This window comes from Thermobia domestica, chromosome 12, assembly GCF_964235325.1.
Source record: "Thermobia domestica chromosome 12, izTheDome1.hap1.1, whole genome shotgun sequence".
Taxonomy (NCBI): domain Eukaryota; kingdom Metazoa; phylum Arthropoda; class Insecta; order Zygentoma; family Lepismatidae; genus Thermobia; species Thermobia domestica.
Window position 1 is genome coordinate 158,888,771 of NC_137465.1, and position 128,608 is coordinate 159,017,378.

Genomic DNA, 128,608 nt, shown 5'->3' on the forward strand with positions numbered 1-128,608 from the left:
AACATGTCCATTAATCCTTTTTTAAATTTTTAGGGGTACACTGAAAATACTGATTTTTTTTAAAAGTAAAGCTTCATATCCTACTAGTTATATATTCCAACATCACATAGTTGTATATAAGGGTTGTATAGCTCTCAGGTGTTTGTTTCATGGCCAAATGATAAGAAAACGAAGGATAACCATTTATCCAGTCTAAGATGAATCTTCATTGTTTGGAGAGTTTTTTTTTTTTTTAAATGAACTCCGTATATAACTGACATAATTCATTGTGTGTGTAATTTATTTACTTATTACATAACGCATGCAAAAAGAAAGAAAACACTGGTCATATATGAATTATAAATTCCAACCACAAGTCGGCTCAAATCTTGCAAACGGTAAGAGATATTGAAAAAAATAGTCGAAAAAAAATTCCCGTTTACGATACCCCTTGCCGATTTTTATGAAGACGTTCTTCACTTGTATTTGTAAAAGCACATGTACAGATATGAGGAATGACAAGGAGATTCATGCTCATATGTGAATGATGCGCTGTGTAGAGAGCGCAGGTTCAGCTAGTTGAAAATTAATAGTATGCACTCATTTCTGTTATGTCCTTTATTCGTGGATGTGCATTAATTATAGAAGTTATAGTTACAGTTACCTACAGTTACATGCATTAATTAGAGTTACATACAAGCGTACCAACATGAAGTGTTCTGTTAAAAGAAATAGGTCTCTTGAATAAAACTGAGCTCTCAATATGCTCTTTAGTCTGGTGAAGTTTTGTTAATTTTATCCAAATTACTTCTTAAGAGAAAGAGCAGTAGGCAAATTTCACTAATACTCATGCACTAAAACATATAATTACTATTATTTAATATTTTAATATAAGACACTTATATAAACTTTATGTACAAAATCCTATATGTAAACAAATACATGTTTTCTGGTGCGACAGATTATCTATTACAATCAAAATGAAAGTGACTATGTTTCTAACTTAATAACTCTTGAATCATCAGACCGACCTCGATAAAATGTTTAACATAGATGACGTTCGGGATGGTTTTTATCATTTTACTTTGAAGGTGCAACTTGAGGGAAGGGGAGAGGGGAAAATGATACATTAGTGTCGAATCCACAATTTTCGGGGTCGCTGAAATGAACAATGACACTTCCGATACCATTTAAATCAAAATTTAGCCCCATAACTTGGAGGAGGCAGGAGATACATATAAAAATTATTGAAATGTCCGATATTAGTGTCGAATCGATAGTTTTTGGGGTCGCTAAGATGAACAGTGAAACTTCCGGCAGTTTAAATCCAAATTCAGCCCCGCAACTTGGCGGAAGGAAGAATATATATATATATATATATATATATATATATATATATATATATATATATATATATATATATATATATATATATATATATATATATTGTCGATTTTTCTGTTGGTACACAACGGTATAGCATACTGGCACCTTTTAATGATAGCGGAATATTTCCTTTTCTGTCTTAAAAATGGGTTGACAAGAAACTTAAAAAATACAAAATAGAAAATGTACAGGTTTATTGAAAATCAGTTTTTGTTTGTTTGTTTGTTTTCGTTGTCCTTTTTTTCTTTCAGGAGAAAGGGCTGCGAATCTTTGTTCCTTCTTGAAGCCAGTTAACAATATTCAGAGATCTTTCCCTCACGCTTCCCTTTGTTCATTCCTTTTTCTCACAGTAATATAAACCATTAAGACTCTGAACCGACCAGATTTTTTTTCTGAAAAGACTGATGTCTCCCAACAAATTTGTCTGTCGCTAATTCAATGGCCATTAGAGGTGAAAGTTGAGGGTTGAATTCCTGAGATAAATAAAGCAATAAGGCAAACATGGACGGTGAGCAAAAGTCAGACTCTTTCTCTCTCTCTCTCTCTCTTTCACAAATTGGCATTCAGTACATGGAAATGTGCATTCAAGATGCAGCATTCAATTATCTATACAAGCCGGCTACGAGTCTTTTGTTTTGGCCACGGGTGGAGTCCAAACTACCCTTTCCTCCTCCTTACAATTTGGGTATGTAGCCTACCAAAGGACCACACAGATGTTATCGAAACTATTGTTTCTTTGTATGCTTTGCAGAACTTGCGAACACGTTCAGAGAAGCAATTTAGTAAACCAAGCTTTCTATTTAAAATCCAGACAACTTCAACTCGTCGCACTCTCGAGTTTGTTCTCAATTACAGGTGGAAAAGATTGAAGTTCCGAAATCCTGATTTTTGTGCAAATTTAGTCTAATTCTAGGGACAAGTTTACAAATTTTAATATAATGTATCCTCAAATTGAACTTGAACCCCCCCGAATACCTTTGACCCTTCCGAAATAAATAATAGGCGCGGTGTCTCAGTGATATGCGTTCACCTCCGGTGCTTGGGGTCCCTGGTTCGATCCCAGCTAGCGCCGTGTGGAAATTGTGGTGGACAAACACCGCGCTCGTGGGTTTCCTCGGGATTGTCCCGTTTCCTTCCACTTTCTTCATTCCACCATTTCATTCATTTCTCATTATCACCGTCTCCTTTAGCCTAACCAGCATAATCGTGGGACGTAAAACAAAGATTTCATTTAATTTTTCTTCCGAAAAAATTACTGCGTACGTGCTTATATTTCAGTTATCTTATATGAAAATGCTGTTCAACTAAAAAGTGTAGGGTTTGAAGTCTGAACATTGGGATCTAATTGTGCTATATATTGTGATTATTATTATTATTATCCTCAAAGGTATGGAACCAACTTTTTAACCATTGTGAACATGAGGTCCAGCGTACCGCACCTTTATTATTTAAAAAACACTACATATATATATATATATATATATATATATATATATATATATATATATATATATATATATATATATATATATATATGTATATATATATATATATATATATATATATATAGAGAGAGAGAGAGAGAGAGAGAGAAAGAAAGAATAGATATAGATATATACATGATCGAAAATGGCGGTCGATTCCATACTTTTCGGGGTCCCTGAGATGAACAGAAGATGCCGTTTAATTCCACAAATTCAGTCCCATTAGTACTGCTAAGAGGGGCCGGGAACAGGTAAAGGTAATTGATATTTACCGACATTAGTGTTGAATTAATAGTTTTGGGGCTCGATAAGTTCATTGGTGACAGTTTTGGTGCCCTTTATGTCCAAAATGAAACGTACTCTCCCCGTGCAAGCTATTCGGCTAATCTGTAATAATAACGAATGGAAGTTTCACATATTCAACCTTTCAATATATTTCTTGCTGCTCAATTTACTCACTTGTGTGGTATAAGTGTGTATATGTAAATAAGATCATCTCTCTTTTTGAGTTATTCGAAAAACATACAAATAATAAAGAGGGAGGATTTTACCAGAAATTCGAAAACTAAAAAAGTAAAATTAAAACCTGTTGCTTTAAGTATTTTTTCCTGTTAGCAAAATACATTGTATAATGCTGCAAACATATTACAGCAAGTACTCTTACTAGCATCAGACGAAGAAATAGTTTTTAAACTATATTTTCCGGTTTTTGCTAATATTTGCGAACAAATGATTTTTTATTAATGGCTTCAAAATTTTTGGAAATTCTAAATCTCGGTAAAATTTTCAACATAGATGAGATTCGGGACGGATTTGATTATTTCACTTTGAAGGTGCAACTTGAGGGAAGGGGAGAGGGAAAGATGGCAGATATTACTGTCGAATCGATAGTTTTCGGGGTCGCTGAGATGAACAGCGACACTTCCTGCCGTTTAAATCCAAATTCAGTCCCATTAGTAGTCTACGGGAGAATGGTGACATGTAAAGATAATTGAAAATTACGGATATTAATGTCGAATTCATAGTTTTGGGGCTCCATAAGTTCATTGGTGACAGTTTTAGTGCCCCTTGTGTCGAAAATGAAACGTATTCTTACCGTGCGAAAAACGGGTATTCTGCTAAATAATAATAACGAACGGAAGTTTCACATACTCAACCCTTTAATATATTTCTCGCTGCTCAAGTTTACTCACTTGTGCGGTATATGTGTGTATATGTAAATAAGATCATCTCTCTTTTTGAGTTATTCGAAATGAAATGAAATGAAATCTTTGAGTTTTACGTCCCACGGTTATGCCGGTTAGGCTAAAGGAGACGGTGATGATGAGAAATGAATGAAATGGTGGAATGAAGAAAGTGGGAGGAAACGGAAGAACCCCGAGAAAACCCGCGCATACGGTATTTGTCCACCACAGAGTTCGCTTGGGGGGAGCAGGGTTTGAACCCGGGACCCCATTCACCAGAGGTGAACGCTCTACCACTGAGCCACCGCGGCCCCATTGAGTTATTCGAAAAATATACAAAGAATAAAGAGGGATTTTACCAGAAATTAGAAACTAAAAAGTAGAATTAAATCTTGTTGGTTTAAGTACTTTTCCGTTAGGGAAATACATTGTATATACAATAGGACGTCGATAATCCGAACGTCAAAAATCCGAACGCGGTCCCTAGAAACTTTTTACATTTTGTCTTAATATAACGCTAGCGACAAACAAACAATAGTGTGTCCGTCGATGTTGTGTGAAGTCTGTGTTTTTACAAAAGTTCATTCATACGTAATTGTTTATCATACATATTTTTATTTTTTATTTTCTCTTAGGCCTATAAGTTTAAGTGTGACTTACAAGATCAGTGCAATTTAGTGGACGAGCAAGTTCCTTAGAAACATTAAATGTAAGTAGCCTTTCGTACGATATTGTAATTACTGTATGTACTGAATAACCACTGTATCGATAGAAGAACATACCGTACAGTATATGTAAGCCTAAATGACATTTTCTTGGTCATTTTCGAAATCCTAACTACTTGTGGTCCCAATTAGTTCGGATTTTCGACTTCCTACTGCATATGCTGCAGACACGTTACAGCAAGTAAGATAACTAGCATCAGGCCAAGAAATAGTTTTTAAATTATATTTTCCTGTTTTTGCCAATATTTCCGGACAAATGATTTTTTCTAATGGATTCAAAATTACCGGAAATTTGACATAGAACAATTTTACATAGACACCTCTATAAAATACATGTTTAATTTAACATATTAACTAAAATGATTCTGTCCCTGTTGTTTTAACACTTTCCTGCCATCAAGGGGGAACTTAATAAGATTGCTCAAGATAATTTTAATGCGTCTATACTAATTAAGCTAACTAGGATTATATTTTAGTTTCTTTTGAAGCCATAACTCCGTTCTATCACGGTGCTAACTTTGAAGTGTTTGGATGAGCTGTGCACAAAATTTCCCTATTCTAATACAATAAACATAAGTACTCAATTATCTTAACGCTAAACTAGTAAATACAAAATAGATTTAATTTTGAAAGCATAATATAATAAAATATTCAAAAATTTCAAATTTACCCAAATTTTTCGTTTTTTGTTTCAAGTTGGGGAAAACCATAAAAAAATCTTTTTTTAACCCAAAATGTCCGTTTTTCCCCAGGCCTTCACAACACTAGTCTGAACACATAGTGCACCGAACACTCCTAACAATGGGCCTCCACAGCCGACGACCCATTCATGTGCGAATGTTAACACCACGATATCGGCAACTACAGCTGAAATGAATACGTGGCCATCGCCACTGGACTTTGGTATAGTGGCAGAGCGTTGCATTGTCTGATTAATCCCGATAACTTCTTCATTATGACGATGGGAGGGTGCGAATCCGTCGTATTCCAAGGGAACAGCTCCTTGACACCTGTACTGCGGGACGGAAACAAGCTGTCTGCGGCTTAATTATTATCTGGGGAACATTCACGTGAGCATCCATGTATCTAGTGGAGCTCGAGCAAGGCACCATGACGGCCGAGGCGTATCGCACATGCTTGCAGACTACGCACACCCCTTCATGACGACCACATTTCCTAACGGTAATAGCATTTTTCGACAAGATAATGCACCATGTCACAAGACCAGGAGTGTGATGGGGTGGTTCGAGGAGCGCAGAAGCGAGTTCCAAGTGATGTTCTGGCCCCCAGCTCGCCAGATCTGAACCCAATCGAACACATCTGGGATGTGATTGAACGTGACGTCTGGGCGCATGTCCCCCCTCCCGGAATTTACGGGAATTAGGTGACCTGTGTGTGCATATGTGGTGTCATCTCTCTCCAACGACGTACCAAGGATCATTGCGTGCATGCCAAGACGTGTCGCCGTTGTTATTCGTGCCAAGGTCGACATAATAACAATTAAGTAGGTAGTCATAATGGTTTGGCTGATGTGTGCGTATATTTTAACTCGTATATTTTGTCTCGACTCGACTTTTGAGACGTCTCGACTCGAATTCGAGTCGAGACACTAGTCGAGACAGACACATATTTTCGAATCGAGACACGAGTCGAGACAACATTTTCTCGAGACGAGTCGAGACAGGCTTAAGTCTCGACTCGACTCGACTCGTGCGCATCCTTATGCAGAAGGTATATATATATATGAGGATTTTGAGACAAATTGCATTCAAATTATGCCAAATATTGTATATTCATAACTACAATAGGGGGGCCCACATCAGCTTTGGGGGGCCGGGGGCCCTCCCCCTCAGGATCGGCGCCCTTGGTTCGCCGGGGGTCGGGGGGACGTGTCCCCTCAGATTTAAATCAAATATATTTAAAGAAACTATACTACTTTTTATATATAACTTTTGTCGGAAAGAGGATTTTCATTTTGATTAGTCCGACACTCACCCTCCTCCGAAATTTAAGAAGCTAACGACCCAGCGATGTGAACCTGTTCTTTGCTTTGCAGATAATTACTACATAACTTGGAAGAATGTTAAGAATTGTTATCGTATTATTTATAGTACAAAGTTCACGTTCCTAAAGGAATTGAATGCCTGATTTAAATTTTGTGATATACCTTTTTGTCAATTATTGTGTTGATTTGATTTAAATCATCAACTTGATTGCCTGTAAAACCACCTCAGACAATGATACTACCTTTTCTGTTTTACTGTACGTATCATATAGTCGGGATGAAAGCTCTTTTTAGAAGGGAGATACACAAACATTTGGCATTGAAAAACCGAAAAGTTGAAATTTAGATTCTTCAATTCAGTGCACCTTCTTCCATTGTTCATCGGTCCAATCTTTACGTTTTGGCTCAAGAATACCTTTTAGTAATCTTTCTTGCTTGAAGGAGTGATTTCGTTACTGCAGTCGTACTCTTACTACCATAAATATGGAGGTTCTGGACAACCGTCTCATCTGATCTTAATTGGGAACGGGTCTTCCGTAGATCTCTTGCTGACTTGCGGAGCGGCTAAACATCTTTTCCGCTTGCTTGTACAGTAGTTCTTATGAACTTGCCCTTACGAGAAGTTATTATTTCTGGACGACCCGCTTGTTTCTGTGAAATATTTACACCAGTTGGTGACTGTCTTTGAAGAGTAAGATACATTGCCGTGAATGATATCTGTAACCACTGAACGATTTTCAGCAGAAAATACTCTCTTCTCTCAAAATAACTATTTTAGCAGTGATTCGGCACTTAGTTCACAATTTTTCTTCCCCATTTTATAGTACTTTCGCGTTCTTGGCACACTTTCACATCCAACTTTACTCATTTTTTATATGACACGATTGAATAGTTCGTGGTAATAAACAGACAACTACTGATACAGATTCGTGCAAACACAACCAGATGTCGTTGTGAAACGAAACACCAGCAGACAAAGCATGGCGTTAGTTAATTGTTCGTTATTTATTTGTTTACATCAAAACGGTCTTCCTCAATAAATATCTCTTAATGTAAACGAGAGTATGCATTTTCGTACTCGTATATGAACAACGTTGTTTATTTTACAAAACAATATCAATAAACTAGGATTTGTATACACACTAATTTAATTGGAAAATAGGATATGAAAAACAGTAGTGTGCTACGGTGAAAGTATTAGCTCCAGTGTTTCGTCGGAAGCTAAAAATTCCTTTGCTCCAATTAAATCTCTCTTTTTTTCTCTGTGTATGATTAAGTACAATTTCTAATTAGCATGATATTACTTTTTAGTCCAATATTATCTATTTTATTAGGTAATCATTTCATAATTTTTTGTATTATTAATCTTTCCATCATGCATTAATATATCAACATCTATCTATCTAGGTTTTCATAAACTAGTTGCGCGTATGTATGTGTGTGTGGGGGGGGGATGCAATTATCGAGTATAATAGTTTGCAAATCCAATTTCAATCATCCACAAATGAATTGAAATGTAGAATATATTTACATAACAATTTAGACACTATTTTCTATTCAGAGCGTCAATAATATAGGCAATTGTCTCTGACTATATTGTACGCAAATAAAGAAGCACAATCATGTCAAAAGTTCAACAAAGGTAATTAAAAGTTATTGTAAATTAAGTTAATATCTCTTTTAATATTTATCTGGGTTCCCTTTAATTGATAAGGTAAAATTGCCTTTGTTTTAGGTTTTATAAAATATGGAACTTTCTTCACAAAAATTTGACAATATTTTTTTTTTCAACCGATATTTCAATTTTATATTATTTAAAATTGATAAATTTTGGGACAGAAATATGGATTTATAATAGCGTGTACCACATTGGTATGTCATTTTTTCCTGAGTAAACAATTATACAGTATAACTTTATGAACATAATCAGACCATTAGAGTCAAAAGAAAATAAAATGAAAAATTAAAAATGAAATAGTTCAGTTTAACGTCTCATGAGTATGTCCTTTCGGCTAAGGGAGACGATAATTAAGGCAAGTGAATGATGATGGAAGAATTGGTGGAATATTATAGTGGGAGGAAACAGAAGTACCACGAGAAAACCCTGTTTTCACAGTGGGAGTACACTGTTATCAACTACAAACTTACCTGGCCGGGGATCGAACCAGGGACTCCACGTACTAGAGGTAAGTGATCTACAACTAAGCCACAGTGCCCCTCAAAGTCAATACAAGTTAATATTCTGAAAAATTAGTGTAAAGAACCTTACACATTTTGATAATCTTAAACCTATACAACCATATATATAAAGAAATATCTGTAATGGGTCCATTACATTAAAAACATTAGGTTTGATTAGAATTTAGCACATTAACTGCTTTCTGAAATTAATATTATATTTATTTTAATAAAATATTGTAAATCCCATTCAATTTTAATCCTCCCCTTTCTAATCATGGTGTTATCACTTTATTTCTATTGGTTTTCTCATAAACTTTTACTTCTCTATGAGTGGTTCTGCTTATAACAGCCGTATTCTCAAACAAAATTCTATATTTTTCTTACAGTGTATATTATAATTATCCAGACTTGTCTGATGTGATCGGATATATCGCTTATGTTCATCACATCTGATTCTAATTGCATGTCGTCCCGTTTGTCCAACGTATCTGAGGCCATGTTCAAATGAGATTCAAGAATAAGTGCCTTTAGTGTCTAGCCATTCTTGTTCTTGCACGGAACGTAGCATTTTACTGATCTTTAAAATGCATGTATACTATTATTCTCATTCTATAATTAAGGCGGCATCCGGAAAAAGTGCACATAAGTCAAAAGTTGCTTTCGATATAATGAGCCTTCAAGTTTTTAAACAGTGATAACTCGTAATATGTAAATGATTGATTTCATGTTTTATTATAGGTGTTTTTGATAACTAGTTACTTTTATCTGTACTGTGTGTTTGATCTTTAAAAATTGTCAGTTTAATTAGAGACTTAAATAAAATAAGTATGTTATGTCCCCTTTTTCCAATCAGGAGTTAGGTTTACAATAATATTTACTGTAAGATTTAAAATATTCATGAATTGTAAGCTCAAAAAGTATAAAATATCTTGGTTGTATGACTACAAAACTAAATTTTGGCAAAACGTAGCATGTAGGAGAAAAAGAACAGACAAAAGTCACTACTTACGATAGTGTTCATATAAAAGTTTCACAAGCCTGTTGGTCGTTTCATGATGATAGATCTTAAACATATCAAAAAGACTTTTAACAATGAGTTCTGGATTTTCAAAATACTTCATATTGGTTTTATGCGCACAATAGTGGCTAAAATCACTAGGCATTAGTTGTAAATGGGCCTTCATTACATTTAAAATATCAGCATGTAACTTATGTAGACGATTGTCGTGAGTATCTCTCCATTCCTGAAAATCGACTTCACTTAAGGACTTCGACTGACCAACATGAAGCCTTTTAACAGATAGCTGAAAATAGTGAGTTAAAACTTTTGACACACCTTAACTTGAATGCCATTCCGATTGATGGATGATGATAATGATGATTTTTGAGTTTAACGTCCCGTTCAGCAGCAAGGCTATATGAGACGTGGACCTACCTATTAACATGGAATCTGAAAAACATGAGCTTCCGCCGGGTCTGCTTGATGAAGGAATACCAAGTTTTGATACGATGTCTCCTGTGGTTGTTACGAATGTTGTTACTAGCAGACAGGGTCATACAAGTTGATAGGTAGGGATCTTAAAGTGCCTTGTTTTGCCCATTGTAGCATGGGTTAAATAAGTTACACTGGTCTTGAAATGAAAACTGTTCATAATGTCAAGACCATAGATAATCATTAATTATTGGTTTAATTTGTTTAGTTTAATTGTAGTATGGTCTTGAGTTTTAGGAGACCTAATTTACTCTTGTTTGTCTTTAAAGAGATATGTGCAAAGAATACACTATGTGTATACTTCAAATTGTATGAATTCTAGTCTATCAACAAGAGCTTGTAATGTTATGTAATAAAATTTGTTAACATCCACACTTTTCTTCGGACAATGAGGACATCAAGAAAGTGACATTGTTTCGTGTCATCATGATTGAATTGAGGTTATGAGAATTTGGTTGAATAAGATCTCTTTAGATCTGGGACGCACGTGGATGAGAATCGGCCCGAGTGCTGAAACCGTATTACTAGAACGTCAGCAGTTTGAGATGTATAAAACCCTTTTATTTTATTCAATGGCATCATTATTAGAGGATCACTATCAGAGGATCAATATTAGAGAAGTAGCATTCAAAGTTCTACGATTCATCGAGTTAAGCATTATTAACTTCATTACTAAGAGAATTGTCTAAGAAGTTCCAACGTTGAAATACAACCGACTGCTGTTACTGGTATATGATCATTCAGTGCTTGGTTCGAATAATCACCAACAACAGGTATGTGTCACAACCAAATTCTGTGCTAATCCGATTCGTTATACATGATTCACACATTAAATCACACTTTCTTAAGTCTTCATTACACAAACAACACTTCACACATAAATGATTACTAGTTCTGTTAAAATACACATGTTTAAGTAGACATTTTTGTTATCATTTTAATAGGGCTCTGGTTGGCCCTCAATTAATGCAACCAGTGGTGGAGTATCCCCAAAATTACCTCTCACATAAATGCAAGTAAATTTAGAGTTGCTTCATACAAATTAGATCAATCTGGGGAGCTCAGAGTGCTCTACATATTCAAATTCAATTCAATTTTTATCAAGAGCAACCCAGGTTGGCAATAACATCTATTTACACAACACTCACTAACCAATGCAAAAAGCTTTTGATGGTATTACTTTGCCTTTGTGTGTAAACATATTCTTCACCTCGAACTTTACTAATTTTTGAACTTTCTCGTTCCTTATTTATATATCTACGCATCAATCGCCTTTTCTTTACACGTGGCTTAGTTATTATCCACCACTGTAATTAATTGAGGAGTTTGATGCAATAAGGGCGTAAGTCCGAAACGTGCAGTTGGAGAAAAACGATGTTGAAAATTGAAGTAGTGTTTTCTTTCTTACATAAAGCAATGTAATATGAAGCATTTTATTTCGATATTAAATTGAAATGTTACCAGGAGACTAAATAAACATGGCAAAAGCCACAAATGCGTTTGATGCAAAAAGGGCGTAAACTTGCTTACGCCCTTATTACATCAAACTCCTCAATTAATAATGAACATTTAAGGCACAAACTACAAGAACACTGTATCAGTAGGTTATGTTAAGACTCAACAGGCTCACAACAACAACTACGATTAAACATATCGTCCCTTTGTTTGCAAAGAGTCGTATCTCAGTTTTTCTCATTTTTCAGGAGAGCGATTTGAAATGTTGCACCTACTTTACTTTCCCTTTATGCTCGTGTTTATCAACAAATATTTACAAATGTTTCACACAATGAAGCCAAAAGTATATTCTTTAATACCACAGTTCAAATTATATAATATTGAAATAATAAGCCATAAAATATATATTGTTTGAGATACATCACTTTGCAAAAAAAAGAAGAAGAAGTTTGTTTTAAGAATAAGTTACGTCACTATGCATATTTCTTGGGATATAAGGATAATGAAAAATTGAAGTTGGAAAACTGTAAATTTGTCCATTTGTGTACATGTAAGTTGCTGCATTCATCTTTGATAGAGTAAGTTATATAAAATAGTAAACAAACGATCAATTAATCAAACGTGTTTATGAAATCAATAGTAAAAAGAAAGAACTAATAGGACTTATGACATTTCACCAAAAAAGGAAACAATATGGTATGAAATGAATACTACAAATTAACACTATGGAGTGACTATGAAGCTGTATGAAAGAAAAATAAAATTCAAAACGGCGTATAAATAATGAAATTAAAAATAAGTTATCGTATCTGAATTCATACGTTATAGTATAATAGTATTCTTTTAAGTAAACATGAGTACAACTTAAACTAATACAGTTAATAGATGGGTGGGGAGCTAACTTCATATGAAGTTAGCCCCCACGAAAAATCTTTACTAACCCGTGATTTGATAGCACTAACGTTAGTTCTTAATGCACTAACATGCACTAACGATGTGCGACGTTTGGTATAATTTGGGAGAGGTGGGGGGGCCAACTTCAGGCACGCATGACTTACTCTCAAGCTATTATAAATAAAATGCGTGAATACAAATTTTCGTTTTTCTTCTTCCAAAATTATTTGTGATTTCTTTTTATGTTCCAGTTTTAGCTTTTTTTATTCTTCCTTTGTTGATATTTCTTTCATTATTGCCATTTTGTAGAAAATAGTATTTTTTTCATGAACAAAATCTTTATCAGGTATAATTTTCGCAGTGTGTGACAATGTATGTAATATTACATATTTGTGGGATGGATGATGTTATAAATCAGCTCTCATGTAAAGATCAGTATTAGTTGATTGCTTTTCTATATACGTTGTTCTAAGTTTTCCTTCATAATGAGTATATCGAAAAAAAGGATAGATATATTTCATTCCTTTTTGATATCTAATGTTAATTTAATATTGAAATGTATGCTATTTATTCGGCTTTGGAAGTCAATTAAGACATCCTTTCCATATACCCAAATTACAAATGTATCATCTATATATTGAAACTAAAATTGTGATTTTTGTTTAGTTGTTACTAAGGCCTTCTCTTCCCAAAATTCCCTATAGAAATTAGTAATAACTGGTGGATACAGCGACCTAGTAGCTATACTATCTATTCATTTGTAAAACTTTAATATCATAATATTTTAAATATGTGGACTACTTTAATCAGAATTATATCTTTTTTATAACTTTTGCTGAGAAGAGGTACCATGTTTTAAAGAGGCACTTCGGTGAATAAAGATCACACATCAAAAGTAACTGTAATATCCTCATCCTCATTGACCATTGAATGGGATATCGTAATAAATTATGTAGATATTTAATATGTTGTTTTACTATCCACTGGTGAACTCAATAATAAAACTTAAATATTTTGCTGGTGTGTATGTAGGTCAGTAGTCGCCAAATTTACAAAGCTTCCGAGCTACCGTACAATTTGTAAATCCCACTGTGAGCTAAAAACTATTTTTTTTTTAAAAAAATCTTACATTTGTTTATTGCCTATTAACTTACATTTCTAGTAAATATGAAATGAAGCGTTATCGCGATCTAACAAAAATGTCCCCGCGAGTTACTAGTAGCTCGCGATCGACGGTTTGGTGATCATTCATATAGGTGAATCAGTTATACCAAATCGGTTGGAGTGAAGTCTTTTGTTCCTAGATTTGTGCAGCTTCATACAATGAGTAGGAGACTATACGATTAGTTGGCAGTGTTGAGCAAAGGTTCTCACCTCTAGTGCATCGGGTCCCAAGTTCGATCCCACTTGACTTTAAGTTAACTTTGGAATGAAGAAATATCTTATGTGTTAGTTTTCTCCGGCTTCTCCTTTTTACTGCCGATTCCTTCATTCCATCATTTCGTTCGTTATCATCAGCACTGTGTTCCTTAGCCTCTGGATGTTAAACTAAAATAATAATAATAGTAATAATAATAATAATAATAATAATAATAATAATAATAATAATAATAATAATAATAATAATAATAATAATAATAATAATAATAGTAATAATAATAAGCTGGTTGTGTTGAATTTTCAAAAATATCTTTGGGAAGGTAATTTAATTTTGTTCGAGAATACGGTACGCTCTTGATGAATAATTTGAGTTAGATCCTTTTATAAAAATTCATATTTTTGGTGTCTAGCAATTGATATGTTTTTGGTTTGATTTTACCTAATCAAGATCACGGAAATAAATCACTACACTAGAATTATCTATCTTTATTCTCAGGTAAAATCACAATCACTCCATTTGCTCAAAGAGATATTAAGATTTATCTTGCTTTCATAGCTATATCTAATCTAATTTATTTGCGTTTCGAGATAATATTAACAGCACCAACTCTAATATTAACACCATCAATTTGCTTTAACGCTCAAATTTTAAAGATTAAGTTTGTCGACTTCTAATATTATGAAATAACTTTATTTTAGCTGCTTGATAATGGAAAAAATATTTTTAAAATTATAACGGAACATTTAGAATTTGGGTATATGCAGAGCCGAATTTCTAAATAGGCTAAGTAGGCTGGAGCCTAGGGTGGGAAATTTTACTTTTTATATTAATACAAACAAATTTTTATTTTCTCTGACAACATCCGGTTCTAAGTTTAGAATAATATTTTCATCCATGTTATAAAAAAAAACAATATTTTTTTCAGGAGTTGAGTAGAAGAGGTAATAGATTTGTGGTATAATTAGTGTTCGTGCTTTGAGGTACAGTGAATTATGAAGTTCATAGAATTGAGGTTGCAATATGCAAATTCTGCTTCTGATTTCAGTAAATAGCTTAATTTTGCTTTGACTAAATCCAGGATACCACCTACTGAAGAATCGTAACATTTCTGCTCGCGGCAGCAATGCACCATAATTCTATTAATGTATTAATGTTACATTATGTGATTGCATTACTGTAGGAGGGTTACGATTGTTCAGCAGCAGGTATATCAAGCCTTTATGTTGTCTCAGCTTTGATTAATTTCATAGTGGTTTGTGAACTGAATTTTTCTGTCAGTGCTGCCCACAGTGTAGAGCACAAACATTTTTTTCATTGTTTCCAAAGGACAAAGACGGGAGTTGTGTCGTTCAATTAATAATTCAGAAAAGAAGATTAAAAGTTTGATGTTTGATATTCTCCCGCTCAACTTAAAGAACTAACCAAAACCAGAAGTAATAAGAAAAGTACCTCTGTTCCTGTAAATTGTATAACACTAACCTCTTTGACATCTTGAAATTTGAACCACTGTGGGAATACTAACAAGGATAAATCAAGGGAAATTAGATAATGTTTTTTATTTTAAAGATGAAAAACATAAAACAGTAGCTTTTTTTTATCGACAAATGCTCTCATTTCTAATTATACTGTGAGGCATCATTGAAAATTTTGAAAATACCTCATTGGTAGGCATTTCAAAATACCTAAGACAGGGTTTTATCAACCTTGGGGTCGCGAAGATAAGCGGAAAAGATAAATATAATTAGAATCTAATACCAAAAAATATTTTTAAACATTACTTTGAATTTTGTTCTGGTAGACATATTTTTATTGTTATACATACTGTTAAGAACAACAAAAAATAGGTCTACTATAGATATGCCACATTGACTTGATCCCTAGTCTTCCGTTGCAAGCGCTGCAATCGGCTGAAGGAATTCCACTTGCTTTCTCTCGTTTAGCAACAGCTGAACCATTATTGGCTCAACGCGTGGGTGTGTGAGGGTGTGAGCGTTAGTTCGCATTTTTGCCACGGCTCAATACATTTTGGCAGCACAATAAACATTTTCGACAGGTGCAGGGTTGTTTAAAAATAAATTTAAATGAAAGAGGCACGATATGAAACTAATGAGAATTGCGTATTGATATACCAAAAAAATACAACTGTAACAAAAGCTGCATATTGAAATACAACTAAAATTGAAAGCTAATGAGATACTTAAGCATGGTAGTGCGGCAATGTTACGTTCAATCTTCGTGACATACATTATCAAGTCATTTAAAATACTCAATAACTTTTTTAACAACTTTCCAGTTTTTTTAACCAAAAGTAGAAACCACTTATTTATTTATCATATGACCCAAAATTGAGTGAGTTAAGAAGTTTTAAAATTTTCAAACAGCCTCCATGTTGAAACAATATGGCGGATCGGATTCGATATATCTAATATGAATGAAGTGACCAAATTTGGTTTTAATCTATTCGCTTTCAGGGAATTTACTGTATCCACTATATAGGGCCTACAAGAAATGGATTCTGCTATCATGGAAATAGATTGATATCGTGATATCTCCTCAATAGGTATATTAAAAATTCCACACAAGCTCATTACAAATCATAAATTATAAGATGGTCACTGGTATGAGGTTGAGTTAAAATGAGGGTCGCGATAGGAATTAGGTTGAGAACGCCTGACCTAAGATATCATTCTCTTCAGGAAGTGTATCCTAATATCGACATTGCCTTGTGAATCTCCCTTTCGATTCCAGCGACCCACTGCTGAGGTGAAAGAAGTTTTTGTTGCCTGAAAAGGGTTTTAAAGAACTATTTAATAAGAACGATGAATAAATACAAACTGAACCCTTTGTCGATTTTGTGTATAGAATCTCAAATTGCCGCAAAGGTTGTTTCCAACACCATCGTAGAAGAGTTCGCTCGAAAAAAAGGCTCGAAGAAAAGTTTTCTAAAACAAGGACTTATAAACAAAACTGATGCTCAAAGATAACTAACAGTAAAACTGTTAAGCCTTTCGACTACATGTAATGAAAATTTAATTATGAAATAAACTTTAAGATAGCTTCTTACTATGATTAGGAAACGGTTTTATTTACCTTTTAACAGCATTTGATTTGTTATGCTCTTTTCTTTTAAAATTAAGATCTTATGACTTCAAATTTCTAAAGAAAACACTAAATGTCATAAAATTTAGGCCTACTAGAAAATAAATACAATAATGTGGAACATCATCATTTCTGAGTATGTTTGATTTTTTTAAAGGCATCTGTAGCTGGTCCCCTTTTTCTTGAGAGGAAGGGGGCGCCAGATTTCAGATCAGCCTATGGGCGGCATTGCGCTAAATTCTGCCCTGGGCATATCGCCTTAAATTACTAAAATTTGATTAAAATATATACTTTGATGATACTTTGTAGTAAAATATATATTCAAGGTCATTCTTGTTTTCCTCATTTGTTCTAGAGAGTGTTTCTATATATTCAAATTTGAGATTTAAAAAAAAACATTAGCTTTTCACTCATTTCGCAAAATTATTTTTGGTAAGATGACCTAAGTAGATCTCACTGTGGGAGTTGCTGTCGTTCTACCCAACCATCTACTCATTCAGAGCATGTTAAATTATGTTGTTTCACCATTATCAGTCAAGGGTGTCATCTTGAAATAGGATTTCAGTAGCATTGTGTCATAATTTGGATCAACTCTTTTTTAATCCTTTGGAAAAGTTATAGGATATATAGGGATTACGATACTTTTTATATTCTTAGAGGGACCTTTTTACTTGTTTGTGAACCGATAGTGACCTGATTTATGCATAATTCATCTTGATTTTCATTTTAAAAGCACGATTCATTTTTATTATCCCTTAGAAGCATGATTTTTTTATTTATTCTCAGAAAGTTCTGTTCATTTTTTATTCCTTCTCAGAATCCCCTGTTCATTTTTTATCAGTCCACAGAAATCCCTGTTCATTTTTTAACAGTCCACAGAAATCCCTGTTCTTTTTTTAACAGTCCAAAGAAAGCCCTGTTCATTTTTAACAGTTCATAGATAGCCCTGTTCATTTTTTATCAGGCATTAGAAAGACCTGTTTATTTTTCATTAAGCATTAGGAAGCACTGTTTATTTTTTATTTACCTCATAACGTGTGTAAGATGTTTCCGCTGGTGTCATTAGTGTCTGGCTTCCGTTGCGGGTTTTCCCTTTATAGATACCAGCGCACTTTGTATGTATGCCCGCCAGGCCTGCTATGCCATGCGTTAATGCCATTTGTCGGCTCTTTTATATTTTAGCTCAGGTAGGAAGAGAAAGTTAATACATACCTTTTCACTTACCTTTGATGACACGCCCGCTATTTTGGTGCTGCTTATTTTCCTGGTTGTTTGTTGTCGCCGCTGCTTCATTGATGTTGGCAATTTTTTTGTGACGTAGAACTTCTTGAGCGAACTGAAATTTAAGAAGAAATATTGCGACTCCGCATTTCAAATTTCCGGTTTTAGGGTATACTTATTTGTTTGTTCTTCTTAACCGAGAGGTAACAAAACTCGGTTAAGAATTTTGATTCAGATTATTACTGAATTTAATAAATAATAATTAATTGCGTGAATATTTGAATTTGATATTGTAATTTTATGAAAAGTATAAATATTGTGCACTTATGTATTGAAGATTTTTTTAAAAAGTATGAAAAACTATACATTATTGCAATGTGGATATTTCTATGATACGTGGCGCTTACACGTACGCTATTCGAAACTAGCTATGTTTACAAGCTAACGTTGCATGCTGGTACTTGTTTGTCCTTTTCCGGAAGCATGGCTTATTTGGCACAGATTGCAGGCACAGCATTTGATTGTACGATATTTGATGCTCCTTGCAAGGTAGAACCATGTTCTTTTACACATTTTGGATTGATAATACAGTTTGAATTGGAATTTTGCTTATTACGATTTATTATTATTATTATTATTATTATTATTATTATTATTATTATTATTATTATTATTTGAATTATGAAAATAAGTATTATTTTACATAAATGGGATTGTACTTAGGCTCTTTGAATTATTAGTCCGTCATGATATTTATTATTTGTCATGGTATATATCACTGGGAGAGAGTTAGTTTTTGTATGTTGCAGGAAATTATTATAAATAGATGATTGCGTTTTTAGTGTATGAAACTGGATATAGAAATGACAGTACTTAACATGTAGATACGATCGTTTTTTATTGCATGCCTCTATTATTTAAATGTGAAATTACACGTTACAACTATTTGATATGTATAATGCAGTTAATAATTTTTATTACTAATTGCGGAGATCATATGATTTTAGTTTACTTTGGGATTGTGTTATTTAGATTTTAATATTTAGTGTGTGTAACCTAACAGTTGTATAATCGGTAACAACGAACAAATAATTTGAAAATGCGTAGAAGACTTGTTTACCAACCTAAATCCGTGCTGTTTAGTTTTTATGTTGTATATGTATAAGAAGACATTCCATACATAGGATGAATATATTTGAAACTAAAATTGTATTTTAGGTATTTTGGAGGACGGATTTTTTAAAGATTAACTCTTTTTGTTTTGGTAGGTATTATCTGTCAGGAAAGTAAATGTACACCTGTTTTTTGAGTCTGGCATTCCTGCGCTCCATCCATGGAGAGTATCAGAATAAAATCAATCAAATGTTTACTCAGGAGCAAGAAGAAAAGTCTAATCTGAATAAGACATTGCAGAGGGGCACAAGCTGTGAATACGAATAGTGCATAGTGTAAATAAAGGGCGACTCCGAAAGAGAAAGCCAGAAACAACTGCTAAACGGAGAAAAAAGAGTAAAAATTGTCGAAGTGGGAACATAAAATACAAATAGAACAAATATGCCAACAACTAAGCGTTTACCAAGCAACGATCTTGGTGTAGTGGTTAAGGCGCTAGATTATAAATCCAAAGAACGGTGGTTCGAATCTGCTCCAAGTAGTATGTATCCTTTTTAAATAATGCATACAGCACATGAAAGGTGGTAAAAGAGAGCGTATTACCCGTTTAATATGTTAAGTGAAAACGAGTTAAAATTTTCGGTGAAATTTATTAGAGAAGTGAGACAATGAAAATGAGAAAGCAAGTATATTTAATCAGGGGTTGTATCAGAGGGTGATGACCGCAAAAACTGGAAATTTTCTCGAATTTCGCCCATGTGAGTCTCTACGATAGGCAAATTTCTTCAGAAGTGTGCGTATTGCAATGAGAGAGAGGGGGAGGGAGAAAGAGAAAGAGAGAGAGAGAAAGACAAAAAGAGAGAGATGCTCCCGGAACTGAGAGTGTGGTGCTTCCATTCAAATCAACGAGATAACAAATAGACGCTTACATAATAAGAATGCCGAATACAAACAGCCATAAAACAGCAAAGTAATTATTGCAAGCGTTATCACCTAAGGATCCAAGATCAGAACAACATATCACTAATATCACGAATGCCAAAATATTATGACTTACACAACTCCCCCTCTCCTCAAATGTGTCCTGTGAAAACAATCACAAGTTTTGGGATGAGGGACATATTGAGACTACAATATTAAACTATATAAGTGGACTTTTAGCAGATTCGTATTCAGCTATTTTTTCCACAACCAGTTTTATTGATATTCAAGACAGCAAAAGCACTATATTTGTTAACGACAAAGCGAAGTTATTGCAACACTGCGTTACACAGTGAATCGTGCATATTACACTCGTGAGTTTTGCTATGCAGAGGCTAGCCACCGAGACACGCTGAATAACGCATGAAGGAAGCAGCGAGGACAGATAGCGATACAGTGAACGGAACAAGCAATGCATTACAGGCGTTTCAAGAGAAAAAAGAAAGATCCCTCTTTCCACACTTCATGCTGTAGTTCTAACTTCCATTTCCCCATCAAAGTTACACAGCAACCAGAGCCTTCAAACACGTTTGTTCTACGAAGGGAAACGTAGAACACTACACTTATAGATGTACCATACATAGACAGTTAAGTAGTAATAGATGAATGCAATTAACCCCACATAATATTGATTGTCTAAATATACACTGGTTTCAAACAATTAGACACAAAACAAACTTTCACAACACCATTATAACCTATCATATATTAATTCCACTTCACAAGTGGTAGAATGAAAACCGTAGACTGACCGTGGAATGAAAACCGTAAAAAATAGAATGATTTAAAAAAAATACAATTATGAACACAAGTTAGTGATTTGAATGGAAGCACCTCACTCTCAGTTCCGGAAACATCTCTCTCTTTCTCTCTCTTTCCGTTTCAGAGGTGATGATAGAAAAAAAGGGCAAAATTGCATAGAAATTTTACGGCATTTCTGGCAAGATGGTCTCTGCAATAGGCACATTTCTGAATAAATTTGCCTATCGTAGAGACTCACATGTGCGAAATTCGGGAAAATTTGCAGCTTTTGAGATTACCACCCTCTGATACATACCCCTGATTAAATATACCTGCTTCATCGTTTTCATTGTTTCACTTCTCTAATAAATTTCACCGAAATTTTAAACTCTTTTTCACTTAACGTATTAAACGGATAATACGCTCTCTTTCACCACCTCTCATTTAAGTTCAGCCCTGATGTTTGGAACGAACCGGTAATGTTCTTGTAATGATATTTCCACCAAAGTGCATGCCGAAGTTAATTTATTTGATGATCTGGAGACAATTTAGTGCCCATTAATAAACTAAATAACATACAATGGAATAAAAGTACAGAAATGATGTGTTATACAGTAATTTCGCCGTGCAAGTTCAATAGTAAAATAATAATAATAATAATAATAATAATAATAATAATAATAATAATAATAATAATAATAATAATAATAATAATAATAATAATATTTTTATCGGTCCTGCGCGGAAAGTGAGAATTAAATCAATCACATGTGTAGTCAAGAAAAGGAGAAAAGCCTAAACTGAATAAGACATTGAAGCGAGTCACAAGCTGGAAATAAGAATAGTGCATGGTGTAAATAAAGGACGACACCGAAAGAGAAATCCAGAAACAGCAGGTAAACGGAGAAAAAAGAGTAGAAATTGTTGAAGTGGAAATATAGAATACAAATACGAATAAGGATGAGCACGAGTCGAGCCAAAATTCGACTCGACTCGAGTTCAATTCGAGTCGAGTCAAAGTTAATTTTCTTGAGTTGAGTTCCGAGCCAAGACGCTCTTTTCGAGGTCGAGTTTCGAGTTGAGTCGAGCTTGAAAATGGCTCACTCGCTCGTTCAGCTCGTTTTAACTTGTTTTGAAATAATGGCCTGATTAGACTCGAAAGCGAAAGTCATGAGAAATGTAAGCAGCAATGTGAAATACTTTTAGTGTTGCTCACGACAGGGATGCATCTCGTCTCGTAATTTTAGTGCATCTCGTGGGGCAATTTTAGTGTATCTCGTCTCGTCTAGATAACGAGAGGACAAGAGTTTTTTTATTATTACGAGACAGCCTCAAATGTCGTAATCATCAATATAAGTATATACTGCAGTTCTTAAAATCAAGGCTGAGACCTGCACGGTCGAATTCTTGAGCCCAAGCAGAAGACCAACCCGGGTAGGGATATCAACCGGCTCGGCTCGTATCAACTGAGCGAACAGCTCGAGTCGGCTCAGTTGGGATGAGCCGTCGGCTCGGCCCAATTGAGCCGATGACCTGAGCCGGCTCAGTTGGAACGAGCCATCGACTCGGCTCAATTGAGCCGATGGCTCGAGGTTTCTCGGTTGGGATGGATCGCCTACTCGGCACATGCGAACCGGTTCGAGCCAGCTAAGTTGAAACTAGTTCATCGGCACGGTTCGACCCAGCTCAACTAAGCCGATGGCTCAAATTGGCTCGGTTGGGTGAGCTGTTGGCTCGGCTCACTTCTCGGTTCGGTTCGGTTCGGTAGTGAATAAGCTGTAAGCCGATCCGCTCGAGCCGTTGAGAAGCCTAAACCCAGTCCCAGCTGTTTTGAATATGTTTGGTTGAAGCCTATAATTTTTAACAATTTTTGGCTCGAGCCCTAATACTTGCCCCTTCGGAACTCAAACCCAGAACGTGACCGATGTCCTTGCCTTCTGAAGACTTCTAGACGACCGAGATCGACAGTCAATTAGCTTGTACTATTCAGATACAAACCGCATATCTTTTAAAGATTATACACGGTGTTGAAATAATAATAATAATAATAATAATAATAATAATAATAATAATAATAATAATAATAATAATGGCATTAAACGTTTTAAACTTGTCCTAAAATTTGACAAAACTTACTTAAAAGTAGAGATTTCGGGGAAGGAGTTCCGTACCTTGAAGACACACATCAGCAACTACCAAAATTTTAAACTAGAGCGTTCCACTGAAGTTTCATGTAGAAAGTATTCTACTGTATGTTTTAAGGAAAATAGCTAATAAAAATAGCAATATCACGCAACAGTAAGGCATATTATAAACTAATTTTTAGGATATGCAGAAGTAAATATAAAAGCTTTGCTACAAAAATACCTACGCAGATCATAATTCAATGAGCTCTGAAATACAATGTAACGAAATAGCCTATGAGAGCTATTCAGTCTACAGAGCAATTGTTACTTAAAGAATGGACATACACTATTTCGAGAATCGAGACAAGACGGGAAATGTTTACGATACTTTTCGTCTCGTCTCGATTCTCATCTCCAAAGCGAGACGAAAATTTTGAGTTAGCCTTGTCCAGTCTTGAATGTAAAATGTTAATTCTCATGTTATTTTGTTTTAGAAACGAGATGAGAAATTCCTCTTCTCGTGAGCAACATTAAACCAAACCGAAATATTCTTTCCAAATGTCACGTTTCTGGTTGTAATGGTATGACCTGAGCGATAATTAGCTCCTAGCTTTTAATCTTCTACGAGATAATAATAATTATTATTAGTTTATTATTATTACTATTATTATTCCTGAAGATTTGATAGTTCAAGTATTGAAACATCCGAGTATTTAAATATCTGAATATAATAAAACTTAGGTCATCGCCGATCAATCGCCATCAAAAATCCTAAAGTAAAAAAATGTGCGACGTGGATTCGAACAAGCACCTTGACCACTGAACCGCGATCGATACGCGGTAAGCGATTCGTCTTTAGTTTGGCTACGTTAGGTTTCTTTGTCTCCGCTTGCAAAGTTGTATGTTATATTTCTTCGATTCGAAACGTCTTTCGTATTTCTTTCGTGAATAATCTTCGCCAAACGTTATATTAATAACTTGAGTTGTTCTTAAACCTTTGGTTCACAGGTTTGTTTTTTCTCCACACGAAACTAGTTACACAGATTAAATTCTCATTCTTTGCATTCGTTTCAAAGCAGTAGCCATTACCTGGTCAAAGACTTATGTCCGCCACGTTATAGATTAACCAGCAGAAATTCATTTTCGGGAAGCGCAAGTTTCACTTTCCGGATTTCGGAAAATTATGGAATTTGGTAAAATTCCGGAATGCAGAAAAATTCCGGAACTCGGAAAGAATCCGGAATTTAGAAAATTCCAAAATTCAGAAAAATCCAGGAATTCGGAAAAATTCCGGATTTTTTCGAATTTCGAAATGTTTACGAAGTCAGAAATTCCTAAATTCCGGATTTTTTCCGAATTTCGGAATTTGTCCGGCTTTACTTTCGGGAGTCCGGAAAGTAAAAATTCCGCAATTGGCCATCTCTAGTTTACACACAACCATTCAGAACACTAAACTAACAGCTGTCTACAAACAAAGAAGTAATGCAAAGCATTCTGTATCCTGCAATACGTCATGTATTAAAATCCGACAGCAGTTTCAGTATCTAACCAGAAATTGAATATATCTAGCTACTGGAAGTTGAAGTATGAAGAATTGTATTGTGTCTTATCTTTTTGTGTCTTATACAATCCGGCAAACCACTGAATGTCTAAACGGCTTTCGTTAAATCCAAGTTGTAGTATTCACAGTTACTTCAATTTGTGTCTATATGATCGGGTTAGTAAAGCTTTCTATATGATAGGGTTAGTAAGACTTTCTCTGCCTTCCCGTAAAGTTGAGATACGATCTACTACAGGGTACAGAACGAATTATCAATTTAATCAAGTTGTATTACTACACACCTGTTTCCGCCTCTGTCAACTCTGGTCGATCTCGTTGACGCGACATGTTTCTATACCCCTTTCTTCGTTTACTGAACTAAACAGTAACTATTCTGAATTATATTATTGCGCATGCCCCGTGGATAAATATTTCTGATGACAATAGTTTCCGTTTTGTCCGAGGAATGTTCTTTTTCTTATTCCCAGCAAGACCCTTTTATAACATTATATGAAGAGCATGTAGATCTAAATACCTCATGTATTACATAGAATGTAGGTTTAACTCTTCCAGCAAAGAAGGAACATGTGATCATAGTATACAAGCCACAGAAGTGATAGCTGGTAATACAGTGGTCGTAATCCCTAACGACACAGAGGTTGAGTGGTGCCCTACCCACTGGTCTAGTGGCTAGCATGTGCGACTTTGGTGTACGGTGTCCCGGGTTCGATTCCTGGTGGGAGAGCCTTTATGATTTTTAACTGTCCTCGATGTTTCTGTGTTCGTGTCCCTGTCGTTATAAGTTATTAGGAAAAGCAAGTTAAACGAGTGAAGCAAGTAAAATTAGCAATAAGTAAGTTACTGAATCACGTTCGGTGAGTCAGTTAAAAAACAAAATGTGGACAAAGCACTGGCTTTTCGCGCCGTTCATGCGAGTTCGAATCTATCTTGGCTTGATTTTTTATCCATTTGAGAGAAAGTATTGTTTCCCTTCGCTACAAGTAGTCACTCTTTTAGTATTTTTCGCCGTCCTTCACAGTTAAAGTAACTGGCTATTCTTATTCTTTCTACGAATGATGGATCTTCTCTTTGGTTTCATGTCAAACATGCACACGTAATGAAAAGACGCTGTTGATAATAATAATAATAATAATAATAATAATAATAATAATAATAATAATAATAATAATAATAATAATAATAATAATAATAATAATATGAAATATTACTAGCTAACTCGTGTGTGTATTTCGCACAATATAATTTTATATTATCATGTGGAAATAAGTAAGGCTGGCTGGCGCCCCCCAAATTTTTTCGATGCGCCTTGTGTCCGAAACGTTGGTCCACAGTGTCCAAACCACAGTGTCCAACGTTGGTCCCATCACACTATCACCTCCTGTTCTCTCGATATAAGTTATCAACATTTTGCAAAAAGAGGGCTGTGCCGTGGCCCCATGACTCCCCATGACAATGACTCTTCGTTCTTTTTCCATTGAAATCGCTTATTTTCTGAGTACTATGAGTGCATACTGTCCAACGTTGCTCCCATCACTCTATCATTTACCGTTCTCTCGTTATAAATTGCTAATATTTTGTTTGAAACGGAGATATGGCGTTACAATCATTATGTTTGAAGAAGAATTGAGGAAGATATTGCTTTGCCACAAACAACACCTATTATTATTATTATTATTATTATTATTATTATTATTATTATTATTATTATTATTATTATTATTATTATTATTATTATTATTATTATTATTATTTTGCTTAGCACTACACAATGTTGCCTACCACTATTTGAAATGCACTGTGTTACTAAAAAGCCAATCAAATAACACTCCTCGCCATTCACGCTCCCGAACTCGAAATACATGTTTTACAGTTATCTGTGTTAGGGGAAAGCACATTTATTATATTACTCTTTCAAATAACACGTTTCACAAGTTACTTCACTTTCAATGTGTAACTTCATATCCTATCTAACAATCATCTTGTTCTGACAGGAAAATATCCCCCTGCAAAAGAAAATGCCTGACCGTAGCGAAAGGGTGTGAACCTTCTTTAGGCTATTAATAGGGTTCAATATTTCAATAAAAAGAGGATAAGTCCCTGCACACAAATATTTCAGTAAAAGAGGAAAAGTTACTCAAACATTGTGAATACCCATTTATGGGCGAAATTTGGTTCCCTCGGAACTTTTTAAGAGTTTGAAGGGCCGCCATTTTGAACATTTTAATCTGATTATTCTGGTTAACGAACTCAGTCAAGATATTTCAACGATTAATGTTTGTGCCAAGGTTCGTCTCAATCCGCTGAAAATTACGGTGGTTATATCATTCACAAATAGCGTTATATATATACAGACAGATAGATAGATAGGCACACAGAGTGAGAGAGATAAAATGTCTTGCACCCTTCTCCCTTCTCGCACCTGTGCTGCGTCAGAGCTAAACCGGGCCTCTTTGCAAAACGTATTGACCAGCCTAACCTAAACACAAGCCTCTTAGTAGTTAACGTAGAAACATGGTCGAGAGTTTTAAGGCATATAGTGATTGTATTTTTAATAACCGTGAGTATGAATTTTGTACCCCTCCACTTCCATGTTTTTTTTTTTTTTTTTTTTTTACATTTGCAGCTACGTCGGAACGTTCAATTTTTATTCTTTACTAATTGCAAATGGCATTTACATTCAAAATAAGAGGAATTTTGGTGGCATTTGTTCGGATATTCTTCTCTTTCGAAATGAAGACAAGCATAAAAGCAATACGCAAAGAGAAAAAGTATTATCAGTACTAAACATTAACAATAATAATTGCTACGAAAGGCTAAATACGACCCCTTTTACCATCTCTCATGAGCTGTATGTATTATTAACAAAACAATTAAAAAATGTTCTTACCGGGGATTTAAACTTGCGTCCTTTGCATTTGTAAGCCAGCACCTTAACCACTACACAAAGATAATGGTTTGGTAAACGTTGAGTTGTCGGTGTATTTGTTTTATTTGTGTTTTATGTTCCCACTTTGAGAATTTTTACTCTTTTTTCTCCGTTTAGCAGCTGTTTCTGGCTTTCTCTTTCGGTGTCACCCTTTACTTACACTATGCGTATTCGTGTTCACAGCTTGTGCCCCTCTGCAATGTCTTATTCAGATTAGACTTTTCTTCTTGCGCCTGAGTAAACATTTGATTGATTTAATTCTGATACTTTCCATGGATGGAGCGCAGGAATTCCAGACTCGAAAAATAAGTGTACATTTACTTTCCTAACAGATAATACTTATTCTTTTCTATTTAGTATACAAAGGACGATGCATTTTTAAAAATTTACCATATTAATGCGTATACATTTAAGGTATAAGACTTGAATTTAATAATTTTGTAACTAATTAATATAGTTTGTATTCAAAATAATGGCTACGTTACGGATTATGTTAAGTCAAGCGTGAATTTTACTAATTAAACTTTGTATTTACTATTGGCGCTGACAAATACACACCATACGAAACAAGGGTTATCATTATTTTTTATATTAAGTACGCATTTTTTAACTTTAATCCATTCCGGTAAATCTATATAACTTGATGCTTTCAATAGGATATATTTATCAACATCAATTTTTAATTTATGTTCTGGCTCAGAGCATAAACTCCAACCTGCTTTTTGAATACATCTTTCCTCTTGAAAGTGAATAAGTCCTGGAATATTTCATCCAGGTTTTTTGCTGATATCATCAATCGCTTGGATTACTCGATATCTGCATACAACAGGAAAACTTGTTATGGCATCTGGTGATGAAGATTGCATAAATCTTGTTGTTAAACTTTAATTGACTTTAACTAAATGATCAATAAGTAAAACTTCTTTTAAAATTGATTCACATTGCGGCTTAATACACTTTAAAATGGTTGGTGTGTCACATAAATATTATTCAGTATTTTCATCTAGTAAAATATTAGCTCTAAGGGTACGCTCGAATGCAGTCTTTACCCCCTGATTAGCTTTTTGTCTTTTTGCAATATTACCTGATGATGACAATGAATGCATACGTTTCATGTTTGCCATAATTTGTCTTTGCAATCCAATTGTTACACATACCACAGTGTTTCTTTGAATCCATGTTGTAATTTTTTTGCTATATAGAAGTATTTCTCTATAATATAAAAAGAGGTCTTTCTTCTAAAAGTGTATTATGGTTAATGTTTGATCTTTTACTATAATTGGGTCTCTTACCACTATAGAACACCAAGAATTTTTTTCTAACAACGTATTATTCTTAACGCTCACTGATAATTCCCGCTGATATTTTTAAAACCTGTAAAAAAAATAAAAACTAATTAATACACTTCATTAAAAAATTAATATCTGGATTTTTTACCGCAGCGAGCTCTGGTTTTCACGAACGTAATTAACACATCCTATATTTAAAAAAATAATCAAACATAGGTGAGGTTATGAGGAACACTTAAAAACCACAATGATAGATTTTGAGTTTGAAAATAGTTAAATTATTAAAAATCAATATCTCGATTATATTTACCGCAGCGAGCTCTAGTTTTCATGAACATAATTAACACATTGTATATTTCAAAAAATAATCAAACATAGGTGAGGTTTGTGACAGGACACGCTGCCCCATCAGCATTTGTGTTCCCGTTGTTTTCGCGAGTTTTGCATTTCGCTCACTTCGAGCGGTGTGACTGAGCGCTCCTCTCAGTAACCTTCTGAACTCTACCTTATCTGTCTAAACTTGACTGGCAACATTGAAAACACGTGACCAGTAGCAGCATTGTGAATAGACAGCAGGTGGGCAGGTAGAAAGAGAATAATAAAAGAAAAATGTAGCGATAAAGAATTATTTTTAAGTGAATTAATAAGAGAATAAGAAGTGTTTAAGGACTTGTTTTGTTTTAACCTGTCGGTCAAGGTAAGAAAAACTGAATATACTTGAAACTAAAAGTAAGCCGTATACGTAAAGAAGCAAGACACTGCAAGTAAACATCGCATGTTACTATTGAAGATCGTCGTATTTAAAACACTTGTATTATACTTAGTTTGCACGCGTCATAGTGAAAAAAAGAAATATTTGAGCAATTAAATTTAACGTGAATTCATGTACTAATGTCAACGACTTCTAAAAGTCTTTTCAGAATAAATGAAAGTCCAGACGACAGTTAGCAAATTATATTATTTTATATGTCTAGAAAGAATTGTTTTAGAGAAGTTTGATCACTTATTTATTTTTATATTTATTATTTATTTATTATTTTTAATTATTTCCTTTTTACGGATGCACTAAACTATTATATTATACTTGCCACTTTGGTATAATTGTTTCTATCTTCAGTTCTGTCTTTGCTCGAACAGACGATTCACTAGTGTAATACTAATTTGAATACAAAGTGACTAACTAACTGACACTTGATGGTCGCGACTGGCAAACTTTTATTTAGGTTGAATTCAACTTATTACTGATATTTCAAACATTTTTCACAGATAAATATGTTAGTTAGCACAGTTTTCAGAAATAATAGAGTTATGTAACGATGTTATATTACTATTGTAGCTGTTAGATATTTTATAGCTATAAATTGAAGTTATACGAGTATTTCTCCATTATATAGGCCTATATCAAATATAGATTGATTTTAATCCAATGTTCTCGGGATTGCTGCCAGAGTGAGTGTTGCTGTGCTGAGCTATCGTTACCATACAGCGGCAACATCTTCAGAGCACAGCTCACACAGCTCTGAAGATGTTGCCGCTGTATGGTAACGATAGCTCAGCACAGCAACACTCACTCTGGCAGCAATCCCGAGAACATTGGATTAATAGTAGACGCCAGCAAAGCTTCAAGATCATATAGATTGATTTTGTTTTAAGCGCTTTTTATGTATATATGTTTCAAACTTGAGCTTACGGCTAAAAGAATTCAATGCAAAGGAATGCGTTCATATTGTGCGCTCATTATATACATGACGTTCTATATTTACTGATCCTCTAGAGTGTATATAAGTTATTAACTTCTACTAATATTGACTGGCGCAAGAAACTTTAATTTTTGTAGCACTAATATGCAGTATCCAATATAATAGATTGGGCTATGAGTGAAGTATTTGAAATGAATATTATTATATCGCTTTACATAAATATTGTATCAATATTTTAGATTTACTTTTTGTATGCGCATATGTTTCTACGGTTATATCAAAAGAATTCTATAACGTTACGAGTGCAAAGCATGCTTTAGTGTGTCGTATACCGTACACACATATTACTTTTTTTAATTATTTTCGTTGACATTAGTACGTGAATTCACGTTAAATTTAATTGCTCAAATATTTCTTTTTTTTCACTATGACGCATGAAAACTAAGTATAATACAAGTGTTTTAAATATGACGATCTTCAATAATAACATGCGATGTTTACTTGCAGTGTCTTGCTTCTTCACGTATACGGCTTACTTTTTAGTTTCAAGTATATTCAGTTTTTCTTACCTTGACCGACAGGTTAAAACAAAACAAGTCCTTAAACACTTCTTATTCTCTTATTAATTCACTTAAAAATAATTCTTCATCGCTACATTTTTCTTTTATTATTCTCTTTCTACTGCCCACCTGCTGTCTATTCACAATGCTGCTATTGGTCATGTGTTTTCAATGTTGCCAGTCAAGTTTAGACAGATAAGGTAGAGTTCAGAAGGTTACTGAGCGGAACGCTCAGTCACACCGCTCGAAGTGAGCGAAATGTAAAACTCGCGTAAACAACGGGAACACAAATGCTGATGGGGCAGCATGTCTTGTCACAGGTTATGAGGAATATTTAAAAAACCACCATCAGAAATTTTGATAAAGTTCGAAAATACTTACCCTTAATTCACACTCGATGGCAACAACGTCTGGAATACTATATTCACTTTTCACAAACCAACGAATAACTTTGCAAATAACATCAAGCATCAGGTCTTATATAGCTTTTCTGCTTTCCTCTGATTGGCTAAAATAAAAATCATTTTCATTGGACAAAAATCTGAAAAATCAAGTATCTCATTGGCTAAAATAAAACTATTTACTATTGGCTCAAAAATTTAAAAAAACTGTTCAATATTAATCCAAAACAAATGATTGGCTAAAATAAAACTCATTTTCATTGAACAAAAATCTGAAAAATGTATCTCATTGGCTAAAATAAAATGATTTACTATTGACTCAGAAAATAAAAAACTCTTCAATATTAATCCAAAACAAAACGACTAAGATATGAGGACTTCATTACTCGAGAAATTGCTAAATATTTTCTCGGACTGTCAAAAATACATAAAATGGTTTATATCTCGAAAACGGTCAAAAATATCCAAAAAAATCTCCCAGTACCTCACCCCTTGTCGTTTTTACACATGAAGAACATATGGAACCATGTTTCATCCTTGTACGATGACAGAGGGCCAAGTTGCCTAAAAATGTTACTACATCTAGTATATTTTTTGTGATTTGATTTAGTAACTTTTTACGGACTTGCATCTTTGGCATGTTCGTAGTCTTGTGTAATTTCTGCTATATATAGGGATTGGAGAATGTACTCATAGTCTTATGTAACTCTTGCTATGTTAATAATAGGGGTGGAAAACTAAGCCAAACATTTTATTAACTCTGCTAGGTGTTTGTAGTCTTATGTAATTTCTGCTATGTTAAATAGGTAGTTGGAAAATGTGTTCATAGTCTTTTATTAGCTCTGCTATATTAAACTAGGGATTGAAAAAGTTGTCATAAAAGAGAACGAATATACCCCAATTATTCTCTGCTTCGTGTTTATAATCTTATGTATTCTCTGTTATGTTATATAGGGGTTCGAAAAAAAGTCATACTCTTTTATTAGCTCTGCTATGTTACATAGTCTTATGTAATTTCTGCTATGTTAAAAATGCTCATAAAAGGGAACGAATACACCCCCATTATGTTAGTAGTCTCTGCTATGCTATATAGGGGTTGAAAAATAAGCCATACTCTTTTATCAGCTCTGCTATGATAAAATATGGTATAAAAAATGTGGTCATAAAAGGGAACGCGTACACCTCTATTATGTTAGTAGCCTTTCTGCTATGTTAGATAAGGATTAAAAAGGTACTATACTCATTTATCAGCTCTGCTATGTTACATAGTTGTGTTCGTAGTCTCTGTGTTCATAGTCTCATGTTACATAGGGGTTGAAAAATAAGTCACATTCTTTTATCAGATCTGCTAGGTTACATAGGGGTTAAAAATAGGCCATAGTCTTTTATACATAAGTGTTCGTAGTCTCTGTGTAATTTAAACTATGTTAAAATAGGGGTAGAAAAAAGTGCTCATAAAAGAGAACCAATAAACCCCAAAAAGTAGTCATAAAAGGGAACGAGTTCTACGGGAGACGTTCGATAGCTGGGAGATATGTGTGACATCTTACATAGGAGTTGAAAAACGTGCTCATAAAAGAGAACGAATACACCCCTAAACTGAGCTCGTAAAAGGGAACGAGGTGAGGTGAAGTGATTTTGAGTTTAACGTCCCGTTCAGCAGCGAGGCTATATGAGACGTGGACCTACTGATTAACGTGGAATCCGAACCACATGAGCTCCCGCCGGGAATCGAACCCGGGTCTCCCACGCCAAAGGCGCGTACGTAAAAGGGAACGAATACTCCCCTATAACAGAGGACTCAATTTCTCGACTCGTACCTGGGTCGTCTGACATCGCGTATCAGGCGCCACATAGTGGTCCGAATAGCGAAAAAGATGGACAAAAATGGAAGGAGTTCTTGAAATGTTTTGAAATTGTGTATATAATGGTTTGTAAGGTTGACGATTACGAATTTGATATCAAAAATGAAAAATTCAAAATGGCGGATCCAATATGGCGGACCAAAAGGTGACAGATTCATAGTATGGATCTCAAATTGGGCACAGAGGGTTTTGCACTGTCACAGATTACGAAGTTTGATAAGAAAATTGTAAACTTCAAAATGGCGAATCCAATATGGCGGAAAATGTAAGAAAATGCATGTTACGGAGCTGAAATTGGTATGAGGCAAGTACGAATCTCATATTAGGAGTAAAATTAAATATAGAGTATCTAATATAGCGGAGCAAAAGGAGAAATAGTTGATTATGCTAATGAGCACTCACCTGGTTACAAGCCTAACTCGTCTTCAGATGAAGTATTTGCAGAATCGTCATCTTGTGTGGTTATTTTCAGTAGCGCAATCACATCCTGAGGCAGTTTATGGCTTTTCTTCTTTGGGAGTCCTACCAAAGTGGAAATTACTGGATCCGAACTCAACAACAGCCTTTGAAAGAGATCCAAATTACTGGCTACTCTTGATGTTTTTCGAGTGTTGTGTTCTCTGTATTTCCGCACATCCTTGTGTCTAGATTCAAGGGCCTCCTCTGAAAGCTCCCCAATCGGTAAAAGAGCTGCCTGCACAATTACTGACCCGTGAATGAGAACTTTGTGCACGGTGGGTGGCATGTAGTACCAGGGATATAATCGCACAAATAACTGAGCAGTTTTGATGCAGTACGTGTCGAATTTTGCAACATCTATGTCATGTCCACAGGAAATTGTTGTCAAGATTATTTCCAAAACGCGTGATTAACTGCTGATCCACTCCTGTTATCTCCGAAGCTATTTGAGGAGCTGCAAAGAACCTGCGGGCGGTATTACCGTCATTGGTAGTTCCATAGCCAGGTTTGGGAATATCCACACTGAGGCCTAGTATGCATCTGAACCTCTCTTGGATAATTTGTTTTCTGCTTTCGAACATTTGACGAGTTCCATCTTTCGTACTCGCTTTCCACTTTTGAAAATCTAATCTATACGAGATATGAAGGATACACTCAAAAAATCTAATATGTGCATGGAGGATGGAAAGTCCGAACTCCAAATGGGATAGATCTTGTGGCACATTTGTCATTCTTTTAAGATCATTCATTTGTGAAATTTTCGCGCCACAGATGTAACATTTCAGGCTTGATGTGTTGGTGATGGCATTGCATATTTTGCTATCAACCATTGATAGTATAAGGGAGTAGTGTACAGTCAGGGTATTGTTTCTTAATGGCTGTAAGCTTTCTATCTGTTTGTTTATATAGTCTCTTTCTTCCTGGGCAACAGTAGTGGTTTCGTGAATACAACGGAGATGAATAGGTCTGCAGAAACGTCTTGATGATGGTCTTTCATTTCTCCACACGCACTCTCCTGTTTCATTATCAACCAATCGCAAAGGAACGATCGCTGTCATAAATAAACTTGCGTCACTCATGCCACTTTCAGTCCATGTCTGTTTATATTCTGAGTGACCAGAACTCCCGTCAAAACCCCACTTGCAATGCAACATATACGCTCTGTCTCTTAATGATGGCCCATTGTCCGACAAAAGTTTCAAAATTCGGTTTGCAGTATGGTCTAGTAACTCTTGAACTTTCACCTCACATTCACTTTCACTTACACTTATATTTTTCGGATATGTTGCTTCTTTTGCTTGCAGAATAGCGTAGTAGCTCGGATATAGCGTGTGACCATGTTTAATTGCCGTGGTTCTAATTGCCTGATATTGGTGTTTACTTAAGTTCGTAGAGACAATCATCGATAACGCTTCCTCGTCTGATAGCTTCGTTGCTTCTTGTCGTTCCTTTATCCAAGTGTCACGAATTCTTTTGCCCCTGGTCGGTGTTATTGTGGTTACTTCTTGCAACAATTTTGCGGCTTGTTCATCCCCGTCAGATCGCAACTTCATCACCGTAGCATATGCAAGTTCAGGCGTACTTGTATTACTTCTTAACGATTGCGTTTTTCGTCTTTTAGTTCTGTCACACACTTCGTGAAATTCTTTGGAAGGACGTCCAGTTGTTGCCGACGACGGAGTGGAAGGAACATCTGTGACTGTAAGATGTACTCCTTGCTTCAACCAGCCCGAATATTTACATACAAAATAACTTACGTTACTCCGACACTTATTCCAGCGCCAATAATATGGAATAAAGAAATGCAACCTCATTACATGATACAGCGATTTTGTGGCTTCGCTATCTATATCTAATCCACACTTGTTTTTCACATATTGCACAACACTTTCTTCTTGCTGCACACGGGTCTTCCTTCTGTTTTCTTGTATTTTATCATGCAACTCCAGACGCGATATATGTATATCCATTGTTTACTTCCCCACACTACACAATGCTGAAACACACACTGCAAACACTCAATAGCTTTGTGATAGCTACCGTACACGCGGCTCTGTCGTTTTCAACTAACTCCGCGTGCTTGCACTGTCAAACAAACGCTATAACCTACGTGCTTATCTTCTGCTCGTCTCGCAACCTCAAGCGGACACCTTCAATATCATAATTCAAAGGTCATATTTCCTGCAGTAGACGGAAGTAGACAATGAAACTTATACAGCTTATTGACAACTATCGACTGTTATCCATGTTTAAATTTCGTGGTATACATGTGTATCCATTTTTTTAAAACTCTACGAGAAGTCTGTAGTACTCCAATACATACGAGTACTAATATATGTATTTATTATAACTACTACGATGCAATACACATTGCTTATTCTAACTGTGTCACGTACATAATACTATACCAAGTGCATAATAATTACAATATGCCCCCTCATTCTCATGGCTGCTCGGAAAACAATTTCCCAAACTCAAGTCACAAATTTGCTAATTTCCTGCAACGAAGCTTCTGCCATTTTGGGACGTCTATAATTACCGGTACTAAGAGATAATTCAGTCAATATCATGTTATTCTCATGAACTGACTCTCGATGATGACTGTTACACTTCTTTTGTGTCTGTAACTTCAACTTCATAAAATGACTTTTGTCCACCTTTTTCGCTATTCGGACCACTGTGCGCCACTCGGAAATTAGTTCTCTGCTTCAGCCGGGACTGACGAAATGGGTACGAGCTCAGTGGCGTAGAACCGTTCTTTTTCTACTACTGCTGTCCTTATTTATTCCGGAGAAAAACAGGGAGTCCACTTTACCTGCCCGGGTCCACTATACCCGCTCTTCCTCTATATTCTAAACCTTTTTTCTACTCTTTTGTTTTATATAGACTTATATATCTATATGTATATCTTATTTGGACGTTGTCTATTGCTTGTAAAGCTCAATGACAATAAAATATTCTATTCAATAAACAATAACTTTACCTTAGATTGACGTAAGTCGTTTACAACTGATATTTGTACCAGTTTTATTTACAGTAGATATTTATTAAGCTAAACTTACAGCTTTGTAGAATCAAATCGTTGAAATTATGTAAATTTAACAATATTTTCCCCTTAGACTTTTCTTGTTTAATTTTATAACAATGAAGCTTAAATTTCTTCATATATATATATATATATATCGGGTGTTCTAAAAATGGCGCACATGAACAACAGAGCACTATTCTATAGGCCAAAATAAAGCGAAAATATTACTTGATGATATGCCTACCGAGGCCTCCTTCAGCCACTATGGTGAATGAAAAATTTCAACGTGGCAACGTCGCAAATTAACTCGGAGCCATTAGCATTACTCTACAAATACAACAAGCAGTTGAATCGATTGCTACACTAATAAGTGATGCTAGTGTCAACTAATATCGACTTTAGCCGTCATCTGGAAAGAATTGATATAAACTATTTGCTAGATTGGTAGATCTAATAAGTTTTTATTTGTGACCCTACCACTAGTGCAATTTGTGTCTCCAGGCGAGGACTCGAAAGGTATATACACACATATATATAGTGCTTTATTTTGATACCTGATATACAGTATATATTCGACAGACATATTCCAAGTGCCGCAAAGGTTAAGGCTTTTTCGCTCCTCGCGTTTCCATTGATAAATAGAAGTAAATTCGTAGTAACACGAGAAATCATACAAGAACATGTAAGCAAAACAAATAACAATAAAATTATAAAGTTAACAACGTAAAACATAATATTGAAATGTTAAATGTAAGTGCAATAGCGCTGAAGCACTGCTGAATGCGATTCATTACACAGCTCTAGGGATGCACGCGAGACGAGACGAGACGAGAAATGGAAAAGTCTCGTAATGTCTCGCAGCCTCAAATGTTGGTCTCGTCTCACGTCTCGTCTCGTCTCGCAAATGTGAAGTCTAGTCTCGCGTCTCGCATAAAATTTTGAGTCTCATCTCGCTTCTCGCGCGAGACTTTCTCGCATGGTCTCGCAGTCTCGCATATATTCTGGGTCAAAATTTTGCAATGTGTTATTCTATGGCTGTTAATGAATGATGATGTGATATTCTGTCCGAAGGCAGGTATTTGACCTAAAAGTCCCTTGGCAAAGTGAATCCATGGTGGTTTGCCATTGCTTTCCATGGGATGAATGTTCATAACATCCTAAGCAGACGGAACCTAGAGTTCAACATGGTATCCGAACTTGTGTCCCCTCCGCTCCAAATTAATAGAAAAGTTGTGCTGGAATTTAATTGCTGGACCAATAATTTTCGTCAATTAATAGCATATTTTACAGCAAAGCTAGCATAAATTGTTCCTGGATCCATCATTGTTTTGCAGCTTAGAAGTCTCCAGCAATATTTTCCAGTATGCCATGCGGGCACACTTTCCAGTATGCGCCCCCGTCTATGTGTTTGTGTCGCAAAATAAAGTCCTAAATCGATGCTGTAATAAATTTCCAATTTACATAGCTTTTCTTTTTTAATGATGTTTAGAAACTAAAGAATACTTTAATTCTGAAAATCAACCTTGAATAATAATAAATCTCATAACGTCTATTGCCCCAATCACTTTTTTGTTCCTGGAGGCATTAACGCTCAACTTAGAAAACTCAATAAATGTAAAATCACTAAATATACAATTAAATGTAATTCATAAATGTTGCGAGACTGCGAGAAGTCTCGCGAGACTTCTCGTGCGAGACTTAACTGAGTCTCGTCTAGCGTCTCGTTTCGCATGCTTTAGTCTCGTCTCGTGTTTCGCATAAAATTTTCACTCTCGTCTCGTGTCTCGTCTCGCAAATGCGAGACGAGACGAAACTTCTCGCTTCTCGCATCCCTACACAGCTCAAAGAGCGACCTTTTTAAAAATATATGTCCAAATAAATTTTTCCTACAATACCTAAGTTTCTACGCACACAAATGCGACACATGAAATAAATATACATGTTTTACCTTAGGTAAGTGGATAATTACAGGCAGTAATATAGATATATCAATTCAATGGAAACACCTTTAAAATAAAACAATGCAACTTACCATGTTAATATGAGGTTGGACCACCTATCACCTTCAGAACAATTCCAATGCGATTTGGAATGGAGTCCCTCAGATTGTAATGATTGCAAGTGGAATATTAGTGGTGCAGTGAATCAGTCATTTCCAGAAATATACACCGGACTACGCTTCTAAAACTTATAACAAATGTTCAATAATGTTTAGGTCTGGAAATTTAGCGGACCACGGAAGTTGTTCAAATTCATCCCATCCCGACTTGACAAATGATGCTGCAACAACAGCTGTGTGAAGGACCCATCATCATCCTAGAACCATTGAGATAATATATAGACTATATACTATCTCAATGCCGAGAATATGGCGTCATTACCCGGAAACAATATATGGAGCATGGATGCACATGTCTCCCTAAAATGCCTACATAAACACATTCCGCTTTATGCAGTCGTTTTGACGTATGATTAGCACCATACTAAACACCTGGCTACTGCAGGAAACATGTTAGTCGAACTCTTTAGTTTGGCACTAATCACGCATCAGAACGATTCTGTATAAAGCCCGTAGGCAGCTGAGTTCGCAGTTCGCAATCGCATTCGTATTGCGTTCCATTAGAGGCGCAGCCTTATCCAAAAAGATTGTCGTCTGCGGTCGAAGCAATGCAGTTTTCAGCTCGGGAAATGCCTGTAAAAGTGTTTGGGGTAGGGGAACGAGTAAATCAAAAACAAATATGCACTTAACCAAAGATGAAAATAGGAAAAATTTTCTTATGCGGGTGAACGCCATGTTTGCATGTTGCGAGTTTTCTCCACGAGAATTACATCGTAGTTAAGTGTTCCTGTCCTTATTGAAAGTCTTTGGTCGTCCGGTTCGCGTGGTGGGACGGTGGTCTCAGTTCGTGGATGTGGCGATATATGAAGATATTTTGGGTATATATATTTTACAAGTGAATAAAATTGTGATATCATTGTAGTTGATTTGTTCTTCAACAGTTATTAAAATGGCCAGGTACGGAGGCCAACGACCAGAAAATGCCCTGAAAAGGGCTAATGGTAAGTATTCACAACAACAATATGGTAAATTATCTGCGGAAGTGGTTAGAATATTATTAGTTTATTAGAATTTTATATTCATGTGTAATAGTGATATAGTTAAAGTAAAAACATATAATAGATTTGTAATTATAAATATACATCTAAAAAGTGTAATTATAAATATACATGAAAGAGATACACATCAGAACTATTTTCTACAGTGATTCATAATTTTGTGATTCAAACACTTTTATTTTCAATAAGGATGCAGGTTTCAGATCCTAAACTAATTTGCGCACCCTGAAGTTTATGGTAAAATATCTTTTAATGATGTAAGATTTCATCAAGTGCAAGTGTTTATAAACGTACATTCCGTACTCGTACTTACAATGTTAACTCGTACATTCGAATTGGTATCACAATCTTTACTATATTGACACAGAACACAGTTCTATGTTTATTTGTTCATATTACGTAATTATGTAAGTATTTATTTCATATGTGATATTCATTTACACTTTACAGAAATACTTGTTTCAAGTTTAAGTCCCGTATGGCGATTTCTTGTTGAATATACTTTATTCAAAATTCGAAGTTTCGCCGTTAAGTAGTTATGACTCCCTGAGCACTTCTATACGAACAGGAAAACTTGTATTTCGTCCAGATTGACGTGCTATCCCAATTTACGTAAGCATTCGTATATTCACTTCTTTCATCAGGAATTTCACTTTTATAATCTTAAAAAGTATTTGTTAGAGAAGTTGGGCAAATTTTTACTTTGACTCCAACTGTGACTTCAACCGATTCATGTGATCCGGTTCCCGGAGCAGTTTAGGAATCATTCCTAAACTGCTCCCGGAACCGGATCACATGAATCGATTACAATTACTAACACAGTGAAAGTAATGTACGATGTTAAGAATTATACTATAAGTACAAGGGCCACAATGTTACTAAACATCAATTCAGGTGAAGCGGTGACTATGAATTTTGAGATCTAAATGGGGGGCTACCGCCCCCCAACCCTCTCGCTCAAGTACCATAAAAACATCCAAAATAATAATAAATAATCACACCACTACTATAAAGCTAAGATAAGAAGGGAAAAATTAAAAAAAAAAAAACACTCGTCTCTAATCATAAATCAGTGCATGACAAAGAAAAAAAAATTACATCTCAACAAGACAATAGGACAAGCAGCAGCAAACCAAATACTTTGCCTAATACTCAAATGCAAAACAAATCAAGAATAAAAATAATATGAATTAAAAAAAGAAAACACTCACCATTTCGCCATAGGAGAAATCTCGTGAATAATGAACTCATAACTGCTGATTCCACACACGAAAGAATAAGATACCAAGAACACATGCACAATACTCAACATTACTGAAAAATGTTCCTTTCCGCACACACGTCGTTTTATTAAACCGAGCACACTTGCTATTATTACAAACAAGAAACCAATAAACGTCCACTTTTAGAATACGTCGAAAATATCTTCAGTTTAGACCACAACTATGATAGGTTTTCTCTAACTCAATTCAACCAATTCAATTACGCGCTCCCGCATTCCACAAACAGCAGCACACACATACATGCACACAGAACATGTGACTACTAACCAACTACCATATGACTACACACACACCTAGTGGGAAAAATATGAACTAAGACGTCACACCAAAGACACGATCAGTTCTAACAAGTGACTCACGCACAAACAGTTCCAGGAAGTAACTGAACCTATAAGAACCGATTGAAGTCACAGTTGGAGTCAAAGTAAAGACTTACCGAGAAGTTGCATTACTAGGTGCAGATTTACTTTATGATAATAAATGCAGTGTGGTAACTTAGTCCTAAAGCTACAGAATGTTCATCAATTTTAGGTGGACCACATTTTGCAAAATTTACTGGTAAAATTCAATACTCTGCCTAGAAAGACAATATGCTTATAAAGAACAAAGTGTTAACTTTAGAATGTACACTCCAGCTGGTTTACTCACTCGTAAACGAGAATTGACACATTATTAATTTTATGAAATTGGGTCAAAACTTCCCTAACCCAAAGCTATCTCGTTCTACCCCTACCCTGCTTATCCCTATCTTAATCTACTCTACCTTACTTTACTCTACTATACCCTTTTAAAGCGACCCTACTTATCGATGCGTAGCTGGAGTGTATATTTTACGGAGTAAGATAACCCGTAAGTAAATAGTGTAGCCGTGTTTTGTGTTTACAAATGTGGGGTTGTTGTATTAGGTACTATTTTCCATCGGCAAGATACTTCTGCATAGTGAAAATATATATGTAACGTTGCTAGTGTGAAAGAATTAGAGGTGATATAGGAACTCGTATCGCTGCGAAAACCAGCATGCTTTCACCACCTTTGCTTACACGCATACTCACCGCCGTTGATGCGCCTGTTCCCTTCGGACGCGTACCTTGCAGGCCCACCAGTTTTGCCCGGCACTGACTCTTCTAGGTAGTCCGCCCTACGTTTTAATGACCATCTAGTGCATGGTTTTTGCACTGTATTTTTATTGGTATTTGGACTCAGTTTTTATGTGCAAATCGTAAAAGAATTATAATTTTCCAAGAATTATTTCAAGTAAGTGTGCCTAAACCTGACCTGCATAGACTAGGGTGCGAAAAATGCCAACTTGTGCTAGGTGGTCACTAAAAATTAGAATTGTATATAAATGAGTCGGAGCAGAAGGGAGACCCGCTCGTGGGTGCGTCCGTAGGTACAGGCGAATCATCGATGGTGAATATAAACATAAAAGAGAATAGTGGAAAAATATTTCATATGGCATAAATATGCAAGCCTTGCGGTTGTGACTTAACTTTGCAACACTTCTGTGATCACTTTGTACACTGCCTTCACGTAGCAGTTAACTTCATTACGGTTTCCGTGTGGAATATGACATTCTAAGGAGCACGCTTTGCATTTCATATTTCTACCTAATTATACATGTGAGAGGTAAGCTATAGATATATTTAAAGTTCTTATACATTGGTCTTATAAGATAATAACACATTTTTTCCGAAGTTTTTACAAATCTACGTTTACCTTAACCTGGACAGTACCTATTGGGCCATTCCATGTCAAATCATCAGGCTTGACTATCTAAGGTTTTTGTAAAAATTGGTGCTCAGCGTTATTACGGTAGGGGTTGAAAAAGTCCCAAGTATTACCACTCTTCTGAAAGTGTCCCCGTACAGGGTGTCCAAAATTTCAAAACGAGCATTTTTTCAGTTACAGTGATTATTAAAAATTGTCATAGAAAGGTTAATATGTGCATTAGAGACGTGGAATAAACACCATTGGAAAGCTTAAAGATTGCTCTAAAGGTTGTATTATATTTAAAATAAAATAAAAGGTACAATAAAAAATAACTCTTCAATAAATCGAATTAAACTATGAATTTTGAATTTCGCACAGAAAGGTCCCTGTGAATTTGTTCAAAATTGTCCAGATTGTAGTCTCATACGTGTACTAAAACACCAAAAAGTTGCATTTTGGGCACTCAATGGAATCCGATTCAAAATTCAACATAAACAAAACATTGCAAGATACTGACCATGTGGATATCTGGATTCAGATCGATGACCATTTGCCTATAACTATTTACCTGCACCATCAAAGGAATTTATATTCAACTTCATTTGAATTTACACAATTATTCACGTTTCGAGTTATTTAGAGAGAGTTATTTCTGGCCAATTCATGTAAAATAAGGTTTTATGTAGTTCCTTTTATATTCGGCTTCACTACCGAGACTATATAAAACTTGACCTACAGCTTAACATGGAATCGGAACACATGAGCTCGCAGCAGTTATTAAAAACCCGGTACAACTCTTGTTAAAGAATGTAGAGCTTTATTTATTATATTTGTTTATCTACTTTAATGGCCCTCTTTTCTGCCTTTTGGCTCAAAGAAAACGTAAAATGAAGAGTGGTAATGAAGTGAATGTTGAATAAACAATATATAAGCAATAGCAACTTAATCAACTAGTGACTGATGTAAGATTATAAATATTTACTTGGAATAACCTTGGTATGCGTGTATCATTTAGTAATTGCCAAAAGTTTCAATATGGACTCCAATCTTCCTCAGTAGTGTTTACTTAAAGCATCAACAGCAAACTGATCACATTATATTAATTCCATCGTTTGTTCATTCCACATGTGAAATCATCATACGGAACAAGAATTTGGTAATGTGATAATCACAGATCGTGACCCAAAAAATCTCAAAGTAACCCATGATAAAGGAAGTTGAAATCCCAAACGAAAATGTTGAAGCCCCCTCCCCCCCTAGCAAAAATAAATAAAGGTCGTACAGGGACATGAAATATTCAATACATGCATCAAAAAAAAAAAAAAGTCTTGCATGAACTAATGGAGATGCAGAAATGGGTGAGTTTCACTAAAACGCTGAATGGTTCTTTTACATGTACTAAGTAGTAAAGTTACTGAAAAATGTATTGAGTCATATGTTTATGACATGCAGAAAATAGCAAAACTTGGCCGTTGATGACAATTGTGGAAGAAACCTGGCCATGTGTGGTTGAAGGTAAAGTGTGGCTTGACATGGTAAGCACCTCCTGATGGTGATTTTCTATGGTAAGTTAGGATGATACCATAGTGCAAACCGTTTTTTTTTATTTATTTATTTATGTATTTATTTTATTTTTTAAGTGTTGGAAAATTGCACTCGTCCAAAATTGATGATGATCAGGATGATAAATACATGCCGCAATTACATACCTGAATCAGTATATTATGTTGGTTGCAGCAACAGCCACGGTTTTATATATATATATATATTTACTACATATGGTCAGGTTTCCTCCAAAGTTGTTATCAGCGGCCATTTTTACTCATCTTCCGTGTGTCATAAACACAAGGGTCCAATACATTTTGTTTAGCATTTTTACTGTAGATTTTTTAGTATCTTTGCTGCCTTCTTCATGTAAAGGAATTCTTCAATTTTTTAATGATCCCTTAGCTACTTCTATATGTCCATTAGTTCACGCACAGCAAATAAGAAAGTTTTGATGCGTGTATTGAACATTTTGTGCCCTTGAACTGACTTTTGAAGGGGAGATATATGAGTGACAAAATTTTTGTTGGGAATCTCAAGTTTCATGGAACGGCTCTGAAACTTCCCTTGATCTCGAAATGTTCCTGATCGGTTTTCTTTTGCATTTCTACAACACCACGATGAATGTCATGTGGTGTGGTGAGTTTGCTTATGCTTTAAGAGAACGGTGCTAAGGAAGATAGGGAGTTCTCAGTGAAAATCTCGGCAGTTACTAAATGACAGTCTTATATCAAGATCAGTCCAAGTGAATACACAACCCTCATATTCTGAATGGAATTTGAACCCACTACGCCCAAACTTTGAGATCACGATCCTAATGCTTTAGGCCCCTCGACGAAGCCAGACGCTTAGAGCTTGTAAGGGGACACAAATTTTTAGAATCGTGTGAATCATAAATTTGCAATTGTACGTTACCAGTTCTAAATAATGACACTTGTACTTAAGTGTTGTGTTATTGTATTAGTGTTGTTGTTTAGAAATACTGACGACTTGAACACTCGTAGGGCGGAGAAAATAAAAAGAAGTGATAACTTTCATGGTCAGAGTCGTAAATCTCGAAGTTTTTATTCTAAAACTTACGTTGTCCAACTAATGTATTATTTCTGTATCTTCATTTTAGAGTTTATTGAAGTGGGCAAGCCAGCTCGAGCTCTCGATACACTTTACGAAGTTTTTCGAAATAAAAAATGGGCCTACAGCTGGAGCGAGAGCGTTCTCGAGCCCATCATGTTCAAGTATTTGGACCTCTGTGTGGAGCTCAAGAAGTCTCATATTGCCAAAGAAGGTCTTTTCCAATATCGGAACATGTTTCAGTCCGTAAGTATTCTGTTGTTTGAGTCTGATTTTTATAATGTTTTTATTTCGAGAATTGTAATTTCTGGAATCTGTTTTAATATTTCAGTTTCTATCGAAACTCGAGGCTTTACTTTAAGCACTTGCTTTCGATGCGCGTAATTGCAGGAGTCAAATGTTACTGGAAGGATAATTGCAGTGATAAAACTCAAATAGAATTCATCCATTAGAATAGCAGGAAAAGAGACGTGGCGATGAAACGAGGAAGTGCAAGAAGCTATTGGCACAAAGAAAGTAGCGAATAATAATAATAATAGGATGCTTCTAGGAAGAGGATAAGAGTAACTTTAAGGCACCAAGAGGCAGTGACTAGAGCAAAGGTGCAACACTGAGATGAAATGTATGTCGAACTTGAGGCACCAGGTGGAGTAGTGTTATATAGGTTAGCAAAAACTAGAAACAAGGCAACAAAGGATATTGCATATTAAGCAAATGAAAGATGATCAAGGTTTATTTCTTACCGATAAAAACAGGATCGAAGCGAGAGATGCCAGTTATTTTAAAAGGCTTTTAAATGAAGAAAATCCGTAGAAAGTTTTCACCGATGGAACTTCAAATCTTGGAGCAACACAAGAATAAGCCGGGAAGAAGTAGAGAAAGTGGCAAAGAAAATAAAAACGGGAAAAGCGATAGGTTCAGAAGTAGAAGAATGGAAGAGTGTGGGACTAAAAGATACAAATATCGTATGGGATCTGATCCAGAAAATTTATGAAGAGGAGAAAGTATCAAGTTAATGGAGAAATAGTGTTAATTGTACCATTTTTAAGAAGGGGACTGTAGAAACCACGGCGGAATCAAACTAATCTCACATTCAATGAACATTTAGGAAAGAAATTGTAGATGACCGACTACCCATGTTTCGATATGGCAAATAAATAAAATCTTACAATTATATCTTTAGAGTGTACACATGTAATCGTAAATGTACTCTCTCTTGTATTGAAATCCGTAGATTTAAACAAGTAAGATCGAACGTAAGGCAAAAGTAATGTAAGACTATGCCCTGTTCGTAATCGATAGCAGCAAAAGTGCGTAAAAGTGATAAGCATATGATACAAAACCATGTAATGTATCAGCTTCTTGTAAGATGTTGGTACGGAGAGCTATCAAGTTTGGTTACTTGATTAAGTTGGAGAAGTTATGTACTTCCTTAACCTTTAGAATCAATGTTACCGTCTTGCTAAATTTGGACTACCGTTACTTCTCATGTAAAGTTAATTAGCATCAGGTGAAAAGAATTCGGTATGCATAAATTGCATGATCATGGTAGAGTTAAGTATGAGGTAGGTAATTTTTGAATTTCAAATTTTCATTGTGAAGTTCTTCTTCTTCTTCTTCCTATTATTTTGTATTTACCACATTTAATGACATTGTTCGCTTTTGTACGAATCATACATCATACTTTTCAGTTGTATCATACTTCTGGTGCCTTCATTGTGTATATTTTAGAAATTGTGCAGTCAACACGTAATTAATTAATATTACTGTACGAAGTGTTAATATAATATTGTAATCCATTAATGATGTTGAAAGCCCACCTACTCTTCTGGTTGAAATATAAAGAATGAAACCTCTTAGATGACTTACGATATGTACGTCTACTGAACTACCAAAATACAGTACTATTTAAAAGTCTGCAAACTGAATTGAAATCATTCAAAGAATGTAGTAATGCATATTATATCTGGTACATAACATACCTCAGTGCCTTAAATTACCTTTGCAAAAGGTGTTGAAAATGACTTGTATGAGCCTCAAGATACAAATTGATCTTTCCCACATGTTCGTTGCCACTTCTTTTAGTCTGTTAATTTCCCTTTGATTATATTATACCGTAAATATTGGAGCGTCATGGGATGTGGTATACTGTGTTCTTCAGATAACCCGATAAATAAAATTACAGTATACTTTAATCGGGTGAATGAAGAGACCACAAATCTTTCGAATTCAGTCAATCTAGGAAGAATTCGAGCTTTTTTTATTTTTTCCGCACCGTAATAGCTTTTGGCTTCTCGAAGAACATTATTGAACAAGCAATAATATCAGTGTACACATCTGAATTTTTGAAAAGATTGTGGTCCAATAGTTCGCCGCCCAGAAATGGTGCTAGGTAAGAAACATTGTCTTCTCGAAACGTTTCACATAGTAATACACTATTGTTTTCACTGATAATGAAATGCTGAGAAACTGCAGCTGATATCGCAACAATATTCTTGCAATTTTGTTACAAAATATATTCTACAATACAGAATCCGAACAGATTTACACTTGAATATGTATTACATAAATCATGTTGCAGGAAATAGCTTACTAATTCGTCTCGAATTCAGTGGTACACAAAGTAAAAGGATTCACGACTGAACCGCGAATCGAACACGGATATCCGGCTTAGCGTGTTGGTCAATTGACTACTATGCTTCCTGAACAGCCATACATTGTAGGATTCGGGACGGAAGTGCTCGGTCACTCAGATCACATAGGCTGTATTACAACTCCTGTTGAACAACCCAGTGTTTACACTATAGAACAACTTTGACGGTTAAATTATATATGGCAAGTGGGAGAAATAACCGATTTTGTATCACACCAATTCCTCTATAACGACCAGAAGCAGTGTTATGCAATGAACTTTTTAGTGTAACGTTCCAAGAAGACGGTTGAGTAATGAAAGTGAATGAACTTTTTTTCTCCAACTGGGAATGAAATTCGGGACCACGTGCACCAAAGGCATACGTGCTGAGTACTAGACCACCGGGATGGGCTATAATGGTCAGAAGTGTTCTTTAATATAGACGCTGGACTTACAGTCCATGGAGTCTGAGTGACTGAGTATTGATTTCAAGAGTGATTGACTGTATGGCTATTCAGGGAAAAAGGTTGGATAACATAGTGGTTAAAGTATTGGCACGATAAGGTCGACGAGACTCAGATCGATTTCGGTCGTTTTGTGTGTGTGTGGGGGGGGGGGAAGGGGAGAATTACACACACACGTACATGTACGTATATACTTGAACATGTGGGAATATGATACTCAAGTACTAAGTTTCTAGTGTAAATATACTCTTGTGAAGTGCGTGATGGTGAAAGACTAGTGTAATAGAGTTGTATCGACATGTTGCTAGTGCAGGTAACATTTATGTCAGTGTTCACAAATAACGCATTCAGTACGAATACAGCACGTCCCACTCCACCCGGACAATGTTTGTATGGATCATAATTTAGGTAATGGACTGGATGTCTTATTATCTCACATAGACACAATTAGAAATGAAGAATAAGTTACATATTCTTGTATATTTATATTCCATGCGAATCAGTGAGATTGCTACTTCGAAATTAAATGTATGTAGTGCTAAAGTCAGCTAGTTCTATTAGATTCAAACATTCCTTCTAACCGGAAAGGTTTATTAGTAAACTGTAGGGTAGTAAATATAAACATAATTCTTTCAAATTCATTAAATGTGCAAGTGGATATTGTGAAAGTACCGTGTCTAGTTCATTTCCAAATCAACTACACCATATCATTTTTTTTAAGTGATGTACAGTCTTGTTGGAAAAATCTAGTCACCCACATCTATTTGACAAGCTCTGCGTTCTTAACTACAATGGAATTAGACAAACATTTCCGCATTTTCTTCGGGAATAAAGAGTTTTACATAGAGCTAAAGTATTAGAATTTCCTACGTGCAGTTGTTAGACAATGCATGACCAACATTTTTTGAGCAAGTGTATGTATTTCGGAGATGATATTTAAACCATGTTGACTTAAGTATCATATATACTTTTTAATAAAGTTGGGTATAATATAATCTCAATAATTGCATAAATTACCTTTCTCAAGTATACATAACGGAAAGAAAAAATAATCGGACCTTGTACCGAAGGAAAAGAAGACTTTCCCATAAGTTTTCGCTACTCTTAACTTTATCAGTGTCGTCTACTGCAATGCGAAACTTTTAACATGTATGTGGATTCCTTCCTTTCCGTAAGATTTTCTTTCCAATATTAAATATGTATCGTATAGCATATATCTTTCTTAAGATGTAATGTTAGCTTTTTTTTTTTTTTTCTTTAATTTTCGAGCGACAATAGGAGAGAAACAAGTGTGATCGTGTAAAAGAAAAAGTTTTATATTTCCTACATGCCGAAAGAGTGGTTCTTAAATGTTTCCTATCCGTTCATCCATCCCAATGAATGTAAGTCGCCTGAAAGCGATACCGTTCAAGGCATCTAGACCAAAATTTGAAATTTTTATAAGATTCTCTAAGGAGGGGGGGGGAGATCATTTTTTTCCTAACCCTAAAAATAAAAGTAGTTTACTAAAAGTCGGAATTCAAAGATTAGTTTCTTGAAAAGAGCTTTAACGATTTCATTTATATTTCATTAACAACCCTATAATGTAGTAAAGTCATTTCTTTCTTTGGGAGTTGTTCAGGAGTAGTTTACTCTTGGAGGGTTGTGTATGTGTGCGTGCGTGCATATAACAGAAGTGGTGGTAGTTAGTTTAGTTTACTGTTGAGGGTGCATATCTAATGTCTTCGCTGCTTGTGGGACACAGAGATCCAGTCTTAGTTCCTGGCTATTATTGACTTTGAATTGTCATTATGATGGGTAATGTAATTTGTTAACCATTTTTCTATTAAATATATTTGTATGGTTCTTGCGTGATATTATGGATCTAAGCTCATACTGCTCCCAACTTCAGGCACGTTAAGAGGGTACTTGAAATTATCATTGAACTATAGTGTTCTACTACAAACACTTCAGTGAGTAATTAATAATTAATAATTTAGTATTTTTAGCTTCAAGAAGATTCTTTAACTCAATCACCACAGATACGTAATTACTCTTTTCCGTTGAATGAAAACATGAGGCTAATTCAAGTATTTATATTTTAAACAGACACTGCTTCTCACTGATATTATTTGTCTTGTAATAAATTAAACATTTATCATTTGTTATCTCAAGGTGAATGTGGGCTCATTGGAAAATGTGATTCGTGGCTACCTCCGAACGGCTGAGCAACGCACAGATCAAGCAAGAGAGCAGTCACAACAAGCAGTTATCGATATTGATGACTTGGATAACCTTGCAACACCGGAGAGCATCCTTCTGAGGTAGATTATCCATACTAGAATATTAGGTTAATAAACTGGATGGAGCACAATTTTGTTTGTGTGAATTTGACGTCTTTCAGGCTCTAGAACTCTATGAGACTTGGATTTTCGGAGTACTCCACTATACTGTGTTTTTGTAGATATTTTAATTGGTTTCATAACGTGTCCTCGGCTCTATTGTCAAACTATGTTCGAAATAACAGCGGGGTTCTTCATTTTTAATTGTTAACTAATATTGAAAATCATTTCGAAGGCTAGTACTTAAAGGTATGAATATTATTTCCTTTGTATATGATTGTTGCCCAAATGGTGACCCGCGGGCCACATCGAGCCTGTGAATAAAAGTGAAAAATGTATTTTAGATATATATTATAAAAGTATTTATCTATTTCAACTTCATGCGTAACAAAAAGAGCGTAGTTGGCCATTACATTATACCTAAATCGAGACTTGACTTTTAACTAAAAAAAAAAAAAAAATACTTTCTTGAACTTTTTGATTAGAAAGGCCATTGTGCAAAATAAAGCCATTGATACCGGACCGATTTTGAGAAAAATTGCAGATTCCACAAAGCTTTCATACTCGTAGCTCAGACCTTAACTGGCCTAGACAGTTGTAACAAGAAGCAGGGTATTAAAAATAGAACAAAAGTTTAGAAAATTTATGACTTGCGCACATTCAGTTTCCTCAGGGGAGTGGCTCGTAAATATGGTTCTTACTTTTGTTCAGGCGCGCATTGCATTATAAATTTGCTTTCACGGCCATAAATTATAGAGGAGGTTTCGTATTGTTTGCTGAAAGCCATATAAGTCAGTGTCAAGCGCAGGTGGTTAACTTCACCAGAGTTCAATTCCTCAGTTTCTTGCTTGCTTGAAAGATGCATAGAATTTGATTTGAGTTGGTTGGCTGACATTTAAGGTCCCTTTCCAGTAGTGAAGCTGTGAGAGACAGGGTCTACTGCTTAAAACTGAGTCCGAACCATTTTTGAGGCTGAGTAGCTCAATCAAGTATCGAACCGGGAGTCTTGCCCTTAGCCATATACAAAGTCAAACTTTTGGATTGATTAAAGTGTTTAAAGGATGGGGGAGAAAGAATGAAAACGAGAACTAGAGAAGGAAATTGGTGTCTGACGAAATCCATGAGTCGCTTGTTGAACATCATTAGTCTAAAACTATTATTCATGTCTACGTATACCGTAGTTTTATGCTGATGTATTATTTTTATTTCAGCGCTGTTAGCGGTGAAGATGCTCAGGATCGAAGTGACCGAACCATCCTGACACCATGGGTGAAGTTTCTTTGGGAATCGTATTGCCAGTGTCTTGAATTGCTGCGAACCAACGCACATGTTGAAAACCTTTATCATGATATTGCTAGAATGGTAAATATTTCTTTATATAAATATATTATAGAATACTAACACACAGATAATCCTTGATAATGACTGATTTGATTCAAAGAAATAGTTCTTTTTGTTTTTCTCGCGTACTCGAAAATATAAAATTCAAACTAGCAAAACTTACATATATATTGTTAGGTTTCTGCATTCTGAAACTGTGTGTGTTAAAGCTGAAACATTACCAGAGGCTTCATTATGTATCCGCAAATTTGGTAATCGTAACGTAAAGTAAATAATGTAATAAGCAGTTATATACGATATACCGAATGTTGGAAACTAAAACTCAAAAACTGATGCGTTGAACAAACTGGTACATAATGAGGCTCCAGGTATTTAAAATATTACATGTGTATATGAGAGGGGCATAAGGTTCAGGAAGATTAGTCTCTTAAGGAGTACTCATTTTCCGCCGTTACACTAAACAATATTACAGAATATTAACTTTTTTTGTCATTGTATTGTTTTATTTAAAAAATTGTTAGCGTGATAAAAAGTGTAATTTCAAGTTTAGCATATATATACCGGGTGACTCCAGACTGGTGGTGCGCCCAACGTTAAATGAAAATGCAACGTTGCCAGTTCAGCAGGTTGGTCGAACGGAACGTACGGCCACACAAAAATGGCATGGTGAACGTCCAGTTGTTGTGTGAGGGAGCCAAAATTACTTAGAATCTATTACCCAATAATTCTGTATCTAGGGCCCAAGGGAACAGTGTGCTGAACTGGAAATTGATTTTTCATTTAACATTGAGCGCATTACCAGTGTAGTGCCCAAATGGTTGGTAATTTAAAGAATTAGCATTTTAGATTGGAAACTACCCATTTCCAACAACTTTCCCTTCTTTCCTTTTTTTTTATTTTATTTATTTATTTTTTATAATCATAACGAACATAGCGTATGGCCCTGAACTTTTGTTACATCCAGCATATACATCCATATGTATAAAGAAAAGGAAACAAGAAGATCTGTGATGATTAACTTTGCTGCGGATATCTGATTGGAAGTTTGAAGAGCTTTACATAATCTGAGATCTTTGTAACGTAATGTTTTAATGTGCGCGTACAAGAAACAAAAACACCTTTTTCTTTGACTTTTTCTTTATTATTCCACATTACAGAGTTTGATAAAGTTTGCTAAACAAGAGTGAAACCATAAGGGATATTTTTATTAGATTGAAAAGAAATTTTGTTCGTTCATGTAAACTAACATTAATATTACATTCTTGGGTCTTTTAATTAATTAACTTCTGACACAGGGATTTGGCAATCCTCTGTACTATAACATACCTACTGCCTTCTCTTTTTCGATGTAGTGGATTGTGTGTAGAAAATCAGAAATATGGCGTTGAAACTTTATGTACTGACCTTTCATTGTTAAGTTGTATGTATACCATTTGGCCGGCCATAAATTGCTAGACAAAATGTAAACTTTTCATTATGTAAAGTTTGATACGTTTAAAAAAAAAAAAAAAAAAAAAAAAAAAAACTGTAAAAATTATTAACTTAAGCTATTTCGATACGTTCTTTGGTGTCTGAGTTAGTCCGGATCGAGTAATAAAATATGTGGTTTATCTTTAATTTGTTTTCTTTTTTTATTTTGTAGGCATTTCAATTCTGCTTGAAATACAACCGTAAAACTGAATTTCGTAAGTTATGTGATAAACTTAGAAAACATTTAGAGGATATTGTGAAACTTCCACCCCAAGTAGCTAATGTTAGTATTAACAAACCAGAAACCCAGCAACTGAATTTGGAGACACGACTGGTGCAGCTGGACTCAGCTATCCAGATGGAATTATGGCAGGTATGTATTAAAAGTTTTATATAGTTAGCTTCTGTCTAATGGTCTTCAATTCATGTTAACCTTTTAGTTTGTTTGATGTGAATTATGGAAGTTGGTTAATAAATTAATGTTTCTTGTGATTTCAGCAGCTAGATGAGAACCGGAAGTTCACAGTTTGAAACTTAAGGGGGAAAAATTATCTTCTGTATGGTATATTAAATAATAGTCTTGTTCGCTTATATGTTCAAGGTTAAAATGAGACTTGATTTTAATATTGTTTATTTCTTTTTCTGTTTTGTCTCATGGGAGTGTCATTTTTTTCAGAATTATAGTTTACTATTTATTATACATACAACAAGCTATGTATTTTTGTATTGAAGTAGCAAGAGTATTATATCTGCATTTTAAAGCAAACTTTATAATAAATTTTAGCTAGTTATCAATTAATTTGATAGCTATTTATATTTATAATGGTTGCGTGTTTACCTCATATTGTTTTTAATTTATATTGCACAAGAAGTATCTAATATTAATTAGAAGTTCTTATTTATATTCTTGTTGCTCACTAGTGTTTCATTGCGTTAAACACAACATAGACAAACTCATAGTATCTTAAGTATGTGTTCATTGATTTTCATAACGTATTAAAAGTCAGATGATTGAATTAAAATAATGGGAAATGAATGGAATTAGTGTAAATTAGTGGAATTCTTAAAGGTTTTACAAAGTAGAATTGTTCTCATGATAGGAAGCTTATAAAGCTATTGAAGACATCAATGGGTTGATGAACTTGTCGAAGAAGATGCCAGTTCCTAAGACCATGGCTAATTATTATCAAAAGCTTGCGATGGTGTTTTGGAAGGCTGGAAACTACCTTTTCCATGCGGCAGCTCTCTTCAAATTGTTCCAGTTATCTAAAGAAATGAAGAAGAATATTACCACCGACGAATTGCAGAGGTAAGACCTAACTTAAATATCATCGTTAAGTTTTTATGTCGCTAAGCTTTTCGTGTCATTGACTCCCGTTTTATTTAAGAAATTGTGTTAGCATGATGAATAAGCTTAATTTCAGTTTTACCTACGTAATATACCCACAGTAGTTTAAATATATATAAAAGAAAGGAAGATTTATGATGATTCTTTGCTGCGGATATCTGATGAGAAAGTTGAAGAGCCTAAGCATAACCTGAGATCTTCTAAGATAATGTTTTAATGTACACATGCAGACAACAAAACTACTACCATTTCCTTTGACTTTCTTATTCCATATTTTTGAAGATAACAGAAAGTAAAAGAGATGCATTCACTTTAAGAAAACAAATTTTGTTTCTGTCTTTAGTGATCATAGTGTCTTTAGTGAGTGAGATGCTGAAATATATATATATACGCTAGCGCTGAGAAATGGATTCTGTCTTGCGTTTTGGCACTTCCAAATGTATGAGTAGATTTTAGTGGTTGGTTTAAGATATTCTATTTGCCTAAATGTCAAATATGATACGACCCCAAGTTCTTGAGATGATCTTACTGGAAAAATAAAAATACATAAAATAAAATATTACGCGCACTCACTGCAGATATTATATAATGGAAAACTTAACCAATTTAAAGCTATTTGTGAGAACTGAATCCCAAGTAGGATTATATTGAATATGGTAAGAATATTCAGATCAATTTGAATAACCGGTGGAAGTGTAGTGAAGATACATTAATGGCACAAATCAGATTATAACGCTGTATGACTGTGAATTACCATTAGCTATTTCCTATATACGTCTGACTTTGAAGAATCACTAACGACACGATCGCGGGAGAGATAGATGGTGCAGTCCTGCATGGTATGATTTTTTAATGCAGAGTGCCAGGTTGTAATTAGAATACTGTTATAGTTTTTACGAAACTGTTTTTATAGTAAAAATATCGTAATACGTTGGAGCCAAAACGGTAGTAATGTTTTTAGTTTAAATTATTGAAAATAATTGACTGGTTTAATGAGAAATTTTATTAGAAGAAAGATTCATGATATGTGAGTGATTTTGAGTCTTGATTGTACGTAAATCTCCTCCATCCAAGTATCAGGCTAAGTGGTCCGTTAGAATCTTAGGTCATGTGTGCCACTGTCCAACTTTTCCCTTCAGGATGGTACCATAGAATTTTCGTAGTTATTTTTCTGTCATCTTTTCTATCTGTGAAGGTAACTTCAGTTCATTCTCTGTTTTCTGATATACTTTAGCATGGATTTTGCCTTAGAGTTCTTTTAAAATATCTTTATTCCTTTTGAGACTTCATTTTGTATTCCCAACCGTATGTTTGTAAATAAAAATGAAAGTGATCTTGCTCATGATAACATAAGGGGAAACAGCTAAACCGTTTGAAATAAATTTTTGCATCTTAGCCGAGTTTTCATCGTGTTTCATTAAAATACGTATCGTAATGGGAGCGGGGATCTAATGTACCTTTCAGAGATATTTCATAAATCTATTCTTCCCGCATGAAGACGGGCGAGGCTTTCCATTGTCTGATTGTCAATCTGATCCGATCTTGATGAAATTACTTAATGCAAGTGTTTTAATTACAGGAACTGATTGCGTTGCTACCGTAAGCTAAGATAGCGTGGACATAGTTTAATTTCTGATTGTGGTTTTTCTCAATTAAAGATAGTTTCATACTTGAATGTGTTGTGCTTAAAAGTTTTATATATTCTATAATTTCGTTGGGAATAATACTATCATTTACATTAATATCCATGGTATTTAAATTAGTTATATCTTTCTACATTGTACTAACACCTCAGGAATTTGAACACCCATCTCACGTTCTGCAAATCCTGATTCCTGAATAATCAGATATAATACACCTTGTCTTATCTATTGCTCACCGGTGAGTTCATTCCTTCGTATTTCCTTAATGTTTTTGTTACTGTTACTCCTATTCTAACAAGACTCAGGGGTTAATGCAAGAAGTAGTCAGGAATCAGAATTTGAAATGAAAGAGAGAGAGATAACTCTTTTTAATTGTTAATTATCAAGGCATATCTTAATTTGTGTAGTTTTGCCTTTTTGCACTGAAGGATAGATACCGTAATGCTTGGTTATTTCTGTGAGTCAAGTTTAATTTTTAAAGATATATAATACTATTGCTCTTTGATATACAGAATTGTTTAAGGTAAGTTCAGCTAAGAGTGATAATTGCAAAAATATTGTTAGAAAATAACTTTCAACAAAAGATAAAGTTTTAATTTTTTGAGTAAGGGATTATCTCCCTCCTTTAAACTAGCAGGATTTTAAACTAGTTCTCAGCGTTATTATACATATGTTTTCAGAATGGCATGTCGAGTGCTTCTGGCTTCATTGTCGGTTCCACTTCCATCAGCGCATCCAGAATTCGATCGATTTATTGAAACTGATAAGAGTCCTTTGGAGAAAGCACAAAGATTGGCGCTCTTGTTGGGCCTGTCACAACCGCCCACACGGAATTCACTGTTAAAGGATGCGGTATGTATAATCTGCAATAAATGTGTTTTAATTTTGTTTAAAAAAAATGTAGTGGTTATGTTGCCTTGAGTAAATGATGCCACCTCATGTAGAAATCGGACGTTTTCCTAAGACGTGGATTAGAAAAATGTCATTGCTGTCTCCTGACTTTAAACCATAGACTTTTTTTACGATGATCTTTGAAATACCCGGAATCGATTAATCCTGATCCTACTAACATCCTAAGTCTGATATCAAAGAAAAGTTGCGGGGCAATTGAGAGAGTGCTCAGAATCATGGACAAGTGGAAAATATTTTGTGTGAAGCAAATAAATGGTTCCAGACTTTATTGCAGGCCTGTAGATGGAGGTACTAAGTCTCAAGGTAGTCAATATCAGATACAAATTCAATCCCAGCACTCCCTCGAATTTAAAATTAGTGTGAAAGAAACAATTATAAAATAAGAAGGTAATTGTTCCATGAGGTTTCTTAATTGAATTTCCATATAGAGAAGGGTAAGTGAACTCATTTAATTGGTAAAATTATATAACTCAAACAAGAGAAATATGTCACTTCAGCCAAAAGTAAAAATATTAAAGCAAACTTACGACTGATAAAGATGAACTTAACTTGCTAACCTCTGTATTTTAAAATAAAACACAACGTCACTAAGATGGACAGAAACATAGTGTTACCTTCGTTCTCAGTGAAACGAAAGCATCTTTCACGTAATCCCTTCTTAAGTGAATGAATTTTTATTTTATTATTATTATTATTATTATTATTATTATTATTATTATTATTATTATTATTATTATTATGGTAGCATTTTTCAATAGAATGCAGTTACGATGTGTTTTATTACTCCTGCAAAATTTTAGTCTTCTCGGGGCTTCGTGTTTAGAATACGTGCATAGGCACGTGAGATTCGGATTCGATTCTATGTAGCTCAACCTACATTAAGTTGTAGGTCCAAATCTCATATAATTTTGGTGCTAAAAGAAACGTTAAAGAATATTGTGTTCATATTTTCCTATTTGCAAATCTATTTAGACCATCCATTTAGTTATGTTTAAACAAGTCACTTTAGTTTCAACTCTGCCAAAGAAAAGGTTTAACACCCTTTATTGGCTGAGTTTAGAAGATAAAGATTTCAAAATAAAATAAAATTAAAAAAAAAATATATATATATTTTAACTAAATTTTCAGGACAGTCTTCAACAAGAAAGTATTCATTCCTATCAGTATATATATAAATATATACAGTTTTTAAAAAGGGGGCGTTAAACCTAATATAACCACACGTTATTCTTCGTGCTTTGACTTTTCCGTTTCAATAGGTTGCTGCGGTGGCTAAGTGGTAGAGCGTTCATCTCGGGTGCATGGGGTTCCTGGTTCAATCTCAGCTCGCGCCAAGCCCTTTAGCCTTCCAGGCATAACCGTGATGCGTAAAACTGAAAGGTGTAATTTCATTTTTTCTTTTCGTTCTCATTATTTTATTTCATTGTTCTTGAATGTCTCTTTAGAAGTCAATCCTCAATCATCTTCATATTATCAAACGTGTTTCAAGTTGGGCAAACGAATATGCTACAGTGCAAAATAATTTTTTCATGTTAATTTTTTTAACTATTGTTTGTTTCAATTCATAGAAAGCTTACGACACCCACAAGTATTTTCTTCGATTGGATTGAAAGTGAGAGAGGGTGGTTTCTTAATGAGGTCATTTTTAGAAGAGACAATTGAATGACTGAAAAAAGTCGATAAACCCTAATATATATTGGGTTGTTGTGAAATTCGTGCAGGATTTTGAGCCGTAAATTTAAACTTCCTTGACTTGTTTGAAGCTAGAAGTAACCTAAAAGAAACATTGGTTTCTGTAAGCGTGTTTATTATGAATGATTAGAAAATATTATTTATTTTATGATTTTGGTCATGGAACTTCTACAAGCAGCAAATAAAATACTTTGTTAGAAATAATGTAAGTAAAAGGCTAATAGTCACCGCAAGAAACAAACCTCATCGCTAGGATCATAATGATAAAATACTTTGTTGTTAAAACTTCTTAGTACTTATCACTATTTCTATTATAATGACAATCTGATTTTCTATTGCGTTTTATGCTTCTAGTTTCCCACCAATGTTGCCATTGTATATACAAGATCTTGTTACAGTTCACTTTTCCCGTAAACTATAACAATATAATTTTTATATGTTCGTATAGACATAAATACGTAGATATTTTACATTGAGAATCTTACGGGTTAATTTCAGGAGAAAGTATTGTGGTCTGCTTATTCTTAATCTGCGCCAGCTGGTGAATACTACTTCCGTTGACAATGTTTATGATTTGGTATTACACATAGTCTTGTTTTACCTTTATTTAGGCTTGCTTCTCTGGCTATAAATTTCATTTATTGCAAGTTGATCGGGGTTCAGAGGACAGTTATGACGTTGATTGGACATGTTGAGCAGAAACACATTATTAGTATACATGATAAAGAACAGAGTAAATAATCATATTGCCGGATTAGGCTTATGTACAAAATATGAGTAGTTCATTTCTATAGCATTTTTCCTCCATAAAAAGTAGAAATTTTATAGTAGTAATTCTCAAATAGAACTTACGGACTTTCTGATATGATTATTAAGGTTAAATTATTGTCTTAATAGTGATAGCAATAACCGAGAATCAATGAAGATTGTTTATTTACATCCCTACCTGCCATATTTGAAATCTTGGAAAAAGGAAGTTTGATAATTCAAATTAAATATAAAATGTATAATGTGCATACATAATATTAATAAAATTGGGTTGCTAAAATTAAAATAGAAATTTAGGAAATAAAAAAAAACTAAATTTAATAATAAAACTAATATAGTGAAGTATATAATAATAGTAATAGTTGCTCCAGAGGGCGCTATTATATCCGATGCAGTGGAAAAGAAGAATAAAGGTAATGTAAGTAAATTACGTAGGACAATACCCATAATTTGAAAAATATCGTCATCAAAAGGACAATTTGGCCATAAACCTTGTTAAAATTTAAATCAGGATAACCTTAGGATCTTTTGGATATATGGGTACTTGCCAATTAAGTGTGAAAACCTAAAACTTTGAATATTAATTTCCACTGGAATTTGTAACCATTAGGGGTAGCTTTATATATATATATATATATATATATATATATGAACTTGTGAATCTGAGTAAAAGTGAACTTTTACTCAGATTACTATTTAGAAAACTATTACTATTTAGATTACTATTACTATTTAGAAAACTTTTCATAGTGATGGTGAATTTACAGAAGAACGCTAATTTTCTTATCATGAGCAATTAAACTCTTCCCGTCTGTACATAATCCTGGGTAAGCCTATTTGGGGGGGGGGGGGTTAGCTTTATCGCTGACAGGTCTATGATAATGCATAAGTGTCCTCGAAACATAGTCATCCATTTTATTATTCTTAAATATGGAATACGTTATTGAATATCAGATGTAGCTAACACGGAAAATTTGTGAATCAACTCATTGCGTTAGTTATATGCGATAATTGAATAGTGCTCTGAATGCTGCTAATAATAATAATAATAATTAAACGTTGACAGGGATAGTACTCGTCTCATATGCTACTTTAAGTTCAGTCTAGGTAATGATTTGCATACTTCGTTCACGGGAAATGCCTAATAAAAGTGCGATAATTTTAATTTCTTGAGTACTTTAAATATGTCGATAATATGTTTAAGTTAAGTTAGAGTAGGTTAGTTAGGTTAGGGCTTCTATTAATTAGTAATATATCTATAATTGATTTGAATGTGTTGTAATGTACAATTTGAATTTGAATATTGAAATATAATAATATGTTTAAATATGTGAACCACATGTCAAATGTGCGCGATCTAATGAAGAAATCTGTGAATCGGTATTACCGTGAACAGTTGTAAAAAAAAAAAATAATAATAATACGAATATGGTCTATACGTTTATAATATATTAAATATTTGAATGGAACGATACCTAGACTGACCAGGACGATATTGTAGTTTTGCAACTAACTACTTAAATGATTAGACATGTTTAACAGCTACAATTTATTGTAATATTTTATATACAGTGAGATACAGCAATAAACTATCCATAGAGAGTGAGGATCAGAGAATAACAAATAATAATAATAATAATGGAATGTAATGATAATTGTTTATTGTCCAAATTATGATCTTCCTCTTGAAATTAATGACAATAGTTTGAATAATATTTTTTCTTCTTTTCTTCCCCTGTTGATGTCTTGAGTTTATTTTGCTGTTAACAAAAGAAATAAATGTTTTACTAAAAATTCAAAAATCACCTTTCATTAGTATAAAGAAAAAACAATAGAAATCTGAATAAGATAGTATTTCATGGGATGACTATATACAGAAACTAAGGATAAAATATTTATGAGACTGCTTATCGGAATGCCATTACCACAAGTTCTTGGATGTACAGGTAAATATTTTTTTTTTATTTTTTTCTAAAACTGATAACCGTTGCGCATAACAATAATAGTAGTAATAAATTATATAGCATTTTTGTTTGGGATGTAAAAATCTGTAACTATAGAGACAACTAAATCATTTTTTTATATATATATATATATATATATAAGTGGCATCTCCAGCCAGGATTCGTAACTATGGAGATAACCCTAATCATTTAATTTCGAAATAAAATAAAGGAGTGCTATAATCTTATTAGCAATCAAAGCTGTGGGACTGATGCTTGTATCTGGAAAGTTAAAGTGGTGAGAATTGGGAACATCATAGTAGTTAGAGCGTAGGATTCATGTCCGCGTGGTTCTGGGTTCGATTCCCGGCCGGTGCTTCCCAATTTTCGGCGTCCATTCAGCGTCGTGAGGCTAACTGGGAAATCACGTGATTAAAAGACGTGACGGCCAGTAGGTCTAGAAAGCTCCCGATACGCTGGTTAGCGATAGGCCAACGTGTTCTTCCCTAGGCTGGACGTAGTTCCACCGATCGCTAACAGATGGCGTGGAGTGGCTCAGGCCCACAAATCAGGCCGTTACGCTAAGTGGTTTGGTTTTAGTGGTGAGAATTATTCAAAGTAATGTCCCCTTTTTCTCAATGCACAGATTTGCCCGTTTGACGAGGTCTCTATAAAATTAGTTTTAAAGTAGTTTTTGAAATGCGGTTGAGTTGTGCCGCCATGGATGTCTGGATATTCTTGAACAGTTGTGAAATGAAAAGTCCGACTCCACAAACTTAATAACTGTGAAACATTCGATCTCTAAGCTTTTTATCCTTCAGTCAAAGAATAAAGTTCAAATCTTCTTTTCCTAGGTCTTCTTTCAGAATTGTTTCGCGGTTGATGAGCACATCATCAGTCGTGCAGATTGTTAAGCGGTAATTTATCTGCAGCTTGTGTTGAACATGCCGCACATAATCCTCTGAACGACCGGTTGACGGACGTCCACTTCTATCATCAGAAACGTGTTCACGTCCATCACGAAATTGGGCGTATCATTTATCAGACACACGACCACGATATAGGGCGTTCTTGCGGCAGTAAACTGTCCTGATCATCTCGCTGATTTTCCTACCGATCAGCAAAACGTAATGTTTGCTCTTTGTTCCATGTAAGAATCCGTAACAATTGGAACCAGGGTATGTGACCAATTCTTAAAAGGGCAGATATCCTTGATTAATGACTAGTTTTTAGTCTCAAATAAGAATGACTGAAGAAAACACTGTAAATATTAAATGCTCTCAATGAATTGAAACAAACAGCAAAAAAGTAAGCAAATAGCATTAAAGAAATTATCTTGTTTCCTAACCGGCAATTAAATTATATTTTACTATGATATATTAAAAGTTTCGCCCATTGTGTAAACACGTCAATGAAATAAATTTCATTGCTGTGTGATTTCTACATGTTTGCTTAAAACACAAAGTAAAATCATTGATGTCACTGATTTTCATTTTAAAGTATTTGTTACAAGGTGCAAGGTTACTGTTTGTTTTGTTTTCTTTAATCGTTGTATTTATTTTATAGGTCCGTTTTAATGTGGTTACGTTGGCTTCACCACAATTGCAAGAATTATACCAGTGGCTTGAAGTGGAATTCCATCCACTCCATTTGTGTAGCAGAGTACACAAAGTGATAGAGTATTTAGAATCAGATGAAAGTTTAGCCCTCCAGCAATATATTCCCGCACTCCAGGATGTTACTCTTGTTAGACTGATTAGGCAGGTGAGTATGAGGATATAGAATTAATATTAAGTGTGTTTATTTCATTAAATATTCTTTCAGTCAGTCAGTCGAGATGGCCATTTTAGAATCGAGGTTCTCGCGAGTTCAAGCTGAATATCCTGAGAGCTTGTTCAGTGACCCTCGCATGTGCTCGGACTCTGATTCTCGCAATCCATACGTAGTACTCAGGCTTATTTATTGAACCCAAAAGAGCTTCGCGTGTTTACCTTCTCTCTGCCCTCAGTGTTTAAGTTTTCTCTGTTGATTAACTTTCAGTCAAGCTCACAGATAAGGACATTAAAAAAAAAAAAAAAAAAAAAAAAAAAAAAAAAAATCTGGTGGATACATTTGGAGACTAATAGCTCAATTTAATTCTTCTCATGAAGGCATAACATTCCTGCATCAAGGCATATAAAGGCAACAAATATATAATAATACCTAAACAACAGTACAGTTACAAAATTCTTGTGAACGTGTACGTAAATCTGGGTTCACCTTGTGGAAGGGCAGTCCACTAAAATATCTAATATCAAAAACTAGTCAATTGATCAAATTTTCTCCAACAATACCTGAAGAGACTAAATCAAAACTCAAAAATTCACGACCTGGCTTTGCCTATTATATATGGTCTTCGTACATAAACCTGATATACCATTGAGACCCATTAGCTCACCTTCTTTATCATTTGCCTTCTTGCAAAAATCGTCTGCTCAACTCGAAACTTATAACGTCAGTGACCTACTTTTTCAAATGTACCTTTTACCCTGCTATACTTCATGAATGATAATGGCAAATATATAGTCTTGTAGCATACAATTTGCTGACCGTTTTGGTTTGTTTCACATCAGTAGAACTGGGGGCTGAGATACTTCAGATTAGTTAACCTCTTACACCACCACCAAATGGCGCATTTTCGAAAACAAATATGGTTGCCACTCGAAACCTAAAGCCACTAAACTTAAAATAATGGTTGTTTTGAACTAATGTCGTGGTAAGATAACCGCACATCTAAAGTCCGATTTTTATTTATTTTTTTTAATTGTCAAGCAACATGCATTGGACCACTTGACATAGCTTACCCTCTCACATTCTCATTCCACCACTTTTCCATCATTTATTTGCCTTAATCATTTATCTCTCTCAGCCCAAGGGGCATAAACGTTGGACGTTAAACTGAAAGATTTCATTTCACTTTCAAGAATAAGACCACTGCTTGGACGTTTGCCATATGTTAAACATGTAAGGCTTATCAAATGTATCTAAAGTCAGAATAAAACTTAAGACTTCCCTCTTTTCAGTGACGCTAATTTCATGTATTTATATTCAGTATTAGTGAAAATATAGCTTTCAGGATATCTCCCAATAATTGGTAACTACACTGTATAATAAAAAAGAAGAAAGCAAATTATTGTATTTTCACAAAATACAAAGTTTGGATTTAACATTAGATAATTTAATACAAATTTCGATGCGATAAATATCAAAGTATTCAATTCAGTATTTTATTCAAAATCGTTTCCAGGTAAAAGAAATCAGAATTAAACGTTAGGAAATTAAAGGAACAGGTAATTTTTGTACAAATACTCACTTTTTTTTTCCGAACCATAAATTTGCTGGTACGTTCTATGGTTGATAAAGTAAACACATAATTACAACCACTTCCTTACGCCTAATTTCAAATATTAGGATCTAAGTAACAAGTAAACGGAATTGCGGCAGATTCAACTAAAATCCATCACAAATAGCATTTGCTTATTGCAAAGAAATACTTGTAGTCACATACTTCACATGGAATTCCTCCATTTTTAACTCCATTCTCCTACCCTCCATTATAATATTTTTGTGATATTAAATGCAAATCACCTGATTAAACGAATGGTTATTGAAACATCCTCAAAATTACAAACAACATAGTCACTACGTGTAGGTTGGAACGAAAAATGTGAATGGTTGCTTAAGCAACCACAAGGAACGAGGAAGATGTGTTGAATATACAGTAGAAATACCAAAAGGCGTTCAATAAGACTTAAGCCTACCTTTTCCAAGCGCATTTTATTTTAGGATTTCTCTACGTAGTTCCCCGAGATTGTTGGGCGCTTCTCCCAGCATTGCTTCAGTGTTGCCAAACTTTCACGAAAATAGGATTCATCTTTGTTCTCATCAGGTACGCACAGCCTCCCTGGCGGCATCATCACTACGAAAATGTTTTCCTTTGATTTTTTTTCAGTGCGAAGAACAAGTGGTAGTCAGAGGGCGCCAAGTCCAGTCAGTAGGGTTGATGTAGTAACAATTTCGAAGCCACAGTTACGGATTTGCTGAAGGATGACATAGGCTGTGTACACGGAGCATTGTCTTAGTGGAAGATCGCGTCGTTTTCAAGTTTGCCATGTCTCTTTTTAAGCGATTGCGGCCCACAACTGCCGAAGGAGATAGCAATAGTAGTCTGTTGAATGTTTGGCTTTAATAAAACCACATAACAGCATCTCCTGTGCATCCCACAAAATGGATTTCATCATTTTCTGTGTTGAGGGCTACACACCAAATTCCTTTGTGGTGTGATGGTGATGTGCTAAGTTTATATTGTTTATTCATTACTTGTTGTAATGACGAACCCATGTCTCGTCCTGGGTTATCTGACGATTCATAAAGTCGTTCGTGTCAGCATGAATATGACGAATCAAGTGGCCTCCGAACTTGAAGTCGCTTCTGATCGATAGTAATATTTCGTGGAACCCACTACTTTTCCCAGTTGCGTGTTATTTTAGGATTTCTCTACGTAGAGTATTAGGCACTTCTAGCAATGCTCCAATGGAATGAGCTCGCTCAGATATGAGTTTGATAGTTACACGGCTATCATTCTAGATGATATCATTCACAGTTATCACAAACTCGTCTGTTGCTACTGTTTTTGTGCAGTCGGCAGCGAACGAGCGGTCAGACAATTACATCCTGCCCCATTTGAATTCTTCCACTTCCCTTTTCTATTTATATTTGGAATACTCAGTTCCAACGGCAACTGTGAGTACTTTTACTCCACCATATCTAAATTGCGATAGGCAGATTTATGGATCTGATCTGATATGATATATTCTGGTGCCGAATAAATTTCAATAGTCAGGTGAAAGAAAGAAGCATATGTCAGAACGATGGATCCAGACAGGAGAATAAGTATGGACTGTTTTTTGAAGCATGTCAATGTTCATAATGAATCAAAAAAAATCTCTTTCAACGTGGTGTTTTTTAGAAAATAAGAGTATGCTATCTGGGGCCTAACCTCAAACAATGTGGGATCACACTAAGAACGGCCGCCTTAGCCCAGCTACTGTATTTTGAGAACTACTTTTAACTGAATATGTACAATTTATGTAAATGTATAGGTAATGCAATAATAGTAATTTTTAGAAAGTAAGGAGAGAACATCATTTGCACGGTAATATGTATAAATCAATTAAATTCCAGTTGTTCCATCTTATGGTTCTAATTAACATATTACAGTAGCTACATTTGTTATCTGTAGTAAGGTCTTTGTATCCCTGTGTTCGTCCATAAATTCGTGAGTTCATTTGTGACACTAAATAACGCTAAGTTATGCATGGAATGTGTATTGTCATTGTTTTAAATTAGCTCTTTTGAAACATCATAAGTTAAAGGAACACCCTATGCACTGAAGATCCTGTTTGTATCTCATATTAGAAAATCTCACTCAACTCAACATAGTAAACGATTTATTCATGCCATACATGATGAATTATTTACCAGAAAACTGACCTTTCGCCAAAATACTTCATCAGCTAAGAGGGAAAGAAGCAAGAAAAAAAACGTACAAACAAGTAAATTTGTTTCATAGTGTGAAACAACTGTGGACATCCAAACTAGGCAAATTCAGTGCCGAAACTGGAAGTAGTACATTATAACTTTTAATTGCAATAGAAGAATAATATCAAAGAGAGAACATTTTTCTCGGTCCTGAATCCATATGAAAAAGCTACTACTCTCTCTTTCTTACTGTTTTTGCTCAATGGAGATCAATATTAAAATCAGAAGTAGCAGTAAATTTCTACCACATACGGGTTTAGTATAGGAATGTGGCTGAAAATAGTATAATTTCTTCAGACACAGAATCGAGTAAAGAACCTTTGTCTCTATCTTACCGTTTTTGCTCTATAGCAATGGTCACCAAGCATATGAAGCTTCTGAGCTACCGTACCGCCTTTAAATCCTATTGTGAGCTACCAACTTTAAAAAATACATTTGTTTATTATCTATAAACTTATATTTATTAGTTAGCCAACCGGAGCGTTAACGCGATCTACCGAAAATGTCCCCGCGACCTGCTAGTAGCTCGCGATTGACGGTTTGGCGATCACTGCTCTCTCTAGCGATCAGCGTTGAAACCGGAAGTGGAACCACTTCCAGTTTTAATAGAGAGTTAATGGAGTAAATGTAACTTGTTGATGAGACGCTGAATCGATTCCGAAAACCCGCTCGTCGCTTCTCATAGTTTTTACCCTATGGAGATCTATTGAAACTGGAAATAGTACAAATATACCAATACCAGTTGTAGTAGAGATATGCGGCTGAAGATGGTATCATTTCATCAAACACTGAATCGATTCCAAAACAAACAAACAAACAAAAATGTCGTTAGGTTACATTTTTGTTTTGTGGCAATTAATATTTAAAATAGAAATGGTTATTTTGTACCATTCCCGGTTTCTGTTGAGGATTAGCTGAAGAGATGAATCCTATTCTTAAGACCTGAATTGATATCGCTTTGATGATAACTGTTGACAGACGGACAGATGGTATATGAGACTTCGTATATTTATATATAGTAGCTTGGTATTCTAAAACGGTATCAAGCATTCAGGTGGACCCCATGTTGCAATACAAGGGCGCGTGTGGAAGCTGAAAGTAGATGGAGTTGGTGAAGAAAGATGATGGATGGGTAGGTCGGGAAGAGTGCAGGAGAATAAAGCAGTATATTAATTCCGAAATATCTTTGTTCCAACTATATATATAAAATATGTACTTATCTGTGCTTTTGTTTACCTAAGAATTAGACTATCATTTAGTCCTTCTGAATGAGTGATGTATGATATCAGTGGTGCTATTCAGCCGGTTCGCTAGAACCGGTTGTTAAAATATTTCGAGTTCGCAGAACCGTTTGTTATACCCAGACTTAACAGTAAATTTTACCCAGTGATATCCAGGAGCAGTAAATTTTAGTTTTAACTATTTTTAATTTTAGAAATTCTTACAGCTACATGTTAAACATACGATCACGCGGAACAAGGTATAATAGTATATTTCTTAATCTCAAATGCTCAGATATCAAAAATGAGAACTGGGATCACATGAGTGTAGTGGAGAGGGTTATTTATATTTGAAACGGGATCATACCATTATCAATAATTGCTGATCCATTAAGGTCTTTTTAATACTTTTTGACAACCATCTACCTTGGATAATTAGTTCCCTACATACTCGCAGTGCTACCTAATTTCGTCACACCACCTTGTAATATTAGGTTGCTACTTCTGATATGCAGTAAAAACTTTGCTTTTGTCTACCTTATATGGTTTGCTTCCTAAGAGAGTTATATCTATCGACCTATCCATATCCATCTACTATCTATCTATCTCTCTCTCTCTCTCTCTCTCTCTCTATATATATATATATATATATATATATATATAGCCCCATGGTTTAGCCCCTCCCTTGATCATATCCTGGATCCGTGGCTATATATATATATAGCCCCATGATTTAGCCCCTCCCTTGATCATATCCTGGATCCGTGGCTATATATATATATATATATATATATATATAGGGGCGGATCCAGGATATAATAAAGGGAGGGGCTAAACCATATTTTGCCGTTTTATCCAGTGTAAAGCAGGATTGAAGCCCATTTTATCCAGTGTATTCTTGAGCGTCAAGGGGGGCTATAGCCCCCCTTAGATCCGCCACTGTATATATATATATATATATATATATATACAGGGTGGACCATTTTAATCTTTCCACGGAAATATCTCGAAAACATTTGAACACAAATGAACCGAACAAAAACTCAAATATGGAATGCCATGGGGCACATCTAATGGTGTTACCGTGGTGCTCCTCAGGGCCACCTTTCATAGGGGCTCAGGCCCAACTTTAAAATTTTAAATGGAAACATGGGTTGAGTGATACGTCGTTCGATAGATCTTTAAACACTAAAAAGCTTCGTGGCAGAAGATTTTCCATATCGATCACCATATTCAAAATGGCCGCAAAGACATGGTTCCGGTATCAGATGAAACTACCAGTACAACTAACATGAAAACGGTTGGAGATAAATGAACAGAACAAAAAGTGAAACAAGAAAATGGCAGGTGCACGTCGAGTGATGTCGCGGTAACCCTTTGGCCCCAGGGCCTAACTTCAAAATTGTCAATGGAAGCGTGGATCAAGTGATATCTCGTTCGATAGACCTTTAAAAACTAAACAGTGTTGTAGCAAAACATTTTGCATATCAGTCACCGTATTCAAAATGGCCACCGAGACATGGTGCCTGTGTCAGGTAAAACGTCCAGTACCACTAATACAAAGACGGTTAAACATAAATGAATCAAACAAGAATTAAATAGGAAATTCCATGGAGCACATCGAATGGTATTGTCGCGGTGCCCCATGGCCACCTTTCATGGAGGCCTACGGCCTAACCTCGAAAATTATAAATGCAAACATTGGGCGAGTGATGCTTCGTTCGATAGATCTTTAACAACTAAAGAGAGTTGTAGCAAAATATTGGGCATATGAGTCACCGTTTTCAAAATGACCACCAAGACATGGTACTTGTATCAGATAAAACATACAGTGCCCATAGAATGAAAACGGTTAAAGATAAATAAACAGAACAAAAATTCAAATAGGTAATCACAGAGGTTATTTATCATTCCATGGCTCGAGAATGTTGCAACAGAGGAAAAGGTGATTAGAGTGAGAGTACCATAATGCGAAGGAGGAAATCTAACTTAATTCCTAAAATATTATCGCTCCAATCCCCTTCGTAAGTGAATGAAGCTTGAAGAAACGTTAAAATTTCAAATGGGAGCCTTAGGTTTTGCAAATTGAATCTGCAACAAAGTGAAATGAGTCTCTATGAAAGGTGGCCCTGAGGGTCACCAAGATAAAATCATTCAACGGCCCCATGCTATTTTCCTGATTCACTTATCTCCAACCGTTTTCATATTAGTGGCACTGGACGTTTTATCTGATTCAAGCACCATATGTCTTGGCGGCCATTTTAAAAACGGTAACCCATATGAAAAAGCTTTTGCCATAACGCTGTTTAGTGTTTGAAGATCTATCGAACGAGGTATAACACGAATCACATTTCTATTTAAAATTTCGAAGTTGAGCTCTAAGCTCCTATGAAAGGAAGGCCTGGAGGTCACCGCGACCACATTATTCGACGTGTCCAATGCCATTTTCCTGTTTGACTTTTTATTCTGTTCATTTATTTCCAACCATTTTCATATATGTGGTACTGGACATTTTATGTAATATAGGCATGATGTCTTGACGGCCATTTTGGATACGGTGACCGATATAAAAACTCTTTCGCCACAGTGCTTTTTAGTGTTTGAAGATCTATTGAACGAGATATCATTCGCCCCATGTTTCCATTTAAAATTTTAAAGTTGGGCCCTGGGCTTCCACGAAGGGCGGCCCTGGTGACACCTTGATAACACCATTCGATGTGCTCCATATATATATATATTAGAGAGAGAGAACCGGTTGTTAAAAAATTAGAATAGCACCACTGGATATTATTGATAAAATTATAGTACGTCATACTATAATCAGCCCGACGTCTTAACTAAGTTTTCTTCGTATAAAGAAAAATTTCTCTTAATATGTATTTATGCAGTATATAATAAGCCAAATATGTTGAGGCTCCGATTGTATTTTCGAGACCTTCGTGCCTGCCGAAACCATAAAAGTTCAGGGTCACCTCAAAGATTTAGTTAAGGGAACAGTCTTTATCCCTATATCACACTTTCGAATAACTCGTATTACATAAAATTTGTGCACTACGATTTAATATTTACAAAATAAATAAAATAAAAATTTAAAAATAAATTTAAGAAAAAAAGTTTGGTGCAGTTTCACTAAGCTTCACCAAGCACGTATGGTCTATCAGTCTTCGGAGTTCTAGTTGCTATCAAAGAAACTGAGTACAAAGACTGTAAATGGCCTCTCACCTGTTCTCTAAACTATCCCATTTTAGTTGTAACCGTATTCCAATAGGTCTTTGATCTTTGTAATCAATAAGTTTTCCAATAAGATGTCAAGAACTCTTGTCAGCTTCACGCGAACTAAATCTTCACTTCATTTGTGACTGAAACTAAGTTTGTTCCTCAGTTGTTGCAAGCTAACTCTACAGGAGCTGTAAACTTTTCCCGTTTACACGGTTCCCACATGAAAAATAGAGCGAATTTGGAACCCTTTTTAAACGACAAATATGATTTTTTTTAAGCGCCATTGAAAGATAAATATGGGGACTCGTCCTTTTATAATTAATTATGTGTATTACAGGTCATACCAAATAGTTTAAACGAACGTTCATTTGAGATCATTTTTGTCTTTCATAGGTTGCTCAAGTCTATCAAACTGTCCAGTTCACCAGACTGCTGGAACTAGCGAAGTTCACAACACCTTTCCATTTGGAGCGGCTCTTGGTGGATTGTGTTCGACACAATGACATGCAGGTAATTGAAGTGAATGTAGTTCAAGAAATTCATGAAAATATATTAAAAATAAATGATTTGTAAGAAGAAACACATGGTAACTTCTATTTGAGATTTTTTAAATATCTAATGTTCATTTTAATCACGCAAGTCTCGGAAATTATGATTTGAATGACGTATTTGTAGAGTAAGTTAATAAAAAATGTAAAGGAAAGAATATGAAGGCCGTAATTGAGTGGTCACGTTCCTGTACACTTTATGACAGTCATTATAATAAGTACGAGGTGCAGTATTATTCTGAATTTAGTAGAGTTACGCCCATTTTTAAATGTTAATCTTACTGACTTACTTTTCTTCTTGCGTTTCTTTTAGATTCGGATTGATCATGGTACAAGATGCGTTCATTTTGGAATGGACTTATCGGAGTCTCAACGAGAAGATCGACCTGAAGGCCCAACATTACAGTTAATGCCAAGCGAACAGGTTCGCAACCAGTTAGTGAATATGGCTACTGTACTTCACCGTGCAATGGCTGTTATTAATCCTCAGAAGAAAAAGGTATGATAAATACATACTTTCCATCTGTCATTTCCTGATACTGTTGGTAAATTTTTAGCAAAATAGTGCTATATGCAGTGTGTGGATATGTTCATAACATGCACAGACTAAACTGTCAAAATCTTTGTTGTTGAATGTGCGCTAGTGCGTATGATATTGTAAAACTAGGAAAATTCAGGAATTAGCAGATAGTGCTTAAATAAAGTGAAAGTTATTTTATTCGGTAATTTTGACTTAAATTGTCTTAGACTAGGCTAGATTTGGTCAGGTTAGCAGGTAGCTTGAACATATCTGAGCAGTAAAATTTTATTGTTATGTTTGTTTACCGTATTGTGGGAGTTGAACTTCTATTTTTATTTTTCAAGTAACTTATAGTAATCTACCACAGGCTGTAACGTCTTTCGCGAGACACTTTTAGGGAGAAATGTGTAACTCCAACTCGTTCATGTCTGAGTATTGTTTGTTCTATTAAGCGAAGGCGAAGACAAACTCTGAGGGTACAGTGTGATACATATACATGGAACATACTAGAGAGAGAAGTTATTATACAGCATCAGCGCTGTTTACAAATTACGGTATTATACATGTATTTACAGAGAGGGAAAGGTATATTTACTAAGGTCATTTGCAGTTTATAGCATTAAAATTATTTCTTCTAAATTTTCTTCTGACAGTCTAAGTAGGTCCCATTTTCCTTTGTGGTAAATTGTAACACTCTTAAAAGATTTTTTCTATTATGGGAGAAGGGACTCTCAGCCACTTGGAACTTCTTCAAAGGTTGCGGACCGAATAGCGACCCAGTCTACATCAAATCATAAATCTAAAGTTGGGACGTGAGATGTCCAGCTACGGACTCTTGAGATGAACGATTATTTTGCATCTTCAGCTTTTTGAACGGGGAACGTGGGAGAGGATATCTGAATACGAGACTTCTGGAAAGTACAGACCTGATTGTTAAAAGGAGCCCCAGCCACAGACACTTCTCAGCACTAGCCAAGTAAATCAATTTACTGTATTTCAATGAAATTTCAGAGTGAAACAATGCGAAACAGCCGTGTGAATCGAGCTCAAGTCACCATACCGATGCACTGACTACTACGCTATCCATCCGTTTCCTTAATACCCTCCCTCCCCCCACACGTCATTCTCGAAGTCGGTACTCACACATCGTTAACGCACGGTCACTATAATCGGAAGATTCAAGTTCGGTTCACGGATCTGTCGTGCACTTTTCCACTGTAAAGTTTCATTGAATTTCCATCTATTCGTGGGTCAAATGTGCAAAAAATAGGTAGATTTTCCACTTTGCATATATTATTTTTGCTTAATTTTGGGGTTCGCCAGGCTTGTAAAATGAGATGTAAAATTAAGTTGATGGATAAAGTTACATTTTTGCGTAGGAATTTTCGTGATAAACTGTGTTTTGAATGACACATGTTAAATTTTCCTTTCCATTTTCAGTGTTCCTGTGATGTGAAAATTACTTACGGTAAACAGCACAACCGTTGAATGCTCCTTGCGAATCTAGATCGTATCTACGAGCGCAATATAGACCTCAGTCTGTTCCAACCATGTCTTCTGTATATGCACTGAGAATACAAAATAGTGAAGTCCTACCTCAGTATGCCATCCGTATGTATGAGTAATTTCTTCAGTATTTTGGCTGAACAATTACCAACCTCAGTTCGTGGAAGAGGAGAGGGCAATACAGGTTTTAAAACTGCACTGCTAAAATTGCAATTGGCATTTAGATATTCAAAGGGCGCTCATCTTATTACAACAATGTTCACTGCAATTTTAAAATCTTAAGTTGTCCATTTCTTTCGTGAAAATCGTTCACACGTCTTCATCCTAGCGTTATGATCATTGTTAAGACGATTTTCAGCCGAAATATTGAAGAAATTGTGAAAGATTTTCTGCTTACATACTTACATACAGAAAATAGAGAAAGAGGTATGACTTGGTTGGTTCAACATGTTTATTAAAACTAAGTGTCTAAGTAACTACATCAATGTTACAACCCCATGTGCTTGACACCATTTTGCAAAAATGAAATTTTGTTTACTTATATTAAATTAACTTGATGATATCCATGATGATCATTTTGCTGCGGATATCTGAACTAGCATGAAGAGCATTTATTTCATATCTGAGATATTCTTTGTTATGTACTGGTATTACGTAAATATATTGCTTTCTTTGTACATCTTATTGTATACCTTGTTTTTCTTGGCTTGTAGATGGAGCGTGAAGAGCTTCGAGCACAGATGGTTACTACGTATCATCAGATGAAGGTCAGAGAACACCAGAGAATTTTGGCTCGTCATAAGATTATTGAAGATCGTAAAGAATACCTCGAAAGGTTGAACACTGTCAGAGTAAGTGCTGTAATTCTTAATGTAATTTAGATTTATCTGTTGTGTTTTATTATTAACTGTAATATATGGAATTGAAAGATGGTAAAACAAGCTTAACTCAAGACTCCTAGCTTAAGAACCGAATCAGTCTCTTACACTGATTTTAAGTTAATTTGACTGTGCGTAACATATTCGCGTTGTTGTAAAACGAAAAATTTGTCAGAAAAATTGATGCTGAAAGTAAATCTAATCCATACGTACGGAAATTACATACTAACCATGAACATTTTTAGTATACATAATTCCTAGTCACTTCAAAATTTTCTTCAATCAAACCTATGTGAAAAGACAAGATCGAAATTTGTAAATTCCGGAAGAAAATTTGAACTGCTTTGCTAATTCAAACCCATACACTTCGATGATACAAATGTATTATACTTAATGAACATCTTTTCAAGTTCAAATGTGTAATGCTTGTGTATATACGCATATGTAGTATATAGAATGTCGAAATAGATTGATTAGGGCAAATTGTGTTCTACTATAGTACACGTGATGACTTCAAATTTCACTAGAGGTGAGCACATTACTCCCATTTATTTTGGGATGATGAAGGCTGTTATAATGTTCTTTTTTCAATTGCATTGATAGCATATAATTAAATTTAAAAAATACTTTTCTGTTGCATAAATTGTTTCATTATTCCTTATACTTGCCCACCTACCTTCTGCAGGCTTCATCTGAGTCAAATATTACTTATGTAGGTACTTAAGTACTCTTTCAAATTGGATATAAAACTGAAAAATATTACTGATTGCCACTCGAAACACGAAAAGGCGTGGGAGACTCGGGTTCGATTCCCGGCGGGAGCTCATGTGGTTCGGATTCCACGTTAATCAGTAGGCCCACGTCTCATATAGCCTCGCTGCTGAACGGGACGTTAAACTCAACTCAACATCGAAACACGAAAAATGTACTTATCGTTTAATATCTGTTATATCCATTGTTGTCAGCTATCGTCATTCCTTTGTTAGAGATGAGTCTAAATTACAGAAACTGAGAGGCATAGTTTTCGTGAAATATTAATAAGTTCAGTGAATGTGTCTCACAAGCTTTACACATCAAGATGTGATGATAGTTTTCAACTCAGGTTATTAACATTAAACGACAAGCACATTTTTCGTGCTTCAAATGGTGTTCAGTAATACTTTTCAGTGTTTCGTTAACATCTTTGTATTTTACACAATTTTATATCCAATTAAAAGAGTACTTTTACCTGCATAAATAACAGTTGCCTCAGATGAAGCCCGCAGAAGGTAGATGGGCAAAGTATCAGGGATAATAAAACAACACACGCAAAAGAAAAGTTATATTTAATTCTACGTATTTACTTGTGAATAAAGAAGAATGAGATGGACAAATCAGAATAATAATTCTTAATATTTTATTTAGAAAAAACGTTCAAGCCAGAGATGTTTCATACGCAATACTTAGTGCCTCATATAAAAATATCTAATTCGTTAATTCGTGGTGTTATCCAAAACAGCGCATTAGAGCTCCCTTGTGACTATATAGTTTTCATTCTCGCTTTTGGTACAAGATTTCCGTGTTCTGATTGTGGTGAATGTTCATATAGGGTTCGGAGTTCTTGTAGGTCTACTTTCTCGTATAGTCTTGATGCTGTAAAGGTAACAAATCAATTAATTAGTTAATTAAAACTGTCTAATTGAGAAGAGTTTTAAAAAGATAGACTTATCTTTTAAAGGATGTGAACGTGGGGAAATAATTCTCAATGATATATCGGGGGAAAATCCTGTTTCCTTAAGCAGCGGTATCTTACATGTCCTAATGCACTCTTTCTGTAAGTTCAATAATACCGCAATAAATAAATAAATAAAATAAAACTGTAGAAAGTCGTGCTATGGTAATATAAAACTATTTTTACTATACCGAAACTAGTATACTAGCATGCACTTCCACTCATAAAATTTATTTGCTGAACACTAAAAAAGTGAACACAGTAATTGATTCACTTGAAAAATATATATAATATAATATACACATTCGATATTGTACACATGGAAAACTTGCTTTCAGTTTGTAACGGATATACGCAAAACTATTTACAATTTAATAGTTCATGACCATGGAGTGTGTCTGCATGTGATATAGATAGATGCGGGCTGACGGAGTTGATATTAGTAGCATGGTTCAGGAATAATATAAAAACATTATCGCATACAGGCTTTATGTTTCCTCTTTACATTTTGTCCTGAGCTTAAACTTTGCAATTTATTCTCATCGGCTTGTTGTATTTGCATTATAACACACTATTACCGTAACCGTTAATTTTGGCATTCTAGAACGGAGACTCCCTTTTAAATTAAAGTAGTTTACAATTGCATCACGATACTGAACCAAAAAGTCTGTGCCCCATTGAGAATTGAAATTGCAGGTTAATTATTATTATTAATTACGAATATAAGTAGCTGTAATTCCATTTTTGGTTATACTAATTAAATTCTCCTTTATGAATAATTACAGGAAGAAGAAGAAGCTCGTCGCCAGGAGGAGATGCAGCGTCAACAAATGTTAGCTGAACAGAAACGTCTGGAGCAGGAGAGAGAAGAGCGTGAGAGAAAGCGACAAGAGAATGAAATCCAACAGATCAGAGACAGACACTTGAAGGAAAAGATGCAGCAGATCTCTCAAACTTCACATGGACAACGTATTCTTAAGAAGCTAGAGGAAGATGTAATTATTGTTTTATTGTTATGCTTTATATATATATTTTAAATATTATGTTGGTGTGAAGGAATTGTCCGCTCTATGTGTGTCATTTCCAAAGGTCAAAAAAATGTAAACTACGATATCTGGTCAATCAAAATACCTCACACACTTTCGCCATCGCTAACTCAACAACTGGATTCTGTGGCGAAGGAAGTTTGGAATCTGTGTTACGGAAATGTCCTCAACCGCACGTTTCACCACGCTCATTAGAAAAGTTCTTTATTCCCAAAAAGTGATCGAGATGAGATGGCGGAAGAGGTGATAATGGGAGAAATATCGGGGAATACGGCGGGGGAGGAAGTCTTTACGGTCCTTTGCGTGGCACGTGGACAAGCATTGTCGTCCAGCATGAGGACACTATGTCTATTGACCATTAATGGACTCTTGCAGACAAGTTTGCGATGCATTTAGTAGAGTTCAAGCACTGTAATTATGTGCATTGATAGTTTCACTTCATCTGAGAAAGACATGATAGGACACTCCCACTGTAAATCACCATACTAGTAACAACACGTATTGTGGGGAGAGGGGTGGTTAAAGAAATTATCCTAGACGTTGATCACGATCCAGTCATTGTCCTTGGTGTTTACGATGGTCATAGCATATACATTTTCATCTGAAGTGAAAATCCAATGCAGGAAATTTTTCCGGAAAACCCTTACGCTTAGATGTATACACATCGCCATACACGCTCATCCTAGTGCCAGAGCATGTATCGTGATCTATCACTCCACATTACATTCTTTCACAGCTCCAAAGTCCAATTATGGTGCTCTTTGCGCCATTGCAAACGCCTCCGTGCGTTGGTGCGTGTGATTAGAGGCTTCCTGGCGGAAGCATGACCATGAAAACCAAGTCCGATCACCTCTCGGTGGACAGACCTGTCGCTGGCCTGAGTACCTGAGCTGAGATGGAAATCCTCTGCAGTCTCTGACAAAGATGTCTGCCGGTTATGTCGCACAATACACTTGAGGGTTCCCAAATGTCGATCACTTAGTTTCTTGAGCCTACCGAAGCGAGATATAGGTTCAGTAGTTCCATGGCGTTTCTACTTGATTATGACATCACTAGCTGTGGACCGGGGCACGTTTAGCTACTGAGAAATATCTCTGACCCTATGGCCAAATTTAAAGGCACCTATAATCATGCCCCTTTTGAATGCATTCAACTCGTTCCGTTGACTCATCGTGACAGACAACACATTTGATGCTACAGCATTTCTGCCTTCACTTATAACGCGTCGGTGAGGTGTACTGACGCCATTCTGGGATCGTTTACTTGACGTGAAGGGGTGTCCGGTGACTGGCAACATAGTGTATAATATATATAGATAGATAGATAGATAAAAAGAACAAGCATCATGAACAAAGTTTTAATTTCACCAAGCTAATGATATGAGTACGGACAGATAATAAATATTTACTGATGCATTTCAAAACTTCCATCTCCTTAATAGTTATGTTTTCAGGTAAAGGTTTGTGGCACTTTATTACAAAGAAAATAAACATATCGGCGCTATAAACAGAAAGTAAAATACTTAGAAATTCATGAGTTACGAGAAAATAACCTTTAAAAACAATCGTGTTGATTATTGCGCGGAGATTTTACCAAGATAACAAATCAATAAATATAAATCGCTGATATTTGAGCGACTAACACAAGAAGTTAGCATTGAAGTATATTGAGAAATTACCAAACCTTGCGAAATAACCATAGAAGGATAGTATGACGAACTGCGTGAAAAAAAGAAAGAAAAAAAAAACCTTGAGATAAAGTTAACTTTTTAAATCCATTGTATCTGGAATAAACTATGAGAAAAAAAGGTTTACCACGGTACACTTTACAGTCTTTAGTGAAATCCTCATCGGTTTCTGTGAAGTATGATACGAAGTTAGCAGACAGCTGATGAAATCTAATGAAGTGGCAGAAAATCGTAGAGAGTAGTTTAATACATTTCAGGAAATAAAGTACTGTGTTTTCCTTCTAAACAAAGAGGGATCAGAATTTCAATACGTAATCTAATATGTAAAGTGCTTTTTAATAGCTTCGAAATTAGTATCTGCAGCTGATTTACTTTTAATGATATTTATTCAAAAAATTTTATAAACAATTATAGAGCCTGCGTTAATCCTTGTGTGAGATTTGAACCTTTTCATAATTTAAAGAAAGCCGAATCTTATTTCGTATTACTGTATTATTTTAGTAGTAATTTGAAAGATACAGAAGTGTGCTTTGTAATTTAACCAACTGTTGGTATTAATATGATTATTTCTGGTCTTACGAAATCGAGTTTGAGACTATGAAAAGAAACAGGTACAAATGGTAATTGATTCTCATATGTATTCTATCAGGATATCCGAAAAATGGATGCAGACCAGATCGCGGCCAAGGAAGTGGAGGAGTTACAGAAGGAAAGACGAGAACTCCAGCAGAAGATGAAGTCCCAGGAGAAGAAGGTCGATTACTTTGAACGAGCGAAACGTCTCGAGGAAATCCCACTACTGCAAAAAGCATTTGAAGAAAAACAAGTAAGTGAAGCTGTTTTTTAAGTCTTCAAATTGTGTGGTGTAACTCCTGTATTTCCACATTAAAAAAAAAAAAAACTATTTTGTGGATGAATGATTTGAAGTTTAACGTACCTTTTTCAGCATCGAGCTTATACGAGAGGTGGACCTACAGCCTAACGTAGGATCCGAACGATGTGACCTCGCACCGGAAAATAAAGCTGGTGTGCTAGCCATATCGCTACAAGTTAGGTTCGTACCACTTCATGTGTCTTACCAAAGTTTCTCCTGATATTCCCAAGGCACATCTAGACCCTTCGTCGGGAGAACAAAGGGAAATATAGAAAACTTCGTAAGATTAAAACAAGAGTAGAAACCATCTTAATCATTCGTTGAATTCTTTGAGAAGGTACGTTTTTACTCTATTGTAAGCCAACTTTTTTCCCTATCCCCTCTTCTTTGTTTTAAAAAAAAAAAATCAGCTTAAAATCGGTACCGGTATCGGTAAAATAGGGTAGATAAATATCGATGCAATAAGAAAAAAGTTCCGAAAAAAATATCGTCAGAAGCTGTCACAAGTAAGTTTCCGCCGATATGTAGACTCGTTGTTGCCAAACCAGTGGATTTTCATATTCGAGTGATTTTAATTACGGTTTTTGTCAAGAAGGAAATGCAAATTTGTCGGTCAATTTAAAAAAAAAAAAAAAAAAAAAAAAAAAAAAAAAAAAAAAAAAAAAAGTGTTCCATCTCCAATGCGCTTGACGGCACAGACGACGATGCTCTGTACGAAGACAAGTGACAAAGAAGTAAAAGCAGTGAGTCTGAATCATACGGTGGTGGTGACTAAACAAACAATTAAAGGGCAGATAATTTATTTCTTATGATTTGTATACTTCATTAACATCATTATAACATTATTTTCGTTTTGTTTTCCAGGACGGTTTGCTTATAATCGAATAATACGGTATTTTAAATTATGTCCGCTAGGCGATAGCAGTCTTTTGTGCTACACCATATGCTTTGCTTTCAAAGTCGCAGTTGTCCGCATATTTTATTTTGTTATTCTTCAATAACCATTCACAAAAAGTACTTTTTTTTTTTTTTTTTCAATGTTTCCAGTTCAATTTAAATGACCATATTAACACTAAAAACGCCCAACTGTGGGCAGTTTGTCCTTTTAGATTTTCTTTCGTTCAGCAGATCTTTCATTTTAAATCCAGGTTGGATTCTTTTCATAACTTTTCATTGTTTGAACTAAACAGTCTCATTAAAAGCTCTTAAGGACTTTCTCTCTTACTCTTACTCTAAAGCTGTGTACTCTTAAGGACTTTCTAAAATTTCAACAGTGTATCTCAAACACCCAATATCGAACAATTTGTTCACCATAAAGAAATTTAAACAAGTATTGTAATAAGTAACGTTTTCTACTTTAGTAATAATAATACTATAAAAAAATACTACAGCAATGTACGATTAGTATTTATTAATACTTATTATTTCATTATACTTATAAAACTTACGGATAAATAAACAACATGCAAACAGTATTCACACTAGAACTGACAACGCCGAATATATTGCTGATGGTTGCATGACACGCATGCTCATACTTCTGTTCATTGTGGCAGAGTTCTGTCCTTATGCTCGTAGAGAATTGTTCGGCGTTTACACCGTGTCTCCTTTGTAAATATGAGATTCGTGCAAAACTTTAAAATATGAGGCGAAGAGACTGATGTGAAGAGTAAATTTCGCAGAATCAGAAAATAAACGTTACTGCCATGAAAATTATCCACTGAAAATTGCTCAAGCATAGAGGCTACAAGCAGTTCAGGTGAAGTCGTTTATAAGAGTGAATACAGATTTCAGACGTGGGCGAACCACGTGTGGAAGCTGTCCACATTTAAATAACAGAACGTGGAGTGAGTGCCACACATTCGACCCTGCGAAAAGATGAAAGCAGAACTGTTATTATTGGTGCTAGGTTGAATGTACGTACAGTATAGTTTGGTACATCAGAAGGTACACATGGAAAGATGATGGCGCGGAAGAAAACGTAGAAAAGATAGAAATATATGGAGAAACTCCAGAACGCGTGTGTGCTGAACGTAATTTCCCATGTGAAAGGCGTGCTGAACATAATTCTACTTTTTCATAAAAGAGGAATTGGGCCCAATACCGCATGCGGTGTAGAATGTGATAAGTTCATGGTTACTGTTGTTAATTGAGCAAACAAAATAAAGAATAAAAAGATTCTTGGTGTGTTAAATGAAGAGTGGTCAATCGAAATAAGTGAACTTGAAACATTTATTGCAATAACGTGTGCACATGATATGTCTCATTGTAAGCATATGGTCTGAAATTTGGGGTGTATAATTGTTTTAATAATCAATGGTTTGTAATTGGTTTATGGAAATAATGATAATTTACCAGATTTGACGCACAAACTACATGTAACCATCGTCTACAGACTGAATGTTCTGCGTTATTTTTGAGATCTGGGGTACGTTCATCAAAGAGTCAAGCTTGTCTCAAACCAAAACTGTACATAACTACATCGAATTGCTCTTCCAGTGTATGACTTTTGCACATTTGCCTAGTTTGTTGCCTCAAAACTAAACAGTAGCTTACGGGAGCAATGTGTTTTTAACTTCTTCGCATCTGTAACAGGGTTGAACATGTCGAGAAAAAGCTTTTATTCAGAAATTTGCAGAGGAGTTTCGTGTTGATTACATGAAGAAAGCAGGAAGAACGCATTTCATTTGCTATCGTAAGGGCAGCAAGATTCAAAGTTCATATTGTATCAGGGAGGAAGACTATATTAAAAGAAGAAATAAATAGATTAATTAAAATTTGTAACGCGTGTGGAAGTTCGGTTTGCAATCTTGTAATAAAAGGAAAATTTACTGTGAACATGAAAACTAATTGAGGACAAATTGGCCGTCCGTGCTTGTTGAAAATTGGGAATGTTCGAATGTTAAGTTTTATTTATTTGCATACCATTCATTTTTATATCTTAAATTGTTTTATGTAGAACGCTTTAATGTTCTGTATGCTATTTGTAAAGTATCGGCGAAAGCCAGAAACAGTTTTCAGCTTTGGCATTCCTGATACGTTTCTTCAAGCTAACGTTTTTTGCATTACTTTTGTATGATTTTCTCATTGTTCTTATCACTTCATATGCCTCTTTTCGCAACCTCAGTGAAATAATGTTTGTAAGCTGTTATGTGTTTCTCACTTTGCAAGTTTTAAAATGGAGTGCTGATTTTAAGAACTACATTTCAACTCTGATTTAAATAGGCAGTAGATATAAACAATGTTATTTATACTGTCGGCTGACGAAGAAAGATTGATTTGTTTGTGGCGAGAAACATGAAAACAGAAAATCTTACTGTATTATTATTATTATTATTTTAACTTTAGAGAAAAGTATAGTAATTCAACGAACTTTGATACTAACTGCCTAGTTTCTGTTCTAATCTGTAGAAAGCCTATTTTGAAACGTAGGCTTGCAAGAAGGACGAAAGTAAGCCTTGATAGGTAAAGCACTGGTTTTTATTTCAACCTGACTGCACTTGATAAAATTTAAACAATTGCATGGCAGACATTATTTTATTGCTCTAGTTCTACTGATGTTTTGCTTATTTCCAATTCTATTTTGTGTGTAGGTTGAAGATCGTGAATTCTGGGAACAGGAGGAGGCTGAACGTATCCAGAAAATGATTGATGAAAGGAAGTTGGCTGTACAACATCGCGAAAGACTTGCTCGTATGAAACAGGACAAGGAAGAGTTCTTGGAAAAGCTGAAGGCAGGACGCAGAACAGTCTATCTGGTAAGTCACAACTTCATTTATTGATTACCACAAAAGACTAAGCAGTGATAGCATTTGAGTTATGGTCTGTTACAATAGAACCTTAAATTTAACGTGTGCCGCAGTATGCAAATCGTATTATTGGCTTAATTGTGTTAGAAATTAATTTTTACCTTACGTAATATGTACTTACTATCTTAGGTAGTATACGAAATTTATCTACATATTAGATCGGATTGTTCATCTCATATAGGGCTATTTTTTTTTCCCTTGAATATGTTTTGCCATTTCATGCGAACAATAAATCTCGTAGCCCTACATATACAACAGTGCGTACTGAAATCACGCTGTTTGTAGGATAGTTGTTCAGTTTTGAAGATGGCTGTTACAATATAAATTCAAAATAGTCAGTTTCTTGCTGGATATACATTTGTGATCTTTTCATAACATGCCATTTTATATGGATTAATGTTGGTTCCTGAATCATGAGTTATTGCCGTATATTATTCCTTTAAGATAACCTTACGGAAATAATCGGTGATCTTAGAAGCTACAAACTTTATTGCTGTGCTGTTTGCTCAATAACGAATATACGCTGTGTAGAAAAATGCATAATTTGTAACGCTGACAGTTAGTTACTACTGCTTCCACTTGTTTAGAAAATTACACATTAGCTACTTTGTATATGATGGTGATGATGATGATGCTGATAAACATTTTGAAGACGTATTTTGGCAATTTTTTGATCGAACTGTTGTCATTTGAAATTTTACTATTTTGGCCATTTCTGGTGACCGAAACAGTTTGTCCTAGCAGCAGTTTAAAACTTATTCAGAATTTATTAGTCATAAGGTTTCAGTTAGTATTCTTAAAACTGAAAAACCGCGTTGACAACTAAATACATAGTCTGTGTATTGTGCCGGTGATGTACCATCAGTCGTAGCTCAGAATAATCTCTCAAATATTCATTAAATGAATGCAACAAATTAAGGATGAAACTGATGCACAATACGGTACTTAACTGTAAGAGTTACGATTGAATTTAAATAAAATTCAAAAGTTTCAAGTTTGAGAATGACTAGTTGGGGAAAAGGTGAGACAGAGAGAGAGAGAGCTAGGTTATGACTAAGAGATACAGGATGTGCACTAGCCTGACAGATCCGATGAGACTTGTGTCGTCCTGGTCATCTAGAACGATGAATGACTTTCTCTGGAGGAATCCTGGAAACGCTGGAATCGGTCAACAACTGGATCTCTATCCTGTTTATCTGCTAGGGGCGTCGAGTTCTCTCCTCACGATGCGTCTTCTACGATATTTTTCTACACCTTCATTCCATTAGTCTGATGTTAAACTCAAATGTATCTGCGGTGATGAACCAACAGAATGGTATTCCCAACACATGGAGTTGGTTGTTCTCCAATGGTACGATCCGCTTCTCTCGTCGATCCTGCACCTGTCCAAACCGTGTGTCGAATACACCCTGTCGATGTGTTCTCCGTTGTTTTGCTTATCGAAAAACGATGACTGTGACATTCAGTGAATTAGGAAGTGTCAGGCTAGACGGAAAGGAACGCGGAAAAGCAAGAAGGAAACTGGCCACTTTTATTGACCAGTGCCATTCAGTTGGTTTGGTGTTCATCTGATTCGTACGTCCTCAGCAACTGCAGTTTTCGTAAACGCTTGCAAATGCAAAAATTGGTACTCCACCGACAACAAAGATGGCCGCCATTCAGGAACACTTGTATATACGACAACGTGAATGAAGTTATTAACCTTCTCATACACAAGGTTCATCACACTCCAATTTCTATAATTTTCTTAGATGGTTGAGCAACCATTTTCGCCTTTTTTACCATTTTCGATGGATTGACCCTACTACAGTTCATTGTGGCATCACCATACATGTGCCAAGAATTTCTGATGAATAATTGTGGCTAAGTTATCGCCAGATTTTATTGCACATGCAAAGAGAGAGAGAGAGAGAAAATGGTGGTCAATTCATCCAAGGTCTAAAGTTCTCACTTACAAAATTTCATTTCTCTCGCAAAATTTCATTTCCTTGTCACATCAAATAGAAGATATCAGAGAAAATTGTGTGATACTTTTTGAGCGGTCGTCGTACATAAATTTACTATCCATTTCATAAAGGTAGGCCCCTGACTTCGCGGTGCTGCCGTGACATCCAGTCAAAACTTATATTGCATTGTCGTACCTCGTTGGAATTGCTGGAATGTTGTCTTTTTAATACTTAAGACATAAAAATTTTCTTTGTACTATGTAGTGAGAAAAAAATAAAAACTAATGAAAAAGTGCGTATTTTTTCGTACTTTTTTGGTAGATCAATGTTTATAGAGCTATATCTCAGAAAAGAGATCACGTGAAATAATTTCCTGTGTACAATATGTAGATGCATCCATTAACTGTAAGTTGTGAAAAGTTCAATTTTCATCACTTGATATTTTTTGTGTAATTAAAACAAATGTGCGAAGCTCTGATCTCCTTTACCATGGTAGGTAGAGAAACGTACAAAATACTGTTCGAAAATTTGGAAGTCTAGTGTTCCAAATATTTGGAACTATTAACAAAAAAGGGTTTAGTTGGTAGAGTATTTATTTTTTTAAAAAAAATGTTTACTTCAACATGTTCTCTGCGTTAAGCGGTGAGCCATGTTGCAACCCAATCTTTAAATTCCCCGCGCTTATATGAAGAAACAGCATACAGTAAATGGAAGTGCGGCATCGCTGTCGTGCAGTGTTGTCGCGTTCAGGAAGCTTGTAGCGCGAAGCCTACTTCATAAAAATTTAATAGGAAAAAGTATTTATTATAACCTTTCACAACATCATAAAAACATTAATGCATGTACACTCATGTCTAAAATTATTGTCGCATGTCTATAAATATGTTATTGTAGGAATATAATTTGATAACGAATTCGCCTGGTATTTCTTATAATGTTAGTATGTGTATAATCGGCAAAGACATGTAGGCTATGTGGAAAATTTCATGTCAAAAGAGCAGTAAATAAGAACAATAAAACGAAACTAAAATTTTCTTATCCATTTAGCAACATTTTGTTTTACTCATGCTAATTTTCGTATTCTTTTCCTATGAAATTTACCACAAATATACATTTCCCGACTCTACATATAGTATCAGTATTAAAAGTACCCTGCAAAATCATTATCAAATTATATTCTTACAAGAAGACAGTTATAGATATGCGACAATAATTTTGGACATGAGTGTACACATCTCAATGTAATCGAAATAAAACGTTTAAGTAACACATCCAAAAACTCATCTCTTAATCTATTTACTTCATTCACTTTCGTCATGACTTTGTTGACTCATCGCTGCTCCTGCTATCTTCCCTAATATTTATAAACAATTGCTCCATTTCTACCTCAAGATCTATCAGTATACACACTCTCCAGCTTACGAACATGTTAAAGGTTAAAAAGAAATGTGCCTTGGCAATCACGTGTTCACCCAAGTTTTGCGATCAATTCCCTTGCCGAATGTACAGTAACACAGAATGGGTCCTTTGTTTTCTTTCAACGAAAGAAAACAATGCAATGAGTAGGTGACGAGGGCTGTATTTGCGTCTAATCACGTCGCACTGATTAAGTCTTCAATACTTCCCTTCGGTTCGTAGGCGTCAAAAACTTACACACGCATTCATATCATATGGGTTCATTGCAATGAGACGGACGAACGGGCATTTATATTTTCGTGAGTATATCTTGTGCTTTTTGATTTAAAAAAAAAAAAAAAAAAAAATGGATATTCCTTCACGAGCGGCGGTATTACAAAAAGAAGAGGCAAAATGTTTAGCGATAATGAAATTGCAGAACTGATGAATGACTCTGACTCAGACGGTTATGAGTTAGTAATTAATAGTAAGGACATTGATTATTCTGTGCTCAGTGGCGTATCCGGGAGTGAACAAGATAGTAACTCTGTTTCAAGTAAACCTGAGGCTGCGCCGGAAAAAAAAACGCGTCATTCCTATTCAAAGGCAGATTCTAATGTAGCTTGGAGCTCTTAGATCTGAAAACAGATTTTCTGTGAATTGTAAACTCAATATTACATATCAACTAAGGTTATATCATATAATAAACTTTGTGCGTGTTTTTGTTTCTGTGCAAGTGTATTTTGAACTGCGTGCAATAAGTGAAGAACTGACAAAAATCAACAAATTTTCGAGGACCATCACATGCAAATCCAAACAAGATAAGAGTTCGCTTTTCTAATTTTGAACACTTGGTACATTTATTGTATATCCTGTTAATTTCTAAGAAATTGGTTTAAAATCTGTGGAGACATTACATTTTTAAAATATCTCTAAAAAGTGACGGGCAGTGCGTAACAAGTTTAAATACCCGTCCGGCTGAGAGTGTATACGCGTCAGGAAAATGTGGCAACGTAGCACTCCGTATAAACTGCGATAGCGAAGGGCGCAAAGCAGAGAAAATCATAATGTCATATTTGTGATTGTTTATCTTTTAAAACAAGTCAAAACAGTTTGGTTGAAAAAGCTACTTTAAGATCTTTCTAAAAGTTTTTTCAGATTGTTAATACACCGCCGCAATTCAGAGATAATGATGTCTCACTTTTTGCTGAATAACAAGAAAATTACTACGTGTTGAGTAATAAAATTTTCAGAACTTGCAGGTAATATATGCATCTACATATCTTGCACAGGAAATTATTTCATGTTAACTCCTTTCCGAGATATAGTCCTACAAACATTGATTTACCAAAAAAATACGAAAAAATACGCACTTTTTCATTAATTTCTATTTTTTTCTCATTATACAGTACAAAGAAAATTTGTATGTCTTAAGTATTGAAAAGACAACATTCCAACAATTCCAACGAGGTACGACAATGCAGTATAAGTTTTGACTGGACGCCACAGCAGCACCTCGAAGTCAGGGGCCTATCTTTATGAAATGGATAGTAGATTATAAATCTTTTTGTTTTATTTTTATTTTTAGAAAAAGGATTACAAAGTATCGGTTAGTGGACCACAAGAGAAACCTATTTCTGATACTGTGTTAATATCTTATACCTCTGTTGCGTGGGGTCCCTGGTTCAGTCCCCGGATAAGTTAGTTTGTGCTGGACAATATCGTGTCCATGGGTTTTCTCGGGAAACTCCCACATTCACATTCCACCCGTTCTTCTATCATCATACACTTGCTTTAATCGTAGTCTTTTTTTTATTTATTTATTTTTTATCATTATGTACAGTATAATTCTGTAAATTGTTATTGTTTAGATCAATATCAACTCGCATATAACAGCAGAATATTTAATACAAAATTTAACAAAATTATGATCCACAATGGTCCAATATATATATATATATATAAAATGCTGACTGCATTTCCTCTCTGTATTGCTAGGCTTATTCGTTGTATTAAATAGTGTTTGCTTCTTGCGTCGCCTGACTTCTTAATTAAAGTTGAACCTAACTCATTCAAAAATTCACTGGCTTCTTTGCTAAAAACCCCCATCGTTTCTCTAGCAAAGGCAACAAAAAGATGATCTTCTTTCAGTCTGGAGTATTTTGTATGTTTACGTTTAACGGCTGCTTCTGCTGCATTTCCTGCTTCCTCACAGGTTAGTTTTATGTATGAAGGAGCGAAAGTATCAACTCATGTTACATCCCATACAAGACTCTGGCCCATTTTCCAAGGGATTAAAGTTACTCCGTCCGGTCTTTTAACATCATTTCGATACAATCCTTCTGGCTCAATGATGCTAGGAACATCGATGCTGGCGAGTGCTCGTTTGATTATTTGGTTTAATTCCGTGTGACGTGTGATTCTACCACCACTTCTAATGCAGCTCAAAGCATGTAAACCTTTCCCGTCCACTCGATCTTGACACGCACATGTGAATGGGTGGCAAACATTAAGTCCCAAGCGTAATGCTACACATATTTTGAAAATATTATCGTCTAAAAAAGTTCCGATGTTTTTTGAAGGTGTAGCTTGTAACCAGGCGCCAGACTCTTTTTTTCTGAAGTGCTTTTAGGCGAGCAACGTCAAAACTATTTTGTAAAATTACCTCCTTCCCAGCTATCTCGTTTAGTAGGATTTCATCCCATTTTCTTTGTGATTCCTTGGCCTCCGGAATGGTATTATTATACATGCCTTTCCATAATTCCAATGCTTCTGACAGATGAGGGATTTTCACTTCGTCAACTGAAATTTTCAAAATGTTGGAGACTAGTGACAACACCCCACAGCAAGAAGACAGAAACGCAGGAAGGCTCAAATCGATACTCTTCGAATATTTAAACCACCGAATCGTATTGGTAAACTTGCCTGAGCCCATTGACTTTCATTTAAAACTTGATTTATTATTGTTTGTAAAGATGTTTTCAGAGAGTTATCCAACTGAAGAATTTTTGATGGGAGAAGCCATGTGGGAGTGGTTCGCAAAAAGTAAGTTAATTTGGGGACACCTAGACAGTTTTTTTTAGGAGAAAGAAGGCTATATGTGATGGCAGTCCTTTTAATCTATGTGTTATTTTTAAACTGTTCAAATGGTCTTCAAAATAACTTTCATAGCTTTCTTCAAGTAGTGGTGTTCCTAATAACGATAGCTCGTGAGCTTGTATTGTCCGAATTCCAGGCAACAAATTCTGAAACTGGGCTTCTATAATTGGATCTATCTGACTCGACGTGAAGAACAGTTCGCACTTAAAAGGATTAACTTGCAGATTTATCTTCTTAGATTCTGTCAATAAAAACTTTAGATCTTGTATAACCGTATCTGGTGAGCCCCCTAATGTGCCATCGTCTAAATAAAATAGATTTATTTCAGAAGAAAGCAAGCGCACTATTGGGTGAATTGCTAAGCTAAAAATCATCGGTCCAGCAGGGTCACCTTGTTGGCATCCTACTTGTGATGAAGTAGTTCTATTTCCATAAAATAACAGCTAGAATAGCTCTGCCAGAAATATGGATATATTTGAGGTAGAATTAGTTTCACTTCCTTTAACATGGAGTCTCTTTCGACTGACTTAAAAGCATTTTTGTAATCTATTTTTAGGACTACCTTGTTCGAATCTTTATTTGCTTTTATGAATGTTCTGGTAGCGTGGATAATGAACTCATTGCCCTTTTTTGTGGCAAATCCCAATTGACGAGGTTGTAAATAGTTAGTACAACGATTGTAGACCAATGAAATAGCAATCTTTGAAGCCAATCTTCTAAAAACACAACCTACTGCTTCGTAGTCTTACTTAGCCTAAAGGGCATAATCGTGGGACGTTCAACTGAAAGATTTAATTTAATTTAATTTTTCTTTTTATTTATGCAGTACATAGATGCATTGATCCCGTGAAATTTGTGTGCATGTAGTACACACCTTTGGCTTGGGAGACCCGGGTTCGATTCCCGGCGGGAGCTCATGTTCGGATTCCACGTTAAGGTTAGTGTAAAGGGACAAGTTTTGCCGATAGATGTCACTACAGTCTTCCTATCTCTCCCATGTATTTTTTACCTTTCACGAAAATTTACAATTTCTTTTATAAATTTCAACCTAGAGACTTCAAATTTTTAGAGAAGGAACTTCATAACCTATTAAAGGGAACAATCCGTGCCGATTTTTTATTCAGAATTTTCTTCATTGCTGAAACAGTTTCATTGTTAAAGATTTAGATATCCATTTGAAGAATCAAGCCATTTCAACAATGAGGAAAATTCTAAATAAAAAATCGGCACGGATTATTGCCCTCGATAGATTATGAAGTTCCTTTTCTAAAAATTTGAAGTCTGTAAGTTGAAATTTGTATGAGAAATCGTGAATTTTCGTGAAAGATAAAAAATACATGGAAGAGATACGAAGACTGTAGTGCCATCCATCGGCAAAACTAGTCCCTTTAAACCAACCTTAATCAGTAGGTCCCGTCTCATATAGCCTTGCTGCTGAAATGGACGTTAAACTCAAAATCAACTCAACTTGTGTGCATGTATGTATGTTGATGAAACAAGTTACATATAGTGAAAGACACTTGGGCTAAGTTTTTACTTATTTATTTATTTTTTTTTTTTTTTCAAGATACACCATTAGAAAAAATGAAAAACAGTTCCTAGAACAAAGGAAAATAATGCCGTATTCACGTAAATCCGATACAGTTAAATAAAAAAAATTAAGACAAACTTTCTAATTTGCTTTCAGAGAACCAATAAATACAGTACGCACCAATAAGAATCATCTATTAGATGAAATAAAAATTAGGTATTTACGAAAAGAATTATTTGTTTTATCGTCAGAAAATTTGACATCACCTGGTTTAGTGTCCTTTTAAGTAGCAAGGTTGTATGAGACGTGGATGGACGTACAGTTATAAATTGAGACTAGACACACACGAGCCCTCGCCGGGAATGAAACGTGACTAAAAAGATTGGAATATCCCAGGCTGGAAAAGGTTTGTGAAAAACTATGTTACTGTGGGGGTTCCCATCATCGATCCCAGCTCCCGCCAAGTGGACTTCATGGTGGACAAAACACCATGTTTGGGAGTTTCCTTGAGGTTCTGTTACCTCCAACCGTCTTCATTACACCACTATTACCATCTCTCTTAGCTTTGGTCTATAATCGTGGGACATAAAAAAAAAGAATGGTATAATAATTAGTTGTATTATTTCTGCTTTCATGTGGTGAGTGGTCGCCAAACTTACGAAGCTTCTGACTTACCGTACCGTTTTTAAATCCAACTGTGAGATACCAACTTTTTTTTTTTTTTTTTTAATCTTACATTTGTTTATTGCCTGTCAAGTGGAGGAATCAAGGTTAGCCAACTGGAGTGTTATTGCGATCTTCCGAAAATGTCCCGCGAGCTACTAGTAGTACGCGATCGACGGTTTAGCGATCACCGATGTAGATGAATAAGCGTTTAAACCTTACACTTGTAGTTCTAAGTGAGATTTCGTTGGGGCATATAATTATGTTTATTCAACATGGTTAGTAGTTATGCAAATTACAGTGACGAACACTAGTCCAGAATGTCAGAAATGTGCGGAATTGAATTAAATGTGCATCTTTACGTCCCACGGTTATCGCTAAGGGCTAAAGGTGATCGAATAGTAATGGAAATAAATGATAATATTGGTAGAATGAGAAAATGGAAGAACTCGAGAAAAACCTGAGGATACCATGTTGCCCACCACACTCGGATAGTTTGAGATGGAACCAGGAATCCTTTGCAGCAAAGGAGAGCACTTTATCACTGCATCACCATGCCCTCCTCAAAATATGGCGTTGGAATACTGACCATGCATCACCTTTTCGAATGTAGGCCATTTGTCTGTGCTAGTCCTTCGTAGTAGTAGTGTGTAGAAGTAAAACAAAATTTTCGTATCGCTAAATATGTTTTCATAATGATGGCACCAGTGCTTTAGAACAATTTTAATGATAGCTTAAATAGTTTCTATGAAATAATAAATAATTGACCCATCAGCAAGGGTACATTATTCAGGAGTTACGAAAAACTTCCATAAGTTTATTATTAATACGTATTATTAATGTACGTCAAAAACGAAAAACTAAATTTACTAAAATAATGGATTCTCATTGTTCTAGTTTTTCTTATTTCTCTCATCCAAAGGCATAACTACAGATCATAGCTACAGATTTGGCTGAAATTTGGATTAATGATTTTAAATAAATTATATAACAGTGGGTCATTAACTAACAAAACTAGGAAACTATATATTGCCATAGTTATCTTACTGTGAGCCTTACAGCATCCGTAAGTTTGCGACTTTTAAGTAAATAGAAAATTGTGATTTGCTCATAACCAGTTTTTTAAAATTTATGTATTTTCATTTTTTCAAAAGACACTGTATTCCGCTTGGACGGCAGATTTGATTACTTAAAATAATGCATATATTATACTTTTTCTATATATCTAGTTTGCATCACAGTAGCTTGAACTTATGGTGATAGACATAATTCTTTGATTTTTAGGAGAAACTAAAAGAATTCGAAACGAAACTGGATGAAGAACGTAAGAAGAAATTGGCCGAAAGAAAGATCAGGAGGAAAGAAGAGAGGAGAGAAAAATGGCTAAAGGCAAAACAAGAGGAAGAGGAAAAGAAAAGGCAGGAAGAAGAACGCAAAAGAAAAGAAGAGGAAGAAAGGATAGAAAAGTTAAGAAAACAGCAAGAGGAGGAGGAATACAGGTCAGTACATGTGGCTAAGTGGTAACTTAGTCATTCTTTCGTACAGATTGTCACTAAACACAGTTATTTTGACGCAGCTTTGTAACTTTTAAACTAATAAATAAAAACGGTGAAACTTTGTACAATTCAAATATCGAGAGGGGAAATTGTTTCACATAGTCTGCAATAGCACCAGATTAACACTGTTGCCAACTCAACTCAGTTTTTCAAGTGTCAATATATCAGACTATTAAATACTAGCTGAAATGCCAATTTTTCGCGCAAGAAGAATACGTTTTCGTAGTCTTTGCGAAAAACGTAAACCCCTCTCCACGTACGATGCGCATTTCAATCAAAATGAAGTGATCAAGAAACCAGGTCGACCCAAGAAACTCATGTGGTTCGAATCTCACGTTAAGGTATAGGTTGACTTCTCATACTGCGTCGGTGCTGAACGGAACATTAAACTCCAAATCAACTGATGACGCAGCTGCTAATTGTGTTCAAGATTTACCTGAACGGTTGAAATGTTTCCTCGCGTTTGCTTTTATATGAAAGCAAAATTGGAAATCAAGATACCTTAGAAATTCTTCCCCATTTTTCTTCTACAGACAAAATTTTTCGAAAACGATGAATATGTGGTCACATTTTTAATGAGTTCATGTACCAAGTTTCCTAAGATAAGAGACTCGTTATATACTCTATTTTTGGCGTATATTTTTAATCCTCCCTTGACCCTTCCTCTGCTTATATATTTCAATAAAAATAAAATTATAAAATCCCGGCTCGAATCAAATAAAATCAATGTTTGGAAAATTCATTTCAAATGGTTCATCGTTTTGTCGTAATAATGAAAAAGACACTCTCGGTTACATGTTAATATATTTTTTAAAAATGTGAATCCCCCCCCCTTCCGACCTCTTTGAAAGGGGAATTTTCAAAAGTGCTACAGCAGTTATCCACTTGTGTCTAAACAGAGATGTATATACTAAGTTTCATCTCCTTAACATGAAAAACTTCATGGGATACTGTATTTTTGGGCATACATTTTAACCACCACTTCTCTCCGACCTGCTTAAGATACGTATTTTAATGAAAATGACATCATAAAACCCGGCTTAAGGGCAATACTGTGTTCAAAAACTCATTTTCCTTCCTGATTTTTTTTCTTACTGAAACATGGCACAGAAGTCCCGGATGAAAGTGGCACTGGAAAATTATAGTATAGGTGATTCTAAGGAAGAAAGTTCATATGAACATAGTCCTGTTTTGGACGGTAACAGATATGAACAGAAATAAAAACGAAGTAGAAAGACGTAAACGTAACCAATAACATGTTATTAAAAAGGAATTTTTGCTTGTAGCTCTTCTGAGCACGTTAGTAAAGTTTATTATTATTATTATTACTTAATAATAATAATAATAATAATAATAATAATAATAATAATAATAATAATAATAATAAAAGATTAGAGAGTTCAATGCTGCATCTGAAATCACAAGAAGAGTTTGACTAACGAGCGGCAAGGAGAGTGCGTGAAGTACGCAGAGATCACGAGCGGGGGTGCTTTGTAAACATGGTTGGAAACCATTAATTTAAAATAAACACAAATTGGGAGAAATGTTATCCATCGAATCCAACAGTATCATTTGAGGTTTTGTTTGGGAGGAGGCATAATCTAGGTGGAGGACCCAATTCTTATCTTCCCAGAGGGCAGGCCTTTTCCTCCGCAAATTTTTGGCGCAAATACTGAAGGACACTTTTGTAATTATTCGTGGTTGACTGTCTGCCTCCTAGTGGCAAATACATGATGCATAATATCTGTAGAATCGAAAAAAAATAATAATAATATTGTCTTCACATCCGACTGACTTGGTCGTACTTTCTTCGGTCGTGGTGAGCCTGAGCTCTTCCACTGAGAAGATTGGACCTTTATTCCTGGGTCATACCTATAAACTCATGTTTCATCACTTTGGGCCCGTTTCGATCCGATTAAACAGGTCTTAGGACACTTGAAGTAAGAGTATGGTGAATGGGACCATGTTTGAAATGGAGGCTGGCCATCTGCACGTTAGTGTAAAAAGACAGCAACTTCATTCACTTATGTTGTGGATCCAAGTAACTGGCCATGTTGCATTTTTATGTAACATTGGACGCGTAAAGAGTGTGCAGCCCAAACGGCTCGTCCGACTTAAAAAATTCCTTCACTTTAGATTGAAAACATCATATTTGGAGAAGGTTTCCCCTCATACTTTTTTTTTAAAAACTGATAATAACAGTTACATATGTCAGGGGACTTTTGAAACACCCTGTATATCTACTCCTCTTGAGCAGCGGCGCCAGCAGTCTTAAAACTTTTCAAGGACACCATGTACAATGATGAACATATGAAGATATTATTATTATTTACTTATTCACAGGATAAGTAAAAAAAAAAAAAGTAAGTAAATATATGAAGAGCGTCTTTTTTAAAACTCGATAGAGCAAATGTTGAGAAACGGAGGTATGCTTTTTATGCTACCAATCAAGCTGTGAAATCAAAATTGAGAAATATCGAAATGTGCCATTTGTATAGAATACTAAATCATGAACGTTTTGTCAGAATTCGATAGAGGTTATGTACAATAAGAACAAAACTGCAATTGTTGTAAAGATGATGTTTTGTGCTCTATCGAGATTTGAAAAAACGCTCCTGGTATGATTAAAGAAGCTTCTTTAAAAATAATAGTTCTGGATGATTCCATATGTTTTATATATATATATATATATATATATATATATATATATATATATATATATTATCATTATTGTCCTTAAAGTTCAAGCCCATTTGCTTGAATAAGTTCCGCTAAGTTGTATATGAGGTCCAATTATGTGATGCCAAGAGTAGTTTTAATTGATAAGATTTACAACGGAGTTGTTCGAATATTTTAACCAGTAAAATTGTTCTCCTTTGTTAAATAGTTCAGATGGAAGACTTATGTCCAATGTTTCAATGCCAACCAAAATTGTCCTAATTTATTAGGATCACACAAGTAGAGCTTAAACATTGTATTGCTAACTGTCCATCCGTTACTGAAAGAAGGCTATGTTTTGCAGTAGATAGCTAGATCGATTATTTCTGCCGAGTTCATTAATGAAGTGTCTGTTAATAGGTAACGGTGACTTACTATTCCACACAACACTTGGCCGAAAGTGAATTTCCGAAACTCGTTATTAACAATAGATAGAGTGATGATTATCTCGACCGAACATCTTCATAGGTAGCGGTGTCTTTAATGTTGGCCATCCGTATCCCATTTATTCATTTGTAAATGTACTTTCCGCGTGATTGTCTTTACTAACTTCAGCAGAGTTTATTTGAAGATAAAGATGTAGTAAGAGGTAATTAATCAAGATAATTTTGACTAGTCCTTTTATGTATGTAAGGAAGGGATGAGGGGGAGAGAATATCCATTATGCCCCAGAACTTGTTCGATTTTTATGACATTATTATTATTATTATTATTATTATTATTATTATTATTATTATTATTATTATTATTATTATTATTCAAATGATGTAGCCATTTTCTATTCATGTACACGAGTTCCCTCGTGGTTAAGCGGTTAGCGTACACGTACGCGTCGTTGACGTGGGAGACCCGGATTCGATACCCGGCGGGAGTTCATGTGGTTGAAATTCCTCGTTAAACCGTAGGTTCGTCTCATAGCCATGCTATTGAAAGGGACGCTAAACTTAAATCCATCCATGTGTGAGATCGGTCGAGCGGGATAGCGATTTGAAAGTAACGAATAAGCGTTATTCCATTAATAAGCTTTGCGCACTTTCTAATGCAAGAAATAAAGAGCTAAGTTGTAACCAAGATAAATTGTCTCGTATTATAAAATACTAGAAACTAACTTTTGTTATTGAAGATTTGTTTAATTATGTATTGCTCAATTTAACGTAACATTATCTCTTGAAAATTGATTGACATGTGCCTTTATTTAAAGCAGATAGTTGCAGACTGAATGGATTAATAAATGCTGAACCATTACACTTCTTGCTATGCATTGTTTAGTTATACATTTCATTTGTGTGTGGTCTATAAATTCATGTTAAATTAATGTAGATCTTGCACAGGAATTAACAACAGGCGAATTCTTAAGAACGGACTTACTTCATAGTATATTTTGTAGTATAAATTTCCTATAACACCAAATAATTTCGAATGTGCTCTAAATTTTGTTATATCAGGGTTTCTACTAGTCATAGAAAACTCAGGGAAAAAGACTGGAAATCAGGGAAAGTCAAGCAAATTTTATAAAATATACTTTTTCTTACATTAATTGTACATCAATTTCAACTTAGTCAACCATTAATGATCACAGTATAAAACGTTGCTCAGATTTTTATGGGTGGTGAGTAGAATGTACGTATTAGCAATTGATTATTATTTCTCTCTATAGAATAAATATTCTCATATATAAATATTCACCGTTATTTATTCCTTATTTATATTTTAATGTCATCCGACACCTGTTGTGAAAGTCAGGGAATTTCCTGCCAAAGGTCAGGGAGAAGTCCGGGAAATAGATTTCTCAGATCAGTAGAAACCCTGTATATATATACTTGTATTTTACTATATTTTTCGTTTCGTTCTTAGGAAAATGAAGGAGCTAATGGACGCTAAGGAAGAGCAACGTCGTCAGAGAGAGCGTGAGGCAGAAGAGAAGCTTATGAAAGCCGAGGAGAGGGAGAGGAATAGTTGGAGAGGTGGTGGTAGTGGTGGAGGAGGAGAGAGAGTAAGAGACAGAGATGAAGGGCCACCACCACGACGACCAGAGACGTCGAATTGGAGAAGAAAAATGGATGATGGACCGGAACGCAAAGAGCCCTGGAGAGGCGGTAAGTGCTTGGTCTCACCCAGAAATTGGAAAGTTATAGTTTCTTTCAAAACATAATCAAATTTTTCCTCGAAGGTCAAGATCTAACGATTTACTTGTCACTACCATAAATCCTTTTTTGTAACTAGATTCCGGCGTTGCCGCTCCAACTCCGAACTGTATTCAGCTCTCTGTATGGCTAAACAAGTTACGGTTATTATAGTAACATCGTACAGCTTTTGTTCCGTCTGGTATCCGTAGCTTTTACGCTATTATAGCCTAGTATTAACGTGATTGAAGAACTTACATTTCGGTTGCTAGGCTTTGCAGTCAGCCCACGTCATTTGGCAATATCTGTGGTAAGTTTCAAATGTTTATTTTATCTATTTATGTGAGAATTTTCGAAATAATATTCAATGAGGTCTGATATAGCGCTTTATGTGAGATTAATTCTAAGTTGCATGAAGGGCATAAATAAGAAATAATAATAATGCTATTTATGAAAGACAAAAAGGAAAACTATAATTAGTGCTTGAACTTTTCGAGTAAACAGGTACTCACCCTAAACCCGTTTCACCCGATAGACTTGTTACGAGTTCGTACATAATAAATAGAACAATTTGTGTTACGATAATAAAGTGAAACACGGTGGCTCAGTGGTAGAGCGTTCACCTCCGGTGCTTGGGGTCCCTGGTTCGATCCCAGCTCGCGCCGTGTGGACTTTGTGGTGGACAAACACCGCGCTCGTGGGTTTTCTCGGGGTTCTCCCGTTTCCTCCCACTTTCTTCATGCCACCATTTCACTCATTTCTCATTATCACCGTCTCCTTTAGCCTAACCGGCAGAATCGTAGGACGTTAAACTTAAAGATTTCATTTCAATAAAGTGAAACAACATCCTATTTACAATAATAATAAAATACTTTTGTTTTCATACATCAGGCCAATCCTATTCATAGGGACAAACGGGCCAGCCCGATTTATATATGTAAAAATACAATATCGGTGTAATAGGCGTTCCACGATCGATTCTATTTTCCGAGCATTACCGATAATGTATTGTAGCCCGAAACGGCTCGAACATAAAAACTACCATATAATAATAATTATTATTATTATACTAATAGAGAAAATTACTTCGCTGAATGATCTGCACGTATTTTATTCCTATTATGAATGGTGTTTTTGTATATTTGATCTATCTAGAATGTAAACTTTATTTATGCTTACATATAGATCACAACAGGTATATTACCTAATGATAGTGACCTAGTCAGTTTGTATATAGTTAGAGCATGCATGAATTCACATACATAATTACAAATACACATTTATAGATATGGCCATTTTAATTAATGAATCTTCAATAAGATTGCACAATAGTTCTTAGAGAACGGTCATTTATAGTAAATATGTCAAGTTCAGGATTACTTTCAGCATAGGAGTTAAAAATATAACACATTCTCCTAATAGGTGACATGTATAGCGTATTTGTTCTAGCTGTAGGTAAATGAAAAGTAACATTTCTAGGGCGCGTGCGTTTACCTGGAACATGTAATTCTAACTGGGATAGTAAATACTCAGAGTCCATATTATTTTGCAATAATTTCATTAAGAAAATCAAAAGTTGGGTGGTGTTTTATTTATCTGCGTATTGGTTTGCAACACTTAGTACGGACAATAGTTCCAGTCTTCATTGTTTACCCTGGCGACAGGGAGAGCGGCTAAGTTTTTATAATACTGGCAACATCCAACTGATTGACTAACCACACGTGGCCGCTAATAACCTATCGACAGTTTTACTGCTGATAAGAAAACTTAGTTTAGCTTTGGAAACAATTATACTTTTGTTTCTACGATGACCAAAGCAGGAGGGAAATTCTCTGGGCACCAGTTAATAATCTGTCAAAGTGAAATTCGCACCATTTAATTAGGTATTTATTAATGTAAATAATCCCACTTTCTAAAAACAAATTGTAATGATTCATGTATGCATTTATCATCCTAAAGTCTAATCATACTTGACAGTCCAGAACCTGTTTGGAGTAAACAAGCACATTAGCTAGACGTAAGTAGACAGATGCCCTAAAAATGAAAATGTATAGTGCACAGAACTGTTTCCATTTTTGTGTAGTATGTTATTATGTAAAATAATAAAGAAATAAATACCTTAGCGTATTTGAATTTTTTAATGAAAGCGTCAGTAATTTCAATGTGCTACTGACATTCTTCTAGGCTAGTATTTCTTCAGTTACTTATTGAGCCTCCACACAATTTATATATTCCCAAGGGATGAAGAAATTACAAGAGCAATATGTAAATTGTCAGCAACTCAGTAACTAACTCAAGTTTTAGAAGAAAATGTCAGGAGGACATTAACATCATTGACGCGTCAATTAAGAGAGAAAAAAACTTAAATATTCTCCGATACATATATTTATTATTTTATAATCCACCATTTTTTTGTAGCTTGATATATTTATGAATCAAAGTAAGATGTACAAAATCTGTTATGAAGTTATGTGATTTTTTTAAGGATAGACTTTTAAAAAATTATGGGAATGATCATAAATGTTGAATTTGTTGTTTTAGGGAGCTTCTTGGAACGTGAACGTGAGCGAGATCGTGATAAGGGTGGAGAGCGGTGGAAACCTCGATCTTCCGATCCAGATAGTGAACAAGATAAACCAATGGAACGTGGTGGTGGGTTGAGAGACCGTATGAGAATGGACAGAGATCGTGGAGGACTGGATAGAGAGAGAGATCGTGGTCCCCTGGATAGAGATAGAGATCGTGGAGGGTTGGATAGAGACAGGGATAGAGATCGAGGCTTTGACCGAGACGGAGATAGAGACAGAGGCATGGACAGAGACAGAGACAGCAGAGGAGGAATGGACAGAGATAGAAGACCTATAGATAGAGAACCAATGGTAAGTAGATTTTACTGTAATGTGGAAAGACACATATGTAAAAAGAAAAACAGTGGAAGTAAAGTTTGCACCATTTATCCTTCTTTCAAAATAATTGCAAAACAGAAGACAGATATTAAAAGACATATCGCCGAGATAGTACTATGACATGTGCTGTAACAATAGGGCAGCGTTTCTTTAAGTTTTGCCAAATGGAGACCATTTCTTTCAGATTGTACGTACCATCCTACTCTCTTCCCTCCTTGTTTTTAGCATATACCACTATACTTACACATAGATTATCCTTTTTTAATACTGGCAACACTACTATATCGACATCATGAAACTGAGCCAGGGAATATCGTTTAGATGTCGGATAAGTTAAATGCTTACCCTTCCTCAGAGCAAGTGCACTTGCATTTTCCCTTCGCGCTTGTGCGCAGTAACAACAGGAACAGGGCAATTCTGAACGATCGGTTGCGGAATACAGTCGCAATATTTTCGAAGCAAGAGCAGAGAACTTTCTTAAAAATTGAGTGTGCTAGAGGTCGCAATGTACAGTCCGCAGCAAAAAACCTGAAACATGGGGATGTAAGTTTATTGTGAAACAACGAAGTCTTTTGCTCCAAAATAAGTGTGCTGGTGAAGACGCGGAGTTTCTCCTGGTGTGCTTCGTGCCACTTAGACGTTATATTGATTCCCTGTGCTGTTAGGCGTAGTTTGACAATAAACTTACATGCTCATGTTGCAAGTTTTTTGCTGCGGACTGTACTATAGTTTCATAAAGGACTGCAAGAGCTTTACAGTGCATCTGGATTACTTTATAACGAATCCCGAACGGTTGCAAGGTGGATAAGAGCCTGCAGAGAAGGACGTGAAAGTGTCTGATATGCTTCGGTCTAATCATCCACCAGTAAGTGACGAAGATGTGCAGACTGTCTACGTCAGTAGATACTGATCGGAACTCCACGCCACGTAAGTTAGCCCACGACATAGGACTGACGTTTTTCAGTGTGCTTCACATTCTGAAGGACCACATGAGAAGGCGAAAAATTGCCTCAAGATGGATTCCACATGATTTAACGGAAATATAGAAATTGCTATGATATGACGCTGCTTGTATTCACTCGCAGCGCTATGAGCACGAAGGAGAGGCTTTCTTATTGTTTATCGTTGCATTTGATTAGATTTGGGCCGTATCTTATGAACGAAAGCTGAAATACCAATCGGCCGAGTGGCGTGATTACAAGTCACTGCGAAAAAGCTATAGTGATTCTTGTTTACAACTAGGATGGTGTTACCGTAAAGCTTACCGTACCCCGAAGACATACTGTTAATGCGGAATTCTACTCTTCGTTTTCACAAAACAATCTGCGGCCAGCTTTGAGACGAGAACGACACTTCATACATAACCCATCCATTATTCTGCATGACAATGCAAGGACGCATACAGCAGGAGCTGTGTTTGGTTGCTGGGGCGAAATGAATACAATGAGCGAAAACCCGCTTCAGCTTCCACCCACTCACTGACACCGTTGTATGTGTACATCATCCCTCCCTTCCTTCTTACTTACTTCACACTACTCCCACGGATCATTTGACTCGACTGTTCTTTATATTTAGAAAAAAAAAAAAAAAAAAGATAATTTCTCTCCGGGAAATGAAAGAACCAGTAATTTTCAGGAACACAGAGAATTGTAAAGTGGAAAAATTTTTCACAACCGGAAAAAGCGGAAAATTTTTCCGGAAAACGGAAACGTAAAATATTTTTGAAAAGGAAACAAAAGAAAGCGGAGAAACAAAAAATTTTCTGGAAAACGGAAAACCAGAAAATATATTTTCCGGCAACGGGACTTGTAAGCAATGGAAATACAGAACACTACCTTCAGTTTCTAACAATATACGAGTAAATGCACTACTATCTTCTAGGACACGTTTCAATAGATACAGGATGCAACCTTACCAAGTTCGAGTCGTCTTTCCAAATCCATCTCCAAAACCAAAGTTCCATTGTATCTGTTGCAAGCTACAGCATGAAAAAGGTGCTTATCCTGTTGGAGTAAAACTTGTGTGCACTGTGGTTGCAAGACCCATTTTGTTTTAGTGTACAAGTACAATACTTCCTTCTCTTCTGATAGTGAAAACAAAATCCAGGTTATGGTGGAAGCCAACTCAGACGATAATCAGATTTCCTGAAATGGTGAAAGTTGATGGATTAGAAACTTTATGAAATTTAATATAGATCGTCATAATTTCATAAACACTTTCACCAGGTTTTTTAATTTTGTAGATCTAAAAATATTCGTCCGTCTGACCGCATATATTATTAAATGAGAATAAATGAAATCTCAGTTTCATATGGTGACAGTACTTTTTACCTTCAGATTTGCAATTAACAATTTGAAGAAATGAATGAAATATTTTTAACAATTTTTACTGAAGGAGTTTATATTGTGACTATTTAAAGGGAGGTAACATACATACTAGGGATAGCAAAAACTTTTCGGATCCGGATATCCCGGGCTAGTGAGATCCGGACCTTGACGGATCTGGATCCGAATTTCTCAGATCTTGATTCGTATTAAAACCTACATCTGAAGTTGTGATAACAAATTTGAATATCTACAATTCGTCAAAAAAAATTTCGTATTCATTAATAGGGTCTATAGTAGAAATCTGTGCTTTTAAATGTTTCCATAACACATTTGTGCTATCTTTGTTCTTTATTTTATTTCAACCTTGCAATATTTACATATTACATTTTCTGGGGAAGTCTTTTTAGTAAAATGCTCCCAAGTTTAACTTCTTCCCATTTCAGAATATAGCGAACTTAACCGTTTGAAAGAAATTATGTAAATCGTAAAAAATTCCTCTATTCAGCTCCTCTTCAAAACTTGTTAGCTTCAGATTGAAAATAATTATTTTATTCGTAGAAAATAAACTTCAGTATTTTCTCATATACAAATGAGATATCTTTCAAATACGGCCCTTCTAATCACAGGAGTACTAGACAAATTCTTTATTTATTGTAGTTTCTAACTCACTAGAGTCTAACCATCAACAAAATTAATAGTGAATATCTTTTACTTCGAAGGTACAACAAAAACATATAGACTGGCTGGCGTGGCACAACAGTAGATTTTTAAACATACACGCGAGAATTTCAGGAGAGCGATATGGTTGTGTGGTGTATGTACATTATTAGTTATTAGTAAAAGTGTTCGTTGTATTACATTTATGACGTAAGTTATGGCTTGCCCTTCTGAGGTCGGGGTTTGCTGAAGAAGTAAATAAAAAGAAATTCGTTATTTTTTCTTCACCCTCCAGGTTTCTTGAATCATTGAAGCGTAATTCAAAGGCGAGAACAACAAAAATTCATGTTACATCATACATTGCAGGACGTAACCAAAACATATTCATGCATCGTGTCATGATATGTTTTGAATCTTGTATATTAAAGTGCTTAAAAATGTTTAACATATTCGCATTTGTTTATGTGATATCAGGTTCAATTCCCGGTGGGAACATACATAAGACAGTTGAAAGCTAAAACAATATGAAAATAGAATTTGAAGGTCAGGAAGTTGAAATTAAAACCTAAGCTATCTGTTGGGACTGTAAGGCTGTATTAAATTAACCCACATTTTCATGAAAATATATTATGCCAATATTGTTTACATACTATAAGCTACTAGATTCATCCTCAGAGGCCATTTTTCACTGAGTAATCAACAGATGGAAAAAACATTGGAAAAGGAAGTGGAAGGAAGGTCTCCAGAGCCTTAGATTAAGGTACTAACCCAGCATTTACCTAGTGTAACTGAGGAAAATCCTCAGTCAGGATGGCCGGTCGGCCTTCAATTTCGAACCCGGTATCACCAATTGCGAAAATAGAATCCTAACAACTAGCCTAAGCTCGCTAGCTAATAATTAACGTAATCTCTAAAATTAGTGCAAATTAAACTCTACTTTCTTTATTGTTGATGTAATTAAGAGGCCTACATGAGACATCAGTCCCCCGGTCCCAGCTACCATTAAATAGGCCTTGCTCAAAAGGGAATACTCAAACTGGAATTCAGGAAACGGGACTGAAGAGATTGAGGATGAGGAAACTATGTACGATGCAAAAACTGAGTAATTATGAGTTCATTACAGATATATTCATTTACATAAGTCAATCAATATTTCTCTGATATAGGGCATTCTTACTTTCTGCAGTGCAGGAAAAAGACCTGGTTTTGTAAACTAACACACAAAGCACGTACCCATGGGCGCAACGCCCGTGCAAAGAAACATAAGTAAAACTAGAAAAAAGTAGAGAAAACGAGGAGAAAATGATAAAACGCCCTTCAACTTAAGAAAAAAGAAAACTAAACATAACTAAACTTAGAGCTACGAAAGATGCGAGACGAATTTTATTGAAAAGAATGTTTTTCTTAGTGATTAGTTATGCTAATTATGAGCATGCATTATGAAGAAAACAAGTAGCGCTGAGTTCCGCAAACAGGCTGAAACGAAAATACTGGAAAATTTAATAAGAAGAAAGGCATTTAAGATAATTAAAACAAGCTAAACTCCTGGTGCGACAGTTCCTTGGGATCTTTATTCCTGCCAGCGGGCGTACGTTCAAAGTGGGGATGTGTGATCAGCGCAACGACACCCAAAGTCCCTAATGCCGGCTTTCTAGTTTAGAGTCTGCTACCTCTTACTTTAGACAAATCTCCAATTGTCCTCACGATGCTGGCTCAACACCGAAATTTTTGAGTGCCCCTCCGGAAATTGAACCCGTCATCACTGGCACTGAAGGCCGCGTTCTACCAAATTACCCCTATTTAACCTGCTGACCGCTTTGCACGGATTATACCGTAACTAACGATTCCACACAGACATAGAAGTAAACGAGGACAGTTAAAAACACACATGCCCGAAATGGGATTCGAAACAACGACAATCATAGCAAACGATTCAGAGCCTAATGCCGCAGACCACTCAACTATGCCTGCCGGTTTTTCTCGGCTAAGCGGGAGCATATTTAAGATATCTGATTGTCTTAAATGTTGCTCCTAAATACTTACAATCTAAGTGATTTATCAAATATTTCCTGTGATAATACCTACCCTTTCCGTCTTCTATAGACAGAAAACTATTGTTACCCACATTATCTAGTACAGAGATAAGTTCTGATTCTCTAATAGCTGCTAATGGTGATGGTCAAGGTTCGCCGAAGCATGATCTCCCAAACCCAAACTGAGATATTGATGTTACTGGAACAGCTGAAAGATCATCGTGGGTAAGTGAATTGTTCACTTGTGAGGATGAAGGGCGCTGGAGATGTTAAATGCGGGGCTGTCAAAGGTACTAATTATACTAATTGGGTTTATAATTTTCTGCCCTGTCGTAAACCCTTTCCAAGAAAATTAACTGTTAATCTTGGGTTTGAAGATGTCACATAAGGAGTTTATTGCTATCTTCAGGTTGCATATAAATATCTTCATTCCGGAATTATCGGATTTATTTTAATGCTTAATTTCCGCATCTCTTCTGATTTACGAATATTTAAATCACGATTGTCCCCTTACAAGGTCAATTAGTGATATTTAGTGATATATATGGGAATATATAAATAGTCTTGTTATATGGGAATAATTGAGACCAGAAGCAGTCTACAGGCTAAGGCCAGAAGAGTCTTGGCCGACCTGGTAAACCACGTCTTTATGCAAGGTGAATTGTGACAATCCGATACCCCACGAGGAAATCTTACGGTTCAATATGAAAGCTCCCATAAGAACTCGTATCCTAATCAGTGGAATGCGCCTTGCTATTTTTCTTCAATGTGAAAGTACCTAACTATTGTTAAAAATGAAAAGGCCTTTATTTCAAACCAACTCGCCACTACAGTTTTCGTATTTAACACAACACTCATGAAAAGTTATGTTAAAGCGCGACTTACCCTGAAAAAGAATATTTATCTTTTTTAGTTTCTAGTGCTACCCAAAGTACGTGCGGAATTAGTGCAGGTGCCTTCCGTTCGCATTACATCGGCTACGATCTTGGCACTAGCACATTTTTCGGTTTCCAGATCTCAGATATATATAGAAGTCCGAAGTCCGAGATTTCAAGTCTAGATAAGAGGCTTCAAAATTCATGCATTATTCTCTGTGCCCATATTGTGATTTAATCATTTTGTAAACTTGGGGCCGCGGTGGCTCAGTGGTAGAGCGTTCACCTCTGGTGCTTGGGGTCCCTGGGGTTCGATCCCAGCCCCTGCCAAGTGAACTTTGTGGTGGACAAACACCGTGTGCGTGGATTTTCTCGGGGTCCTCCCGTTTCCTCCCACTTTCTTCATTCCACCATTTTATTCATTACTCATCACCGTCTCCTTTAGCCTAACCGGCATAACCGTGGGACGTAAAACTCAAAGATTTCACTTCATTTCATTTCATTTTGTAAACTGTACATTTGATATTTGAGCAGACTGAACAAGATAAATAGACGTAAAAACTAGTCAATGCTTGTCTTTTTATGTTCTCTTCATTGTCAATGAATTAGTTCTCTTAAGGAGCTTTAAATATTCGAGTTTTGTATTTCGGTTTCAGATGTATTCTGTTATCAAATGTTTAAAATCTCAGTCCTGGGACGGACCTAGATTCGACATTTGAACTCTCATCCGGATCTTTTTTTTAAGTAAGGCATGCGTTTGATCTTTTGAGTAGACCGAGGAAGACAAAAAGACTAGTCAGTAGTCTTAATTTTCTGTTTTCTTCTTCACTGTCAAGACTTCGTGAAATTGCTTTTGTCGAATTTTAGATATTCAAGTTTATCATAATTTAAGGTGTAGGTTTGGATGTGAATTAAGATTTGAGATCCGAATTCGGCCGTCCCTAATACATACCCAAATTATTTAGAGTAGGTCCACGATTATGGAAGTAACAGGTAACGTAATTTACATAGAAGTATTTGTAGTAAAATTTACAGTTACGAGTTTTCCACGGAAAGGGTTCAGGAATTTAATGTTTGTTCCTAACTAACTATGCTGAGTGTTTAAATGCAGATGATCAAGAAATTATCATTAGTTGGAAGCAGAATGATTCTTTTATTCCTTTTTAGGGAAGTTGGAGAAGTAAGGCATCAGAACCTGACGACGACAGAAGTAGAATGCGAGATAGTAGAGGGTCCAGGGATATGCCTTCGAGGTAAGTGAAAAGAGGAAATAGCGGAAAATGAAACTGAAATCTTGCTAAATAGATACAAGCAAGTGTAGCGTGGAAAATTTCGATTCACCCATCGTAAGTGGAATACTTTTTTCCCAAAGTTAAATCAGTTTCAAACCGTGTGATGACCATATTTTTAATCATGCTTTTAATATTTTGGAAGTTGAGCATTTTCTGTGAAACCAAAAGTGGCCTTTTTTTAATGTTACTGTACAGTATAGTTTCAAGTAGTGCGCCTCCCTTATCTTCACAACGGATGTCCAGTCTATACGGGATTCAATGTATAAGGAAATTCGGAAATTTAAATAAATAATCATGAAGGCTCAGTGTCATGATTATTTATGTGTATATCTTGGTGTCATAAGTGTAATGCAGATAAATGCAGATAGTGTGAAGTGTAATATAATGACATACATCATATTTGATTACAGTAATGTTTTAGGTACCACACCAAACAGGCGTCCTGAACTCCGTGGCTAAGCGGTTAGCATACGCGCCTTTGGCATGGGAGACCCGAGTTTGATTCTCGGCGGGAGCTCATTGTTCAGATTCCACGTTAATCAGTAGGTCCCGTCTCGTAGCCCCGCTGCGGAAAGGGACATTAAACTCAAAATCAAGTCAACTCAACCCAAACAGGCGTCCCTCCTTCCCCACCACAACCTCAACAGAACAGCGGAGAGAAGAGTGAAAGAAAACAAAATTAAGAAGAAAACTGAAAGCCGAGTCGCTTTAGTCAGTAAGTCACAGTATCAGAGAGGACGCTTATTAAAGTAATGAAGACCCAAAGCAGTGACTAAGTAGTTGGTGACATGCAAATAGTGTACGTCACTGAATAAAGGAGAAAGCAACTAAAGAAAAAAGCCATTGGATGGATGGTTCATAGATGAAAGTTTAACGTTTCTTTTCAATTCTGAGGCTATATGAGACGGAACATCCTGCTTAAAATGAGATGTGAACCATTAGGGTTTGTAGCGCAGCTCGTCCGGTTCGCGAGATAACGAAAGGGAGACTACACCTGCTTTTCTATCATACTAGTTTGAACTTAGTACTGTAGTAAATACATCTCATACATGATTCCAAGTCAGAAGAATTGCTTAGAATGTGCTTCTTAAATGGTAGAACGCAAAATTAGTGTTAGAAACTTTGTTCATGTAGTTTTATTGTAATTTGAATTGTAATGAAGTAATAAAATAATCGTTTATGATAAAATTTACTGTTCAGGTGAGAGGTGGTAGCTATGGAGATGGTAGAAGCTGGATGTAGAAAAGAAAAAACGCTCACTTTTTCAAGAAATCTGGTCAGGAAATTTAGCTTGACAAATTTTGTTGGCACCTTGTATACTGAGGTCGAGAAATCAGAACTGACACTAGAAGAAGCGATTTGATAGCTAGTCAGAAACATATTGTGAACGAAGTTGAAAGAAATTCGTTAGGTATAATCATTGAATGTAAATCTATTATATAAAATTCAAAGTTACTGTTTGTGACCTCCTAACTCTTGAACCATTGGATTGATCTCGATCAAATTTTCAGCATAGATGAAGTTCGGGTCTGGAATATTTTTTCCCTTCACTTTGACGGTAGAATGTAGGGGACGGATAAAATATAGAACTTAATACCTGTTGAATTACCCGACCGATCTCGATCAAATTTTCAACATAGCTGAGGTTCGGGCCTGGGATGTTTTTTTATTATTTCACTTTGACGCTGCAGCTTAGGGGAATGGGGAGATATTCAAAAATATTCGGAAATGACCGGTTTTAGTGTCGAATCCGTAGTTTCCGGAGTCGCTGAGATGAACAGTGACACTTCCGATGCCGTTTAAATACAAATCTAGCCCCCATTGCCCTTTATGTCCAAAATGAAACTTATTCTCTCCGTGCTAAGAACGGGCAACCTGCTTGTTACAATATGAAAACAGATTAGTTTTAAGTCATCTAACAAGAAGTAAAGTACATAGTGTTTGTGGGAAGCAGTGATTGTAAGAGCTGCTGGAGGATTATCGAACATTGTCTCCCATACATCCGTGTTAGACATTCTTATATTCACGTAAATTGTGTTTGTACGTTTATAAATTGGAATGCAGGTATACAGTCCCTGAATTTGAGACAACATAAAAACGTCATTCTTATAGGAAGTATGAGTTTCACGAAGATAAGAAATACAACATTGTTTTAAATATTTTTTGATCCTTAAAATTTTAATTGTATTATTTATTTAAAATTCTAATTACCTGTATATTATTTGTCCTTGCAGGAGAGAGGATCGAAGAATGCCAATGTCAAGGTAAGGGAAATGATTTACTTATTAATTACAATGCGAATATATCTTTAAATAGTATTAAATTTCAAATTGGATAATCCAAAAAGTAGACTTCAGTCTAACCAACTTCTTAATAGTTACGTTCGCATCGCTTCTCTTTTCCGTATTTGCATGCTTTTTTTCATTTCATTGTTTCCATAAGATAATACTAAGCATTTATACAGAATAAGTGTTATGTCGTAAAAGTTCACTTCCGTGAATCAATGCTGTTAAATAGTTTTGCATTTATCAGTCAATAGTTTTCAAAACTAATTAGCAAAGGAAAATTGCGTTCAAATCCTTGGTCCGTGAATATGGTGCATTGAATCGATTTGGCAGCGATCCAGGTGGAGCGGATCACATACGAACTCTTCTAGAATTGAATTCGTAATTACTCACTGTTTTGATAACGAAGAGCTGCTAATTATACATTAATACTCAGTGACTGCAATGTGTCCAGTTTGTTTTAATCAAGTTATTGTGCTTTATTTTCTTGTTCTTCTTAAGAATTCACCAGCAGGTTTCGCGTTCTTGAATTCTTAAATAAACGTAATCTGAAATGTTTGGAATACCCCCCCTCCTGCAAATTATGCTATTTTCTGGTGAACACTGTCTTGTTTCTTTGTCCCCCCACTTTCTTGTATCATCAGTTCCAACGTTATTGTTCATTTACACCTAAGTCCGTTTCTTTTAATGTTTGAAACATAACCATAGATCAATAAATAACTTGAAACCCTATTCACTTTTTCATTGTCGGATTTTTCGATTAAGGTTTTCATCTCCCTTAGGGCGTTATTCATATCTTCTAATAACAACTTGTGATAGCTGAGAAACTTCATCGGAAATTTCAGTAATTAAACGTATCTTCGTATATAAAGGTGAGTCAAGTTATGTTCTGCTGTTTGAACAGAAATATTCCTACTGTTCTCATTTTTGATAAAGTTGTTACTGAAAACTGTGTAAATTTGTAGTGTGTTTTATTTTATTTGGGAATTTTAAAGTTGAATTCGTTTCGGAAACCAGCTTCTGTGATCTTTAGGTTTTTATGTGCCTTCAAATCAAAACTGTAAAGGACTTTCTAAAAGCTAAGTATGTAGACCTGTTCTTCCAATTGTATAAAGAGTTTAATTTGTCAATATGTTACTGTTGTCCACCGCTACGAAAATCAAACTCATGACTATATGATTGTGATTCTTAAATGTATACATTTGTGTAGGATAATTCCTTGGATTGAAAGAATAAGAAAGGTTATGTGGCATATTACTTCCTGTTGCGAGTAAGAAAATAGGAGGGATAACGAAAACATGCTCACTAGAAGCAATAATAAGTAAATGGGTTCATTATAACAGCATAATTTGTTATATACAGGTCCTCAGTCATATTTTAGCTATGTGGCACACAATTATTGAAATAAAATACCTCTTTTAATTATGCATACATACTTTATATGAGGATTCATGACCTATTATATCATATAATCACTAAAATAACTACACCTCAAAAGATTATGTGCATATCCCTTCCTTAAGATGGTTCTGGAATAATAATTTATTGATTATTCGTCGTCATGACAACGTAAGAACACAAAACTCATCAAATTAATATATTAGAATCAATTTTGATTCTTTTTTTTTATATATATAGTATCATCTTCTTCTAACTAGTTAGTGCATATTTTAAAATTACACATTGCCCAGAAGTATAATAAAAGATATTTAGAATTTCATTGAAAATACAAAGATATCGTTACATCATTGTGTTATGTATGAGTGATAATTATTGCTTTTATAGAAACTCCTTTATATATTTGTCTGTGTGCCTAGGTATCCGGGAGCAAAAAAAATTTCAAGCCACGTAGTGGATCACCACCAAGTTCGGTAGATTGAAGAGAATCGAAAGTTAGAAATCGAATTCATTGCTTGAGGTGATACCCAAACCGGAAATGATAGAAGCCAACCATTTCCGTTGTTACATTGATCACTATAGAGGAAAAATGGTAATATATAGCGAGAATCTGTTTTCTGCAATCAATTAAGCATCCGAAGAATATATTCCATCTCCACTCGAATCTTTCTACTAAAACTGGAAGTATCAGAAATCAACCACTTCCGGTTTTAACGGTAATCGCTATAGAGTAAAATTCAGTAATAAATAGAGAGAAGCGGAAGTGGTTTGCTGTAGTATATTAAGCGTCTCCAATTTCAATATTGATAAAATATCACATCACACAAACCAAACTCTCGCATGGTGTACACGTAGCACTGTTACATATTTTATGCAATTTTGTTCAAGAGCTCATGGTAAAAAGCGGATTTAAAAAACATGCATTTGATAATAAAAATAGTAGTTAGTGACATCTAGTGGGCACATTTTCGGAAGGCCCTCGATCTTCGAATATATTGGATTCCATTACTTTTCTTCATGTTTGGACAGTTGTTACATGTATACAATAAACATTGTCACTTTCTACGCGACCCTCCAGTCAAACATGGCTCCCATCTGTACGTTTCACATCCATTTCTCTGTTCTTTACTTTACTTTTCTTTCGCTTTGTCCCTATTTCATCTCCTCCTTATCTAATATATAGTTTATAATTTGAGTATCGTCTATTTTTATGGTGAGCATTTCATAAAAATAAGTGTTTCGTTATTATTTTCTCTCTATTCCATCAATCACGTCAAAAGAAATGTCTTGTAACTCTTCCTCTTTCCTACGACAATTATAAAAGAAAAATCTAAGACTACAGCTTACATATTTCAGAACATGAGGGGTCACTCACTCATTTTTACAGTTTTAAATTTTTAATCAGGTGCACATGTTAAGTTCTAATATATGTAAGTATACTTTCATAATGCATCTAATAAAGGTAGTGATACATCGCTGAAAGTATAACACAGATTAGTAACGGGGAACAAATTCTATTTTTAATATTTCTGTACAATGCATACACTTTTTACAAATCATTACTAGCAAGGTAAATTAATTGGCAGAAGTTTTGTAGCTGGATGAAATCAACATTTTATGTCTCATTTTTCAGGGGTAAAGATGACCGAGATAGGGATCGGGAACGTCCTCGTGGCGGAGCTTTTGAGGCCACAGACTGGCGTAAAGACGCAGGTCCAGATAGAGGACGAATGGAGCCCAGAGATAGAGACCGAGACCGAGATAGAAGAGACGGCGATAGGCGGCGTATGGACGATAGAGGAAAAGGTGATCGAAGGGACGATTTTTATGGCAGCCGAGATGATCGCAGGGATGATAATAGACTACGTGATGATAGAGAAGATAGAAGTAAGTATTTTCTTAATGATTGTTGTTCTTATTAACGAAATCCCCTAATTTTATTGTAGCTCTTTATTACCACAAGATAAGTACACGTGTGTATTTAATCGCCTTCAAATTAGGCACCTTCAAAACACACACACTTCCTCCATTGCTCTTGCCATTGCTGGAAACACCGACGAAAGTCCTCTTTCGGGACCTTCCGAAGTTCAGCCGTTGCGTTGGTTTTGATTTCTACGGTGACGAAACGGGTACCGATCTAGTTTACTTAAAGCAATGTCAACGTAAATTGAGTTTAAATCTATTAAAGTAGGTATCTAAAGCAGATTTCCCCAATTTGCATAAAGACTTGATGTTGGTGCATCGCTTGAACTGCGACAATGCACCAACTGGTTATCACATACTCCTCCGTTTGTACACTACTCGTAAACTGATTGTTATGACATGTTTACACTTATCATATTCATAATTAGGGAACCTAACGACTATACTGTACAAGATTCATTATGATTGCATCACAAATTCCAGAATTCCAAAATAAATCATTCCGAGAACTTTTTAACTGTCCCTTATATATATATATATATATATATATATATAAAGAATAGGATTGAGGACAGTACTCAATAATTCTTGATATGAGGTGAGCTGAGGCTTTAGATATTCAGCATCTTTTTGCAAAACTCATAAGAAGGGGAAAAAATCGGCTTTATTCCACACCTTCTCAGATAATGGGAATAATTTGTTTCGAGTTAATATAAGATTCGAGTAAGTGGTACTTCTACTGGAAATCATACATGGGTTTCCTTCACCAAAGGAGAGAGCGCTAATCATTTAACTCTGAAGGAACTCTATGAATTATACTATATTCACGTCATATTGTACTTATTGCCTCCTATATAATCAAAAGATCGCATCCAAGGCAGACGACCTGGTTTTTCTGTCTTGAGTGAGAAATATCGAATCATGTAAGCAGAAATTACACTTGCCTTTGGGGACTGCAGTCAAATTAGGGAAACAAAAAATTCTTCGACTAAAGTCGAGTAATACATCGAAAGGGATATAAAAATATACGTAAGTACCCAGTATCTACACCATGTAGTCAAGTATTGGTTTTAATCTGTGGACACAAGTATTGGAAAGTTTGGGAGAGGTTTTAACAACAACCATAACAGTAACAGTAATTTACTGTGCATTTGATAGTGAATCCTTTTGAATACATTTTGGGAGATAATGAAAGGTTTAATCTTCCATATGTGTGATACGTTTAATGACATTGAATAATTGAATTGTGTGTGTGTTTGTGTAAAGTGTTTACATGCTAAAGGAAACATGATGCAAGACAGATTTTATGATCACACGGGCTTGAAATTGAAGATGATGTAGTTTTTAAACCTGGTCACTTAGAAACAATGTTAGCTTAAATCCTGATAGGGGACTAATGATGTTATTGTTTTTAGAGATGTCTTTACATTTTGAAGTGTTACTTATTGAGTCGTATCTGTGACTGTGAACATTTTTGACACCGATAAATAATTAAGATAACTATTTCTTTTAAGTTTGCAGAGCCTGTATATGAAAATGAACTCTTTTATTGATTTAGAATCTCAGTAACATGAAATCTGCGTCAGTCACTAAATTTAGTTACTAATTGCACCTTTTATTTATTTATTTATTTATTTTTTAAGGTTTTATACTAGAACTTTATTGAGGTCACCCTAAGTGCTCTGGTTGACATATAGCCACGTACTCGTGAACATTCAACCTATAAATCCGGATTTACGAACAGAACGGAATTTTGTTAGTAGATAGAAATTTGTCTATGCAAGTTTTACGTAATGAGAACAGTCATTATGTAAGTAAAGCTGCTCATGTAACGAGTGTAGTTATGATGGGCCACTAAGTAAGGCAACAAAGGTACAGTGTCCAGTTTTTCTTGTGGTTTAGAAAATTTCAGTAGAATCCGTTCGCCACAAATATTATACAGTTGAGCTTTTGGCTTAATTTTTGACCCGTCATGTCTGGAGTTTTCTCAGAGTTTTGATCCTTTTCGCTCTTTATTTCCATCATATCTGTACTGATCATAACCTGTAGTCCGACGGACTAAGGTTTGGCCTTGCAGAAGGTCAACCTGCAGGAGCAATGAAATTCGGATTTATAGCTGTAGATCGTCTTTTGTGCCATCCTTGAACTTGTGAAGAAACACAAAGTTTAGCTAGAAGCTCCATTGTTGAACAAGAGTCGGTGTGAGACCCTTGACGGTTAGCACTAGACCTGCGTCGCGACTCACTTTTTTCAAGTTCTTATTTCTTGCTTCGATGGTAGTACTACATCACTCACATCTCTCCAAAATGTAGCTGATAATAGGATTTTTGGGGCGCTGAATTCAGTTTTCTCACAAATAGTGAAATAGTTTGATGCATAGTGTCGTATTCACATTGAAAGTTTGCTTAATGTGAAAATTTTGTCTTTCGCGAAGAGAGTTTGTCTTTGCTTATTTTTATCGTACCTTGAATAAGGGACTGGTAATTTTTGATCCTTATGTTTTAATTGAGGAATGAAAAAATGTCCCATACTCTTGCTATAAGTCAATAGTCCTAAGCGTACTAAGCACGCGAGAGATATTGATACGTTTGAAACTTTCATCTATCATGCCATCACCGATTAGTTCCTGAGGTAATATCGTGCCCTAGAGTGGTGATCGATTTCCCAGTACCTTACCTTCGATACACGGACTTCCGATTACTTTACGCCTTTCTCCGAATTTGGGAAATTTCGGATGGTTATTTGTCTAACATTGTGAAGCCCTATTAAGACCACACAGTTTTCATAACCTCCCCATTCAACGCTATGTAGCACAGCGTTACCTCAAAATGTATGTTAATACTAGATGATGGGTTTATATATTTGAGCAATTACTCTTTGGAATGCAGACCAGCAATAGATGCAGTAGCAATGCAAGTCAGATGAGACAGCTTTTAGTGCATTGTATTTAATAATGCCCTTATGTAAGAACGTATAATCATTTACTATAATTGAAAGTTTTAAGTGTAGAAGTAGGCAACCGAAAGAAATGTGATTCGAGAAAATAAAATTTTGTTTAATTTATTCGATGCGATACTGTACGCATAATTAAAGTGCAGCTATGCTCAAAAGATGCTTTAACACCTTTGGAATCATGCTTACAAGAGAAGCTATAAATAGCCTTTGTATGCTGCGTTTCTATTTACAAATTAAGGTATAGAGCTTCTGACAAAATAGATGTTCAATATTTCTTTATGTAACTACAATTAGCATGGAGCAACCAAGTGAAATTGTGTCCCGTTCATCATGCTGTAAGCGAAGGAAATATTGTACAATCGTCTTCAAAAATACGTATACCATTCACTTTATTAGCATTGCCTGTAGCATCGGAAAGGTTACTCAGTTTGAGTGCCGTTTCTGTCCTCAGTTTGATTTTTCCCTGAAAAATTAAGGATATTTATGCGAGCTGAACATCATATATCATATGAGCTCAATGTAACTCATCCGATCAGAATCAGATTTGGCATGGTGATAGGCCATACAAGCGTGAGAAGAAGTATTGTGATGTGCGGGCTTTTTGTAACTAAGTGATACACAAAGCTCTAAATGAATACATTGGGCATAATGAAAACCTAGTAAGTACTGCTTTAGTAGCAATTATAGATTTAGATCAATCTTGGACAGGAACAAATGAAGGACTTTTTGTTTCTCACGACTGTTCGTGTTTCACTTTTCTGTAAGCTACAGGGAATTGCAAGTCTTGACACACAGCTGCTATGACACCATGTTGATTGCGTCTGTGCAGTGTTGTCTCCTCCTCCTTAGCGTAGAAGTTTTCAGTTTTAATAAGTCAATTATAGCCTTATGCCTTCGTCTTCTTTTGCTACATTCTCAATAATATCTTTCATCAAAATTTCTACTTAATTGTTTTATAACATCCCAGTTTATTGGTCAAAATACTTCTTTAAAACAGTACATAAACATCATTCCCCTTTTCTAAATCTAAACTATTAAACTTCTCATCCGTTCAAATAATCTGTTCATTATTCGACGCAAATGAGTAAGCAAATGATAGTCAAATATTATTAACATAATATATGAAATGTACACTTGAGTGGACACCGTTTAGCAAGAAAAAATGTTTTCTTAACCTTTTTTTTTTTTTTTCTGCTTGAAGGAATGTCGGGTGTAAAATCAGGATGTTCAGCAATATCATGACGAAGTCCTGAAATAACCTAAGCTGTTTCAGTAACAGTTTTTTTTAGTTCTTCCATCATAACTGATCGTAAGCCATTATCCAAAATAAGTAATCCTTAGTAGTGAAAATATTTCCGAAAGATTTGTTTATCATCAGCTTTCAGTCTAGGTCAACGTTTCCCAACCTTTTTCAACTTGCGGCACACTACGGGTGTAACTTGAATTCTCGCGGCACATTCATAGATAAGTTTATTATTATTTGTAAATATAAAATACCATGGTAATTTTTTCTGTGATTACTAGTCTTCTCACACAGAAGAAAGCTCAATCACTGGATTTCCCTCGTGGTAAATCATTATGTTTATTTTTCATTCTAATTTAAAAATAGAAAACAATGGTAATGAAATATAGGACTCAGGTTTTTAATATTTTTTGAAAATTGGATCCAACCTTTCGCTACGAAGGAGGATCACTAAATAAGGAACGAACAATAAAATCTCTTGTACTTTTAAAACACAAATGTAGGTAATTTGTATGCATGTTTGCTTTGTCATTTCATTTCGGCCTCCCATTGGACGCCTTCTTCATAGGCACGAACATGTGTATGAGGCTCTAGCAAATAAAATTGTTTCCGAAATAGGCTACTATCTGCTATACAGTGATGTATGTATAACAATATATTACAATTACAGGTTTTTTTTTTTTTTTAGAGGTTCATAGTAATGTGAAATACAAATATACATTTTTTCTTACGTGTTGCAATTTGGTTGCTATAGAATTAATAATTTTGTTACGATTTCCTCGCGGCATACCAGCTATCCATTTGCGACACACCGGTTGGGAACGCTAGTCTAGGTAATAACCAAATGATGATAAGGCTTTATTTTATTTTTGAAATCTTTTTTGCAGGTCGAATGCCAGAACGAGAAGAAGATAATAAAGAGCCCGAATGGACCAGAGTTAGCAGTAGACGTTGATTTTTTGAATTGTAAGCAATGAAATTGTACTAGCCATTTATCAATAATCATGTAAAAGATCGCTTCGCTCACCATCATTCTATGACATTACTAAATGTTCTTTTGTATGTTAATCTGGCGCGTATCATCGTAATAAGCCATCATAATGAACTGTACAGGTGCTACAAAGCTGTATGTAACTTGGCATGAGGAATAATCTATATAAATAATTATACATAGCTTTCATTACAAGAAGGGTAAGAAAAATACAACAATCTTTTCTGAATTTATAGGTTCCGGAGTTGGTCATTATGTATGTATTTGACAAAAATAGTTTGTAGATAGTGTCCGCTATAGATAGCACTTTCCACACCATCATCCAATACTGTATTAGCTGTTAAGAATTACTGTAACATAAATCTTCCAGCTCGCATAAAGATACGGTGTGGTAAGCCTTATGGACTCTTTTTATGGTATTTTATATTACATATATATTTTTTTCTATTCTTATATTATTGATGGTTTATTTGCGTATTTCTCAAGTTTTGTTTCTACTTTCCTTGCACATTTGAGACTACAAAGCCACCCGTCTGCTTTGATTGACTTATTTTGCATTGAATTTAAGCTTTTATTTTATCCTTTTCGAGTTGGTATTGTCAAGATCTTTAGAAGAAGGGATGTTAATACTGAGAGAGTCCCAGATATTTATTCTGGAATAAAAACAATGGATATAAAGTTGATTGTTTTTTTCTTTCTCCCTTAAACAGAAAATACTTTCTGATCAGAAACTTGAAGTTCTCAGTGTGCAAGTATAGTCATATTTATTGCAAGATATTAAGCTTCATTTATTTCACGATATTCTAGACTCTGTAGTTCAAATCTAAATAGCTGACAGCAATTACAAAAGTATTATATTCATATTGAAGGAAATAACTGATTCTCGTATATCACACCAAATTCTGTTTAGGTGCAAATTCAATTATACAGTGTCCAAAGATGAAAAAAAAAAAAAAAAAAAAAATGCACGACTGGATTGATTCGAAACTAGGTCTCCGGCGTACATGCCATTGCATTAACCAGTAAACTACCCAGTCTGCTCCTGTAACCGCCATACCTTGTACTACTCTTGAAGTCAGTGCTTCCGGACCAAATATACGGTGTCCCAACTTTCGTGTTTTGCTTACATGACAGAACACCTGTGAGGATTGGATTGATAAATGGAGTAGGTAAATCATTTTATATCACGCTAATTACTCTTTAGATAAGCGAGGGTTCGAATTCCGATCCAGTTGTGAAATTTTTCAGTTTTGTGTATCAATACAAAAGTACGTTGTCAAGGTGCGTCAGGCTCATTCTAAATATGATACAAAATTAAATATTCCTCAGTTCTACAGTGTTTACTGTAAGTAACGTTGCAGCTTAATTCTGTGTTGACGAATACAGAGCTTTATTGTGCTCAACGTGGGTTCTGTTCGTTTCTTGGACGGTATTACGTTTCATAAACCAACACAGACTTCACTCAATCTTAATTACACATTACTAAACAAATAAGTCCAACTTGAACAGTTTCCGTTTCCACAGCTATTTTTATTATTATAACCTCGTATGACTACATATAGTAAATCTACATACATTAATCTCTAGCCCGCCTACTAAGTCAAGTCCCTACTACACACTTAATGTAAGTAACAATTTCTTAATTAGGCTTTAAACTTCAGTAACTATGGCATCTACTTCAACAAGTACCCAATATTCAATTCGGTACATAGTTAGAAACGCACACTAAATTCTTCTTCTTTCTTCTTGAAGCATGTTCAGAATTCTGTCGCGGTTTCCACCACATATCCTTCTAATTCGCTACATTCACCAGAACTTGGAGTATAATACTTGGAATAGGGAGATTGTGAAACAGTAATAAAATGAAAACAGTGAAGTTTCCAACAGAGAAAGAACAGGATAAGACCAATACAGAACCTCCAAGCACAATTAGGTTCACACTGACCGTGAAAGTCAGGGAAATTAAAATGAGTCAGGGGAAATAACGTAAAATATAGCGTAAGTATAAGAGAAATTGCTGTATTTCGCAGGAGAGTAAGGTAAAATTCAATCAAATTTCACGAAAGTATTGTAGTTCCTTTTGCTTAGGCGTTGTTAACAAGCATGAGTTGCTCATAGAAGGTAATAAGGAACATCTCGAAGAAAGGTATAAAGGTCTTTAGAAATAAAGAAGCTTGAGGAGCTCTAGAAGGTGTTAAAACTTCAAGCTTTGAAAAATCAACAAATTAAATAAAAAGTTCAGATGATACAGAAAAAAAAAATAGGTATGTATGTAGGAGATAACCAGAGAAATAGGTCAAATTGTGTAGACATGTTTACTTGTTTGTTTGAGTATTTGCAATGCCGATATATTAAATACATCGTTATTACGTTTGGTACTAATGTTTTATTGTGTTCCAAATGCAGGGAGTTTGACTCATAAGCTTATACTGTATGTAAGAAACGAATAAATGAGTTTAGTTTCCCAGTAGACTTCCAAATTGTAGGGATTCAATACTCAAAATTGAAGTAGTGCCTATTACTGGTTGCAATAGATTAACAAAGATATAACCTGTTCGTCGGTTTCGCTGAATCCATAACAAAAAGCCAGTACTCTGTTCTATGGCAATAATGTTGGAAACTAGAAATCTTTAATTTGAATCACTTCCGAATTGAATAAATGGTTAAGTGAGGAGATAGAACCTACTCTTAGGAAGCTGAATCGATTGCAAAAAAGTGCATCTCGATATCTGTTACCGTTTTTGCTCTACGGAAATTAGTGTTGGAATCGTAAGTAGTAGAAAATATTTAACCACTTCCGTTTTGGTTGTGTTGCGGGTTGCGATAGTATATTTAAACTTGAGATTCTGAATCGATTACATAAAACCACTTGTCGCTGTCTATTATCATTTTTGTTCTATGGCGATAATTGTTTAAACTGGAAATGTTAATTTTGAACCAGTTTCGGATTCAACAGAGGGTTATGGGAGGAGATGGAACCTCCTCTTAAGGAGCTAAATTGTATGTAAAACATTTAATAGTAAATTTCAACCACTTCCAATCTTGGAAATGTGTGTTGCGTGTTGTTGGTAGTATGCTCTCTTGACATCTTAAATCGATTGCTGAAAATATTTCTTGCTATATAGTATCATTTTTGTTTTATACGATAAATGTTGAAACTGGAAATCGTTAATTTGAACTACTTTCGGTTTGAATAGAGGGTTAATAGTGAAGGCGACACCTATTGTTGGAACGATGTATCAATTGCAAAAACCCCATCTCGATCTCTCTCACTGTCTTTGCTCTATGAAAATCAGTATTGCAACCGGAAGTAGTAGTAAATTTGAACCACTTCCAACTTTGGTAGTGTGTTCAGGATAATCATGGAACGTTGCCTTGATACGCTGAATCGTTCGCAAAAGCACCTTCCCGCTATCGGTTACCGTTTTCGTTCTATGGCAATAAACGTTGAAACTAGAAATGACTAATTTAAACCACATCCTGTTTGGAATAGAGTAAACGGAGGAGATGGAAACTATTCTTGGGACGCTGAATCGATTGCAAAAATCTACATTTCGATATCTCCTACCGGTTTTGCTCTTGAAACCTGCCCAGACGGACGGATAAACGGACAAAGCCATTCTTATAAGACTTCCGACACTTATGCGTAGCATAGTTTGGAAGTCCAAAAGGAGAGCGTCGGAAACAGGTTAGAAAACTGGACTTTTCAAAACGTAACCATAAATGATAGTGTTTGCGGGTCAGGGAAAATTTATTTACTCAGTCAATGAAAATTCAGTGAGATCAGTATCAGAATTTCAATGTTATAGCGACAATACCTTCATATTTGCAGGGTTTCCATGTCTGGGCGTCTTAGACGATGAATCGTCACGCAGCGTCCGGTCTAGTTCTCGACCCTTTGGCTTAATTTCCTAGAGTATAGAAAAAAAAGGAATATGTTACTGAATAGGGTTGCCAGACGTCCCAGTTTTCAATGAAAGAATTAACTGTCCCGAAAGAGAGTTTCGGGACGCCTGTATGTCCCGGTTTTCGTTCTTCAGATTGAAAACAAAAATCAAGAACTTTGTCTCACCTAAAAGCGGAATGTTTTCGGAAGATTTGTGTAGCCAGTTAATTTTACTAAATAAACAACAAGGAGTTTAAAAATTTCATCCATTCCTTAGTCTTATTTATTGTCTAGCTTCCAGCCAGAGGAGGGTAAAAATGGTTTTGGCCTAAGATAGGTGATTTTAGATACGCTGAACGTATTGTTTTAAACTTCCATTCTACTACATCAGACATTTCTTATAACATGTGCTTGAAAATGATGCCGACTCGAGGTTTTAAATTTCCACTTTTATCATTCTTATTTTAAAGCAGGGCTTAGTCAGAGTTAAAAGTGGATCTGAAAAGGTAGGGGGACGCATGACATAACGCCAGTCTTCCGTGACTATCTTTGCCAATTTTTAAGAAAGTGGGGGACGCTATGGCTTTTTTCTGGAAGCGGGGGGACGGCATAACCCCCGCTCAACCTCACTTTTTTCCCTGCTTACAGTAACAAAATCCATTATTAACTTCGGTATTTTTATTTTGAAAATCATACTAACTGCGCCTGTATATACTTTAGGACGTAACGGAATAGAGTTCAAGAAGTTTGCAAACATTATCTTGGCAAGCGTAAATGTATATTTTCTTGGTAAATGTTCAATTTATATTTCTTTTATGGTAGTGATTCTGACTTACGCGGTGACGCAAGAAAAAAAAAATCTCTGCAGTCATAAATGGGAGAGAATGTCATAATTGACACAATATTTAAAACCTGTTAAACAACACAAATCTGAATTCAGAATAATGGGCGCTAGGTAGCTCTTCTTATGTCACCTTTTCACATTCCTTGTAGGGCTTCATTTGTGTTAGCTGCGTATAGAATGAACTGGAAACTTGTGAGTAGTAACTTGCAAAAGACAGATTAATTGATTCTTACTAAATTAGTCAGTTTAGTATGTAAAAATTCTAGTAGTAGTAGAAAAAAAGTAGTAGAAAGTAAAAAAATTGTTGTTTTAATTCAACTCAGTTTTAACACAGGGCAGTGGTTCCAGCGTGATTACCACTATGCGGTGTTAGTTCAATACAGACCCCGCGGTGTTGGCGTTTAACACGGGGGGGGGGGTGTTACGTCTTTAACACACAACCGGTGTTGAGCAGTGGTAAATTCTAATCTGTGTTAGTATTTTCGGTGTTGATTCGACACCATGTTAGGGTCGGTAGTATGGAGAAAAGAGTTGTATTACTTGCGGCGGTGTTGCACCAACACGAAGAAAGTAACACAGTGTGTACTGTGTTAATTATTTTGTGTTATATTACACCAGGTCAAAGCCGTATAAGTAACACCGTTTTAGTGTTAATTCAACACTTCTTTTGTTGAAATTCAAGGTCAGACCACTATATTAACCGTTTTTGGTGTTAGTTTTGCTCCACTTTTGTGTTACTACGACACCTATTTCGTTGTTGAAATAACTCCGTGTGTGGTGTTGATATAACCAATTTTCTGTGTTGGAAAACCACGTGGTGTGCATGCTTACGCTTACCGAAGATTCTAATTTTAAAATAAGAATAGTAAAAACTACAGAACACTTCATATAGAAAATCTCCATAAAAATTTTTGTCGTCGTCCTTAGGATTTATTGCGAAGCATTTCTTGATGGTGCGAAACACAATCTTCACCAACAACTTGTTCAAGAATGATATGAAACTCTTACCTATATTCTTTTAATATGTTTGTCTCTTAATCATGATTCTACTTGTTTACCGCCATTTTGAAGCACAGTCCTCAGTGTTGATTGGTGAGCTCTAGTGCAGTGTTGAAGTAACACAGTAACGGTGCTGTTCCTCGCTGTTGACATATTTCTTCAGAAACATTATGTAAAACAATTGAAAACACATCGCGCGGTTTGCATGTTGAAATTTTGCGTATACCTGGATTTGTTTAAATATTTCTTTCTAATGTGTTTGTCTGTAGCTTCAATTCATAGGCCTTTATAATTAGATGCCGAACATATTTGACAACCACGCAGAAAACAACACCGAATATTCTACACTTGTGTTAATTTAACACACAGGCTGTGTATCATTTCAACTACCGGCATTCGACACACAACTTCAAATGGAGAGTGAGTTGTTCTAACCACCTGTTTGTGTTATATTTTAACACATAGGCATGTCGTTGAAATAAAACAACGATTTTTTACAGTATAGGAACCCTGAGATTGGTGTCCCGGTTTTTGTTTACAAAATCTGGCAACCTTATTAATGAATCAACAGTTTTTTTTTTTTTGGGGGGGGGGGGAGGCCAGATTAAAATTGTTTGCTACAGAAAAAAGTTCCTCCATAATAGAACACCCCAAGTGTTTTTGCAGTGTTCATTTCAATAGGTAACTAACATGGTAGAATTCGTACAATTTCTATACCAGTGACTATTTGAAAAAAAAAAAAGTGTCTATATGTTTAACTCTGTGCGTAGTAGTAGGAATAACATAACTGGCCATAATATTACCCCTGTATCAAGACTTGACTTTTAACTGTAAAAATATTTTCTTGAATCTTTAGTTACTATTCTGCAAGGTAAGACGGTTGGTACCAGGTCAATTTTTAGAAAAACACAAATTACGTGGTTACTTTCAAATATTAGTATCTCAGACCGTAATTAGCGTAGACATGAACAAGATATAACGATGTCCTGCGGCGAGTACCACCAAAATTTTATAAGACGATACTTATATAAAGGTCCTCAGTTATATTTATATCTAAACTAGGCTACTAAAACCACCGTAACACATTTTATATTGCATTTAATATTTTCCTTTTTATTATGGCACATAATTACTAAAATAAATACACCCCTCAAAGATTATGCTTGCAGCTTTTTATAAGATGGTTCCGGAATTATATTGATACTTTGTTGCTATGACAACGAATCTCTATTTTAACTCAAAACAGCAACGTATATCAACAACAAAGCAATTACAATTTTTATATATATCATTTTTATATGTTTCTTATTCCTTTTCTTAAATAGCTTGTGTATCAATTGAAAGTACATTCTGCCCAAAGATGTTGAAATACAAGTAAAACTACACGTATCGTTGTAAAGAAACAGGATTCAGAAAATATATGTAGTAAATGGTTGCCTGAGGGCAAGGAAGAGAGGCCAGGAAAATAGCTCCCATAATGTTTTTATTTTATCGTGGCCTGAAGAGGATTACAAATTGGCCATGACAGCTTCAAATAATAAACTCCTCTATCAAATTTACTTCGTCCTGATTCTTACATACAATCGTCTCTTAAATGAGATCGGAATTGAACTCGGTCAAGGTTGTAGTTTCTTAACATACTAAGAAGTCAGAATGCCTAGTGTAAGAGTAACATTAATTGGCCTGAAAATGAATAATATATGATTATCATAATTATTCTGTTCTTACATATATGTATATTGTAGCGTAATTTTCAGTCCATCTCTTCAATAAAGCTTCCTAATTTCCAGTTTTCGATACATTCTTTTGAGCCACAAGGTAAAGAAAGTGGCCTCTTTGTCACTGCGTTGGTGTCTTTGTGGTCTCCCG

At 35.3% G+C, this 128,608-nt stretch overlaps 1 protein-coding gene across 1 annotated transcript; it reads left to right on the forward strand.

The window, feature by feature from the left end:
* Positions 1-40,091: 40,091 nt before the first annotated feature.
* On the forward strand, positions 40,092-121,688 carry eIF3a (eukaryotic translation initiation factor 3 subunit a). The gene is made up of 21 exons (XM_081734315.1): positions 40,092-40,296; positions 46,012-46,208; positions 51,213-51,361; positions 52,591-52,741; positions 54,363-54,563; positions 55,291-55,499; positions 57,862-58,033; positions 64,063-64,260; positions 72,909-73,025; positions 73,377-73,562; positions 75,803-75,940; positions 78,464-78,673; positions 81,061-81,237; positions 84,879-85,043; positions 95,013-95,227; positions 99,857-100,098; positions 102,667-103,004; positions 110,091-110,176; positions 112,450-112,479; positions 115,532-115,785; positions 120,907-121,688. The coding sequence occupies exons 1-21, from the start codon at positions 40,245-40,247 to the stop codon at positions 120,972-120,974; spliced, it is 3,555 nt and encodes a 1,184-aa protein (XP_081590441.1). The 5' UTR covers positions 40,092-40,244; the 3' UTR covers positions 120,975-121,688.
* Positions 121,689-128,608: the final 6,920 nt, after the last annotated feature.

Bases quoted from the DNA above. Each gene is read 5' to 3' on its own strand.
- eIF3a (XM_081734315.1), top strand. From the start codon at position 40,245: ATGGCCAGGTACGGAGGCCAACGACCAGAAAATGCCCTGAAAAGGGCT. The intron at 73,563-75,802 runs GTATGATAAATA...CTTGGCTTGTAG, and splicing joins TTAATCCTCAGAAGAAAAAG to ATGGAGCGTGAAGAGCTTCG. The intron at 112,480-115,531 runs GTAAGGGAAATG...CTCATTTTTCAG, and splicing joins CGAAGAATGCCAATGTCAAG to GGGTAAAGATGACCGAGATA.